The sequence below is a fragment of the Pongo abelii genome, chromosome 13, assembly GCF_028885655.2.
Source record: "Pongo abelii isolate AG06213 chromosome 13, NHGRI_mPonAbe1-v2.0_pri, whole genome shotgun sequence".
NCBI classification, from domain to species: Eukaryota; Metazoa; Chordata; class Mammalia; order Primates; family Hominidae; genus Pongo; species Pongo abelii.
The window spans coordinates 119,334,552-119,467,408 of NC_071998.2; the positions used below are offsets into that span (position 1 = coordinate 119,334,552).

General features: G+C 50.8%; 3 protein-coding genes and 1 pseudogene across 16 annotated transcripts; 1 reads left to right on the forward strand and 3 right to left on the reverse strand.

Annotated features, from left to right (window-relative positions):
• Positions 1–54,898: 54,898 nt before the first annotated feature.
• On the reverse strand, positions 54,899–60,732 carry NAIF1 (nuclear apoptosis inducing factor 1). Of its 3 annotated transcripts, none has more exons than XR_655790.4 (3): positions 59,970–60,732; positions 57,037–57,563; positions 54,899–55,492 (listed from the first exon to the last, which is right to left on the reverse strand). XR_655790.4 is itself a non-coding variant. In XM_002820246.5 (2 exons), the coding sequence occupies exons 1-2, from the start codon at positions 60,478–60,480 to the stop codon at positions 57,091–57,093; spliced, it is 984 nt and encodes a 327-aa protein (XP_002820292.1). In that variant the 5' UTR covers positions 60,481–60,716; the 3' UTR covers positions 54,899–57,090. The 3 variants fall into 3 exon arrangements, 1 of the variants encoding a protein (XP_002820292.1); XR_008510133.2 differs by having other exon boundaries at positions 55,582–57,563; positions 59,970–60,682; XM_002820246.5 differs by having other exon boundaries at positions 54,899–57,563; positions 59,970–60,716.
• An 832-nt stretch (positions 60,733–61,564) lies between these two features.
• On the forward strand, positions 61,565–102,568 carry SLC25A25 (solute carrier family 25 member 25). Of its 12 annotated transcripts, none has more exons than XM_054521113.2 (11): positions 61,607–61,962; positions 94,455–94,581; positions 94,670–94,757; positions 95,421–95,456; positions 95,711–95,822; positions 97,012–97,170; positions 99,041–99,193; positions 99,463–99,570; positions 99,666–99,833; positions 100,350–100,500; positions 100,581–102,568. In XM_054521113.2, exons 1-11 carry the CDS (start codon positions 61,702–61,704, stop codon positions 100,763–100,765), a joined length of 1,548 nt encoding a protein of 515 aa, XP_054377088.1. In that variant the 5' UTR covers positions 61,607–61,701; the 3' UTR covers positions 100,766–102,568. The 12 variants fall into 12 exon arrangements, with proteins under 12 accessions (XP_002820293.1, XP_063570534.1, XP_054377091.1 ...); XM_054521117.2 differs by lacking the exon at positions 61,607–61,962 and adding an exon at positions 84,475–84,533; XM_054521114.2 differs by lacking the exon at positions 61,607–61,962 and adding an exon at positions 84,567–85,438.
• Positions 102,569–113,907: 11,339 nt separating this feature from the next.
• PTGES2 (prostaglandin E synthase 2) lies at positions 113,908–121,431 on the reverse strand. The gene is made up of 7 exons (XM_002820250.5): positions 120,605–121,431; positions 118,433–118,630; positions 117,682–117,740; positions 116,894–117,043; positions 116,126–116,326; positions 115,554–115,671; positions 113,908–114,487 (listed from the first exon to the last, which is right to left on the reverse strand). Exons 1-7 carry the CDS (start codon positions 120,881–120,883, stop codon positions 114,359–114,361), a joined length of 1,134 nt encoding a protein of 377 aa, XP_002820296.2. The 5' UTR covers positions 120,884–121,431; the 3' UTR covers positions 113,908–114,358.
• Positions 121,432–125,001: 3,570 nt separating this feature from the next.
• Positions 125,002–125,055, reverse strand: LOC112135023 (U7 small nuclear RNA; annotated as a pseudogene).
• Between the last annotated feature and the right edge of the window lie 7,802 nt (positions 125,056–132,857).

Below are 132,857 nucleotides of genomic sequence, written 5' to 3' on the forward strand. Positions count from 1 at the left end.
GGATGGTGGAGCCCAAGAGGCAGAGGTTGCAGTGAACTGAAATTGTGCCACTGCACTCCAGGCTGGGTGACAAAGCAAAAAAAAATAGTAATAAAATAATAATAATAATTTTTTTTTAAAGAAAAAGCCAAGTACAGTGGCTCATGCCTGTAATCCCAGCACTTTGGGAGGCCAAGGCGGGCAGATCACTTGAGGTCAGGAGTTCGACACCAGCCTGGCTAGCATGGTAAAACCCCGCCTTTATTAATAAAACAAAAATTAGCCAGGCGTGGTTGCATGCACCTGAAATTCCAGCTACTCAGGAGGCTGAGGCAGGAGCATCACTTGAACCTGGGAGGTAGAGGTTGCAGTGAGCCAGGATCATGCCACTGCACTCCAGCCTGAGCAATAGAGTGAAACTACGTCTCAGAAAAAAAAAAAAAAGAATAAATAAATTATTAAATAAATACCTGTTTACTGAAGTAATAAACAATAAACAACAGAGCCCAACAGTTGGTTTGTTCTCATTCACATTTTTCTCAAAAGCAAAAATGGGCTCAGAGATCAGAGGTTTGTCCAGGGTTACCAGGTGAGCCTGGAGGGTCCCCGTCTTTACAGGAGGCAGGGGCTGGGGCTGGGGCCCATCTGAGTCGAGGGTCACTGTGAGTGGAGGTCAAGGCTGGAGGAACTGGGCCCGTCTGGGGGGCGGGTCAGCTGGGGAAGCGCCTTAGAAAGGATGTGCTGAGCACAGCTGCCCAGGCAGAAGAGGAAGGAACCCAGGGCTCCTGTGGCCGCAGCCGATCTTCCCGAGTCTGGCCCCACCCCCGAACCCCAGCCACTCTGTAACACTTCCACACACTCCCTCTGGCCAATGTTGCTACTTAAATGGCTTTTCAAGGTGGGTCACACCAGGTACGGACAAGGGTTGGAGGCCAGGCCCACTTGCCCACTGCCCACAGAAGAATAAATCGGTCTGACCATTTTAGAGGATGGTTTGGCAATATCTGTGAAAACATGCAAAGTGCAAACCCTTTGACCCCGTAATTCCGCTTCTGGGAACTTATCCTAAAGAAACGCTAACGTCCATGAAATTGGCAATGTTATTCACACAGGGGGTTATTTAATGTTGCACTGTTTGTCATGGCAAAGAACTGGAAGCCACCTAATGTCCATCAGGAGGAAATGGATAAGTAAATTATGCTTGCAGTTCCCATGGAAAACTGCAGTCATTCAAAACAATGAGCCTGTCTATATGAAATGCCAGAGGAGGATGTTCACGATATATATATGCGTTGTTAAGATTTTTTAAAGTTGCAGAACAGTATGTTTCAATTATCTATTGCTGAATTGCAAAGTACCCGGAAACTGGCCCTTCTTCAGCATCATGTGGCAGCAGGGGTCACTGACGCGGGTACATTCAGCTGGGAGTTTGGCTGGGGCTCGAACTTCCAAGTTGGCCTCTCATCCTCCAGCACCCATCTCCCCATGGCCTTATCATTCCACAGTCCTGCCTGAGCCTCCTTCCAGCATGGGGGTTTGATCCCAAGAGTGAGTACTGTATTTCAAGAAAACAAGCCTCAAAGTGCAAACCCTTATTGAAACTCTGTTTGCAGCAGGCTTACTAATGTCCCTTTGACCCAAGTTTATCACATGACCAGGCCCAAATTCAACATGTGACAACCTACGTCAGGGCCTAGATGCTGGAGGCAAGATACACCAGGGCCATTATTAACAATCTAGTATAACATATGTAATAGGATCATATTTTATTAAGAAACCATGGTGGGTACAGTGGCTTACGCCTGTAATCCCAGCACTTTGGGAGGCCAAGGCGGGCGGATCACTTGAGGTCACGAGTTCGAGACCAGCTGGCCAACATGAGGAAACCCGGTCTCTGCTAAAAATACAAAAATCAGCCAGGCGTGGTGGCAGGCACCTGTAATCCCAGCTACTTGGGAGGCTAAAGCAGGAGAATCACTTGAACCTGAAGGCAGAGGTTGCAGTGAGCTGAGATCGAACCACTGCACTCCAGCCTGGGCGACAGAGTGAAACTCAGTCTTAAAAAAAAAAGAAAAGAAAAGAAAAGAAACTATGGTGGGGCATGGTGGCTCACGCACGTAATCCCAGCACTTTGGGAGGCCGAGGCGGGCGGATGCTATTGTAGACCACATCCTGCATGTTCAGATGAAGATCCCTGAGCCAGATCTTTCTGCAAGTCCTAAACTATTATCCCAGGATAAGTGCTGAGAATAACTGCTGAGTTGAAGGTTAGGAACTTTTTTTTTTTTTTTTTGAGACGGAGCTTTGTTCTTGTTGCCCAGGCTGGAGTGCAATGGTGCAGTCTCGGCTCACCATACCCTCTGCCTCCCGGGTTCAAGTGATTCCCCTGCCTCAGTCTCCTGAGTATCTGAGATTACAGGCACTTGCCACCACACCAGGCTATTTTTTTGTATTTTTAGTAGAGACAGGGTTTCACCGTGTTGGCCAGGCTGCTCGAACTCCTGACGTCAGGTGATCTGTCTGTCTCAGCCTCCCAAAGTGCTGGGATTATAGTCGTGAGCCATTGCACCTGGACTGCTTGCATTATTTATTCACCAAACATGTACTGAACACTTATTTGTGCCAGGCTCCAGGCTGGGCACTGGGGATACTGGGATGAACAGACACTCCCTGACTTGCCAAGCTCATATCTCAGTCTGGACTGGGGGTAAGGAAAGGAGAATAGGGAGGGGACAAACAATGCCAGTCCACGAAGGAAAAGTATGGGGCTGGGCATGAGCATGGGCACCGTGGGAGCCCCCCCATTCCTCCAGATTGAAGAAGGTAGAGACCTAGTTAAAAAGGGGAGATCTTGGCTGGGCACGGTGGTTCATGCCTGTAATCCCAGCACTTTGGGAGGCCAAGGCAGGTGGATCATTTGAGGCCAGGAGTTCAAGACCAGCCTGGCCAACGTGGTAAAACCCTGTCTCTACTAAAAATACAAAAACTAGAGCTGGGCATGGTGGCTCATGCCTGTAATCCCAGCACGTTGGGAGGCTGAGGCAGGCAGATCACCTGAGGTCAGGAGTTCAAGACCAGCCTGGCCAACATGGTGAAACCTGATCTCTACTAAAATTACAAAATTAGCCATGCATGGTGGTGTGTGCCTGTAATCCCAGCCACTCGGGAGGCTGAGGCAGGCGAATCACCTGAACTCAGGAGGCAGAGGTTGCAGTGAGCCAAGATCATGCCACTGCACTCTAGCCTGGGCGACAGAGGGAGACTCTGTCTCAAAATAAATAAATAAATAAATAAATAAATAAATAAAAATACAAAACAGCCGTGCGTGGTGGCACGTGCCTGTAATCCCAGCTACTCGGGAGGCTGAAGCAGGAGAATCGCTTGAACCAGGGAGGCAGAGGTAGAGGTTGCAGTGAGATTGCACCACTGTACTCCAACCTGGGCTATAGAGTGAAACGCTGTCTCAAAGAATATAAAGTGGCAGCGGGAGAACTCTCAGAGTCCCAAGGGTACCATGACTATTGCAATTTTTCTGTTGTCTACATATGCATGCACTTAATAATCACACTAGCTTATGTTTATTGAGCCCTTGCTCTGGGCACCTGACATGTATAAACTCACCAGATCGTCATAATCACCTGTCAGGTAGGGACTATGTTTGTTCCCATTTTACAAAAGAGGACACTAAGCCTCGGAGAAGTGAGTTGTTTGCCCATAGTCACTCAGCTGGGAAGTGTCAGAGCTGGGATTTGGACACGCACTGTCGGGCTCCTGGGTCCTATGTCTTTTTTTTTTTTGAGAGGGAGTTTCTCTCTTGTTGCCCAGACTGGAGTGCAATGGTGCGTTCTTGGCTCACTGCAACCTCTGCCTCCCAGGTTCAAGCGATTCGCCTGCCTCAGCCTCCCGAGTAGCTGGGATTACAGGCATGCACTATCACGCCAGTCTAATTTTGTATTTTTAGTAGAGACAGGGTTTCTCCATGTTGGTCAGGCTGGTTTCAAACTCCCGACCTCAGGAGATCTGCCTGCCTTGGCCTCCCATAGTGCTGGGATTACAGGCGTGAGCCACCGCACCCGGCTGGTTCTATATTCTTGACCACTCCAACATGCAGCCACAAATTAAACACAAACAGAACGACAAGAGCAAGTGTTCAGACCACCGCACAAACCGCATGTGACAGACAATGATGTTTTGCAGAAATGAGGTTGCGCCCCACCATGTTGAGTCCAGCTCACAGGCTCCCCAGGGGCTTTGGCCTGCCGACTGCTTTTTTCTTCCCAAACCACAGGGAAATTGTCAGCTATTGTCCTTGACTTCTTTTTTTTTTTCTTTTTTTTTAGATGGAGTCTCGCTCTGTCGGCCAGGCTGGAGGGCAGTGGCGCGATCTCTGCTCACTGTAACCTCCACCTCCCAGGTTCAAGCAATTCTCCTGCCTCAGCCTCCCGAGTAGCTGGGATTACAAATGTATGCCACTACACCTGGCTAATTTTTGTATTTTTAGTAGAGATGGGGTTTCACCATATTGGCCAGGCTGGTCTCGAACTCCTGACCTTGTGATCCACCCACCTTGGCCTCCCAAAGTGCTGGGATTACAAGCATGAGCCACCGCACCCAGCCTGTCCTTCACTTCTTACAACAGTGTTTTTTTCTATATACATATGCTACTTCTCTCCCGAAGAAATCGGTGTTATGAGTTCCTTGTATGTCTTTCCAGGGATCATCTTTGCAAATACATTTTTTTTTTTTTTTTTTTTTTGAGACAGGGTCCTGCTATGTCGCCCAGGCTGGAGTGCTGTGGCATAATCGTAGCTCACTGCAGCCTTGACCTCCTGGACTCAAGCCATCCTCCCACTTCAGCCTCCAGAGGAGCTGGGACTACAGGTATGTACCACCATGTCTGGCAACTTTTTAATTATTTATTTATTTTGAGACGGAGTTTTGCCCTTGTTGCCCAGGCTGGAGTGCAATGGCGCAATCTCGGCTCACTGCAACCTCTGCCTCCCTAGTTCAAGCAAGCAATTCTCCTGCCTTAACCTCCCGGGTAGCTGGGATTACAGGCATGCACCACCACGCCCAGCTAATTTTGTATTTTTAGTAGAGACTGGGTTTCTCCATGTTGGTCAAGCTGGTCTTGAACTCCCAATCTCAGGTGATCCACCAGCCTCGGCCTCTCAAAGTGTTGGGATTACAGGCGTGAGCCACCGCACCCAGCTGCAAATACAAACTTATGTTCTGTGTTTTCCTCTCATTACAAAACATTCTTATGCCACATCTGTGGCTCTGCCTCAGGCTCTTTTTACTTAACAGAGGATCTGGGAGATCATCAGTGGGGAAAGCGCTTCCTCATTCCCGTTCACAATTGCCCCATGCTCCTGCCCACCGCCTGCCAATGCACGTGCGGGTTGCTTCTGACCTTTGCAATTGCACCAATTAAGTTTAAGTCACTGAGGCAGTCAGCCTTCAGGATGGCCTCCAAGGATCCCCACCTCCGCGTATTCATGCCTTCAAGTGGTCCACTCCTGGTGAGAGCAGGGCCTAGTGACCAGATTCTAATGCATAGAGGACAGCAAACATCAGGGATGGCTGAGAGGGCCTAGAAGCAGTGACACCCTGGGTGCAATAAATAGGCCCAGTGCCCAGATTTTAGTTTCTAAATGCCACTCGCCAACAAAAACAATCAGGGCTCTTTCGAGAAATGGCTGATTCTATAGCTAAGTCAGGGAAAATACAAGATGAGCTTGGAGCATTTTAGAGTGCCGGAAAGCAAGGACCTGCTCAGAAATGAAAGGACGGCTGGGCACGGGGGCTCACGCCTGTAATCCCAGCACTTTAGGAGGCCGAGGCGGGCAGATCGTGTGAGCCCAGGAGTTTGAGACTAGCCTGGGCAACATGGCAAAACCCCTTCTCTACAAAAAACTAAAAAATTAGCCAGGCGTGGTAGTGCACATCTGTAGTACCAGATACTCGGGAGGCTGAGGTGGGAGGTTGGCTTGAACCTGAGAGGTTGAGGCTGCATTGAGCTGAGATCACACCACAGCACTCTAGCCTGGGCAACTGAGTGAGACCCTGTCTCAAAAACAAAAACAAACCTGGCTGAGCTCGGTGCCTCACGCCTGTAATCCCAGCACTTTGGGAGGCCAAGGAGGGTGGATCACTTGAGCTGAGGAGTTCAAGACAGCCTGGCCAACATGGCAAAAATCCCATCTCTACTAAAATTTCAAAAAATTAGCCGGGCGTGGTGGTGCATGCCTGTAATTCCAGACTAGGGAGACTGAGGCATGAGAATCACTTGAACCTGGGAGGCGGAGGTTGCAGCGAGCTGAGATCGTGCCACTGCACTCCAGCCTGAGTGACAGAGTGAGACTCTGTCTCAAAAAACAAACAAACAAAAAACCTAAAGGACAAGAGCTTGTCAAAGGGACCAGGAGTCAATCTGAAAGAGCTCCAATGGCCAAAATGGTAACAATTTGAGCAATGAAATGAATAATATAGTGTTAGATTACAGCTCAAAGTATAAAATAAACATACACAAGTTCATGCTGATATAAGTAAATGACTGAGTAAATAAATAAATGGGAAAGAAGGGACAAATCGTCCCTACGGAAGAATTGCAATTAATTTATGATACTGTCCCCAGGAGGTAGATTTAATTTCTCACCCCTTGAGTGTGGGCTGGACTTAGTGATTTGCTTCCAAAGAACAGAGTATAGGAAAGGGAAAAATAGTAACTTCATGGTGGAGAAACCTGGCAGACACCAGGTCAAGTGTCAAGTGACGAAGGTCAATATATTAAGGTTAACACTTTAATCATGGGGATCTCATGTACCTCCTGATTTAATGGACTAAGGAGGGCTCCACACACCTCTGGGCATCTCTTCCCAAGCTCATACCCGAGCTAATCATGAAAAACATACAGACCAAACACAAATTGAGGGACATTCACAAAATACTTCACTAGTACTCCTCAAAACTCAAGGTCATGACTTGAGAAAGACAGAAAATCTGGGGAAAGACAGAAACTGTCATAGACCAGAAAGAATCAAGGAGACATGACAAAATGCAATGTGATATCCTGGGTTGGAACCTGGAACAGAAAAAGGACCTTAGTGTAAAAATGAATGAAATCTGAATAAAGGCTGGAGTTTATTTAATAATAATGTGTCAGAGTTGGTTTCTTTGACAAATGTTTCATGGTAAATTAAGATGATAACATTAGGGAAACTGGGTGAAGGTATGCAGGCACTGTGGTTATGGAATTTTGTTTTGTTTTGTTTTTTGAGACAGGGTCTTGCCCCGTCGCCCAGGCTGGAGTGCAGTGGCACGATCGCAGCTCACTGCAGCCTCGACCTCTCCAGTTCAAGCAATCCTCCCACCTTAACCTCCCAAGTTGCTAGAACTATAGGTGTGTGCTACCACACCCAGCTATTGTACATTATCTTTGCAATTTTCCTGTAAATCTAACATTATTCTAAGATAAACAGGAGGCCAGATACAGTGGCTTATGCTTCTAATCCCAGAACCTTGAGGCCAGGAGTTTGAGACTGGCCTGGGCAACATAGCAAGACCTCATCTCTACAAAAAATACAAAAAATTAGCCAAGCGTGGTGCCCCAGGCCTGTAGTCCCAGCTACTTGGGAGGCTGAGGTGGGAGACTCACCTGAGCCCAGGCTGCAGTGAGCCATGGTCACACCACTGCACTAAAGCCTGGGCAACAGAGCGAGACTCTGTCTCAAAAAAATTAAAAAAAATTCATCCAGGCATGGTGGCACATGCCTGTAGTCCCAGCTATTCAGGAGGCTGAGACAGGAGGATCCCTTGTGCCTAGGAGTTTGAGGTTACTGTGAGCCTTGATAGCACAGCTGCATTCCAGCCTGGGCAACAGAATAAGACCCTGTCTCAATTTTTTTTTTTTTTTTTTTGAGACGAAGTTTCACTCTTGTTGCCCAGGCTAGAGTGCAATGGTGTGATCTTGGCTCACTGCAACCTCCGCCTTCCAGGTTCAAGCGATTCTCCTGCCTCAGCCTCCCGAGTAGCTGGGAATACAGGCGCGTGAGCCATGCCTGGCTAGTTTTTTGTATTTTTAGTAGAGACGGTTTCACAACGTTGGCCAGGCTGGTCTCAAACTCCTGATCTCAGGTGATCCACCTGCCTCGGCCTCCCAAAGTGCTGGAACTATAGGTGTGAGCCACCGTGCCCAGCTCATTTTTTTTTTTTTTTAGAAAAAGGGTAATTCAGGAAAAAAAGCGACAGGACATCACTTTTTTTTTTTTTTTTTTTTTTTGAGACAGAGTCTTGCTCCGTCACCCAGTTTGGAGTGCAGTGGCACGATCTTGGCTCACCGAAACCTCCACCTCCCAGGTTCAAGTGGTTCTCCTGTCTCAGCCTCCCAAGTAGCTGGGACTACAGGCACCCACTACCACGCCTGGCTAATTTTTGTATTTTATTTATTTATTTATTTATTTATTTATTTATTTATTTATTTTGAGAGGAGTCTCGCTCTGTTGCCCAGACTGGAGTGCAGTGGCGCGATCTTGGCTCACTGCAACCTCCACCTCCCAGGTTCAAGTGATTCTTCTGCCTCAGCCTCCCAAGTAGCTGGGATTACAGGTACCCCCGACCACGCCTGGCTAATTTTTGTGTTTTTAGTAGAGACGGGGTTTCACCATATTGGCCAGGCTGATCTCGAACTCCTGACCTCAAGCAATCTGCCGACCTCGGCCTCCTAAAGTGCTGGGATCACAGGTGTGAGCCACCGTGCCCGGCCGATATTTTTTTGTTTTTTTTTTTTGAGACAGAGTCTAGCTCTATCGCCAGGCTGGAGTTCAGTGGTGTGATCTCAGCTCACCGCAACCTCTGCCTCCCAGGTTCAAGCAATTCTCCTGCCTCAGCCTCCCAAGTAGCTGGGATTACAGGCATGCACTGCCACACCCAGCTAATTTTTGTATTTTTAGTAGAGACGGGGTTTCGCCTTGTTGGCCAGGATGGTCTCGATCTCTTGACCTCATGATCCACCTACCTCGGCCTCCCAAAGTGCTGGGAATACAGGCGTGAGCCACTGCACCTGGCCAATTTTTGTATTTTTAGTAGAGATGGGGTTTCACTATATATTGGCCAGGCTGGTCTCGAACTCCTGACCTCAGGTGATCCATCTGCCTTGGTCTCCCAAAGTGCTGGGATTACAGGCATGAGCCACCAAACTCAGCCGGGATGTCACTTCTCAGAGTAGGTTACAAAAGGACGCTGGCTTCCCTCCTGCTTGCCTCCTCTGGCTTGCTGGCTCTGACGAAGCCTCCCACCACTGTATGAGCTGCCCTATGAAGACACCCACATGGCCAGGAACATGAGAATGCCTTGGCCAACAGCTGTCGAGGAGCTAAGCCCCTCAGCCCAACAGGCCATGAGGAAGAGAATCCTGCCAGCATTCCGGTGAGTGAGCTTGGAAGCAAATCCTCCCCCATCCGAGCCTTGAGATGGGCCCCAGCCTCTGCTGATACCTTGATTGAGATTTTGTGCAAGACCTTGAGCCAAAGGACCCAGCTAAGGTGCACCTGGATTCCTGACCCACAGAAACTGGGAGACAAAAGTTTGTTGTTGTTGTTGTTGTTTTTGAGACAGAGTTTCACTCCTGTCACCCAGGCTGGAGTGCAATGGCGCAATCTCGGCTCACTGCAATCTCTGCCTCCCGGGTTCAAGCGATTCTTCTGCCTCAGCCTCCCAAGTAGCTGGGATTACAGGCACCTGCCACCACACCCGGCTCATTTTTGTATTTTTAGTAGAGATGGGGTTTCATCACATTCCCTCAGCCTCACAAGTACCACTGCCACCACACCTGGCTAGTTTTTGTATTTTTGGTAGAGATGGGGTTTCACAATGTTGGCCAGGCTGGTCTCGAACTCCTGGCTTCAGGTGATCCACCTGCCTCAGCCTCACAAAGTGCTAGGATTACAGGCATGAGCCACCATGCCTGGCCAAAAGTTTGTTGTTTTAAGCTGCTAAATTGGGGGTGGGTGGGTGGATGATATGCAGGCAGCCATAGCTAACTAATACAGTTTCCTTCTCTTTTCAGTTATTTTCTCTTTGGCCTGGGGCCCTTGACATACCCCTGTTTAGCTCAGATAGATGCAGAAATACTAACACAGGATGGGCTCCGGGTTGTTGGCCTCCACAAGGTGTAGTATGAAGGCTGGTAATTTTATGGGATTATTAAAATAAAAATTCAAAACTTGAAAATTATCAGAAAAGAACTCAAAAGTCACAATTTTCAAGATCCCTACTTCCCTGCTTAAATTCTCCAGTAGCTTTGAACTGTTCAAGTAAAATCCAAAACCCTTCCTGTGGCTGGCACGGCCCCCAGGGTGTCCCCCACCCACTATCCCACCTCCCTGTTTCTCCTTCCCCCCGGTTTCTAGACCCCTGTTCTCACCTGCCTGTGCCTGCCTCAGGGCATTTGCACACGCCATGCTCTCTGCCTGGGGTGTCTTTTTCCACCTCTTCCCATGGTTGCTGGCTCCCTGCTATTCAGGCCTCAGTTCAAATGTCACCAACAGCGGGAGCCTGGCCCTGACCACCCACTCCCTGTCCCCGGACCCCTGGCACACTCAGTCACATCTCCCAACTTTATTTTTTTCAAAGTATGCATGGGTCACTATCTGAAATTATCTTGTCCACTCATGTCATTTTTTGTTCTTGTTGTTAGATAGGCAGTTGAGTGTGATGGTGAAGAGCCCTGGACTTTGGTTCAAATCCTGCCTCCACTGCACAGGAGCTCTGCCCTTGTGCAAGTTTTCTAGCCTCTCTGAGTCTCAGCTTCTCCATCTGCGAGGCACAATAAGAAGTCACTGCATCATAGGACTGTTGGGAGGATTTAGAGAATATATAAAGGGCCTGGCCTATGCCTGGAATGTTGTAAGTGATCTGCATATATGTTTGTTGTTGTTGTTGTTGTTATTCTCTGTCTCCCACTGCCCCTGGACATAACCTCAGTGTGGGGTTCTGCTCATTGCTCTATTGCCAGCTCAGAGCCTGGCATATAGTGCAGTACGGTACAGGGTGCAGTTGGGGGTGTCAATAAATACTTCCTGAAAGAAAGAATGAATGAATGAATGAATGAGTAACTTGGAGTAAAAACTAAGAACACTGACTTTGGCCAGATGTTGTGGCTCATGCCTCTAATTCCAACATCTTGGGAGGCTAAGGTAGGAGGCTCTCTTGAGGGCAGGAGTTCAAGACTAGCCTGGGCAACATAGCAACATTCTGTCTCTATTTATTTATGTATTGTTTTGTTTTTGTTGTTGTTGTCTAAGGCAGGGTCTCACTGTCTCCCAGGCTGCAGTGCAGTGGCACAATCACTGCTCACTGCAGCCTCAACCTCCTGAGCTCAGGTGATTCTCCCACCTCAGCCTCCCGAGTAGCTGGGACTACAGGCACACACCACCATGCCCGGCTAATTTTTTGTAGAGATGGGGTCTCACTATGTTGCCCAGGCTGATCTTGAACTTCTGGGCTCAAGCGATCTGTCCTCCTTGGCCTCCCAAAGTGTTGGCCTCCCAAGTGTTGGGAGGTATGAACCACTGTGCTTAGCCTCTGTCTCTACGTAAAAACAAAACAAAACAAAAACAAAAACAAAACCACTGGGTTTGAAGTCAGGCAGATCTGCTTGCATTCTCTTCTCACCCTTACCAGCTAGGAGCTGGGAGACCTTGGGTGAGTGACGTCGCCTCTCTGACTTCCAGGTTCTCCATCTGGAGCCTCCTCGGAGAGTTGCTGGGAGGGTCCCGCATGCTCCTGCAGGGCAGGTCCTCAGCACACCATTCAGCGTGCATGAAGGGAACAGCAGCGATCACGCTTCTCGACCTTGGTGAGTCCGGTGCTGCCGGTTTGCAGACTCATGCGGATACACATGACAGTCTGCAAACAATTCCTGGGGCTCTGTGACCTGGAGATGTCCATCCTCAAACAGCCCCACCCCAAATGACGGGCCCTACCCAGGACAGAAAGAGGCAAGAGGGACACTGGGTCAGAAGGCTGTGTTCCTGACTGGCCAACTGCCCTGGGCAGGCTGGGCCACCATGCGGGGAGCTTTAACTTCTAGAATGTGCCGCATTAGCACTTCCTTCCTCTGGGTGGCTGGCAGCTTCTGGGGGCAGCTTCTGTGACAGGAGAGCGGCAGTGAAAGCTGGCATAGGCCGGGAGCGGTGGCTCACGTAATCCCAGCACTTTGGGAGGACTAAGAGGGTGGATCACCTGAGGTCAGGAGTTCAAGACCAGCCTGGCCAATATGGTGAAACCCCCATCTCTACTAAAAATATGACATTAGCCGAGCATGGTGGTGCATGACTGTAGTCCCAGCTACTCCGGAGGCTGAGGCAAGAGAATCGCTTCAACCAAGGAGGCGGAGGTTGCAGTGAGCCAAGATTGCACCATTGCACTCCAGCCTGGGCAACAAAAGCAAAACTCCATTTCAAAAAGAAAAAAAAGAAAGAGGGCATAAAATCAACCTAGGGGCCAAGGGGTAGGTGGTCCTGCAGCCAGAGAGTAGGAGCCATGTCCAGAGGGGAGCGGGTCTGGCCAATGGAATGTGAAAAAACTGGGCACCATTTCCAGACTTGACTCATAAAGAACTCCCACTTCCTCCTCTACCCTCTGGCCTGCCCCATCTGCCAGCTGGATGTCTGTGCCCAGGGCTGCCCAGGAGGCCACATGTGAAGATAGCAGAGGCTCCATCAGCCAGGATCCCTGCATGGCTCCATGGCCCAAAGCCCCTTCCCACCTACCCCTTCCTGCTGCTGATTGGACTTTACAAGAGCAAGAAATAAACTTCTCATCTGTTAAGTACTGAGATTTCAAAGGTTATCAGTGAATGAAGCCAATTTATTATATTTTTCTATCAGAATCGCCTTGGGCAAGTCTTTTAAAAGTTATGATTTTCCACTAATTTACCAAATGAAGACATCTAAAACATGCAAACATCACAGAATGAATGAAGGTCCCTGTCATCCCTCCTTGCTCTGCAACAAGTGATAACCACTACTAATAGTTTGGGTATAGTCTTCCAGGGTTTTTTCCTACGTATGCACATCGTGTTTTGGTTTTTGTTTCTTTGTTTGTCTTTGAGACAGAGTCTCGCTCTGTCACCCAGGCTGGAGCACAGTGGCACGATCTTAGCTCACTGCAACCTCCACCTCCCAGGTCAAGTGATTTTCCTGTCTCAGCTTCCTGAGTAGCTGGGATTACAGGCGGGCACCACCACACCCAGCTAATTTTTGTATTTTTAGTAGAGACAGGGTTTCACTATGTTGGCCAGGCTGGTCTTGAACTCCTGACCTCAGGTGATCCACCCACCTAGACCTCCCAAAGTGCTGGGATTACAGGCATGAGCCATCACGCCTGGCACATCATGTTTTTATACAAAAGCATCACACCATATATATTGTTCTGCAAGATGCCCTTTCCTTTAGCAGCATACCTTGGAAATCTCCATGTTTGAATGCCTGAATCTACCTCATTCTTTTTAACTTTGGTCTGGCATTCCATAGCACGTGTAAACTAAAATGCACTTTTTTTTTTTTTTTTTTTGAGATGGAGTCTCGCTCTGTCACCCAGACTGGAATGCAGTGGTGCGATCTCAGCTCACTGCAACCACTGCCTCCTGGGTTCAAGTGATTCTCCTGCCTCAGCCTCCTGAGTAGCTGGGACTACAGGCGCACGCCACTACGCCCAGCTGATTTTTGTATTTTTAGTAGAGATGAGGTCTCACCACGTTGGCCAGGATGGTCTCGATCTCTTGACCTCGTGATCCGCCCACCTCAGCCTCCCAAAGTGCTGGGATTATAGCCGTGAGCCCCCGCACCCAGCCACTAAAATGTATTTAATGGAGCCCTCGATTATTTATCTTCTGCTGCATAACAAATTACCTCAAAACCTAACAGCTTAGGACAGCAAATATTTATTATCTTAAAGATTCCAGGAGTCAGGAATTTAGGAGCGACCCTAGACGGGCGGTCTGGCTCAGGGTCTCTCCCTGGCTGTGGGCTGGGGCCGCAGTCTCCTGAAGGGGCTGGGATCTGCTTCCAGGCTCACCCCGTGATTGTTACAGGCCTCAGTTCCTTGCTATCTGAGTGTCCCCGTGGTGTGACAGTGGCTTCCCACAGAGTGAGCACTGAGAGAACCCCAGATAAAAGTACAGTCTTTATGGCCTGGTGTGGTGGCTCACACCTGTAATCTCAGCACTTTGGGAGGCCGAGGCGGGTGGATCCCCTGAGGTTAGGAGTTCGAGACCAGCCTGGCCAACACGGTGAAACCCTGTCTCTGCTAAAAATTAAAAAATTAGCTGAGTGCGGTAGCGGGAGCCTGCAATCCCAGCCACTCAGGAGGCTGAAGCAGGGAATTGCTTGAGCTCAGGAAGTGACGGTTGCAGTGAGCCAAGATCGCACCACTGCACTCCAGACTGGGCAACAGAGTAAGAATCTGTCTCAAAAAAAGAAAAGAAAGTGCAGTCTTTTATAACCACATCTCAGAAGTGAAAGCACAGCAGCAGAGCATCCTGCCATTGGTCACTCAGACCAGCTCTGGCACAATGAGGGAGGGGCTTCCTGAGCCCTTGAATCTCAGAAGTCCAGGATCAGCGGGGCTTTTTTTTTTTTTTTTTAAAGAAAGTTTTTATTTTTTATTTTTTTCCATAGAGATGGGGTCTCTCTATGTTGCCCAAGCTGGTCTCAAACTCCCAGGCTCAAGCGATCCTCCCACCTCACCTCCCAAAGTGCTGGGATTACAGGTGTGAGCCACCTTGCGCAGGCTTTTTTTCTTTCTTAGAAACAGGGTCTCCCTCTGTTGTAGTGGTGTGATTATAGTTTCCTGCAGCCTCAAATTCCTGGACTCAAGTGATCCTCCTGCCTCAGCCTCCCAAGTAGCGAGGACCACAGGTGCATGCCACCACGCCCGCACCTTTCCATTCTAAACCCAGCTGCAGGGAACAATCCTTGCTGGCTTCCCTTTGCTCACCTGTGAAAGGTGGGAGGGGGTGTTCCCTACGGCAGTTTACAAGCATCAGCTCACGGAATTCTCATCACACTCTGGTGAAACGGATTCAAATGTGCATTTGGCAGAGGAAGGGGTTGGATTCAGTGATTGTGGGACCATTCAAGGATTCACAGTGCCCTCGGGAACAGAGCTGTCTTGGTCTAGATAGGCTTTTTCAATGGGAGGAGAGGGTCAAGGAAGCTGAGAAGTGGAGATGAAACATAGTAATGCTAGCCTCACACCTGGACCTTCTTCAGTAAATGAAAGGTGGGGCAGGGCCACCACCCCATCACACAGAGGAGGAAACTGAGGTTCAGAGAGGGGCAGAGACTTGTCTCAGCCTGCACAGCTGATCAGTGACAGAACCGGGAATCACAGCCAAGTCCCCGACCTCCAGAGCCTTCTCCTAGGTTCTCACCAGACACAGAACACGCATCAGCTTGCCAGTCCCCACAGAAGCTACAGCCTTACTCTTCCTCCCACTTGTTTGTTGTTGTTGTTGTTGTTGTTGTTAAGATAGCGTTTCACTCTGTCACCCAGGCTGGAGTGCAGTGGCACGATCACAGCTCACTGCAGCCTCGACGTCCAGGGCTCAAGCGATCCTCCCACCTCAGCCTCCCGCGTAGCTGGGACTACAGGCTACACACTCAGCTAATTTTTGTATGCTTTGTAGAGATGGGGGTCTCGCCATGTTGCCCAGGCTGGTCTCGAACTTCTGGGCTCAAGTGATCCTCCCTCCTCAGCCTCCCAAAGTGCTGGGATTACAGGCATGAGCTACCGTGCCCGGCCTCTTCCTCCCATTTGATAGCAGAAGAAACTGACGCTCGGAGACACTAGGTGTGGAACACCGCAGGCGCCACACATGCTGAGCACCGTAGCCATGTGCAGGGAGGAGCCGCTGGAGCCCCTGTGTCTGGGGCAGATGAGAGAAGAAGGAAAGAGGAGGCAGGGCCTCGCATGAGAGATTAGCTCATGATGCCCCATTATCGCAAATTCATATCTTTGAGGCAGAACCGGAAACAGGATGTGGGTTCCCCTTTAAGGGGCTGGTGCCTCACATTGACAGATACCATGGGACACATGTGAGCATCATGGGACAGGTAGTGTCGGTAAGGGGTTGGCACCCAGGCTTTGGAGTCAACAGGCTCCTGGCTGTGGGACTGCAGATTCGTGGCTTGACCTCTCTGGGCTTCTGAATAGCACGGGTTGTTAGGCCTGGTGGAACAGTGCTCAATAAATAGTGACAAGGTACTGAGCACTCCAAGAAGTGTTGGAGGCAGGGGCAATTATTTGCCAAAAGAGGCAAAGCCTGTGGAGTGGCCTGGCCAGCTTTACCCCCGTCCCTGCTGCCACATCCATCCTCGGTCCTCTGCCCGAGCCCAGCCCTGCCAAGCAAACACACCATCAAGTAGGAGGCAGGTTGCTATGGCAGTACAGCTTCTGGACAGGCCCTGGCCTCCCACACGATATCCCTCCACTCTGGTGGCCCCAGGCTTTTCCTGTGGAGGCTTCTGAGGTTGCTCCAACCCGAGGCCAGCCTGGCCCAGATGCTGACCCAGACACAGCTGTGTTCACATGACACGGGTTTGCCGAGTACCTACCAGGTTCACATGAGCAGGACGGGCAAGGGCCACCCTGCCCTTCCCTCCTCCCGGGGCTCGACCTGGGCCCTGTAAGTGTCACTTGCATTTAGGAGCTACAATACAGCTCTCAGGAATGTCCTGAGTGTCAGGATGACAGGAAGAAAGGGAGAGCCCAGGTTCAAGAGAAGGACACTGGATTGGGTGTTAAAGGCCCATGTCTTGGCCTAACTCAGCCTTAGTATCTCTGCGGTTGTGAGCAAACACCCATTTCTCTCTGGGCCTTAGAGCTGAGGGGAGTACATGGAGTTCTTTCAAACTAGTCAAAACAGAAGCCGTGCACTCAGGAGGCAGGCAGCCCCTTGTTTTGGACCATTGTCTATCACTTACTGGCTGGGTGACTTAAAGGAAGTTACTCAACATCTCTGAGCCATTTCCTCATCTCAAACTTTTGAATAACAATCCAAGGTTATTTAGAATACTAAATGAAGGCCAGGCGTGGTGGCTCACATCTGCAATCCCAGCACTTTAGGAGGCCGAGGTGGGAGGATCACTTGAGGCCAGGAGCTCAAGACCAGCCGGGGCAACATAGCAAGACCTCAGCTTGGCAAAAATTTTTTAAAAATTAAGTCAACAAATAAATAATAGAATACTAAATGGGAATATTTACAGTGCTTAGAACACTTACAGTAGGAGCTCAGTACATAGCAGCTGTTGCAATTAGCTCATTTTTTTCTTTAATATAATTCCTACTTTATCAAAATAACACCATACATCAGTGAATCTAAGGCATCACCAATAGTGAGATGCACCATGACTCATGCGCAGTCCAGAGAAAACACTGCCAATTATAGTGGTCAGGTGCACCACTGATTATAGAAAGATTTACCTTGATTTTAAAGATGTTAAAATGGACAAGGCATGGTGATTCACTCCTGTAATTCCAGCACTTTGGGAGGCTAACGTGGGTGGATCACCTGAGGTCAGGGGTTCGAGAACAGCCTGACCAACATGGCGAAACCCTGTCTCTACTAAAAATACAAAACTTAACTGGGCACGGTGGCGGCACCTGTGATCCCAGCTACTCGGGAGGCTGAGACAGGAGAATCACCTGAACCCGGGAGGCGGACGTTGTACTCCAGCCTGGGCAACAGATGGAGACTCCATCTCAAAAGGAAAGAAAGAAAGAAAGAAAGAAAGAAAGAAAGAAAGAAAGAAAGAAAGAAAGAAAGAAAGAAAGAAAGAAAGAAAGAAAGAAAGAAAGGAAGGAAGGAAGGAAGGAAGGAAGGAAGGAAGGAAGGAAGGAAGGAAGGAAGGAAGGAAGGAAGGAAGGAAGGAAGGAAGGAAGGAAGGAGAAAGAAAGAAAGAAAGAAAGAAAGAAAGAAAGAAAGAAAGATCCATGTGTTCTCATTGTTCAGTTCCCACCTATGAGTGAGAATATGCGGTGTTTGGTTTTTTGTGCTTGCGATGGTTTGCTGAGAATGATGATTTCCAGTTTCGTCCATGTCCCTACAAGGGACGTGGGCTCATCGTTTTTTGTGGCTGCATAGTATTCCATGGTGTATATGTGCCACATTTTCTTGATCCAGTCTGTCATTGTTGGACATTTGGGTTGGTTCCAAGTCTTTGCTATTGTGAATAATGCCGCAGTGAACATACGTGTGCATGTGGAAAAAAAAAAAAAAAAAAAAAAAAAAAAGAAAGAAAGAAAGAAAGAAAGGAAAGAAAGAAAGAAAGAAAGAAAGGAAAGAAAGAAAGAAAGAAGAGAGAGAGAGAGAAAGAAAGAAAGGAAGGAAGGAAGGAAGGAAGGAGAAAGAAAGAAAGAAAGGAAGGAAGAAAGGAGAGAGAAAGAGAGAAAGAGAGAGAGAAAGAAAGAAAGAAAGAGAAAGAAAGAAAGAAGGAAAGAAAGAAAGAAAGAGGTTAAAATGTGAATACTTTGGTATCTTAGAATTGGTGTTTTGTAGTTTGGCCAGGCACGGTGGCTCAAGCCTGTAATCCCAGCACTTTGGGAGGCCGAGGCAGGCGGATCACGAGGTCAGGAGATCGAGACCATCCTGGCTAACACAGTGAAACCCCGTCTCTACTAAAAATACAAAAAAATTAGCCAGGCATGGTGGCGGGCGCCTGTAGTCCCAGCTATTCAGGAGGCTGAGGCAGGAGAATGGCGTGAACCTGGGAGATGGATCTTGCAGTGAGCCGAGATCGTGCCACTGCACTCCAGCCTGGGCAACAGAGTGAGACTGTTTCTCAAAAAAAAAAAAAAAAGAATTGGTGAAATAGCATACGTGCAGGGAAAGCAAAGTAAACTTACCCTAAAGGCAGATAACAGGCAGCGGTTTCCTGTCTGCCTCCCCAATCTCCCCACGCCGCCTCCCTAGAAGCAACCACTTTTGGCTCTGTGAGCAGTTTCTTTCCAGCACTTACACATTTTATATTTCTAAATAATAAGCACATGCTGCTATCTTTGGGCAGATTTGTTTTAGCCCTGTCACCTATCTACCCTCCACTATCTACCAACCACCCAGTACGATGAAAGAGGATTCGTCCACTGTGGAAGTCATGTGGCCTTTTAGAGTTAAATCACCAGTCACATCTCAGATTTGTCCATTTCTCTATGTATGTATTTTATTTGTTTTTTCTTCTCCTTTTTTCTTTTTTTAGATGGAGTCTCGCTCTGTCACCCAGGCTGGAGTGCAGTGGTGCGATCTCAGCTCACTGCAACCTCTGCCTCCCAGGTTCAAGAGATTCTCCTGCCTCAGCCTCCCGAGTAGCTGGGACTAAAGGTGCGCACTACTGCACCCAGCTAATTTTTGTATTTTTAGTAGAGACGGAGTTTCACAATTTTGGCCAGGCTGGTCTCGAACTCCTGAACTCGTGATCTGCCCCCCTCGGCCTCCCAAAGTGCTGGGATTACAGATGTGAGCCACCGCACCCAGTCCCTTTTCTTCTCCTTTTTGAGACAAAGTCTTGCTCTGTTTCCCAGACTGGAATGCAGTGATGCGATGACAGCTTACTGCAGCCTCAACCTTCCAGGCTCAAGCAATCGTCCTGCCTCAGCCACCCGAGTAGCTGAGACTACAGGCTCGTGCCACTGTGCCCAGCTAATTTTTTAAAAAATATATTTTTGGGCCAGGCATGGTGGCTCACGCTTGTAATCCCGGCACTTTGGCAGGCCGAGGCAGGCGGATCACCTGAGGTCAGGAGTTCGAGACCAGCCTGATTAACATGGAGAAACTCCATCTCTACTAAAAATAAAAAACTTAGCCAGGCATGGTGGCACATGCTTGTAATCCCAGCTACTCAGGAGGCTGAGGCAGGAGAATCTAAAATATATATATATATTTGTAGAGTCAGGGTCTCACCATGTTGTCCAGGCTGATATCAGACTCCTGGGCTCAAGCAAACCTCCTGCCTCAGCTTCCTGAAGTGCTAGGATTACAGGCATGAGACACCATGCCCAGCCTTATGAAGAAGAGTGATTTTTAAAATTGAGGTATCACTCTTCAGTATTCACCTAAGTTTTTTTTGTTTGTTTGTTTTTTTCGGAGCTGGAGTCTCGCTCTGTTGCCAGGCTAGAGTACAGGATTACATTCGTGAGCCACCTCGGCGGGCCAAGTTTTTTATGTAACTATTTTTCATAACTAAGCATTGCATGTATTTCCTTTCTTACTCTATTTTTTTCTGAAGTTAATAATTCCTTTTTATTACAGCTTTATTGACATATGATCAATAAGCTGCACATATTTAAAATGTACAGTTTGGGCCGGGCACGGTGGCTCAAGCCTGTAATTCTAGCACTTTGGGAGGCCGAGGTGGGTGGATTACCTGAGGTCAAGAGTTTGAGACCAGCCTGGCCAACATGAGGAAACCTCATCTCTACTAAAAATACAAAAATTACCCAGACGTGGTGGCGCAGGCCTGTAATCCCAGCTACTCGGGAGGCTGAGGCAGGAGAATCACTTGAACCTGGGAGGCGGAGGTTGCAGTGAGCCAAGACCGCACCACCGCAATCCAGCCTGGGTGACAGAGCTAGAGTTCGTCTCAAAAAAAAAAAAAAAAAAAAAAGGTGCAGTTTGGGCCAGTTGTGGTGACTCTCACCTGTAATCCCAGCGCTTTGAGAGGCCAAGGCGGGCAGATCACCTGAGGTCAGGAATTTGAGACCAGTCTGGCCAACATGGTGAAATCCCGTCTCTACTAGAAGCCCTGTCTCTACTAAAAATACAAAAATAAAAATAAAAATAAAAAAATTAGCCGGGCGTGGTTGTGCGTGCCTGTAATCCCAGCTGAGGCAGGAGAATTGCTTGAACCCAGGAGGCGGGGGTTGCACTGAGCCCAGATTACTCCAGCCTGGGTGGGAGAGCAGTCTCTGTCTCAATAAATAAATAAATAAATAAAATATACAGTTTGATAAGTTTTGAGATATGTGACCACCTGGGAATCCAGCACCACCATGAAGATGGTGAACGTCTCCACAACATCATTAATTCCTTGTGCCCCCTGGTAATCCTTTCCTTCCCACCCTCCTTGATCACCGACTTCATCCGGCAACTGCTGGTCTACTTGTCGGTATAGATGAGTTTGCATTTTCTGAAATTTTGCATAAATGGAATCATGTGGTACGTACTCTGATTCCTTTTCCCTCAGCATCATTATTTCGAGATTCATCTATTAGTTGTGTGTATCCATAGCTTACTCCTTTTTATTACTGAGTAGTGTTCTATTATGGCACCCATTGTGGGAGGGACACACCACAGTTTACTGAACCACTCACCTGTGGCTGGGCATTGAGGTTGTTTATGCCTACTATGAGTAAAGCTGCCATGAATGTTACTGAATGAGGCCTCCGATAGGCATATGTTGTCTTTCCTCTTGGGTGAATGCCTAAGAATGGATTTGTGGGTTTACCCCTTTTTTTTTTTTTTGAGACCGAGTCGCACTCTGTTACCCAGGCTAGAGTGCAGTGGCGTGATCTCACTTCACTGCAACCTCAGCCTCCTGGGTTCAAGTGATTCTCCTGCCTCAGCCTCCCGAGCCCAAGTAGCTAGGACTACAGGCCTGAGCCACCATGCCCGGCTAATTTTTGTATTTTTAATAGAGATGGGGTTTTACCACGTTGGTCTCAAACTCCTGACCTCAGGTGATCCGCCCAACTCAGCCTCCCAAAGTGCTGGGATTACAGGCATGAGCCACCGCGCCCAGCCACGGCTTTACCTTTTTAAGAACTGCAAGTGGCTCACACCTGTAATCTCAGGACTTTGGGAGGCCAAGGCAGGTGAATCTCTTGAGCCCAGGAGTTTGAGGTTAACCTGGGCAATGTGGCAAGACTCTGTCTCTGCAACAAAAAATACAAAAATTAGCCAGGCGTGGTGGTGTACTGCCTATAGCCCCAGCTACTCAGGAGGGTGAGGTGGGAGGATCACTTGAACCCAGGAGGTTGAGGCTGCAGTAAGCCGTGATTGTGCCACTGTACTCCAGCCTGGGCAACAGAGTGAGACCCTATCTGAAACAAACAAACAAACAAACAAAACTGCAAAATTGTTCTCTAAAGTGGTTTTTATGGTCTGGATATCTGTCGCCTCCAAGTCTCATGTTAAAATTTAATCTCCAGTGTTGGAAGTGAGGCCTAATGGGAAGTGTTTGGATCATGGGGGCTGATCCCTCATGAATGGTTTGGTTCAGGTTTTTTTGTTTGTTTGTTTGAGATGGAGTCTCGCTCTGTCGCCCAGGCTGGAGTGCAGTGGCACGATCTCGGCTCACTGCAACCTCTGCCTCCCGGGTTCAAGTGATTCTCCTGCTTCAGCCTCCCTAGTAGCTGGTACTACAGGCACCTGCCACCACGCCAGGCTAATTTTTTGTATTTTTAGTAGAGACAGGGTTTCACTGTGCTAACCAGGATGGTCTTGATCTCCTGACCTTGTGATCTGCCCCTATCTGCTTCCCAAAGTGCTGGGATTACAGGCGTAAGCCACCGTGCCCAGCCTGCTTGGTGCAGTTCTTGCAGGAGTGAGTTCTTACTCTTAGCTGCCCTGGAGAACTGGTTGCTGAAAAGAGCCTGGCACCTCCTCCTCTCTCCTGCTTCCTCCTCTCGCCATGTGGCAGGCTCCCCTCGCCTCCTGCCATGAGTGGAAGCACCCTGAGGCCCTCACCAGATGCAGATGCCAGCACCATGCTTATTGCACAGCCTGCAGAACTGTGAGCCAAGTAAACTTCCTTTCTTTATAAATTACCCAGCCGCAGGTATTCCCTTCTAGCAACATTAAGAAACTAAATCAGTGGTTTCCATTTGACATTCCCAGCAATGGATGGGACTTCTAGAGGCTCCACACCCTCACCAACCCTTAGGATCATGAGTCTTTTTAATTTTAGCCCTTCTACTGGGTGTGTACTAGCAGCTCATCATGATTTTATTTATTTATTTATTTAGAGACGAAGTCTTGCTCTGTTGCCCAGGCTGGAGTGCAGTGGCACGATCTTGGCTCACTGCAACTTCCATTCCCAGGCTCAAGCAATTATCCTTCCTCAGCCTCCCAAGTAGCTGGGATTACAGGCGTGTCACCACACCTGGCTACATATTTTTTGTGTTTTTAGTAGAGACGGGGTTTCATCATGTTGGCCAGGCTGGTCTCAAACTCCTGACCTCAAATGATCTGCCCCCCCTTGGCCTCCCAAAGTGCTGGGATTACAGGCGTGAGCCACCGTGCCCAGCCTCGTCATGGTTTTATTTATTTATTTATTTATTTTTAATTAATTAATTTTTTTTGAGACCAGCTCACTCTGTTGCTCAGGCTGGCGTGCAGTGACATGATCTCAGCTCACTGCAACCTCTGTCTCCTGGGTTCATGTGATTCTCCTGCCATAGCCTACCGAGTAGCTGGGACTACAGGCATGAGCCACCATGCCTGGCTAATTTTTGTATTTTTAGTAGAGATGGGGTTTCACCATGTTGGCCAGGCTGGTTTCGAACTCCTGACCTCAGGTGATTCTCCCACCACAGCCTCCCAAAGTGCTAGGTTTACAGGCGTGAGGCACCACGCCCGGCCTATTTATTTATTTTTTATTTTTGAGACAGAGTCTCACTCTGTTGCCCAGGCTGGAGTGCAGTGGCACAATCATGGCTCACTGCAGCCTCAACCTCCCTAGGCTCAGGTGACCCTCCCCCCTCAGCCTCAGGAGTAGCTGGGACTACAGGTGCACACCTCCAGACCTGGCTAATTTTTGTATTTTTGGTAGAGACAGAGTTGTTTCTTTTTTTTTTTTTTGAGATGGAGTCTCGCTCTGTTGCCCAGGCTGGAGTGCAGTGGCGCAATCTTGGCTCACTGCAACCTATGCCTCCCGGGTTCAAGTGATTCTCCTGCTTCAGCCTCCCAAGTAGCTGGGACTACAGGCATGTGCCACCATGCCTGGCTAATTTTTTTATTTTTACTAGAGACAGGGTTTCACCATGCTGACCAGGCTGGTCTCAAACTCCTGACCTTGTGATCCGCCCGCCTCAGCCTCCCAAAGTGCTGGGATTACAGGCATGAACCACCGCACCCAGCCTGAGACAGAGTTTTACAGTGTTACTCAGGCTGATCTCCAACTCCTGGGCTCAAGTAATCTGCTTACCTCAGCCTCCCAAAAGTGCTGGGATTACAGGTGTGAGACACCACGTCCGGCCTCATTGTGGTCTTAATGTGTACTTCCCTTATGACTAATAATGTTGAACATCTTCTTCTTTTTTTTTTTGGAGAGAGTCTCGCTCTGTCACCCAGGCTGGAGTGCAGTGGCATGATCTCGGCTCACTGCAACTTTCACCTGCCAGATTCAAGCGATTCTCCTGCCTCAGCCCCTGAGTAGCTGGATTACAGGCTTGCACCACCACACTTGGCTAATTTTTGTATTTTTGTAGAGACAAGGTTTCACCGTGTTGGCCAGGCTGGTCTCGAACTCCTGACCTTAGGTGATCCGCCTGCTCCCAAAGTGCTGGGATTACAGGCATGAGCCACCATGCCCAGCCATTGAACATCTTTTTATGTGCTTATTGGCTATTCATATATCTTATTTTGTGAAGAAGCTATTCAAATATTTTACCCATTTTATTTTATTTATTTATTTATTTGGAGACAAGGTCTCACTCTGTCACCCAGGGTGGAGTGCAGTGGCGTGATGACAGCTCACCACAGCCTGGACCTCCTGGGCAATTCTCCTGCCTTAGCCTCCAGAGTAACTAGTACTACAGGGGCACCACCCCACCTGGCTAGTTTTTGTTCGCTTGTTTGTAGAGATAGGGTCTTGCTTTGTTGCTTAAGCTGGTCTCAAATTCCTGGGCTCAAGTGATCCTCCCACCTCCACCTTCCAAAGTGCTGGGATTACAGGCATGCGCCACCACACTTAGCCTGACTTTAAAAAATCTTGGCCATGGCTGGGTGCGGTGGCTCATGCCTCCTAGCACTTTGGGAGGCCGAGGCGGGCGGATCTCTTGAGGTCGGGCATTTGAAACCAGCCTGGCCATCATGGTGAAACCCCATCCCTACTAAAAATAAAAATAAAATAAAATTTAAAAAATTTGCCAGGCGTTGAGGCAGGCACCTGTAATCCCAGCTACTTGGGAGGCTGAGGCAGGAGAATTGCTTGAACCCAGGAGGCAGAGGTTGCAGTAAGCCGAGATTGTGCCACTGGACTCCAGCCTGGGTGACAGTGAGACTCTGTCTCAAAAAAAAATAAAAAATAAAAATAAAAAAATCTTGGATGGGCATGGTGGCTCATGCCTGTAATCCCAGCACTTTGGGAGGCTGAGGCAGGAGGATTACTTGAGGTCAGGAGTTTGAGACCAGCCTAGCCAACCCTGTGAAACCCTGTCTCTACTGAAAATACAAAAATTAGCCAGGCATGGTGGCAGGCGCCTGTAATCTCAGCTACTCGGGAGGCTGAGGCAGGAGAATCGCTGGAACCCGGGAAGTTGTGGTGAGCTGAGATCGCACCACTGCACACCAGCCTGGGTGATACATAAATAAATAATAATATTTTTCATGGTTTTAGTAGGAAGATAAATTAGGCATATATGATTGCCCCCTCATCTTAACAAGGAATTTCTCTCAGCTCATTTTCTTCAGGGGAGAATTCTCTCCCACCTTGCCTTGCACCTGCTTCTGACCCAAGGACGTGGCAGAAGGAGCTAGGAGTTCCAGCTTTCACTCCTGGCTCCAACCCCTCAGTTGTATAGCCTTTGGAAAGTCACTTAGTCCATTTGGGCCTCAGTTTCCCCATCTAGGGAATAAGGGAATGTCATGATCTCAGGGGAGGTGGCACAGTCTGATAGGGAGAGGGCTGTCCCAGGGCTCCCGGCTGCCTCTTGGGCAGGGCAGGTCTAGGCTGTCTGGCCCCCTCAGAGCCTTGACTGTCAGGGCCCAGGCTGAGCAGGCTCCCATGACCCCACTGCGTGGAAGGGAGATTAAGGCCAAGAAAGGGAGGGGGCCAGAATCGCACAGCTTGCCCAGGCAGAATGGGCCCCTGCCTTCTGTTCCTGAGCTTTCTCCCTGCACCAGAGCCATCTCTGGGCTAGACAGGCTGGTAGAACCAGCCACGTCCTCTCCCTGGGGTGGAGGAAGAGCCTGCTCCTCACAGGGCCAGAACCTTCCAGCCATCTCCCTCCAGCCTCACCAGTCCCCACCCAGAGCCTGAAACTCAGGGCTGTCTGTGCCCAGGGCTGCACCTGAGTTTGGTTATCTAGCACCACCTACAGGATATGTTGAGAACAACATGCCACATGGCTTCAAGCCTCAGATTCCAGAAACTGCTGGCTGGGAAGACGCCCATTCATGGATTGCACCTGGTATGCCCGGGCCAGAGCTCTGTGCCCTGCACGAGCCTCTGCCCTGATCTGCACCACAGGCCCTTAAGGCAGGAACTACATTATAGTATTGAATCAATATAACACCCTTTCATAACGGATACAAATGTAGTTGTTAGATAAAAGGTATAACTTCTGTTGTTCACAGCAGAGTAGAGTGACTACAGATAACAATGTATTGTATATTTCAGAATAGCTAGAAGAGAGGACATAAATTGTTCCCAACACATAGAAATAATAAATACTCAAGGTGATGGATACCCCAAATACCCTGACCTAGTCATCACATACACTACACTTAAAACAAAAGATCACACATACCCCACAAATATGTAAAATATTACGTACCAATTTAAAATACCTTTTTAGGCCAGGCGTGGTGGCTCACACCTGTAATCTCGGCACTTTGGGAGGCTGAGGCAGGCAGATCACTTAAGGTCAGGAGTTCAAGACCAGCCTGGTCAACCTGGTGAAACCCCATCTCTACTAAAAATACAAAATTAGCTGTGTGTGCTGGTGGGGCAGGGAAGAGCGGGGGGCGGGCAGCTATTTGGTTTCTTTCTCTTTTTTTTTTCCTTGAGACGGAGTCTCGCTCTGTTGCCCAGGCTGGAGTACAATGGCGCCATCTCAGCTCACTGCAAGCTCTGCCTCCTGGGTTCACGCCATTCTCCTGCCTCAGCCTCCTCAGTAGCTGGGACTACAGGTGCCCACCACCACGCCCGACTAATTTTTTATATTTTTAGTAGAGATGAGGTTTCACCGTGTTAGCCAGGATGGTCTGGATCTCCTGATCTCATGATCCACCTGGCTCGGCCTCCCAAAGTGCTGGGATTACAGGTGTGAGCACTGCACCCAGCCAATCCCAGCTACTTGGGAGGCTGGGGCAGGAGAATGGCTTGAACCCAGGAGGCAGAGGTTGCCATGAGCCAAGATCATGCCATTGCACTGCAGCCTGGGCAACAAGAGCAAAACTCTGTCTCAAAAAAACAAAACAAAAACAAAAAAACAAACAAAAAAAACAGGCAGGGCACAGTGGCTCATGCCTGTAATCCCAGCATTTTGGGAGGCTGAGATGGGTGGATCACCTGAGCTCAGGAGATCGAGAACAGCCTGGCCAACATGGTGAAACTCCGTCTCTACTAAAAATACAAAAATTAGCCGGGCATGGTGGCAGGTGCCTATAATTCCAGCTACTCTGGGGACTGAGGCAGGAGAATCGCTTGAACCCAAGAGGCAAAGGTTGCAGTGAGCCAAGATTGCGCCATTGCACTCCAGCCTGGGTGACAAGAGCAAAACTCAGTCTCAAAAATAAAAATAAAATAAAAATAAGAAAACTTTTTAGACACAGGGTCTTGCATTGTCTCCCAGACTGGAGTACAGTGGCACAATCTTGGCTCACTGCAGCCTCAGACTCTTGGGCTCAAAGGCTTCTCCCACCTCAGCCTCCTGAGTAGCTGGGACTACAGGCGTGCACCACCACACCTGACTAATTTTTTTATTTTATTATTATTATTATTATTTTTAGATGGAGTCTTGCTCTGTCGCCCAGGCTGGAGTGCAGTGGCGTGATCTTGCCACACTGCAACCTCTGTTCAAGCAATTCTCTTGGTCCTGGATTCAAGCAATTCTCTGCCTCAGCCTCCCGAGTAGCTGGGATTACAGGTGCCCACCATCACACCCAGCTAATTTTTGTATTTTTAGTAAAGATGGGGTTACACCATCTTGGCCAGGCTGGTCTTGAACTCCTGACCTCATGATCCACCCGCCTAGGCCTCCCAAAGTGCTGGGATTACAGGCATGAGCCACCACGCCCAGCCTAATTATTGTATTTTTTGTAGAGATAGAGTCTTGTTATGTTGCCCAGGATGGTCTCAAACTCCTGACCTCAAGCAATCCTTCCCCATCAGCCTCCCAAAGTGCTGGGATTACAGGTGTGAGCCACCATGCTCAGCCAAAAAATATTTTTAAAAAACAGACACAGGCCAGGTGCCCTGGCTCACGCCTGTAATCTCAACACTTTGGGAGGCCGAGGCGGGTGGATCACCTGAGATCAGGAGTTTGAGACCAGCCTGACCTACATGGAGAAACCCCGTCTCTACTAAAAGTACAAAAATTAGCCGGGCGTGGTGGCACATGCCTGTAATCCCAGTGACTCCGGACACTGAGGCAGGAGAATTGCTTGAACCCAGGAGGTGGAGGTTGCAGTGAGCCGAGATTGCACCATTGCACCCCAGCCTGGGCAACAAGAGTGAAACTCCGTCTCAAAAAATAAAAATTTAAAAAACCAAACACACCTTCCATTGAAGGATGCCATTTTGAAGGATGCCATGTTGAAGGATGTCATTTATTTTTGTGCCACTAAAAAAGAAAAATAAAAACCCTTCCAATTGAAATTGAAATATGACACATTAGCCAGGTGTGGTGGCACGCACCTGTAGTCCCAGCTACTCAGGAGGCTGAGGAGGTAGGATCACTTGAGCCCAGGAGTTCAGGGCTGCAGTGAGCTATGGTCGTGCCACTGTACTCCAGCCTGAAAGAGAGAATGAGACCGTGTCTCATTTAAAAAAAAAAAAAAAAAAGGCTGGCACAGTGGCTTACACCTGTAATTCTAACACTTCGGAAGGCTGGGGCAGAAAGATTGCTTGAGTCCAAGAGTTCACCAGGCGCGGTGGCTCATGCCTGTAATCCCAATACTTTGGGAGCCTGAGGCAGGTGGATCACGAGGTCGGGAGATCAAGACCATCCTGGCCAACATGGTGAAACCCTGTCTCTACTAAAAATACAAAAAATTTGCTGGGCATGGTAGCACGTGCCTGTAGTCCCAGCTACATGGGAGGCTGAGGCAGGAGGATTGCTTGAACCTCGGAGGCGAGGGTTGCAGTGAGCCAGATTGCGCCACTGCACCCCAGCCTGGCGACACAGCGAGACTCTGTCTCAAAAAAAAAAAAAAGAGTTCAAGACAAGCCTGGGCAACAGAGTGAGACCCCCATCTCAATTATATTTTTAAAAACATAAAATTGAAAACAAAACAAACGAAAAAATGGCCGGGCACCATGGCTTATGCCTGTAACCCCAGCACTTTGGGAGGCCAAGGCAGGCAGATCACTTGAAGCCAGGAATTGGAGACCACTCTGGCCAACATGGTGAAACCCTGTATATACTAAAAATATAATTAGCTGGACGTGGTAGTGTGCGCCTGTAATCCCAGCTACTTGGAAGGCTGAGACAGGAGAATTGCTTGAACTCGGGAAGCAGAGGTTGCAGTGAGCCGAGATTAAAAAAAAAAAAAAAAAAAACTATTGCTTCCTTATCACTTAGAAACTTTATTTTAGCCAGGCTTGGTGGCTCATGCCTGTTAATCCCAGCACTTTGGGAGACCGAGGTAGGCAGATCACCAGGTCAGGAGTTCGAGACCAGCCTGACCAACATGGTGAAGCCCCGTTTCTACTAAAAATACAAAAATTAGCTGGGCGTGGTGGCATGCACCTGTAATCCCAGCTACTTAGGAGACTGAGGCAGGAGGATTGCTTGAACCTAGGAGGCGGAGGTTGCAGCAAGCTGAGATCGAGCTACTGCACTCCAGCCTGGGCAACAGAGTGAGACTCCGTCTCAAAAAAAAAGAAACTTTATTTTATACTTACCGAAGGCCCTCTTTTAAACTTACTTAAACAGGTAAGGCACTTAAACACACAGGCACTTAAACACACTTAAACAGGCTTTTATCATCTACTATACATTGTGAATACATAAAAAGGAAATTGCTGGATGAGATGGCTCCTGTCTGTAATCGAAGGTACTTGAGAAGCTGAGGTGGGAGAATTGCTTGAGCCCAGGAGTTTGAGACCAGCCCAAGCAACATGGCAAAACCTCATCTCTAAAAAAAAATACAAAAATTAGCTAGGCATGGTAGCATGTGCCTGTAGTCCCCCCTACTCGGGAGGCTGAGGTGGATCACCTGAGCCCAGGGAGGTGGAGGCTGCAGTGGGTCGTGATGGTGCTGCCACACTCCAGCCTGGGTGACAGAGTGAGACCTTGTCTCAAAAAGATTTAAAAAATTAGTAGCTATATTATTATTTTTTGAGATGGAGTCTCACTCTGTTGCCCAAACTGGAGTGCAGTGGCGTGATCACGGCTCACTGCAACCTCCACCTCCCAGGTTCAAGCGATTCTCCTACCTCAGCCTCCTAAGTAGCTGGGATTACAGGCATGTGCTACCACGCCCAGCTAATTTTTGTATTTTTAGTACAGATGGGTTTTCGCCATGTTGGCCAGGTTGGTCTCAAACTCCTGACCTCAGGTGATCCACCCGCCTCGGCCTCCCAAAGTGCTGGGATTACAGGCGTGAGCCACCGCGCCCAGCCTAAAAAAAAAAAAAAAAGTAAATAAATAAAAAGGAAATGGCAATCAAGGTAATTTAGCGAAGGTGTTCCTAACACTCCACATGCAGAGTCTGACTTTCCCGGGTCAATTTTTCATTCACGGCTGTTGAGTCTGTGCTTTTCCAGACAATCTTGTCCTCAGGAAACGCAGCTTTTCTTCAGAGCACACCACTGCTGTCCCCAATGTCCTTTCAAGCAGCCAGTGTTGATGCACATGTGCAAGCATTGAGGCAGATGGCATAGATGCCACCCAGTCACAACAATCACAAAATACATCTTGATTTTAGAGATGGTAACATGGGAAGCAGAGGAAGCACATCTGAGAGTGAATGAAAGATGTTGTCAGCGGTACCTTGTTCAAAAGTACTAGGGCACTCTTTTGTTATAATGTTACGTGTGTGAAGCCTCAAGAAACAGAAACCCTCTGACCTTTTCCTGCCTTCCTTTCACCTGCCTTAAGGCAGGACTCTAATCTAATCTTCCCCCCAGCTTTCTTTTTTAGACAGGATTTTACTCTGTCACCCGGGCTGGAGTGCAGTGGTGCAATCAAGGCTCACTGCAGCCTCAACCTCCTGGGCTCAAGTGATCCTCCCACCTCAGCCTCCTGAGGAGCTGGGACTACAGGTGTACGCCACCATGCCTGGCTAATTTTTTATTTTTTGTAGAGATAAGGTCACACTAAGTTGCCTGGGCTGGTCTTGAACTACTGGAGGCAAACGATCCTCCTGCCTTGGCCTCCCAAAGTGTTGGGATTTCAGGCATGAACCACCTTGCCCCTTCTGATCTTGGATTTTTTTTTTTATATTACATTTTAAGTTTTAGGGTACATGTGCACAATGTGCAGGTTAGTTACATATCTATACATGTGCCATGCTGGTGTGCTGCACCCATTAACTCGTCATTTAGCATTAGGTATATCTCCTAATGCTATCCCTCCCCCCTCCCCCAACCCCACAACAGTCCCCAGAGTGTGATGTTCCCCTTCCTGTGTCCATGTGTTCTCGTTGTTCAATTCCCGCCTGTGAGTGAGAACACGCGGTGTTTGGTTTTTTGTCCTTGTGCTAGTTTACTGAGAATGATGATTTCCAATTTCATCCATGTCCCTACAAAGGACATGAACTCATCATTTTTTATGGCTGCATAGTATTCCATGGTGTATATGTGCCACATTTTCTTAATCCAGTCTATCATTGTTGGACATTTGGGTTGCTTCCAAGTCTTTGCTATTGTGAATAGTGCCGCAATAAACATACGTGTGCATGTGTCTTTATAGCAGCTGATCTTGGATTTTAAGACTCTCCTCCTGTGAGAGGGTCCCACCTCACACCCTGGGGGAAGGAATGACAGCATCATGAAGCTTCCATAAAAACCCGAGAGAACTAGGTTCTAAGAGCTTCCGCATAACTGACCACGCTGAGGTTCCTGGAGGGCAGCTGCCAGGGGAAAGCACGGAAGCTCCACGCTACTTCCCCCGTATCTCGCCCTGTGCATCTCTTCATCTGTATCCTTTGCAATATCCTATATAATAAACCACTAAACACATTTCCCTGAATTCCGTGAGCCACTCCAGCAAATTAATCGAACCCAAAGAGGGAATCCTGGGAAGCCCAACTGGAAGCCTGTCAGTCAGAAGTTCCAGAGGCCTGAACTTGCTGCTGGTGTCTGAAGTGGGGGTGGTAGGTAGTCTTGGGGACTGAATCTCCAACCTGTGGGATCTGACACTATCTCCAGATAGACGGTGTGTGAATTGAATTGGAGGACACCTACCTAGTGTCTGATGCTTGGTGCATGGGGAAAACCCCCCAGACATCTGGTCACAGAAGTCTTCTATGTTGATGACTATTGTGGTGGTTTGAGAGGGTTTTTCCTGAAACAGGCACCTATTCTATGCCAAGCCTGTGCAAGGGGTAAGAGACACAGCCCCAAACAAGACTGACTCAGCCCTGCCCTGAGGGATATCAGGGAGCCACAGAAGAGAAGACATCAAACAATCTTGCAGATAAAATTGTTTAATGAGTCCGGCTGCAGTGGCTCACGCCTGTAATCCCAGCACTTTGGGAGGTCAAAGCGGGCAGATCACCTGAGGTCGAGAATTCGAGACCAGCCTGGCCAACATGGTGAAACCCCATTTCTACTAAAAATACAAAAAATTAGCCAGGCGTGGTGGCGGGCACCTGTAATCCCAGCTACTTGGGAGGCTGATGCAGGAAAATCACTTGAACCCGGGAGCTGGAGGTTGCAGTGAGCCGAGATCCCACCACTGCACTCCAGCCTGGGCATGACAGAGCGAGACTCTGTCTCAAAAAAAAAAAAAAAAAAATTGTTTAATGATCGCAGTTGTGCTATGAAAGGGGTCAGCCACAGGAGTGATTGTGTCTGGCGTCACAGAGGGTTGCCCTGAGGAAGTTGCATCTGAGCTGTGATGAATGAATAGGAGCTCTCCAGGGAGAGTTGCAAAAACAGGCAAGACAGAGGCAAGAGCATTTACGACGGCCCTGGGACTGGAGGAGGAGTTTAGGGGCCCCCTGCATTGAAAGGCGGTGCAGCCAGTGTGGCTGGGGTCTGATGGATGAGAACAGTGTGGCAGGAACTGGAACCAGAGAAGTAGGAAGGAACAGAGATCACGCGTAGCCTTTTCCCAAAGTGCAATGAGGAGCCACTGCAGGGCTTTAAGTCGAGAAAGAAACTGAGTCACAGAAAGTGATGGCAGCTGGCTGGGTGCGGTGGCTCATGCCTATAATCCCAGTACTTTGGCAGGCTGAGGCGGATGGATCACCTGAGGTCAAGAGTTCGAGACTAGCCTGACCAACATGGTGAAACCCCGTCTCTACTAAAAATGCAAAAAGTAGCCGGGTGTGGTGGAGTGCGCCTGTAATCCCAGCTACTCAGGAGGCTGAGGAAGGAGAATTGCTTGAACCCAAGAGGTGGAGATTGCAGTGAGCCAAGATCTCACCATTGCACTCCAGCCTGGGCAGCAAGAGTGAAATTCCGTCTCAAAAAAAAAAAAAAGAAAGTGGCCAGGCACGGGAGCTCATGCCTGTAATCCCAGCCCTTTGTGGGGCTGAGGCGGGTGGATCATCTGAGGTCAGGAGTTCAAGACCAACCTGGCCAACATGGTGAAGCCTTGTCTTTACTAAAAATACAAAAATTAGCTGGGCATGGTGGTGGGTGCCTGTAATCCCAGCTAGTCGGGAGGCTGAGGCAGGAGAATCGCTTGAACCCGGGAGGTGGAGGTTGCAGTGAGCTGAGATCGAGCCATTGCACTCCAGCCTGGGAGACAGGGCAAGAATCTGTCTCAAAAAGAAAAAAAAAGAAAAGAAAAGAAAGTGATGGAACTAGAAGTAGGCCTCAGGTCTGGCTAGTTCTGGCACCTGTGCTTTCAATCCCCACTGGAGGGGCCACAGGGAACTGAGTCTCTGATCCACCTCCTTCACTGCTCAGCTGGGGAAACTGGTGCCTAGGAAGGGGAGGGAGCTTGCCCTAAGTAGCACAGCAGGGCAGGATGTAATCCAGAACCCAGGTCTCCAGGTTCCCAGATCCCCTATCACACCAATCCTCAGCAGAGCTGGCCAGACCTTGGCCAAAGCCCCAGCTCCCTGAGTCCCAGGGAAATTATTGGTGCTTGAAGAGCAAAGGGTTGTCCCTTCTTAGGGTCCAGGAAGCTGTGTCAGCCCTGACCCCAGTTCCCAGTTTGCACTGGTGGTAGCTGGTTAGAACCTGAATCCCAGAGCCCTCTCATGGCCAGGCCAGGGCCACAGTTGATCTGGACTCTGGATGCAATAGAGTGAGACCTGCACACACCTTCCTCCACCCACTCTGCTGGGGACAGATCGAATTCCAGCCCCACTGACCTCCCAGGCTCTCTGAGCCTTCCATCCATGCTTGACGGCAAAAGGGCCCTGAGCCACCCGGGGACAGAGCACCAAGTCACAAGGACGGCCAGCCAAGCACATCTGCAGCCCCTCCCCTCAGCACAACCCCCAGGACTGAAGATCCTGGACAGACAACCTACTGTTCTTGCTTATTTTTTCAGGAAAAATTTCTGGAACTGAACTGAACGTACTGAGTCAAAGAACCTTGCATCTAAAGATTTTTTGAGACGCCATCAGCAAATTGTCCTCCTGGGATTTTGCACAAATTTACACCCCTTCTAACAGAGTCTAAGGAATGCTGCCCCCACCCCCTATCACCGCTAATGCCACTGGGCCCTCTTTTTTGTCTTTGCTAGTCCAATAGGCTACCCCTCTCGCTGTTGTTTTAATTTGCACTGTTTGTCATTGAAGAGAGATTCTCAGACTCCACTGTCTGTGGAGCTTGCTAGAAAAATGGAAAGGCGGCTGGGCACGGTGGCTCACACCTGTAATCCCAGGTAATCCCTGGGAGGCCGAGGCAGGTAATCACCTGAGGTCAGGAGTTTGAGACCAGCCTGACCAACATGGCGAAACCCTGTCCCTACTAAAAATAAAAAAATTAGCCAGGCATGGTGGTGGACACCTGTAGTCCCAGCTACTTGGGAATCTGAGGCAGGAGAATTGCTTGAACCTTGGAGGCAGAGGTTGCAGTGAGCCGAGATCGTGCCACTGCACTCCAGACTGGGCAATAGAATGAGACTCTGTCTCAGAAAAAAAAAAAAGAAAAACAGAAAGGCAAACAGACTGGGAGAAAATATTTGTGAAAAATATATCTGACAGAGAACTTGTAACCAGATATAAAAAGAATTCTTTTTTTTAACCCAATAGTAATTAACCAACCAAATACGAAGAATTCTTAACACTTAGTAAGAAGAAGACAATTCAAAAAAGAGTAGACACTTAGTCAAAGAAAATATACAGATGGCCCAGCTGGGCATGGTGGTGTCCACCTATAATCTCAGCTACTCGGGAGGCATAGCGGGGAGAATCTCTTGAGCCTAGGAGTTCAAGGCTGCAGTGAGCTATGATGGCACCACTGCACTCCAGCCTGGGCAACAAAGCCAAGACGCTGTCTCTGAAAGAAAAAAAACAGGCCGGGCATGGTGGCTCACACCTGTAATCCCAACACTTTGGGAGGCTGAGGCAGGTGAATGGCTTGAGCCCAGGAGTTCAAGACCAGCCTGGGCAACATGGCAAAACCCTGTCTCTACAAAAAAATACAAAAATTAGCCAGGCGTGGTGGTGCACACCTGTGGTCCCAGCTACTCGGAGGCTGAGAGGTGAGAGGATAGTTTGAGCTCAGGTCAAGGCTGCATTGAGCCGTGATTGTGCCACTGCACCCCAGCCTGGGTAACAGAGCAAGACCCTGTCTCAAAAAACAACCAACCAACCAAAAAAAAAAAAAAAAAAAAAAAAAAAAACAAGCAAAGGCCGAGCACGGTGGCTCATGCCTGTAATCCTAGCACTTTGGGAGGCCGAGGCGAGTGGATCATGAGGTCAAGAGATTGAGACCATCCTGGCCAACATGGTGAAACCCCATCTCTACTAAAAATACAAAAAAGCCAGGTGTCATGGCGGGCGCCTGTAGTCCCAGTTACTCCGGAAGCTGAGGCAGGAGAATCACTTGAACCCGGGAGGCGGAGGTTGCAGTGAGCCAAGATTGCACCACTGCACTCCAGCCTGGGCAACAGAGTAAGACTCCGTCTCAAAGAAAAAAAAAAAAAAAAACAAGCAAAAATATATAAATGGCAAATAAGCACTTAAAAAGAAGCTCTACCCCATTAGTCTTAGCGAAATGCAAACTAAAACCACAATGACACCAGGCGAGGTGGCTCACGCCTGTAATCCCAGCACTTTGGGAGACCAAGGTGGATGAATCACCTGAGGTCAGGGGTTCGAGACCAGCCTGGCCAACATGGCGAAACCCTGTCTCTACTGAAAATACAAAAATTAGCCAGGCATGGTGGTGCATGCCTGTAGTCCCAGCTACTCAGGAGGCTGAGGACTGAGGCTGAGACTTGCTTGAACCTGGGAGACGGAGGTTGCAGTGAGCTGAGATGGTGCTACTGCATTCCAGCCCAGGCGACGAGGCAAGACCCTGTCTCCAAAAAAAAAAAAAAAAAAACCCACAATAAGATACCACTTCACACCTACCAGAAATGGTTAAAGTTAGGAAGACTGACCAACTGACCATATACCAAATGTCAGCAAGAATCTGGAACCACTGGAACTCACATACCCTGTTGGTACTAATGTAAAATGGTACAACCACATTGGAAAGAGTGTGGCAGTTAAGCATACACTAACCATACGATCCAGCTATTTCACTCCTGGGCATTTAGCCAAGAGGAATGAAGGCATGTGTCCCCACAAAGACTTGTACAACAAGGGTTCATAGCGACTAAATAATGGAAGCAAATAAAAAATCCGTCAATATATAATTGAAGCCTAGTGTGGTGGCTCACGTCTGTAATCCCAACATTTTGGAGGCTGAGGCGGGCGGATCACGTGAAGTCAGGAGTTCGATACCGGCCTGGCCAACATGGTGAAACCTCCGTCTGTACTAAAAATACAAAAAAATTAGCCAGACATGGTGGCACACACCTGTAATCCCAGCTAATCGGGAGGCTGAAGCAGGAGAATTGCTTGAACCTGGGAGGCGGAGGCTGTGAGACCATGTCACTGCCCTCCAGTCTAAGTTCTAAGTGACAGAATGAGGCTCCGTCTCAAAAAAAAAAAAAAAAAAGCGATTGAATAGATAAACAAATTATGGTACAACAATTCTGTGATAAAGAAGCAAACTTTTTTTTTTTTTCTGAGAGAGGTCTTGCTCTGTTGCCGAGGCTGTGAATGAGCTGTTAAGACCCACAACATGGATGCATCTCACAATAATTAGGCTGAGTGAAAAAAGCCAGACAGAGAAGGAGCACAGGCTGCATGATTTCATTTATGTAAAATTCTGGAAAATGCAATTAATCTACAGTGACAGAAAGCAGACCAGTGACTGCTTGGAGTGGAGGCGGGTGGGCGTGGAGAGGGAATGGGAACGGGGAAGGAGGGATGATTACATACAGGGGCCACCAGGAAACTTGGCAGTGATGGAGCTTTTTATGACAATTCTCATGGTCTTTTTTTTTTTTTTTTTTTTTTTTTTTGAGACAGAGTCTTGCTCTGTTGCCCAGGCTGGAGTGCAGTGGCATGATCTTGGCTCACTGCAGCCTCTGCCTCCCGGGTTCAAGTGATTCTCCTGCCTTAGCCTCCCAAGTAGCTGGGATTACGGGCATCCACCACCACTGTTGCAGGAAACAGAGGACCAGAGAGACCAATATGGGTGAATACAGGAGGATGGTTATTAAGGTGCGCACCGGCTCAGTGGATTCACATCCAAAAAGCTGGGCATTGAACAAAAACAGATTTTAGCTTATATAGGCCAGCATACAAGAGCAAAACAGAGGCAGTGAGTTTTACAGTGACAAGTCACGTAATCCATAGCATAACTGCTGACCTGGCACTAACCTGTGGTCTTGCATAGCTAGTGGCCTAGCAGCGGCATCGAAAGAAAAGCAGGAACTTTGCAAATCTTACTAAATACAACCATTGGCAAACATGGTCATAACTAATAGTTCAGTACATGAGAGACAGTAAAGGAATTTGTTTTTCTTCTTTCAACCTTGCTCGGGGGTGTCTGGAGCTGATTTCTGCAGGCTAGGTCACCACGACCTGTCTATAGCCTTGCTTGCAGTAGTGAAAAACGTGTTTTTCGCTTAACCCTTACTTTCCTTGGAGTGAATAAACGCAGTATTTATTTTTCTTTAAATTTCTGCCTCAGCACATTGGCTAATTTTTGTATTTTTAGTAGAGACAGGGTCTCACCATGTTGGCCAGGCTGATCTTGAACTCCTGACCTCAGGCGATCCACCCGCCTCAGCTTCACAAAGTTCTGGGATTACAGGCATGAGTCACCACACCCAGACAATTCTCATGGTCTTAATTATGGTGATGGTTTCACAGATAGAACAGATTCCATGTGTAGGGCCTGGGAATCTGCATTTTAAAGAGTTTCCAGGAATTAGGCTGGGTAAGGTGGCTCATGCCTGTAATCCCAGAACTTTGGGAGGCCAAGGCAGGCGGATCACCTGAGGTCAGGAGTTCAAGACCAGCCTAGCCAAAATAGTGAAGCTCCATCTCTACTAAAAATACAAAAATTAGCTGGGTGTGGTGGCAGGCACCTGTAATCCCAGCTACTCGGGAGGCTGAGGCAGGAGAACCACTTGAACGGGAGAGGCAGAGGCTGCAGTGAGCTGAGATGGTGCCATTGCACTCCAGCCTGGGGAACAAAACTAAAACTCTCTCTCAAAAAAAAAGGGGGGGGGGGGAGATTTCCAGGAATTTCAGTGCATATCAAAGTTTGAGAAACATTGTTGTAGCAGAATCCTTCTGTCCCCTGTACCCCATGTCACTGAGACCTCTCCTGCTGGAAGGTGTGGTTTCAGTGGGGGCTCCTCTGTGAGGACCAGCTACATGTCGGAGGAGGGTGTCCTGAATCATAGCACTGTCATTTTACAGATAAGAAAACTGAGACCTTGAAATAAACTACATCTTAGGGAAGGATCTCTTGGTTACAAGTAATATAAATCATCTGAGTTGGCCGGGCACGGTGGCTCACACCTGTAATCCCAGCACTTTGGGAGGCCGAGGCAGGTGGATCACCTGAGGTCAGGAGTTCGAGACCAGCCTGACCACCATGGAGAAACCCCGTCTCTACTAAAAATATAAAATTAGTTGGGTATGGTGGCACATGCCTGTAATCCCAGCTACTCAGGCGGCTGAGGCAGGAGAATCGCTTGAACCTGGGAGGCGGAGGTTGTGGTGAGCCGAGATCACACCATTGCACTCCAGCCTGAGCAACAAGAGCGAAACTCCGTCTCAAAAGAAAAAAAAAAAACAAGAAATCATCTGAGTTGGCCGGGCGTGGTGGCTCATGCCTGTAATCCCAGCACTTTGGGAGGCCAAGGCGGGTGGATCACCTGAGGTCATGGGTTCGAGACCAACCTGAGCAACATGGCAAAACCCTGTCTCTACTAAAACTACAAAAATTAGCTGGGCGTGGTGGTGCACGCCTGTAATCCCAGCTACTCAGGAGGCTGAGACAGGAGAATTGCTTGAACCTGGGAGACAGAGCTTGCAGTGAGCCAAGATCATACCATTCCACTCCAGCCTGGGCAACAGAGCGAGACTCTGTCCTCCCCACCCCCACTCCAAAAATAAAAATAAAAAATAAAAACACAGCAATCATCTGAGTTGATTACCACAAAAAGAGAAAGGGGTTATACAAATATGGTATCCTGGAGGCATCAGGAAGGGGGCATTGAGGGGCTGGGGCCCGGCATAGGAAGCTTATGGAACCAGGGTCACCTGCGGGACTGTCCCAGCCCTGCTTCCTCCCACTTCCCTCTTTTGTCTCACTACTGAACAGCCTTTTCTGTTTCTGGGAGTGTGAGGTGGAAGATTCAAACAGCCTCAAAGGCCGTGTGGGTCCCTGGATGGAACTCTGAATTTCAGAGCGAGAGCTGATTGACCCAATTTGGACCAGGAATCCTCATTCAGTCAGCTGAGGCCAGGGAGGCAGTATCCCTTGGCTCAAAGCTGAAGGGTGGAGGGGCAGAGGAAGAAGAGCACAGCTTGGCCAGTGTTATTTCATCAGGGTCACAAGGTGCTTGTTAAAACTTTGACCCCCCGCCCCCCAGGCCGGGTGCGGTGGATCACACCTGTAATTCCAGCACTTTGGGAGGCTGAGGTGGGCAGATCACGAGGTCAGGGAATCGAGACCATCCTGGCTAACATGGTGAAACCCTGTCTCTACTAAAAATACAAAAAAAAAAAACCCGCCAGGCGTGGTGGCGGGCGCCTGTAGTCCCAGCTACTCAGGAGGCTGAGGCAGGAGAACGGCGTGAACCTGGGAGGTGGAGCTTGCAGTGAGCCGAGATTGCGCCACTGCACTCCAGCCTGGGGGACACAGCGAGAGTCTATCTCCATCTTTTTTTGAGATGGAGTCTCACTCTGTCACCCAGGCTGGAATGCAATGGTGCAGTCTCCGCTCACTACAACCTCTTCCTCTAGGGTTCAAGCGATTCTCATGCCTGAGCCTCTCAAGTAGCTGGGATTACAGGCATGAGCCACCACACCCAGCTAATTTTTGTATTTTTAGTAGAGATGGGGTTTCACCATGTTGCCCAGGCTGGTCCCAAACTCCTGACCTCAGATGATCTGCCTGCCTCAGCCTCCCAAAGTGTTGCGATTACAGGTATGAGCCACCCTGCCTGGCTTTAAATCACAAGCAAAATGGAGACCTACAGGTGCTATAACTTCCTTCTGGAAAATCCAGGAGGTTAGATCTACCTTTGGGAACTCTTGGATTGGTATACTCAAACTGAAGTAAGAGGGGTGGTACTCAACTCCAGAGGTGGGGCTTGGACACCTGACCAAATTGAGGACTAGCTAAAACAGGGCAGGGGAGGGAGCAGCTTTCCATAAGACACACCCACCAATGTGCCATATCAATTTACCATTGCCGTGGCAACATCTGGGAGTTATCACCCCTTTCTACGGCAAGGACCTGAGGACCCCAAAGTTACTATCCCTTCCCTAGAAATTTCTGCATAAACTGTCCCATAAGCTTCATGTAATTAAAAGAGGGTATAGGCTGGGTGCTGTGGCTCATGTCTGTAATTCCAGCACTTTGGGAGGCCAAGGCAGGCTGATCACTTGAAGTCAGGAGTTCGAGACAAGCCTGGTCAACATGGTGAAACCCCGTCTCTACTAAAAATACAAAATTAGCCAGGTGTGGTGGCTGGCGCCTGTAATCCAGCTACTCAGGGGGCTGAGGCAGGAGAATTGCTTGAACTCTGGAGGCGGAGGTTGCAGTGAGCCAAGGTCGTGCCACTGCACTCCAGCCTGGGCAACAGAGCAAGACTCTGTCTCAAAAAAACAACAAAAAAAATGTGGGTATAGGGTATAGGCCGGGTGCGGTGGCTCATGCCTGTAATCCCAGCACTTTGGGAGGCTGAGGCGGGTGGATCACCTGAGGTCAGGAGTTCGAGACCAACCTGACCAACATGGTGAAACCCTGTCTCTACTAAATACAAAAAATTAGCCAGGCGTGGTGGTGCATGCCTGTAGTCCCAGCTACTCGGGGGGCTGAGGCAGAAGAATCACTTGAACCCAGGAGGCGGAGGTTGCAGTGAGCCGAGATTGTGCCATTATACTCCAGCCTGGGCAACAAGAGCAAAACTCTGTCTCAAAAAAAAAAAATAATAATAGTGGGTATAAATATGACTGCAACACTGCCCTGAGCTGCTACTCCCTGTCTATGGTGCAGCACGTCTGCAGGAGTAGTCACGGAGCTGTGACACCACCAGAACTGTAGGGCTGCTTCTTCCATAAAGCTATTTTCTTCTGCCGCCACTGCACTCCAGCCTGTGTGACAGAGTAACACTCTGTCTCAAAAAAAAAAAAAAAAAAATCCCGCTGAAATCTTTCTGTCTTCTACTTAGCCTTCCCCTAGGTAACACCCCCATCCCCAAGAGCCTCAGGTTTTTATCCTTCCACCTTGAAAACTTCAATGGAAAGAGCAAAAGTCTAGGGCGGAGTCTCATTGGTCTGGGTGGATCATGTGCTCATACCTGAACCAATCACTATGGGCAGAGGATGTGTAACCCTTGTGGGCCAGCTCTGGGTCACATCCTCATCATGGGAGCCAGAATTGGGATCCTGTCTCCAAACTGCATGGACTGTGTCAACCTTAAATATTGAGATTTAGCAAATATGATTAAGTAGAGAATTTATCTGAGTGTGAAGCTTGAGGATAGCCACCTGGGCAACACCAAATCCAAACAAATGGGGTCAGCATTTGAAAGTGGAGAAGTTGGCTGGGGGCGGTGGCTCACACCTGTAATCCCAGCACTTTGAGAGGCAGAGGCGGGTGGGTCACCTCAGGTCAGGAGTTCGAGACCAGCCTAGCCAACATGGCAAAACCCTGTTTCTACTAAAAATACAAAAATTAGCCAGGCATGGTGGCGGTCACTTGTAATCCCAGCTACTCAGGAGGCTAAGGCAGGAGAATCGCTTGAACCCGGGAGGTGGAGGTTGCAGTGAGCTGAGATTGCACCGTTGCACTCCAGCTTGGGTGACAAGAGTGAAACTCCATCTCAAAAAAAAAAAAAGAAAGAAAAGAAACAGAAAGTGGAGAAGTTGGCTGGGTACAGTTCTCACGCCTGTAATTCCAGAGCTTTGGGAGGCCAAGGTGAGCAGATCATTTGAGGTAAGGAGCTGGAGACCAGCCTGGCCAACATGGTGAAACCCCGTCTCTACTAAAAATAAAAAAATTATCCGGCATGGTGGTGCACACCTGTAATCCCAGCTACTCCGGAGGCTGAGGCACGAGAATCGCTTGAGCCTGGGAAGTGGAGGTTGCTTGGAGCCAAGATCACGCCACTGCACTCTACCCTGGGTGACAGGGTGAGTGAGGCTCTGTCAAAAAAAAAAAAAAAGAAAGAAAAGAAAAGAAAAGAAAAAAAGACAGTGGAGAAGTTAAGGTTTCACTTACATAGGCAGAGGCAGAAATCTTAGCAGGATTACATTTTCCACAGAAGACCCGTGCATACACCCCAGTGATCTGATTGGTTACAGATTGTTACATTCCAAAGAAGTTTCCTTTATTACTCCCTGAGGAGGGGCAATGATCTGAGGGGTTCTTATCTCTGGTGCCACTTAGTCCTAATTATTTACAGGAAAAAAGGCAGAAGTGACAGCTGCATATCACATGACTCAGGCTGCATAGCCACATTTCTCTCCAGGCTCAGAATGATTTAAAGTTCAAACGGCTTTGAGTTAGTTTACATTTGGATTGCTTCATTTTACAACTAAGAGTGGAGGAAAGATGGTTCCCCAAAACAAGACCAAATGCCACAGCTGGGATGAGGCCTGAGTACTGAGCAGGCATTAAAACAGCCAGAAAAGATCAGGAAGGGCCGGGTGTGGTGGCTCAAGCCTGTAATCCAGCACTTCGGGAGGCCGAGGCGGGTGGATCTCTTGAGGTCAGGAATTCAAAACCAGCCTGGCCAAATAGTGAAACCCTGTCTCTACTAAAAATACAAAAAATTAGCGGGGTATGGTGGTGCATGCCTGTAATCCCAGCTACTTGGGAGTCTGAGGCAGGAGAATTGCTTGAACCTGGGAGGCACAGGCTGCAGTGAGCCAAGATTGCACCACTGCACTCCAGCCTGGGTGACAGAATGAGACTTCGTCTCAAAAAAAAAAAAAAAAAAAAACCAACCAAACAAACAAACAAAACACAGCCAGAAAAGATCAGGAAGGGCCAGACATGGTGGCTCACACCTGTAATCCCAGCACTTTGGGAGGCCGAGGAGGGTGGATCACTTGAGGTCAGGAGTTCGAGACCAGCCTGACCAACATGGCAAAAACCTGTTTCTACTAAAAACACAAAAATTAGCTGGTCATGGTGGCATGTTCCTGTAGTCCCTGCTACTCAGGAGGGTAAGGCAGGAGAATCAATTGAGCCCAGGAGGCAGAGGCTGCAGTGAGCTGAGATCACGCCACTGCACTCCAGTCTGGGCGAAAGGGCAACACTCCGTCTGAAAAAAAAAAAAAAAAGCCTGGGCACAGTGGCTTATGCATACAATCCCAGCATTGTGAGAGGCCGAGGTGGGTGGATCATTTGAGGTCAGGAATTCGAGACCAGCCTGGCCAACATGGTGAAACCCCGTCTCTACTAAAAATACAAAAATTATCCAGGCGTGGTGGTGCATGACTGTAATCGCAGCTACTCGGGAGGCTGAGCCAGGAGAATCGCTTGAACCTGGGAGGTGAAGGTTGCAGTGAGCCAAGATCATGCCACTGTACTCCAGCCTGGGTGATGGAGTGAGACTCTGTCTTAAAAAAAAAAAATCGGGAAGATCAGGACACTGTTGGACCCCACCTTGGCCTCAGCCTCAGTGGGATCCCTTGTGGTAGCCAGTTCCCTTTTGCGCTTGATTCTTGACAGGCAGGTGACCTGTCATGTATTATTGCCAGCATGCATCCGCACTGACTCAGCCGAGAGCAAAGCAAAAAGCCCAGCCTAGTTGTCCCAGTGAGTCAGGCTAGCCTGGGCAAAGGAGGAGGCATCCTTACTAGGGACCATTGTAGCTCAGATGGCCAACCCCACCTTGTATGGATGGGGAGAGTGAGGTGCAGGGGAAAAGGGGTCTGGCACCAAGGCCACCTGGCTGCCAACCTCTGCCTCCAGCTGCCTACCTCTGGCTCCTTCCAGTGGGCTACAACTGGCCCCAAATGGTTAAGGTCTGGAACTTGCAAACAGACTTTCATGGACTGAAGCCAGCCCACCGGAGTGTTTTGTTTGTCTTATAGGAGGCTTACAAATACTTAGTAGTCAATATGTGTAAACTGGGAGATTCCAGTTAAAACCCGGAATTCTGGCTTCTTTTGTAAAAAGAAACAGGCAGGGCCGGGTGCGGTGGCTCACGCCTGCAATCCCAGCACTTTGGGAGGCTGAGGTGGGTGGATCACAAGGTCAGGAGATCAAGACCATCCTGGCTAACACGGTGAAATCCCGTTTCTACTAAAAATACAAAAATTAGCCGGGCGTGGTGGCGGGCGCCTGTAGTCCCAGCTACTCAGGAGGCTGAGGCAGGAGAATGGCGTGAACCCGGGAGGCGAAGCTTGCAGTGAGCCGAGATGGCGCCACTGCACTCTAGCCTGGGCGACAGAGCAAAACTCCATCTCAGAAAAAAAAAGAAAGAAAGAAACAGGCAGGACAGGCCCACATTCCTGATCATCAAGATCACCTGAAGCCAGGCTCAACCTCCACCGGCCTCCTACAGGAGCAAGCTTTGGACCCTTGTCTGAGCCCAGGGATTTTTGCCTGAGTGGCTGTAGGCTGCAGGCAGCTGAGTTTATGCTGCTGGGATTGGCAGAATCCTTGGAGAGCTGTGCAGTCATGATGGATCCTCAGGTGGGGCCCTTCCTGCTGTCTTCAGGCCAGGCCCTGTGCAGGGCTCTGGGGCTCCTCCTCACCCGTGTGCAGCTCCTGACACCATTTATGGCCTTCACTGATTCACTGAGTCTTCTCATCAGCCCTCAGAGGCCACACAGGTGGGGAATTGGCAGCACTATGGGGGTGCGAGGGAGGTGGGAGTTCCCCAAGGTCACAGCACCCAGATGGGGCCGGGCTACTCTGGGTGGGGCTCCTGATCCACCTGTCCCAGGTCCAGGGGACAGGAGCAGCTCCGGAAGGCTGATTCATGCTCACGCTGTCATGGGAGGTTGACTCACAAAGGCAGCTGTGCAGCCAGGCACACCTGGGGCACAGCTTTTGTAAATGGCACCACAGGTTTTGTAAATGGCAAAGCTGCACCCCCAGCTTTGCCATTTACAAAACCTGTGGCATCAGGTGAGTTTTAGCTCTTTAGTCTCTTCCTGTCTCAAATGTGGAAATGCAAAGTGGCTTACAGGAAGCCTGTCAGCGTTCAATGCAACCGACATCACAATAAAAGGTATATAAAATTCTCAGCTCTGGGACTGTGCTATGCACTTGAAAAGTGGGAATAAAACTGATGTTGTCTTTGTAGGACAGCTGGCAAAACTGGTGTGATCTTGCCCCCCTGCCAGGGGACATTAGGCAATGTCTGAATATATTCTGATTGTCACAACTGGAGGGGCCGGGCGCAGTGGCTTGTTCCTGTAATCCCAGCACTTTGGGAGGCCAAGGTGGGCGGTTCACCTGAGGTCAGAAGTTCAAGACCACCTGGCCAACATGGTGAAACCTTGTCTCTATTAAAAATACAAAAATTAGCCGGCCGTGGTAGCATGTGCCTGTAGTCCCAGCTACTCGGGAGGCTGCAGGAGAATCACTTGAACCCGGGAGGCAAAGGTTGCAGTGAGCTGAGATCATGCCATTGCACTCCAGCCTGGGCAATAGAGTGAGATTCAATCTCAAAAAAAAAAAAAAAAAAAACCTGGAATGGGGACTGGTTACTCCTGGCATCCAGTGTACAGAGACCAGGAATGCTGCTAACCATCCTACAGCGAACAGGACAGCCCCCACAATAAAAAGTGTATCCAGCTGTGCGCGGTGGCTCACGCCTGTAATCCCAGCACTTTGGGAGGCCGAGGCAGGCGGATCACCTGAGGTCGGGGGTTCAAGACCAGCCTGACCAACATGGAGAAACCCCATATCTACTAAAACTACAAAGTTAGCTGGGTGTGGTGTGCATGCCTGTAAACCCAGATACTGTGGAGGCTGAAGCAGGAGAATCACTTGAACCCAGGAGATGGAGGTTGCGGTGAGCCGAGATCATGGCATTTCACTCCAGCCTGGGCAACAAAAGTGAGAAACTCCGTCTCAAAAAAAAAAAAAAGTGGCCAGGCATGGTGGCTCTCGCCTGTAATCCCAGCACTTTGGGAGGCCGAGGAGGGCAGATCACGAGGTCAGGAGATGGAGACCATCCTGGATAACATGGTGAAACCCTGTCTCTACTAAAAATACAAAAAAAAAAATTAGCCAGGTATGGTGGCGGGCGCCTGTAGTCGCAGCTACACAGGAGGCTGAGGCAGGAGAATGGCATTAACTCAGGAGTTGGAGCTTGCAGTGAGCCGAGATGGCGCCACTACACTCCAGCCTGGGTGACAGAGCGACACTCCGTCTCAATTAAAAAAAAAAAAAGTATATCCAGCCCAAAATGTTAATCGTGTTGGGATTGAGAAACCCTCCTATAGCAGGACACAGACATTTAAACCATACGATTACATGTGTGTGCCTAAACACGTGAGAGGAAACACAGGCCGGGTGTGACCCAATGAAGTTCCCTATAGAAAGTGATGAGATCCACGCTGGATGTGAGGGGTGAATAGGAGTTATGAAAGTAATGAGGAAGAAAGTTTTTCTGAGTAAGAGGAACAGCAAAGGCAAAGATTTGGAGACTAGAAAAAGAGCCTGGGCCAGACGCAGTGGCTCATACCTGTAATCCCAATACTTTGGGAGGTCGAGGCGGGCAGATGGCTTGAGGTCAGGAGTTTGAGGCCAGCCTGGCCAACATGGCAAACCCCATCTCGGCCAGCCTGGCTAACATGGCAAACCCCATCTCTACTAAAAATACAAAAAATTAGATGGGTGTGGTGGCGTGTGCTTGTAGTCCCAGGTACTCAGGAGGCTGAGGCAGGAAAATCGCTGATTCCAGGGAGGCAGAAGTTGCAGCGAGCTGAGATTGCCATACTGCACTCAAGCCTGGGCAACAGAGCAAGACCCTGTTTCAAAAAAACAAACAAACAAACAAACAAAAACGAACAAACAAAGGAAAAAAGCCCTTTGTTTTTTTGTTTTTTTTTTTTTGAGATGGAGTCTTGCTCTGTCACCCAGGCTGGAATGCAGTGGCACGATCTTGAAGAGCCCAATATTTTTAAGGAAGTAAACTTTCTTGACATGACTGGAATGCGGAGTATAAGGAGGGAAGTGGCAACAGGTCACATTAAGGAGCTGATGCTTTATCCAGGGAGTTAAGGGACGTAATTGAAGGATGGAACATGGTGCAGCATGGGTAGATTTGCTTCTGAAGACCCTCCTCAGCAGGGCCTGGAGGCGGGAGGCCAGTAAGGAGGCTGCTGTGGGTATCATGGGTGAGAGAGAACGTGGGAGTGGGGGAGGGAGGAAGAGCATCTTCAGAACAAGATGTGAGAAGAGAGACAGTGGGTGGGACCAAGGAAGGCATCCAAGTGTCCAGCTTGGGTAACTGGGAATGAAAGTGCCTCTCCCAGAGTTCCACTACAGCAGGGAGCAAGATAGACAGGGTCCCAGAGCCAAAGATCAACCAGTGAGGAAAACAAGCAACTCAGCCAGGCACGGTGGCTCACGCCTGTAATCCCAACACTTTAGGAGGCCAAGGTGGGTGGATCACTTGAGGTCAGAAGTTCGAGACCAGCCTGGCCAACATGGTGAAACCCCATCTCTACTAAAAATACAAAGATTAGCCAGGCATGGTGGCGGGCGCCTGTAATTCCAGCTACTCGGGAGGCTGAGGCAGGAGAATCGCTTGAACCTGGAAGGCGAATGTTGCAGTGAGCCAAGATCACGCCACTGCACTCCAGCCTGGGTGACAGAGCAAGGCTTTGTCTAAAAAAATAACTAGGCCGGACGCGGTGGCTCATGTCTGTAATCCCAGCACTTTGGGAGGCTGAGGTGGGCGGATCACCTGAGGTCGGGAGTTCGAGATCAGCCTGACCAACATGGAGAAACCCCGTCTCTACTAAAAATACAAAATTAGCTGTGCATGGTGGTGCATGCCTATAATCCCAGCTACTTGGGAAGTTGAGGCAGGAGAATCGCTTGAAGGAATTGCTGAGGTGGAGGTTGCAGTGAGCTGAGATCGCACCACTGTACTCCAGCCTGGGCGACAGAGCGAGACTCTGTCTCTAAAAAGAAAGAGAGAGAGAGGGAGAGAGAGGAAGGGAAGGGGAGGGGAGGGGAGGCGAGGGGAGGGGAGGCGAGAGGAGGCGAGGGGAGGTGAGGGGAGGGGAGGGGAGGGGATGGGGGAAGGGAGAGGAGGGGGAGGAGGGGAGGGGAGGGAAAGAGAGAAGAAGGGAGGGGAAGGGAGGAGAAGGGAAGGGAGGGAGGAGGGGAGGGAAGGGAAGGAGCGACTCCAGGTAGCATGAGAGTTAGAGAGAGGACGTCCAGTGGGCCATGAGCATGGGCAGCAGGGAGAGCTAGCCTGGACTGGTGGGAGCTGGAAAAAGACCTCTTGAGGAAATAAGCAGAGCCCTGGAGGCTACCCAGGAGCTGGGCAGGGGAAGAGGTGGGGCAGGGAACCAGCACATTCTGGCACAGCCTCTAGGGCTCTGCCACCGGACAGACCATTTTGAGAACCACATCCCCCTTTGTAAACCTCCATACTGAAGTTAGTTCATCATCTCTAACCAGAAGACTGGGTTTGTCCCTGCCAGTTCCTCCCAGCAGGCACTCTTTTGCACCCTCCGAGAACCTCGACTGATTTGTCTAGAATTTCTGCAAGGGTCAGGAAGGCACTTCAGGGAGATTTCCAAGCAAGGCATGTGAGTGAGCTGTCTTAGGGGTAGAGGCCCAGCCCCAGTGGGGCAGGTCCAGCTGCCACTGAGAAAAGGACAAGCTGTTCCCTCTGGGACCTGATCAAATTGCAAAATCATGAGCAAATAAATGATCATTGTTTTCAGCCACTAAGTTTCCACTTGGTTTGTTACACAGCAAAGACAACTGAAGCAAGTAGCTACTGGTGTTGAGCACCTGCTGTGTGTCCCCCACTGTGTTCGGTGTTCTGTGAGCAACAGCTTGTTAACTTCACCCGTCCTCCTTATCAGACAAGGATTTTTAGAGAAATTAAATAATCCCATCCTAGAGCACAGTCAGGAAGTTAGAGACAGGCAGACTCTGAAGCCCCCACATTTACTTGTGAGGAGCCTGGCTCCTGGCCACAAGCCTACATGAGATCTCTCAGGCCCAACCAGAAGCAATGACAAAGGCTGAGCCTGGCAGGCCTCAGTGGGGTGGCAGGAGGGGGCAGCTGCCCTCCCCACACCAGACTTGAGACACAACCAGTGAGTTGCAGTCATGGAGTCAGCTCCCCAGCCAGTCATGCCCTCACACATACTGCAGACCCAGCCCAGGTGCCTCTATTCGGTGGCCCCTATTAGGGGCTCCCAACTGAAGCCTTACCCAGGTGCCTGTGCCAGAACCTCCCGGCAGGAGTGCGGAGTGTGGGGAATCTTTTCTTTCCTTTTTTTTTTTTGGAGACAGAGTCTCGCTCTGTCGCCCAGGCTGGAGTGCAGTGGCGTGATCTCAGCTCACTGCAACCTCTGCTTCCTGGGCTAAAGTGATTCTCCTGCCTCAGCCTCCTGAGCAGCTGGGATTATAGGCCCCTGCCACCACTCCCAGCTAAGTTTTGTATGTTTAGTAGAGACGGGGTTCACCATATTGGCCAGGCTGGTCTCGAACTCCTGGCCTCAAGTGATTCACCTTCCTTGGCCTCCCAAAGTGCTGAGATTGCAGGCGTGAGCCACTGTGCCTGGCCTAATTTTTGTATTTCCCTCTTTTTTTAATTTTTATTATTATTATTTTTTTTCTGGGTAGAGACAGGTTTTTGCCATGTTGCCCAGGCTGGTCTCAAACTCCTGGGCTCAGGAGATCCTCCTGATTCGGCCTCCCAAAGTGCTGGGATTACACAAGCCCAGCCAGTGAAAGGAATCTTGAACACACTTTACTATCAGTAATTTTCCACTCCTAGCCCTTCTCCCTCTTTTCCCACTCTGACCCCCACCAAGTCCATAAAACAGCAGGAGTCTTTTTTTCCTGAGGATTCCCTCAGCAGTGAGAAGACACCCGCTTGTGTAATACATCTCACCCTTACCTGGTGTTGTCCTGTGGGGAAAAAAATGGAACATAAGGGGAGTGGCGTTTTCTCCTCTTGCTTATGCCAGCATAGTAAGCAATTACAGGCTTCACTGTTACTTTCAGTGTAGCCTGTTGTCTTCATGGACTAAGGTAAGGGGACAGCTCAGCAGTCTTCAACTTGCGTACCCGCCTCTTTCAGAGCAATTGCAGCCACAGCCTCCTGGAGGTGGCCTCTTCCCTGTACTGGCCTTGGTTCCCACGTCCCCAGTCGGCCTTAAGTCCTTCCCACTCTGCTTTCTGTGCCCCTGCCACCTTCTAGTTCCAGGGTCACATCCTTTGTAATCCCATTCAAACCACAGAGCTCCCATTGTGACATCAAGACTTGGTAGTTACCACTTTGGATTATCGGCCACTGTAATGATGATGACAGCAGCTGTATTTATTGAGCATGAGCTATTCCCAGCACTGCCTTGTAGATCTGTTGGGCAAACATTGAAGAAAGAACTGGCCGAATGCCATGGTTCACACCGTAATCCCAGCACTTTGGGAGGCCGAGGCAGGAAGATGACTTGAGCCCAGGAATTCGAGACTATCCTGGCTGACCTGGCAAAACCCAGTCTCAACAAAAAATACAAAAGTTAGCTGGGCATAGTGATGTGCTCCTGTGGTCCCAGCTACTAGGGAGACTGAGGTGGAAAGATCTCTCGAGCCCAGGAGGTCAAGGCTGCAGTGAGCCATGATTGTGCCACTGCACTCCAGCCTAGGCAACAGAGTGAGAACTTGCCTCAAGACAAATAAACAAAAAAAGAAAGTACTCTCCCCTAAAATACAGTTTACAAAGCATGCCTTTCCAAAAGGCTATCAAAAGGGTTTAAAATATAAAAGGTTTGGGAGGCTGAGGCAGAAGAATCGCTTGAACCAGGGAATCAGAGGTTGCAGTGAGCCGAGATTGTGCCACAGCACTCCAGTCTGGCGACAGAGCGGGAAAAAAAAAAAAAAGAATACTAACACAAGCTGCCTCTAGGCCTCTTTTGATCTAGACACTCCTCCCGGTCAGGTCAGGCTCAAATCATCTCTAGGTAACCTCAAATCTTACTGGCAGCAAGGTCAGAGTAGTTAAGAACAGTAGCTAACAGCATGGGCTACACTGGGTAATAAGGTAGCTGTGGGACTTTAGGCAAATTGTTAAACCTCTCTGATTCTCAATGTCCTCGCCTGCAAACAGAACAATGTTAGTGCCTACTTCCTGGGGCTGTTGCAAGGAGTCAATGAGATAATGCTTATAAGGCCTCAATAGACTAGGGGGTCAATAATTGTTAGTTTTTATTTTATTTTATTTTATTTTGAGATGGCGTCTCGCTCTGTCGCCCAGGCTGGAGTGCAGTGGTGCGATCTCAGCTCACTGCAAGCTCCGCCTCCAGGATTCACACCATTCTCATCCTGTATTTAAATATATATATATTGCATATATGTAAAGATAGGTTCTTGCTGTTTTGCCCAGGTTGGTCTTGAACTCCTGGGCTCAAGTGATCCTCCCATCTTGGCCTCCTCACCTTGGATTACAGATGTGAGCCACCACACCTGTTCCAATTTTTTTTTTTTTTTTTTTTTTTTTTGAGACGGAGTTTTGCTCTTGTTGCCCAGGCTGGAGTGCAATGGTGTGATCTTGGTTCACTACAACCTCTGCCTCCTGGCTTCAAGTGATTCTCCTGCCTCAGCCTCCCAAGTAGCTGGGACTACAGCAGCCTGCAACCACGCTCGGCTAATTTTTTGTATTTTTCGTAGAGATGGGTGGGGTTTCACCGTGTTAGCCAGGACGGTCTCGAACTCCTGACCTCGTGATCCACCCGCCTCGGCCTCCCAAAGCGTTGGGATTACAGGCGTGAGCCACCATGCCTGGCCAATAATTGTTAGTTTTTATTGTTACTAAATACTGGTGAGAGTGATAGCTATGCCCAGGAATACTGAGATCCCTCCAGAAGGAAGGCCAGTCTTATTTAAAGGAGTATCCCTGCTTGGCAGGACTTCCCAACTGTTCAGCAGAAACTCCAGAGAAGCAGTCATCCTTGGTGCAGGATCCGGATTCCAGCTGAGTTTAAGTCTTCCAGTCTCTGAGCCAAGGTTCTTAACCGGCCTGGAGTAGTGGCTCATGGCTGTAATCCCAACACTTTGGCAGGCGGAGGCAGGAGGAACGCTTGAGCCCAAGAGTTGGAGACCAGCTTGGGCAACATGGTGAAACCCCATCTCTACCAAAAAAAAAAAAAAAATTAGCTAAGTATGGTGGCGCATGCCTGTAGTCCCAGCTACTCCAGAGGCTGAGGTGGGAGGATCAGTTGAGCCCAGGAGGTCAAGGCTACAGTGAGCTGTGATCCTGCCACTGCACTCCAGCCTAGGTGACAGAGTGAGACCATGTTTTTTTTTTGTTTTTTGAGACAAGAGTTTCACTCTTGTTGCCCAGGCTGGAGTGCAGTGGTGCGATCTCAGCCTCCCGGTTTCAAGCAATTCTCCTGCCTTAGCCTCCCCAATAGCTGGGATTACAGGCATGTGGCACCATGCCCAGCTAATTTTTGCATTTTTAGTAGAGGCAGAGTTTCTCCATGTTGGTCAGGCTGGTCTCAAACTCCTGACCTCAGGTGATCCACTCACCTCGGCCTCCCAAAGTGCTGGGATTACAGGCATGAGCCACCGCCAACTGGCCAAGACCCTGTCTTTTTTTTTTTGAGACAGAGTTTCTTGTTGCCCAGGCTGGAGTGCAATGGCGTGATCTCGGCTCACTGCAACCTCAGCCTCCTGGGTTCAAGCGATTCTCCTGCCTCAGCCTCCCGGGTAGCTGGGATTACAGGTGCCCGCCACCACACCCAACTAATTTTTTGTATTTTTAGTACAGACGGGGTTTCACCATGTTGGCCAGGCTGGTCTCGAACTCCTGACCTCGTGATCCACCTGCCTCGGCCTCCCAAAATGCTGGGATTACAGAGATGAGCCACCACACCTGGCCAGATCCAGTCTTAAAAAAAAAAAATTCTTATCCTTCAGAAAGTATCAGGATTACTGAGGGCTTGTACTGAGGGCTTGTTTACAATGCACAGAGTCCTCCCTCCAGGTTTTGAGTGAGGCCTGGGATTGGGTATATTTAACAAATGCCTCAGGTAATTTTTTTTTTTTCTTTTGTTTTTTTTTTGAGACAGAGTCTTGCTCTGTCGCCTAGGCTGGAGTGCAATGGCATGATCTTAGCTCACTGCAACCACTGTCTCCCGTGTTCAAGTGATTCTCCTGCCTCAGCCTCCTGAGTAGCTGGGATTACAGGTGCATGCCACCACACCCGGCTAATTTGTGTATTTTTAGTAGAGACGGGGTTTCACCATGTTGGTCAGGCTGGTCTCGAACTCCTGACCTCGTGATCCGCCCACCTCAGCCTCCCAAAGTGCTGGGATTACAGGCATGAGCCACAGTGCCTGGCCTGCCTCGGGTAATTCTTAAGAGTCCCAAACACTGCCTTAAACCAGGAATAGACTGACTTCTACTGTAAATGGGTCAGAGAGTAAACACCTTTGGATTTGTGGGCCAGATGTCTCTGTAACTACTCAACTCTTGCTTTGGTGGTGCAAAAAAAAAAAAAAAAGCCTTAGGTTCATAAATGAATGGGTGTGGCTGTGTTCCAATAAAATTTTATTTATAAAAATAGGTGGTGAGCCCGATTTGAGTTTGTGGGCCGTCATCTGCTAGTCCCTGGTTCTCTTCTACATATAACCAATAAAGACACAGAGATGTGCGTATAAAAAAGTGATATGTCTTTAATTTAAAATTATGACCTGGAAATAACTAGTCAGTTTAAGTGATCCAGACTTCCTCTTCATACCCAAATGGAACAGACACAATATTGGCTCAGATTTCCAACCCCAGAAAAAAACCAAACCAAATCCTCAGGAAGTCCCTGCAGCGACTTTGCTGGGACCATCAGACCGCACAGAGTGGAGGTGCCCAAGCTGCTGGGCTGCTCTTAATCCAGCCACACTGAGAAGAGCTTTCCTTCTACCAGCAACTCCCTCGCTGGGTCCGATATCCCCCTTCACCTCCCTTTTAGCTGGCACTGCACGAATGCCTCCACAGAGAGGTTGACAGTACAGCAGTCACCTCTCAACTGTCTTCGTTGCATCTTCAGGGCCACCTTCCTGTGGTCACAATAGAGGAGCTGAGCATTCTAAATGTTCGTGCCCAGCAGGGCGGTGTCTTCACTTTGTAGCTGAGGTCTGGAGCCCTGAGTTTTAACCATTGGTCATATGTGGCTGAGGCACCGGCAGCAAATCGGCAAACTTGGGAAACGATCTGAGGAGATGCAAGGGCCTTGGTAATTGATGGTGAGTCTGAAAATGAAACAGACAAATGGTATCTGGGTAAAATCCTTACAGACATCTCAGAAGATAAAGTGTAAAGATGGAACAGGGAACAGCACCTCCTTCAGCACTCCAAGGCTCTGCCTGCTCTTCCCTGAGCATAGAATCCAAAAGGTCCCATTTGTTTTTTTGTTTTTTTTTTTTTGAGACGGAGTCTCGCTCTGTCGCCAGGCTGGAGTGCAGCGGTGCAATCTTGGCTCACTGCAACCTCCGCCTCCTGGCTTCAAGCGATTCTCCTGCCTCAGCCTCCCGGGTAGCTGGGACTACAGGCACATGCCACCACGCCCAGCTAATTTTTATATTTTTAGTAGAGACGGGGTTTCACCATGTTGGCCAGGATGGTCTTGATCTCTTGACCTCGTGATCCACCCGCCTTGGCCTCCCAAAGTGCTGGGATTACAGACTTGAGCCACCGTGCCCGGCCAGGTTCCCACTTCTTAGGTCAGCTTCGCCTCTTCCTCCTCCTACATTCAGGGTCAATCATGGCTTTGGATTCACTCAGCCACTCAGAGGGAGTCTCAAGAGAACAGGAGGCACTGAGCGGTGTGGCAGGGGAAGAGTCCAGCATGTGATGCTCAGCAGGGCTTTTTTTGCACTGAATTTTGGAAATGTGGAGTCAGCAGAGAGGAAAGGAGGAAGGATGTGGCCACAGGGCGGCCCTCCTGGAGGCCATCCTAGGAGGGGTTCACACACAGAATAAATACAACTAGCTGGATGCAAGCCTCTGCACAAAGCCAACAGGTCACTCAGACCCACTGCAGTGGGGCAGCAAGCTTCCACACTAGTTGGCTTTCTCGAAAATTTACAGCATCCAAAGCTTGACCTGAGTCAAAAGCTCTAGGGACAAACCACCAAAGGGCTGCCCAGAGATACTGTTGAAAACCAGAGAGTGGCCAGACTGTCCCCACCATACACAGCATTCTTGAGCCAGACTGGCTGCACACCGCATGTATTACGGAGGCGTCCCAGCGCACTACCTAACAAAGGCCTGCGCTGTGCCTGGGGTGGGGTCGGGGGAGAGCACAACAGTCATTGGAGTCCCCTGAGAACTGAGGCACAGTGAGGAGAAAAGGGTGGGGTTTCCTCTTCAGGCTCAGTCACACTACCTCCCAAGGGAGGAAGATATTATTGCTCAACTGCCAGCACCAGTGACATTACCCTACTCGAAAGGATGGCACCTGGGGTAGGGCAGCTCAGTAGAGACCCAGGCTGGGCGACGGCCCCCAGTGAGAGCCCGTTGTGTTGTTCCTTACAGTTGTCCAAGACCAAGGCTGGGTCATGTCACAAGCCCGCGGTCATGACAACACGTGTCCCATCACATGCACATGTGACCCCCAGCTAACCAATCTTCTGGATCTTAGCAAGGCAGCTCAAGTAGGGGGAGTAAGAGTTTGGGTCCCAGGAGCCCAACAAATTCCTCTTCTCAAAAACAGTGCAAGCCCTAAGCATTTATTAAAGAGGGAGCTGTGCACATGGCCGGTCTAAGGCCAAGGCCAACCACAGGACCCACTTACAAGACCATGGAGTTTTCATCCCATCACGGCAGAAGGCTGGCCTGACCCCTGCCCTCACTGGATGATGCTGTCTGGCTGCCCGTTCTGGGCCACCTGCCCAGGGTCAGAGGCGGGGGCCGGGTTAGCTGTGTTGCTCTGCAGGTAGCGGCGGAAATCTTTGATCATAGGCCGGAGGACCTGGATGAGGACGCTCAGGGCAGCCTGTGTGCCCTCCATGGCCTGGGCCTGGCGCTCCTGGGCACAGGCCTGCACTTCCTGGGAGCGGCGGATCATCTGCAGTAGGTCGTTCTGCTGTTCCAGGTGCTGTGCGATCTCCTTCACATGCAGGTTGGTGACCCGCTGCTCCTGTATCAGCTTGGCGGAGTTGAGAGCAATGCGGCTCTTGAGCGCTTGCGGCTTGACCGACGTGTCTGCGTGCTGGGCCATCATGTCCACAGGGGCCTCCGGTGGCAGAGGTGGGGGCGCCTCAGCCGTGCAGTACTCCACCACGCCCTCCTCCAGCGTGTGATAGGTGGTCTCTGTGGGGACTGCAGGGTAGAAAGAACAGAGGCCAAGGGAGGTCACTTTCTGGAAGGAATAAAGCTGGCTGTATGGGGTGGGGAGGAGGCCATAAAGTCCTGTCCTGGAGGGACATAAAGGGGAATCCAGGCCTCCCCTGGCTGCATAGCTATTCACATATAAATCTAGAATCTAAGGGGTTCAGAATCTTAATCTACTTGGTAATCAAAGGGCCAGCCCTGGATCTGGCAAAAGCAAAGATGTCGATCATAATACTAGCAAAACTTTTAGAGCAACTACTACATGTCAGGCACTTTGTACTCATTAGCTCAACAAATCCTCAAAATGATACCAAGAGGTTGGTGCTGTCATCTTCACTTTTCAGAGATGAGGAAACAGACTGAGAAATGTAGAATGACTTGCTAAGGTCACAGAGCTCATTCAGTACAGCCAAGAGGCAAACCCAGGTCTCCCCAACAGCAGAGCCCGATGTGCTACTGACCTCCATGCTGGGCTGCTCCTAGCTAAGAAAGGCACCCCCGGCCGGGCGCGGTGGCTCACGCTTGTAATCCCAGCACTTTGGGAGGCCGAGGTGGGTGGATTACCTGAGGTCAGGAGTTCGAGACCAGCCTGACCAACATGGAGAAACCCCGTCGCTATTAAAAATACAAAATTAGCCTGGCGTGGTGGCGCATGCCTGTAATCCCAGCTACTTGGGAGGCTGAGGCAGGAGAATCACTTGAACCTGGGAGGCGGAGGTTGCAACAAGCTGAGATCGTGCCATTGCACTCCAGCCTGGGCAACAAGAGCAAAACTCCGTCTCATAAAAAAAAGAAAGAAAGAAAGAAAGGCACCCCAACGGCTGGGTCACATGCTCTCTGTGGTACCGTGCAGCAGGCATCTTGGGTGGGACTCTACACATGCTCTTTGCAGGCACATTAGTCCTACCTCCTTTGATGCTTTCTGCTTTTTTTTTTTTGAGATGGAGTTTTGTTCTTTTGCCCTGTTACCCAGGTTGGAGTTCAGTGGCACGATCTCGGCTCACTGCAACCTCTGCCTCCCAGGTTCAAGTGATTCTTGTGCCTCAGCCTCCCGAGTAGCTGGGAATACAGGCGCCCACCTCCAAACCTGGATAATTTTTGTATTTTTAGTAGAGACAGGGTTTCACCATATTGTCCAGGCTCGTCTCGAACTCCTGACCTCCAGTGATCTGCCCACCTCAGCCTCCCAAAGTGCTGGGATTACAGGAGTGAGCCACTGTGCCCAGCCCTGTGACGCTTTCTTGACTTGACTTCCTAGGCCCCTGTGGCAAAGCAGAAAAGGAGGTGGGAATGGGGCAGCAGTAGCTAAAGTACCCAGTCAATGTCTCCCTGTCATCATCTGGGTCAATGCGATACTTAAACATCCTTCCTGTTTCAGAGCAGCATCTGACTTAGACCCGTGTTTGTCCCCCTTACCCCACCCCAGTGTATTCTTGAGAAATACGCATTGCAAGGGGATGGCACTCACACATCCACCCAACTCCCCCAACCCCCACTGAGAACCACTGAATGATCCAGCTCACAGTCACCACAAACGAGCAGAGGTAACAGGGCACAAACCCTTCTTTGAACTAAAAAATCCAACCAAAGTTAGTTCTGTTGTCATTCCTGAGAACTTTGGAAAGGATCCTGGCTGGGCTGTTTGGGCCTCCATGCGTGTGGGAGAGGTCAAGCTCCTCCACCCTTCAACGCCAGTGTCAGCTATGTGTCCTCATGCCACCAAGAAGCCCCCTTCCTCTTCCAGGGCCTTAGGTTTTCCCAACTGATGGGGAAGCTATTCCTATATGTGTCATCTCTGTCCTACTAGAACATAACTGGCCTGTATTTTAGACAACTTGGTAATTCCAGTGCCCAGCACAGGGTTTGGTACAGAATAAGTGCTAATGTTTGATGAATGAATGAATGAATGGAGTAGATTAACACCAGGAACCATGAGGCTCCCAAGCAGCACCTGATGAAAGACCCCCGCATTGAAAACAGAATCCAGAATCGTTGTCTCACTTGGGCAGTATTATTCCCATCAATTTTTTCAACAAATATGGCCTGACTGTCTACTACAAGCCAAGCCCTGTGAAAAGTCCTGTGGGGATACAGACACGGTGTCTTGTCTTCAAGGACCACCCAGTTCGGCAAGTGGAGGTAAGTCATGGACAAACATGGTAGCAATGCTCAGTGGCGAGCTATCCAGCACGTCAGAAGTCCAGCCCACGTGCTGAGGAAGTCCCAAAGAGAGCAAGATCACTTCTGTCTGGGTGCTGCTCTTGGAAGGCCTCATGGTCTTCCAAGACCCCCGTCTGACCTCTGACCCTTGGCAGCCAACCTTCCCCAGGCCACCCCAGAGCTTGCTGGCCCTTCCCACTTATGCACGCCGCCTGGGCAGGAGCGGTCACTCACTCTGTGTCAGGGTGACCGTGGCTGCGGCTGCGGTGGCCGAGGGTCCGAGGGCCACAGGGTGGATCTCTGCGGTGCTGGGCAGGCTGATGATGGTGGCCTCGCCCAGCAGGTTGCAGATACGTTGTTGCATGGGGGTCAGCAGCACTGGGGCTACAGCTGGGCCGCCGCCGCCACTGCCACCGCCTGTCCCAGGCCCCCCAGCTCCGTCCTCCTCAGTGGGCCCCGGCGCCTCACCACCCTCCACGGCGGCCCGGACCTGGGCAACCTTGCGACGGACCTCGGTCTTGAGGTCAGACCACTTCTTCTTGACCTCAGGCAGCTCCCTGCGGCAGGTGGCCACGGCGTTGACCCTTCTCAGGATGCCGTGCCAGGCCGCGCTCTTGGCGGCCAGGGGGACCCCGGCGTTGAAGTGGTTCACCAGCAGGTGCTTCTTCAGCTCCAGCTCCTCCACGATGATCTCCACCTCCCGCTCCGAGAAGTTCATCTTCCTTTTCTTGGCTGGGACGGCCATGGCCTCTCCCCTCCCCTCTTTTTAAAGAAATTATAATCCCCTCAAGCGCCCCAATTCCCCTTCTCTTCTTCCTCAGCCTCGCCCCTCACCCACCCCCTACAGGGGATAGGCCAGGCTTGCTCGAGGCCAAGCACTAGGCCTTTGGTAACCCCCCTCGCTACGCAAAGTGCGTAGGGCCCAGCCCCGACCCGCCCGGCCGCTGCCAGCCAGCAGCGTAATGGCTTCCTGAATCTGCCTCTTCCGCCGAGGTGTGCGGAGATCCGCCCACTTCCCCTCTTCCCGCCTCCCAGAGCTTCGCCGGGAGAACCCGCCTTCCCGGTTGGTAGCTGCTCAAATGTCACGTCGATCACTGGTTCTTTCGATCTGTCGCTCAGCTAAAGAGCACGCCTACTTACTACAATTCCCCTGATCATTGGTCTAAAATTGTGTCCGTCGCCCAGAGCGCCCCGCCCACCTAACCTTTATTCACTTCCATTGGAAAATCATTCTGTCGTTCAATTATCAGTATTACGACTATTAAGCCGTTAAATTCAGCTATTTTATTGGTGGTTTAGGGAGTTAGATTACCAAAACCCTGCTTCCTGAGGATACTTAGTGCTTTCGGCCGTGAGCCATGGGTCAATTAATTTTTAATTCCTCCCACCGGCACAAACTCTGCCTCGCAACTGCAGTTCACAAATGCTCTCACACAAATCCTATTTCCCACCGGAGGCTACGATCTCTCCGTACACTACCGCTCCTCCCATCCTTAAGATCCTGCAGTCTAAACAGAGTTAGTTCATCAATGGAAACTGGACACGGGGCCTTCCGCCTGCCAATCACATGACTCATGCCTATAGCTGCGTGATTTTCTCTCTCTTGGCCCCCGGCTCAGCCAATCCCCGCCTCCCTCAGTTTGAATCGGCCCCAGGAGGAGCCGGGTGACCCCGCCCACCCCATTGATCCGGGTAGTCCGTGGCGGTGTGGGCTGTCCTTAGACAGGCTCCGCCCCTCCCAACTCCCCATCCGAGCCTGTGACTGGCCTTCGGTGCGCCCGGGGGCGTGGCCGGCGGGGCGGGGCGCGGAGGGGCGGGGCTCCCGGAAGCCGCCCCTCCTTCCAGCTTGCCGGCCTCTCCGAGCCCGCGCTCCCAGCTGCAGAGCGCCTGGCTTGCCTCCCGCGCGGTCCCCGCCGGCCCGCCGCCCCCGCTCCCGCCCGCGCCCGGAGCCCTTGCCTTGCGCCCGATGGTGAGCAGTGTGTTGTGCCGCTGTGTGGCCTCCCCGCCGCCGGACGCCGCCGCCGCCGCCGCCTCTTCGTCTGCCTCATCGCCGGCGTCCGTGGGGGACCCCTGCGGCGGCGCTATCTGCGGGGGCCCGGACCACCGGCTGCGCCTGTGGAGACTCTTTCAGACGCTCGACGTCAACCGGGACGGCGGCCTGTGTGTCAACGACCTGGCGGTGGGGCTGCGGCGCTTGGGACTGCATCGCACCGAGGGCGAGCTCCAGGTAGGCTGCGCGCGTCCTCAGCACTGGCGGGGAGGGAGCCCCTCGAGGGCCGGGTGACAGGTCTCGGGGGACGGCCCCTTGGGCTGGGCGGAACCCCCACTGTCCAGAGGAAGGGTGCCCCCTGACTCACTGAGGGACACCCCACTTATGCCCTGGTGGGAGCGGGGCTCCTTCCTGACTTCCTTGGGTGCTTGAGCCGGGTTCTTCGTGGACACAGGTGGGCATCCTCTGGGCTTTCTGATGGGCGAAAAGCCCTTTCTTGCCCAGAGTAGAAGGCCAGGTCTCAGGAGTGTGACTTTGTCACCTCCTGACCTCAAGGCCAAGCTGGACGCTCCCTTCACCCAAGGATGGGTTCATCTATCAGTCCCCAGCAGCACCCCCTCCTTTCCCTCTCGTTTCCATGCCAGCCGTGGGCCCTGATCTGGTTCCTCTCAGGAACATGTGGGAGTTGAAAAAAAAATTGGTATTGGGGTTTCAGGCTGATCCGTGTGGACGTGGGCGGCGAAGACTGACAGTTCTCATGGTTTAGGCTCATCTCCATTGCCCTGTTCATCCAGAAAATGGGATCGTGATCCCTGCGGGGTTGGAGTGTGGACGGAGTGAAAGAATCTGGGGGAAATTTTTTTTTCTAAAAGTCAAATCGAGATTGTTACTGTTGTGGGCTCTTGGCCGAGGTGTGGGCATAGGGGCGCAGAGAAATGGTCATCCCTGGGCCTGCCAGGAAGAGAAGTGCTGGCCTTTCTGTATGAGAACCTCAGAGCAGAAGCTGTTTCTTTCCCTTCTGTCTCTTCCCCTTCAGTCTGACTTGGCAGGTGTAGCTGCCATTTTCCCAAGTATTTCATTTACTGTAGCTTAGCCTGATTTACAACCTGTAATAGGACTCCTGAGTACTTTACCTAAGAACCTGTTTCACAGCTGAGTTAGTTTGGTCCATTTGTACACATGACAATTAGAGAATCTCATAGCCAAGTATGAAAAGAATCTGGTAAACCGCCAATGAATTAAACCAATTTGTTGGGTGGGTGTACATAGGTGTTGTTAACCCATGTTCAAGATTCTTGGATCAACATCCAAGGTATTTAGCGCTAACTATTAGGATCAGTCTAGGAGGACCAACAGTAACTCTACGCAAGATAGAATGGTTGAGTTAAGTCCAGGAGATTTAGAGACAAGTTTTTTTTGTTTGTTTGTTTTGAGATGGAGTCTGGTTCTGTCTCCCAGGCTGGAGTGCATTGGTGCAATCTCGGCTCACTGCAGCCTCCGCCTCCTGGGTTCAAGAGATTCTCCCGCCTCAGCCTCCCCAGTAGCTGGGATTACAGGCATGTGCCACCACACCCAGTTAATTTTTTTTTTTTTTTTTTGAGACAGAGTCTCACTCTGTCACCCAGGCTGGAGTGCAGTGGCACAATCTCGGCTCACTGCAAGCTCCGCCTCCCGGGTTCACGCCATTCTCCTGCCTCAGCCTCCCTAGTAGCTGGGACTACAGGTGCCCGCCACCACGCCCAGCTAATTTTTTATTTTTTGAGTTTTTAAGAGAGACGGGGTTTCACCGTGTTAGCCAGGATGGTCTTGATCTCTTGACCTCGTGATCCGCCTGCCTCAGCCTCCCAAAGTGCTGGGATTACAGGCGTGAGCCACCGCGCCCGGCCACCCAGCTAATTTTTGTATTTTTAGTAGAGATGGGCTTCCACTATGTTGGCCAGGTTGGTCTCGGGCTCCTGACCTCAGGTGATCCACCTGCCTCAGCCTCCCAAAGTGTTGGGATTACAGGCGTGAGCCACCGCACCCAGCTAGAGACAAGTTTCTTTTTGTTTTGTTTTGCTTTGTAATGTTTCTAGTCAGTTTTACACAAAATAGTGTTGTGAACTGGAGATTTTCCTGTATGTATCTGATGAATACTCACTTGAAAAGACAGAATGGCTGGCCGGGCACAGTAGCTCACGTCTGTAATCCCAGCACTTTGGGAGGCCAAGCCGGGTGGATCACCTGAGGTCGGGAGTTTGCGACCAGCCTGACCAACATGGAGAAACCCCGTCTCTATTAAAAATACAAAATTAACGGGGCGTGGTGGCGCGTACCTGTAATTCCAGTACTCGGGAGGCTGAGGCAGGAGAATCGCTCGAACCCGGGAGGCGGAGATTGCGATGAGCTGAGATTGCGCCATTGCACTCCAGCCTGGGCAACAAGAGCGAAACTCCATCTCAAAAAAAAAAAAAGAAAGAAAGAAAAGAAAAGATAGGGAGGCTAAACCCAGAGGGTTTCTGTTTCTGCTTTTGTGAACCTACCCACTTGGCACTGCTGCTAGGCACATTGAGAACGTCTGGCTGCTGGAGCATGTTAAATGTCTGCCCCATGCTTTGTGCCTCAACTAGAGTCACAATGTTCTCGAGATTCAAGGCACATCTGATATTGATCCTAATCCGTTTTTTTAGTGGTGAATTTCTCGGGGCAAATAAGGAGAAAGTGATCATTTTTCTTTCTGGTTTTGAAAGAAAACTTTTATTAACCAAAGAGAGCCTAGCCCCTTGGGGTCACTTTGACTCTAAAATCTTTGACTCCGTGACAGATCTAAGTTCCATGATAGGAAGCATTTCTTTGTTTTGGTGTGTGGATTTAGTAGAGTGTATTTCATTTATTTATCTATTATTATTATTATTATTATTATTATTACTTTTCTGAGATGGAGTTTCACTTTTGTTGCCCAAGCAGGAGTGCAATGGCATGATCTCAGCTTACTGCAACCTTCACCTCCCAGGTTCAGGTGATTCTCCTGCCTCAGCCTCCCTGGGACTGCAGGCATGCTGGGACTACAGGCACGCACTACCACGCCCTGCTAATTGGTGGTTTTTTTTTTTTTTTTTTTTTTTGTATTTTTAGTAGAAACGGGGTTTCACCATGTTGGCCAGGCTGGTCTCAAACTCCTGACCTCAGATGATCCGCCCACCTCGGCCTCCCAAAGCACTGGGATTACAGGCGTGAGCTACCGTGCCTGGCCTATTTATCTTTTTTTTTTTTTTTTTTTTTTTGAGATGGAGTCTCGCTCTGTTGCCCAGGCTGGAGTGCAATGGTGTGATCTCACTGAAACCTCTGCCTCCTGGGTTCAAGCAATTCTCCTGCCTCAGCTTCCTGAGTAGCTGGGATTACAGGCACCCGCCACCATGCCCGGCTAATTTTTGTACTATTAGGAGAGAAGGGATTTCACCATGTTGGCCAGGCTGGTCTCGAACTCTTAACCTCAAGTGATCTACCAACCTCAGCCTCCCAAAGTTCAGGGATTACAGGTGCAAGCAACTGTACCAGGCAGTATAGACTGTATTTCTACAACTTTTTTGGCTTTTGAACAAATTCAGTTGTTATACAGCTTTGAGATCGGAAATAATTTATTAGCTCATTACCTGTAAAGGAGCACAAGTTAGTCCTGTGGGGAACATTTGAAGTATTGGAGAGAAGATCTGCCTTTTTGTAAATAACTGGGCAACAGGAAGACACCCTGCCTCTTGTACCTCCATACCACTTCCTGTTGAATTAGCATTAGTATTAACTGCCTACAGAAAAAGCAGTGCTGCGGCTTTCCAGAGCTAGCAGGAGCCGAAAGGGAACTCTGGGGCCCTTTGGGTCAAAATGGGTCATCTGCCATGGGAATAGATGTTGAAGAACACATCAAACTTTGGAAGGTGCTTCCTGTGGCCCATATGAAACCAGTAGGAGATGCTAGGGTTTGCACAGGAATCAGCTGTGAGTGCTTATCGGGGGTGATGGGTAAACCCAGGCCATGTGACTTCACAAAGCCTCTTCTTAGCTTATAACAGTCTGGGTCAAGTTTTCTTTAAAAGTAAATCAGCAAGTTTTGCCATCTGCCTTTGTTTGAGAAGAGATGGGACACTCATAAAAATTGCTTAAAATGGAAGTGGGCAGAGAAACCGATGGCAGCCAGCCAGGGAAATTTTCTTTGTAAAGGGCATGTAAGCGAGAAGCTCGTTCTGGGACAAAAAAAAAGGGAAGAGTTCATTAAAGAAGAAAGAAAAAAGATGACGACAACAGTAGTGACTTTGGGAGATGAGACTCAGCCAGAGCTAATTATAGATTGCCTATTTAAGGCATTTTCATGTGACCAAATACAATCTGTGTCTTAAAACAAATTTAAAACATAGGTTAGAACTCAGGCAGCCAATTAGAGGAAGAAAGCAAGCTGTGTTGTGTGTAAACAGTTGTCTTTTCAGCTGAGGCTTTGGGGCTCTTGTAAGGGGCTGGTGTTTATTGCAGGTGAGGTTCCAGATGAGCTGCAGTTTGCTCATTTAGAGACTGGCATCCACACCATCTCTTTTGAGCCCTATAAAAATTTGTGAAGTAAGCAAGTCAGTAAAATGATTTTCACTCCATTTTACTAGAGAAGGAACAACGGTTCAAAAAAGACAATGGAACAACCTCAAAGATCGTTTGATCGCTAGGAAATTGGACCAGAGAAGGAATTGGAACCATCTTCTGATCCTGCCCCTCTCCTCCTTAACGCAGCTTTTTTCAGGAACATGAAGAGAATTCTCAAGTTCTTTTGGGGAAACTTGAGAAAGAGGAGGAGAGATCATTTAGAACCACATATTTTGCTCCCAAAGTATAGGTTTCAAGATTATCCACAGTTTACCCTGTCAAAGAACAAGAATCCGCCCTCCTCTATTTCTCTCCCTGACCTGAGCAATGCACATGAGGCAATCCCTATTGACTTGAAATTATTGAATGGAGATCAGTAATGTCAAGTTGGTATTGCTTAATCAGACACACTGTTGAACTCTATACTTTTTAAATGTTTGGCCATTTGTGGATGTTTATCAAAAGAGCCAGACTTAGATAAGACAGTCTACAGAAGAAAGCTCTTTTCCAAGAGATAGACATTATTTGCTATAATATAATGGCCTTTTAGGAAAAGAAAAATGCTTTTCACAGATTGGATTAAATTCTTATATTAAACTAATTGTGTTATATTGTTGCATAATCAGTCCCTGGCTCAAAGTCATAATCATCAAGTCAACTAGAATACTTTTTTTTTTTTTCAAGACACAGTCTTCCTCTGTCACCCAGGCTGGAGTGCAGTGGCGTGATCTCAGCTCACTGAAACCTCCACCTCCCCGGTTCAAGCAATTCTTTGCCTCAGCTTCTGGTGTAGCTGGGATTACAGGCCTGCGCCACCATGCCCTGCTAATTTTTATATTTGTGGTAGAGATTGGGTTGCGCCATTTTGGCCAGGCTGGTCTCCAACTTCCGGCCTCAAGTGATCCACCTGCCTCGGCCTCCCAAAGTGCTGGGATTACAGGCGTGAGCCACCATGCCTGTCCTTGAGAAGATTTTTTTTTTTTTTTTTTGAGACGGATTCTCACTCTGTCACCCAGGCTGGAGTGCAGTGGTGCAATCTCGGCTCACTGCAACCTCCACCTCCCTGGTTCAAGCAATTCCCCTGCCTTAGCCTCCCAAGTAGCTGAGATTACTGGCGCACACCACCACGTCAGGCTAACTTTTTATGTTTTTAGTAGAGACAGAGTTTCACCATGTTGGCCAGACTGGTCTCGAACTCCTAACCTCAGGCAATCCACCCGCCTCAGCCTCCCAAAGTGCTGAGATTACAGGCATGAGCCACCATGCCCAGCTGAGAAGATGTTTTTTTTAATGAGTTGATATTTGGAAAGATGCAGTCCCATACCTGATCCTAAAACCAAGTAACAAATAAGAATAGGGCCGGGCGTGGTGGCTCACACCTGTAATCCCAGCACTTTGGGAGGTCGAGGCAGGTGGATTACCTGAGGTCAGGAGTTCAAGACCGGCCTGGCCAACATGGTGAAACCCCATCTGTATTAAAAATACAAAAATTAGCCGGGCATGGTGGCACACGCCTGTAATCCCAGCTACTCGGAAGGCTGAGGCAGGAGAATTGCTTGAGCCCAGGAGACGGAGGTTGCAGTGAGCCGAGATCGTACCAACACATGCCTGGCTGACAGAGCCAGACTTTGTCTCAAAAAAAAAAAAAAAAATACGAGGCTGGCCACGATGGCACTTTATGAGGCTGAGGTGGACAGATGGCTTGAACCTAGGAGTTCGAGACCAGCCTGGGCAACTTGGTGAAACCCTGTCTCTACAAAAAATACAAAAATTGGCTGGGCGCAGTGGGTCACACCTGTAATCTCAGCACTTTGGGAGGCTGAGGTGGGCAGATCCCTTGAAGTCAGGAGTTCGAGACCAGCCTGGCCAACATGGTGAAACCCCGTCTCTACTAAAAATACAAAACTTAGCCAGGCGTGGTGGCGCATGCCCTTCTATAGTCCCAGCTACTTAGGAGGCTGAGGGAAAATTGCTTGAACCCGGGAAGCGGAGGTTGCAGTGAGCCAAGATCACGCCACTGCACTCCAGCCTTGGAGACAGAGTGAGATTCCATCTCAACAACAACAACAACAACAAAATTAGCTGGGCATGGTGGCCCATGCCTGTAGTCTAGCTACTCGGGAGGCTGGAGCAGGAGGATCGCTTGAGCCTGGGAGGCTGAGGTTGCAGTGAGCAGAGACTGTGCCATTGCACTTCAGCCTGGGCAACAGAACAAGACCCTGTCTCAAAATAGATATAAATAGAGAATGAGAGAGCACGAGCCTGTCTGATCTGGAGCTTCAACTGGATGAATTTTTTTGATGTTCAAAGAGTTATTACTGGCCAGATGCAGTGGTTCACACCTGTAATCCTAGTACTTTGGGAGGCCAAGATGGGTGGATCGCTTGAGCTCAGGAGTTCAAGACCAGCCTGGGCAACATAGCAAGACCCCATCTCTGTTTTTTATAAAATAAAAAAAAAGAAAGAAAATGGGGGCCGAGTGCGGCGACTCACACCTATAATCTCAGCACTTTGGGAGGCTGAGGCAGGCAGATTGCCTGAGGTCAGGAGTTCGAGACTAGCCTGGCCAACATGGTGAAACCTCATCTCTACTAAAAATACAAAAAAACTAGCCAGGCGTTGTGGTGTGCACCAGTAATCCCAGCTACTCAGGAGGCTAAGGCAGGAGAATCACTTGAATCCAGGAGGCGGAGGTTGCAGTGAGCCAGGATCGCGCCACTGCACTCCAGCCTGGGTGACAGTGTGAGACTCTGTCTCAAAAAAAAAAAAAAAAAAGAGTTATTACTTTTTGAAGTCTCACATCCCCACAAGGGAATGATAGAAACAAATATTTTGCTGGTATTCATTTCTTCATTTCTATTCCAGCTGAGTCTTGAATTCCTGGGCTCAAGCGATCCTCTTATCTCGGCTTCCCAAAGTGCTGGGATTACAGACCTAAGCCACTGTACCCAGCCAACTTTTTACTTTATTTTATTTTATTTTATTTTATTTTATTTTATTATGCCTGTGACACAGCCTCAGGGGTCTTGATGACATGTGCCTGGCAGCCAACTTTTTATTTGTTTATTTATTATTTGAAACAGGATCTTGTTCTGTCACCCAGGCTGGCGTTCAGTGGTGCAATCACAGCTCACCGCAGCTTTGACCTCTCAGGCTCAAGCTATCCTCCCACTCAGCCTCCCAGGTAGCTGGGATTACAGGTCTGCACCACCATGCCCAGCTAATTTTTGTATTTTTTGTAGAGACGGGGTTTTCCTATGTTGCTCAGGCCGGTCTCGAACTCTTGAACGCAAGTGATCCTCTCGCCTTGGCCTCCCAAAGTGTTAGGATTACAGGCATGAGCCACCATGCCCAGCCTAACTTTTTTTTATTTTTATTTTTATTTTTATTTTTTTTGAGACAGAGTCTCGCTCTGTCGCCCAGGCTGGAGTGCAGTGGCGTGATCTCAGCTCACTACAAGCTCCGCCTCCTGGGTTCACGCCATTCTCCTGCCTCAGCCTCCCTAGTAGCTGGGATTACAGGCGCCCACCACCACGCCCGGCTAATTTTTGTTGTATTTTTTAGTAGAGACAGGGTTTCACTATGTTAGCCAGGATGGTCTCAATCTCCTGACCTCGTGATCCGCCCGCCTCGGACTCCCAAAGTGCTGGGATTACAGGCGTAAGCCACCACACCCGGCCCTAACTTTTTATTTTTACCCATTAATTATACTAATGCGAATTTGGCAGAACCATGGAATTTAGTCTTGGATGGGTCACGGGCCATCGTGGTCACTAGGCAGCCTTCCACCCAACATGGAGATAAGCGCTCCTGGAGCATCGCTCGCACATGGTCATCCGCCCTTTCTATTGTGGACCTAATTGGAGTCACTGTGAGTTCTCTGTCATTGTTAGACTGAAATCTTGTATCTGCTGCTGCCCATTGCCCCATGTGTACCTTCAGGAGCAAGACAGAAAAGTGATCCAAGGGCCCTTTATCTGAAATCTGTAGTCTTATCTTCCTATAATCTCTGCTGCTGCTAAAAACAGGTATCATCATGCACTTCTCACGTGACGTGCTGTCCATACCTTACAGTTCCCTTAGCTGAGACAATAACCCGTGGGGTTTATAGTACAGACTTTCCTCGGAAATGTTACGCTGATTGAAAGAAGCCAGTCGCGGCCGGGCGCGGTGGCTCACGCCTGTAATCCCAGCACTTTGGGAGGCCGAGTCGGGTGGATCACGAGGTCAGGGGATCGAGACCACGGTGAAACCCCGTCTCTACTAAAAATACAAAAAAAATTAGCCGGGCGCGGTGGCGGGCGCCTGTGGTCCCAGCTACTCGGGAGGCTGAGGCAGGAGAATGGCGTGAACCCGGGAGGTGGAGCTTGCAGTGAGCCGAGATTGCGCCACTGCACTCCAGCCTGGGCGACAGAGCAAGGCTCCGTCTTAAAAAAAAAAAAAAAAGCCAGTCGCAAAGATCATGCACTATATGATCCATTTGGGTGAAAGTCCAGAATGGAGAAGTCTACAGAGACAGAAAATTGAGTAGTGCTTGCCTACCTGGGAGTGGGATACTGGCGGGTAGAGAGATAGGAAGGTGAGATGAGGTTTATTTTTGAGGTGATGGAAATATTCTCAAGTTGACTGGAGTGATGGTTGCACATATCCGTGAAGATACTGAGAACCATTGAATTGTATATTTTAAATGGGTGTCTCATGCCTGTAATCCCAGCACTTTGGGAGGCTGGTCAGGAGTTCGAGACCAGCCTGGCCAACATGTAGAAACCCCATCTCTACTAAAAATACAAAAATTAGCCGAGCATGGTGGCATACATCTGTGATCCCAGCTATTCGGGAGGCTGAGGCAGGAAAATTGCTTGAACCTGGGAGTTGGAGGTTGTAGTGAACCGAGACTGCGCCACTGCACTCCAGTCTAGGCAACACAGTGAGACTCTGTCTCAAAAAAAAAAAAAAAAAAAAAGGGTGATTTGTATGGTATGAGACCTGGGTTCAAATGTTCCTTCTGCTGCTTGCTAGCTGAGTGACCTTGAACAAATGACTCACCCTCTCCAAGTCTGTTTCCTTATCAGAAACTTGTTAGTATGAGGACCTACTGCATAAGAGGGGTGTGTGGGTTAAATTAGATAAAGCATAGAAAGAGCCCAGGACTGGGTCTGGCACATATTCACCAAGTGACTTCCCCATTGGTTCTTTGAAAATAAGGTGCCCGGAATTGGTCAGAATCACCTATATTTTGCCCCTAGTTTGCTTAGGTGAAAAGCGAAAGGCAAGGGAGGGCAAAGCCTGGGGACATCAGCATTAAAGGGTGTGTGGCACCCAGGGAGACATAACCCCATCCCAGCAACCTGGAGAGGGAGAAGCTTCCGTGGTGTGGAAGGGGATGTCCGCTGTGGAAAACCTGGTCTCTGTGGACATCAAAATGAGCAAAGAAACAATAAAAAGTTGTAGTAGAGTCACTCACTCTATGTACACAAAAAGATGTCTTTGACCTGCATGCTTTCCCTGGACAGAAACGGGACCTCCTCATCTTACAAGCCTGTTGCCCTCTCATAAGCCATGGATCGTCTTTCCTAAGTACAGAGTTGACCTTGAAGTTGTGAAAGTGGAAGTTCAAGTCGAGCTTACTTCAAAGCTTTGGAGATTATCTCACTAACCAGCATTACTTTGCAGAAGTGAGACTAAGGCTGGGAGGCTGGGTTGCTTGGAGGCCAAGCCAGTTCCAGAACGCGGGATTTTGACTCTGCCCCATTTAGCTCGATGCAGTGCCTCCTTCCTTCTTTGACTGTGGACCCTTAACTTGCCTTTAAAACTTGGCCACATTTATTTTCATAGTTTATGACATTGATATACCTGTGCATAACTCTGTCTCAGCATTTTAAGGCCCTGGTGGTGCACAGGAAGCAGTGACTAAAATAATAGGTACACTGTTCCTAATACGGGATATAAAAGACTCAACACCACACCTGAAAAAAGAAGCTGTTGTCTTAAAGATGCATCTTCCTTTAAAGTAAATGAGTAACAAAGGTAGGCCGTAAGGAGCTTCTTATCTACTTTAAGCTCGTAGCTGGCTTTTCCAGGAAGTTTGAGATGAGTCATGACTCATTTTCTGCAGGGTCAATGGGGAAACTGGAGAGGTGGCTGTCCCTGTTCCTGCCGGTGCCTGAAGCTTTCAGTGTTGTTCCATCAAACTCCTGTGCTCCCTCCTGTGCTCCTGTGCTCCCTCCTGTGCTCCCTCCCTGTTGGCTGGAGTCTAATGTGACGCTTCTTCTAAAACACAAGACCGCCTACATTGTGTAAGAAGATTCTCAAAAACCATTGATTGAAATGCAGCTGATGCCAAAAAAAAAATAAAAAGTGGAGAGAGGGTAGTTTAGATCACCAAGAATAAGAACCAACTGGCTGGGCATTGTGGCTCACGCCTGTAATCCCAGCACTTTGTGAGGCCAAGGCAGGTGGATCACTTGAGGTTAGGAGTTCAAGACCAGCCTGGTCAACTGGCAAAACCTTGTCTCTACTAAAAATACAAAAAAAAAAAAAAAAAAATTAGCTGAGCCTGGTGGCGCATGCCTGTAATCCCAGCTACTGGGAAGGCTGAGGCAGAAGAATTGCTTAAAAAACCCAGGAGGGGCCAGGCGCGGTGGCTCACGCCTGTAATCCTAGCACTTTGGGAGGCTGAGGCAGGCGGATCACGAGGTCAAGAGATTGAGACCATCCTGGCCAACATGGTGAAACCCCGTCTCTATTAAAAATACAAAAATTAGCCGGGCATGATGGTACGCGCCTGTAGTCCCAGCTACTCGGGAGGCTGAGGCAGGAGAATCATTTGAACCTGGGAGACAGAGGTTGCAGTCAGCGCAGATTGTGCCACTGCACTCCAGCCTGGCGACAGAGCGAGACTCCCTCTCAAAAAAAAAATTAGCTGGTCCTGGTAGTGCGTGCTTGTAATTCCAGCTACTGGGGAGGCTGAGGCAGGAGAATCGCTTAAAAAAACTCAGGAGGGGCTGGGCATGGTGGCTTACGCCTGTAATCCCAGCACTTTGGGAGGCTGAGGCAGGTGAATCACTTGAACCTGGGAGGCCGAGGTTGCAGTGAGCCGAGATCACACCACTGCACTCCAGTCTGGGCAACAGAGTGATACCCCATCTGAAAAAAAAAACAAAAAAAACCCAGGAGGTGGAGGTTGCAGTGAGCTGAGATCGTGCCACTGCTCTTCTGCCTGGGTGACAGAGCGAGACTCCATCTCAAAAAAAAAAGAAAAAGAACCAACTGTCTGTTAAGTCCTTATCTGTGGAGTAGATAGGACACAGTGGAATGGTCCTGTTGGTTAAAACCAGCTATAGTGCACACCTTCATCAACCTTGTTGGCCTTTTTTTTTTTTTGAGACAGAGTTTTGCTGTCGTTGCCCAGGCTGGAGTGCATGGAGGCATGGAGTAGCTCGGATTACAGGCATGTGCCACCATGCCCGGCTAATTTTTTTTTTTTTGTATTTTTAATAGAGATGAGGTTTCACCATGCTGGCCAGGCTGGTCTCGAACTCCCGACCTCAGGTGATCCACCCACCTCGGCCTCCCAAAGTGCTGGGATTACAGGCGTAAGCCACCACGCCCAGCCATTGTTGGCCTTTTCTATCCCACTTGCCCAAAACCCTGTTGTTGCTTTTGGTTAAGGCCTTTAGATTGAGTTGGAATCCATATAATGTTAGAACTGGAGTGTTTTCAAGGTTGTTCAGTTCACTCCCCACATTTTACAGGCCGGAGAAGTTAAGCAATTTGTCCAGCGTCCTATAAAGGCATTGTAGGGGGGATCTTAGAGAGAAAGACAAGGTTCCTCAGCACTCCTTAGTGATGCATTTATGGACACAGTTAACTTTTTTCCTTTTTTCATTCACGTCTTGGGTGTATTTTTTGTTTGCCAGAGTCTCTTCCTCTCTAACCTATAGAAGAAGGAAAAATAGGATCTAAGGGTAGATAGTTCTATAGCTAAATAATTCCTTTTCTGAATTGTTTAGGAGAGCTGGCCTGGTTTAAACCAGTTATTAGCCGGCATTCACCCAGTTGCCCTCCCACCCTGAACAGCTGTGCTGCGTGTAAGGCAGCCCAGGGAGGGTTTCACCCCCTTGACCTCTCTCCTGCCTGTGGTCCTTGTGCAAAGCAGAGCAAGCAGCTGGTGAGAGTTAAGTTTGTGTTGATTCAGACCATCTCAGTGTGAGTGCAATCCTGAGATCAGTTTTCAGAAACTAAAAACATTTTATGTTGCTTTAGTAATAAATTTGTTGGTTTGCTTTTTCACATGGGAGAAGGAAAGGAGAGGATAAGGACAGGGTGGGTACAACAAATAGGCTCACATGGACGAATTGTGTGGCTCCCACTGGCCAGTGTTGGGTTGCTTCAAAATTTTTTGAACATTTTAGGTGATTGGGTTGTTGCATGCTGGCCTCCATACCATATTCACCTCCTGCTCCTTACACTTGGTGCTTATGTCTAATCTAAAGGAGAATCATGCTCTTATAAGAGCAGAAAAAGAAGAGAAATTAGGCCGGGCACAGTGGCTCGTGCCTGTACTCCCAGCACTTTGGGAGGCTGAGGTGGGAGGATTGCTTGAGGCCAGGAGTTCGAGACCAGCCTGGGCAACATAGGGAGACCCAATCTCTACAAAAAAATTTTAAAAATTAGCCAGGCGTGCCTGTGGTCCCAGCTACTTGGGAGGTTGAGGTGGGAAGATCCCTTGAGCTTGGGAGGTTGAGGCTGCAGTGAGCCATGATCACACCTGCACTCCAGCCTGGGCGACAGAGCCAGACCCTGTCTCAAAAAAAATAAAGTAGAAATGCCATATTTCCACGCAGACTCTTGCTTCTGCAGAACTTGGCTTGTTACATCTTAAAATCCTACACTTAGAGTTGGGTAAATTTGTATGCCTCTAACTTTCTTGTAGAGAAAAGAAAAAGACATCTTTAATATGCATTCACCTTGAACTTGGGACCTCGAGGGGGACCGGCTTTTCACCAGGAATAAACAGAAGCCATACACAAGACTGAGGGTTTTCGTGCCGGACTTCTCTTTTCTTTCCACAGTTACAGGAGTTTTCTTTAGGGAGTTTTTGTCAAAGCTAGATTTTCCAGTTCTGTTTCCTAAAATGCAAATAGATCATGGATTTCCTTTTTTCATTATTGCAGTGCTGTCATCTGCCATACCTTAGTTTCATTTGTGCCAAATGAGGGGAGTTGTGGCTCCTCTTCATTGTCCAATTGTTGCTGAGTCACGCCAGGTGGGCATTTAAGAGTCCTGCCTTACAGCCTGAAACTCCAGCCGCCCAGCGCAGGCGGCACATAGGAGCTGAGTTTTTCCATTGGCTGATTGGTTCATTCCAGCGGAGACTGACATTCACCTGCTACAGTCCTGCCTCTGGAATAGCCTGGCACTGCCATATATCAGTATATAAAAGAGAGTCTTCAAACTCTTGCCTCCTGTACCACCCAAAAATAATTTTGAAAACAGCATATCCCCTTGCACATTTTGTACATCTGCTTTATTATTTTTATTTTATTTTATTTTAAGACAGTCTCTCTCTGTTGCCCAGGCTAGAGTGCAGTGGCGCAATCTTGGCTCACTGCAACCTCCGCCTCCCGGATTCAAGGGATTCTCCTGCCTCAACCTCCCAAGTAGCTAGGATCACCACGCCCGGCTAATTTTTGTAATTTTAGTAGAGACGGGGTTTCACCATGTTGGCGGGGTTGGTCTCCCAACTCCTGACCTCAGGTGATCCACCCACCTCGGCCTCCAAAGTGCTGGGATTACAGGTGTGAGACACCGCGCCCAGCCTGTACATCTGCTTTAAATGTTTTTGTTTGAGGCCAGGCGCAGTGGCTCAGCCTGTAATCCCAGCATTTTGGGAGGCTGAGGTGGGCGGATCATAAGGTCAGGAGTTCAAGACCAGCCTGGCCAACATGGTGAAACTCCATCTCTACTAAAAAATACAAAAATTAGCTGGGCATGGTGGCGGGCACCTGTAGTCCCAGCTACTCAGGAGCCTGAGGCAGAAGAATCGCTTGAACCCGGGAGGTGGAGGTTGCCGTGAGCCGAGATAGTGCCATTGCACTCCAGCCTAGGTGACAGAGTGAGACTCCATCTCAAAAAAAAAAGTGTTTTTTTGTTGGTTTTGGTTTGGGTTCTGGTTTTGGCCAAAATCTTAGAGCTGCATATTTGACTCATTTAATTTATGGAAAAGGCCTTAAATATGACCATATTGGCTGTGCCAGTCCTCATCAAATCAATCAGCCTAATCATTCTTTCTGTCAAATAAAATCTCGCTTCATCTGTTAACTTTCTAAAAAGTGTTAATACTCTTCCCTCTCATGGCTTCTGAGTGTTAATATTTCTTTTTTTTTCCTTTTTTCTTTTTTTTTTTTTTTTTTTTTGAGATGAAGTCTTGCTCTGTCGCCCAGGCTGGAGTGCAGTGGTGCGATCTCTGCTCACTGCAAGCTCCGCCTCCCGGGCTCATGCCATTCTCCTGCCTCAGCATCCCGAGTAGCTGGGACTACAGGCACCCAACACCACGCCCGGCTAATTTTTTATTTTTGTATTTTTAGTAAAGATGGGGTTTCACCATGTTAGCCAGGATGGCCTCGATCTCCTGACCTTGTGATCCGCCTGCCTCAGCCTCCCAAAGTGCTGGGATTACAGGCGTGAGCCACCGTGCCCGGCTGAGTGTTAATATTTCTAAGATAGGTACTAGGCAGTTAAGGAGGTGATGAAACTTGGAGATTGCCATGGAGTCGGTCAGTCCTGAGAACTCACTTTCTACGTTGTTCTTCTACGACTCCTTTGGGAATCTCCAATTGTCTTTGTGTGTGGTGCTCCAGGCGCCTTTATACTCCGGGCATTTTATCAGGGTAATTTGGAGTGAGTCAAGTGCCCATGATTCGACTCACTACTTCCCTCTAGAGGTGTATTCCATTACTATTCTCTGAAAAGTACCGATTCTAAGCCCCACTAACCGACTGAATGGACCTCAGTGGGCTAAGGGCATTCCAAGTAAACGCGAAAAACTAATTCAGGCCATGATGGGAAGGGAGGGACATGCCTAATTATACCCTCCTCTCTGCAATTCAGGCACAACCGACCAGCATTAACATTAAAACAGATTTTTTTTTTTTTTTAATACAGTCTCACTCTGTTGCCCAGGCTGGAGTGCAGTGGCGCGATCTCGGCTCACTGCAACCTCTGCCTCCTGGGTTCAAGCGATTCTCCTGCTTCAGCCTCCCCAGTAGCTAGGATTACAGGTGCCCACCTCAGCCTCCCAAAGTGCTGGGATTACAGGCTTGAGCCACCGCGCCTGGCCTGACACTCCCTTTTGTTGATTCCAGGTCTTTAGATAATAACTCTTTCAACCCCAATTTCCAATCAGAAAATCTTTGAACTCACCTATGATCTGGAAGCCTCCGCCTTCAAGTTGTCCCACCTTACCGGGCTGAACCAATGTACACCTTACATGTATTGACTGATGTCTTCTTGTAACTTCTGTCCCCCTAAAATGTATAAATCAACCTGTCACCCAGCCACCTTGGGCTCATGTTCTCAGGACCTCCTGGGGCTGTATCATGGGCCTTGGTCACTTATATTTGGCTCACAATAAACCTCTTTAAATATTTTACAGAATTCGATTCTTTTCATTGACACCATCAGCCTCTATTGTCTAGATTCTTAGAACAGTGGTTATTTCTGCAGGTATTAACCTCCTCTTAACCAGGTTCTATTGATGTTTATAAGCTACTTTTACAAGAGGGTTACACTTGGCAGTCTATCCCTCGATATGGGTGATTCATCCTACCCAAGAAAGCTAGATGTGAAAGGAAAGAAATGTACTGTATTAACCTACAAGGAAATCAAAGACGCAAGATAAATGTTTAAAAAAATATATATTGGGCTGGGCACAGTGGCTCACATCTGTAATCCCAGCATTTTGGGAGGCCAAGGTGGGAGGATCACTTGAGGTCAGGAGTTCAAGACCATCCTGGCCAACATGGTGAAACCCCCATCTCTACTAAAAATATAAAAATTAGCTGGGTGTGGTGGCGGACGCCTGTAGTCCCAGCTACTCGGGAGGCTGAGGCAGGCGAATCACTTGAAGCCAGGAGGCGGAGGTTGCAGTGAACCAAGATCACACCACTGCACTCCAGCCTGGGCAACAGGAGCAAAACTCCGTCTCAAAAAAGAAAAGAACTGGAACAGGTGTGGTGGCTTACATCTGTAATCCAAGGCGAGGAGGCCAAGATGGGAGGATCACTTGAGCCCAGGAGTTCAAGACCAGCCTGGGCAACATAGCAAGACCCTATCTTTGCATATATGCAATATATATATTTAAATACATATAGGCAAGGTATGCAATTGAACACATTTCCATTGATTCCTGTCTTAGGTGCTGGTCTAGGGAAGTTTAAGATAAATAAGGCATGATCGCTAACACCTAGTTTATTATTTTTTTCTTCTGCTTGCTTTGCGTTTAATTTGTTCTTTTCTGATCTCTTAAGGTAGAAGCTGAAGTCACTGATTTTGAGACCTTTCTTTTCTAATATAGGTATTTCCTTCTAAGTACTGCTGCGGCTGCATCCTACAAATTTTAATACATTGTGCTTTCTCACCATTCAAAATGCTTTCTAATTTCCTTTTTGATTTCTTCTTTGACATATCACGTGAATCATTTACAGTTGTATTATTTAATTTCCAAATATTTAGGTATTTTCCAAATATCTTTTTTTTTTTTAAGAGACTGGATTTTGCTATGTTGCCCAGGCTGGTCTTGAACTCCTGGCCTCAAGCGATCCTCCCACCTCAGCCTCCCTAGTAGCAGGAACTACAGGTGCGTACCTGTCATTTTTTTCCAATTTAATTCCACTGTGGTCAAAGTACATACTTTGTATGAGTTGACTTGTTTTATGGGTGGAATATGTTCTGAGTGCCCTTGAAAAGAATGTGTATTCTGCTGTTGTTGGGTGGAGTATTTTGTAAATGTCAGTGTGGTCAAGTTGGGTGTTTGTTTTTTTTGTTATTGTTGTTTTTTTAGACAAGATCTCACTCTGTTGCCCAGGCTAGAATGTGTGGTGTGATCATATCTCACTGCAACCTTGAACTTGTGGGCTCAAGCAATCCTCCTGCCTTACCCTCCCGAGTACCTAGGACTACAGGTGTGAGCCGCTATACTCGGCTAATTTTTTTTTTTTTTTTTTTTTTTTTTTGAGACGGAGTTTTGCCCTTGTTGCCCAGGCTGGAGTGGAGTGCAATGGCGCGATCTCAGCTCACCGCAACCTCCACCTCCCAGGTTCAAGCAATTCTTCTGCCTCAGCCTCCGGAGTAGCTGGGATTATAGGCATGCACCACCACACCCGGCTAATTTTGTATTTTTAGTAGAGACAGGGTTTCTCCATGTTGGTCAGGCTGGTCTCTAACTCCCGACCTCATGTGATCCGCCCGCCTCCACCTCCCAAAGTGCTGGGATTACAGGCGTGAGCCACTGCGCCTGGCCACTTGGCTAATTTTTGTATATTTTCTAGAGACAGGGTCTTACTTTGTTTCCCAGGCTGCTCTGAAACTCCTGACTTCAAGCAATCCTCCCACCTCAGCCTCCCAAAGTGCTGGGACTACAGGTGAGAGCTACCATACCTGGCCTAGTTTTAGAATCTTAAACAGTATACTTTGATTTGTATCCTCCCAGCCTTTGAGCTGTGGTCCTCATGCATTTTACTGTTACACACATTATAAACCCACAGTGTATTGTTTTATTTTTGCTTTAAATAGTCACTTATCTTTTAAAGATACTTAAATAGGCTGGGAGCAGTGACTCATGCCTGTAATCCCAACACTTTGGGAGGCCGAGGTGGGTGGATCATCTGAGGTCAGGAGTTCAAGACCAGCCTGGCCAACATGGTGAAACCCCATCTCTACTAAAAATATAAAAATTAGCTGGGTGTGGTGGCGGATGCCTGTAATCCCAGCTGCTTGGGAGTCTGAGGCAGGAGAATTGCTTGAACCCGGGAGGCAGAGGTTACAGTGAGCTGGGATCGCACTATTGCAGCCAGCCTTAGCCTCCCAAAGTGCTGGGATTACAGGCGTGAGCCACCACGCCCGGCCCCCAGTCATTCTTTTATTTTATTTTATTTTATTTTTTGAGACAGAGTCTCACTCTGTCGCCCAGTCTGGAGTGCAGTACGGTGAAGCAGTCTCGGCTCACTGCAACCTCCGCCTTCTGGGTTCAAGCAATTCTCCTGCCTCAGCCTCCTGAGTAGTTGGAACTACAAGCATGAGCCACCACGCCTGGCCAGTTTTTGTATTTTGGGTAGAGATGGGGTTTCACCATGTTGGCCAGGATGGTCTCGATCTCCTGACCTCGTGATCCACCCGCCTCGGCTTCCCGAAGTGCTGGGATTACAGGCATGAGCCACCATGCCTGGCCGGAACCCAGTTATTCTTATCTGTATGTAATGGGTCTTGTTTTCTCTGTCTGCTTTTAAGATTTCCTCTTTATCACTGGTGTTCCGAAATTTAGTTGTGATGTGCCAGAGTTAGTTTTTTCGATGTTTCTTGTGCTTAGGGTTTGTTGAGCATCTTAGATTTGTAGATCTGTAGCTTTTAATAAATTTGGAGAAATATTTGGCCATTATTTCTTTAAATTATTTTTTCAGCCCCCTCCTTCATGGACTCCAGCTATGGGTGTTAACCTGTTTGGGTCATCCCACCGCTCACCAGTGCTCTGTTTGTTTCCTCTGTGTTTTATTTTAGGAAGTTTCTATTGCTGTGTCTTCAAGTTTATTAATATTTTCTTCTGCAGTGTCTGATCTGTTAAAACCATTTTTCATCTGAGACACTGTAGTTTTTACCTAGAGTTTGAGGTGGGGCTTTTTAATCTGCGGAGTCTCTACTTGACACACTTGATCTTTCCTTTACTTTCTTGTGCATAGGAAGTACAATTATGATAATTTTGAATGTCCCTGTGTACTAAGTCTATCATACATGTCATTTCTGCTCAGTCTCTATTGATTTCTGTCCTCATTATGGGTCATCTTTTCCTGCTTCTTTGTAGTTCCTATTCATTTTTTACTGGATTTTACCCTCTTGGGTGCTGGTTGTTAGTGTATTCCTATGAATATTCTTGAGCTTTATCTTGGAGTAGTTTGACGCTTGCAGGGCTTGCTTTGTTGGGCGGAACAAGGACAGCATTTACCCTAGGGCTGGCTTTGCCTCACTGTAGAGGCAAAACCCTCTGAGCACTCTTTCTGAACCTCCCTGTATTCTGAGGTTTTCCACTCTGGCTGACGGGAACGGGAACTATTCCTAGCCCGTGATCCTTTGGGATGGTTCTTTCCCCATGCTCAGGTAGGTTCCTCCCACCCATGCACTGTGACTCCCTGGGGACCCTTGGGGGAGCTCACTCTCTGCAGATCTCTCCTCTCCAGCGCTCTGTCTGGCACACTCTAGCTGCCCTGGCCTGGCCTCCCCAGCCTCCCAGCCCCATCTCTTGAACATCAGGAGGCTGCTGGGTTCCACCTGGCTTCTCTGCTCTGCACCTAGACTGGAAGCTCCATGCAGGAAGCTGGGACAATGGGAGGTGCTCCCGGCTTCATTTGTATACATTGTATACATTTCTCAGGAATCAGTGTCCTTAGCCTGTTGTCCAGTGACTGGGAAAGATTGTTTTCTGTTTTATCTGCACTTGTAGTTATAGGCAGGAAGGTGACTTGGTCCCTGTTAATCCCATCTCTGCTAGAAGCCCTTGAACTCATAACTCAGTTCTGTGGTAGGAGGAAGTGCATTAAATTAAAAAGTGGTAATCTACTAAATAAGGGATTTCTCTTATGTGTGTAGATGGGAGGCCAAAACATCACTATCTCCTCCATCTGGCCAGACTTTCTGTGCCTAAAAACAGGGTTCACATTCATTAAAGGATTTATTTATTTATTTTTGAGACAGGGTCTCACTCTGTCAACCAGGCTGCAGTCTCCACTTCCCAGGCTCAGGTGATTCTCCCACCTCGGCCTCCCGTGTAGCTGGGACTACAGGTGCGCACCACCATGCCCCGCTAATTTTTGATTTTTTTGTAGAGACAGAATCACATTATGTTGGCCATGCTGGTCTCAAACTCTGGGCTCAAAAGACCTGCCTTGGCCTCCCAAAAGTGCTGGGATTACAGACGTGAACCACCACTCCTGGCCAAAGGATTTTTATTTTCTTACGGTTTTTGGCTGTGGACTGGCTCTTCTTTAGTATTAAAATGACCTAGTTGCATGACTCACGATCATTTTGTAGATAATAATAATAAAATAGCTAATAGCTCCGTGGACTGTCCTAAGAGCTTTATATATTCTCTAATTTAGTCTTTAACCAAATCTATGAAGTACTAACTCCATTTTGCACATAAGGATAGTGAAGCACAGAGAGCTGAAGTATCTTAGCCAAGATTACACAGCTAATAAGTGATGGCCAGGATTGGAATTTGGGGTCTGGCTCCAGAGACTGTGCATTTAATCAACATGCAAAACTGCTTCTGGACAAGTTCTGTTTATCTAGTGAGAGGGCAACAGATACAGGCTCCTTCAGCTTTCAGAACAAGCCTTAGGACCCCATCTCAACCATCTTACTTTCTCTCCAGATTGTCTTCTTTTTTTTTTTTTTTTTTTTTTTTGAGACAGGGTCTCACTCTCACCCAGGCTGGACTGCAGTGGCACGGTGATGGCTCCCTGCAGGCTTGACCACCCGTGCTCAAGTGATCCTCCCACCTCTCAGCCTCCTGAGTAGCTGGGACTACAGCACGCACCACGATGCCTGGCTATATTTTTTTACTTTTTGTAGAGGCAGGTTTCTCCACATTGCCCAGGCTGGTCTCAGACTCGTGGGCTCAGGCAGTCGGCCCACCTCCATCTCCCAAAGTACTGGAATTACAGGTGTGAGCCACTGCGCTCGGCCTTCTTTTTCAATGATTGTTTTATTTACATGTGTACGTGTGTATGCCTGGGTCATACATGCTTATGGTTCAGTTTCGCAAGATATAAGAGGATGTTTGGTGAAAACACGTCTCTCATCTGCCTTTCTCCTCTCAAAGCCCCAAGTGTCCTCCCTGCCCCACACCCTCTCTTCAATTTGATTGTCTTTCCAGAGGCCGTCTTCACAAATAAAAGCTAGGAATAAATAGCAGCACACAATCCCCTTTCTTCTGTACTTTGTCTTTTAACAAGTTGGGGTTTTTTGTTTTTTGTTTTTGAGATGGAATTTCGCTCTTGTCGCCCAGGCTGGAGTGCAATGGTGCGATCCTGGCTCACTGCAACCTGTGCCTCCTGGGTTCAAGTGATTCTCCTGCCTCAGCCTCCCAAGTAGCTGGGATTACAGGTGCCTGCCACCATGCCCGGCTAATTTTTCTATTTTCAGTAGAGACGGGGTTTCTTCATGTTGGCCAGGCTGGTCTTGAACTGTGCCTGCCTTGGCCTCCCAAAGTGCTGGGATTATAGGCATGAGCCACTACATCCGGCCTTGTGTTTGTATTTTTTAAATAATGGTTGTGGGGCCATGCATGGTGGCTCACGCCTATAATCCCAGCACTTTGGGAGGCCAGGGTGGGTGGATCACTTGAGGTCAGGAGTTTGAGACCAGCCTGGCCAACATGGTGAAACCTTGTCTCTACTAAAAATACAAACATCAGCCAGGCATGGTGGCAGGTGCCTGTAATCCCAGGTACTTGGGAGGCTGAGGCAGGAGAATTCGCTTGAACCTGGGAGGTGGAGGTTGTGTTGAGCCAAGAGCAACCCACTGCACTCCAGCCTGGATGACAGAGCGAGACTCCATCTCAATCAATCAATCAATCAATAAAGGTTGTGAACACTATCAGAGGGTCACCTCAGTGAGGAATGACAGTAGCCAGTGCATTTATCTGTTAGTAAACTAAGAAACAAATGACCAAAGATTAATTCCTTTTTATTTATGACCTTTTACTCAGTTCAGTCTACAGACTTAATCTGTGCCTGGTCCTAGGGGTAGAAAGGTCTGTGACTTGGTCCCTGCCCCCAGGCAGCTCATCTTCTGGAGGGAGACGCAGCAGAAGTAGCTGCTGTGATATGGCGTGTGCTCTGCTGGAGAAAACTAGATCTTGAAACAAGGAAAAATGTTTCTAGAATGCTCTTAGGACATGCTGCCGAGGACTCTTGATGGCGTTGCACTTGATGGTGAGTGCCTTCTGGAAGCAACCCGGGTGGAGGGCAGGGAGTTACTTTTGCTAAGGAGCCAGCTCAGAGTGGATTCTGTAAGCTGAGCCTCATCTGGAGCTTGAGTCCGCACCTCCCTGCAGAATTGCCGGGCTTCATGCAGGCAATCAGCTGCCTGTGATTGGAGGGCTGGTGCTGGTAGGGATAATGAACTTGGTAGTGTCGGCAGAGGTGATTGGCCGGGCTCTGCTGCAGTGAGAATGCAGACTGGATGCTCGGGTCCTCGGCTTGGGTGATGAGCGAGGACAGCTGAATAACTGGGAGCTCGAAGTTGCTTGCTGCCTCCGGGAGTGGTCTGCTTGGCTGTTGCGTTTTCTTTTTTTTTTTTTTTTTTAAAAAAAAAAAGCCAAACGTTTGCTCACCATCACCTGCAGAAGTGAGTTTTTATTGAAGAAGCTCCAGCTGCTTTCTCCTTATTGCCGGCAGCCCGGCAAGGCTCCCTTAGAGTGAGCTACTTCTCAGGCTGGGCACGACAGCAGTGCTAGCACATTTGAAAAAGCAGGAAACCGCCCCTGCATGCAGAGCTTCCAGCCTGAGAACTCCCAGGCCAGTCCTCCCAGCAGCTGTGTAGCCAGAGAGCCTTGGTATCGTGGTCACATCCCTCAAAAGTGAACAGTCACCATCGGAGGCGTTTGGAGGAGACCGTGATGTTGCAGATGCTGTGGCATTTCCTAGCTAGCTTTTTCCCCAGGGCTGGGTGCCAAGGCTCCAGAGAGGGGGACGATCATGAAGTCAGAGGCACCCCAGCCCCTGCCCGGAGAGACCAGATGGCAAGCTTTTTGGGGAAACAGGACGGAAGGGCTGAGGCCACGGATAAAAGACCCACCATTTTGCTGGTGGTTGGACCTGCAGAGCAGTTTCCTAAGGTAATGTTGGCCTCAAGAGGACCTCCTAGTTTAGGGCCTGGTCTGGGATCATTTTCCTGGGGAAAAAACGAGTGTGGGGAGGAAGGGAGAACTCACAATGTTAGTTCGGGGTTCAGGGAGAAGTGGTGGGCAATGAGGAAGCCCACAATTCAATCTCAAATCTTTCTGTGGCCCCTGTGAAAGCTGCATCACCCACTGCAAGCACCCCAGTGTGGCTGTTGAGGGAAGGAAGGTTGCGATAGATTTGCCTTAGGATTTGTTAGTTTGGCTGAAGAAAGCCATTTGAAAGTGAGGGGCAGACTGAAAGTGTGCCTTAGCTTATCTGAACAGCTCAGGAAGGGCGAAGCTAAAGGGGCGAGAGAGTGCGCCTCAACCGTGGAACCCAGTTGCTTGGAGCTGTGGGGGTGGTCTTGGCATCCTGAAGGTTACAGTCCCCTTGCCTGGGTCTGACCCATCTCTCCTTTGGGTCTGGGAGGAAGAGTGAAGGCATGAGACTGGGTCCGAGGAGAGGCTGGAGTCATGAGGTGCAGAGGCTGGTGTCCCTCTGGAAATGACTGTGGCCGCTGCGGGTCTGCCAACTGCAGGGTCTTTCATCCCTCCTGAGCCCACAGCGTGAGTTACCGTCCTCACAAGAGCCAAGGTAAGTGGTAGTATCCCCATTTCGTAGATGAAGAAACTGAGGTGCAGAACGGTTACATTATTTGCCCAGGGTTAAACAACTAAAGAGAGGTGGAGCTGAGATTTCACCCCCAAATCCTTGTCCTGTGCTGCCTTGTTTTCCCCTTAGGAAAGTAGTTTTTAAGGAGACTAATGGAGTGCTCCGTATTAGAAAGGAAATTGCCATTTGGCTCAGATTTGTCCTCCCTGCTGTAGGAGTGACCTTGTTCACCTCCTGAGCTTTGGTTATTTTGAATCTTTTTACTCAGGATGAAAATCAGAGAAGAAAAGGAGATTCTGCCCTGTTTGGCACATTGTAGATACCACAGAAATGTTAAGATGAATTGCTACATTTAAGAAATAAAAGTTCATTTTGCCTTTGCCACTAGGGACTTTTGATGTAATAACACTTGCAGTCATGTGGGCACTGGGGAGAAGTCTTCGTCTTTGATGGGTTCCTTCTGAGCAAAGCAGCGGGTCTCTCAGAGTCTGTTATGCCTGAGATGTGCGTGCTTAATATGCAAAGAGAGGGTGTCACTTTGTACCTTTTGATTGTTTTAGACAAGATCGGAATGGCTGTGGCACTAGCTTTGTGAGGAACTTTTATCTATAGACCTGCTTGCCTTATTACTACCTCGAATGGCCGGCTGCCTTTTAAAATCACCTATTTTTGTCTTTAGCAGTTAACTGCTCTATTTTTCAGCATCATACAATACCCCCTTGCCAGCTCTTCCCCCAGGGGCTGCCTCAGGATAGGACTGTCTGTTCAGAACAGCTTAGTTCCTGGCCTGAAGAATCAAGAGACCCACACCTTTTACTGGCTGATCCCCAAAAGAGAGACAGTTCAGCTGGCTGCAAATAGCGGGGAGCCCCAAGTGGGATATGGAGCAGCTGGTTGGGCTTGAAGCCAGAGAGAAAGCACATCTGGGAAGCATAGACTCTCAAAGCAGATAGACCAAGAACTGGAGTAACAGGAACATGGATGCAGCCTGCATCCTTTTCCAGAACAGTGCTCCGTAGGTGTTTGGGGTTTGTGATCACTGGCTGATTGGGGCTGGCCTCACCAAATCACAAAAAGGACCTCCAGAATGTTTTGGAAACATTTTTGAAAAGTTCACCTTAGGCCAGGCGCAGTGGCTCATGCCTGTAATCCCAGCACTTTGGGAGTCCGAGGTGGACGGATCACAAGGTCAGAAGTTCGAGACCAGCCTGGCCAATATGGTGAAACCCCGTCTCTACTAAAAATACAAAAATTAGCTGGACGTGGTGGCGCGCGCCTGTAGTCCCAGCTACTCGGGAGGCTGAGACAGGAGAATCGCTTGAATCCAGGAGGCGGAGGTTGCAGTGAGCCAAGATTGTGCCGCTGCACTCCAGCCTGGGTGACAGAGCAAGACTCTGTTTAAAAGAAAAAAAGAAAAGTTCACTTTGGTTCTTGGGCTTCTCAGTGTCCCAGAAGCACTACTTTGTTTTGCTCTCACTTCCCCTGTTTAAATATGTCTGCTAGTGAGTCAGGTTCCTGCAAGCTTTTATTCTAGGAACTGTTCCAGTTTTTCCCTTTATCTTTGTCTTACAGTTAATCTTCAGTTGGAGAAGAAAGCCATTACTCTGGAGTGGGAGGTGCCCTCAGCGGCATTCAAGCTTTCAAATCCTGAGGGGCTGTCTTCTCGGAAGCACAGAGAATTTTGCTCATTGTGTGTGTAACTGCCAAGTGTAGGCAGGTTTCATTGGAAACCAGCTACACTAGGCTGTCATGGCAACCTGATCATCAAATGACACTGTGGCCACAGCCGCCAATGAGGTTTGAGAGCCTTAAGGGTGGGTGGGGCTTGAGCGGCCGGATGCTGGCAAAGCTTCCTCATATTAATATTTCTGGCTCAGTCTGAGTCATTGCAGAGGAGGGGAGAGGAACTTTATGACCTAATGCTACACTCCCGGAGGCACTGTACCTGCCCTGTTCTTATTCATGGTATTCCGGCCTTTACCTGAAGCACCTGCTTTCTTCTGGCATGTAACATAGTGGTAGAACAAGGAAAGCTTTTGGTGGCATTGGCAGATTTGCTGTGAGAAGATGCTCAGGAGAGGAACTGCTACTTTATAGATTAATTGCAGTCTGATGCCACTGAATCCTAAGGGACCTAGTGTTGCTGTCACTGTTTCCAAATACTAGTCATAGGAATGGACATTGGAGGAGCTGAAACAGATGAGGGTCTGTGTCACAAAGTCAGAATAATAAAGAACAGAGAGGCATCGCACACAGTGCGTGTTGTGCCCAGATCTTGGAATGTCAAGAAGGCCGGTGTGAAGCATCAGGGCTGAAACCTGAGGCCTGCTTTAGTTCCTCCATAATCTAGTTCTCATAGAGGCATTCAGAAGCTGTGACACAAATACTGCTTTTGGTTGTATGTAGCTAGGGCTCAACTTGCTCAAGTTACACCTTTCCCACACACCTGCCGCCTTCCAGTATGAGGTATCACCTACTGTCATTCCCAGTGTCTAGCTTACCGGCATCCTTTGGGAACTGAATACTAAAATCTGTTTTGGGTGCTGTTTGAAGTGGATGTTGTAACAAGAACCCTGGGTGCAAGGCCCTGCCCTGCCCTTGACAGGCTTTGGGAATTGGGCAAATCAGGTCACCTCTCCCAGGCCTGTTTGCTCAACTCGGAGATTAAGGGATGATCCCAGAGCCCCTCTGGGCCCCCACAGTCTGCAGTTCCAGGAATAGAGCAGTTGTCCTGGACACTAGCACCTAGAGATGGGCTTATTTGGGTAGAACTCTCCATTTTTATATGAACATGGAGTCCTGAGTTACCTGTGAAACTCAGTAGGATGGATGATTTAAATAAGCAAACGCCAATTGAAGTTTATCCAATGAAGACGTTCCATGAGACTCAGTCACGGCAGTAAATAAGTTAGAACCCTTTTAAAAATTAGCCGGGTGTGCTGGTGGGCACCTGTAGTCCCAGCTACTCTGGAGGCTGGGGCAGGAGAATCGCTTGAACCCAGGAGGTGGAGGTTGTAGTGAGCCGAGATCGCGCCACTGCACTCCAGCCTGGGCGACAGAGCAAGACTCCATCTTAGGAAAGACAAAAAAAAAAGAATACAGGTTTCACTTTTATTTGGTATCATTTTCAAATCTCTTCTCAGATTTCTTTTGTTAAATACATTATAAAACTCAATGGTACAGTAATATGTGCCATAATTATTTTTAAAATATACTTTAATAGGAAATGAAATCTCCAATTGAACTTATTTAGTCAAAATATTTGCTTTTTTATATTAGAATGACTGCAGTCATCACTAAAATGAGATATTCAACAGATCTGTATAATTTAGTTTCAGAAGCAAACAGTAATTTAACAAAGGAAGACCAGCATTTTTTTTAATAGGGCAACATCTCATTTTATAAAGTAGAGTGAGCATTCCTAAAGACCAGCATTTTAAGGTTCAGCTTTTATTTATAAATGTGAACCTCCTTTAAAATAAAATAATAGAGGCTAGGCGCAGTGGCTTATACCTGTAATCCTAGCACTTTGGGAGGCCGAAGCAGGCAGATCACTTGAGGCCAGGAGTTGGAGACCAGCCTGGCCAACATGGTAAAACCTAGTCTCTTCTAAAAATACAAAAATCAGCCAGGCATGGTGGTGGGCGCCTGTAATCTCAACTACTTAGGAGGCTGAGGCACAAGAATCGCTTGAACCTGGGAGGCAGAGGTTGCAGTAAGCCGAGATCGTGCCACTGCACTCCAGCCTGGGTGACAGAGTGAGAGTCTGTCTCAAAAATAATAATAATAATGATACATTATCTTGTTCATTTGCGTATAATGCCCTGACAACTCTATTTGCAGATGCTCAGAAAAATAGGCCTTCATCAAGCATGGTTATGAGTTTGTTTCTTGGGATCTTAGAGGCCCCCTGAGCTAATTCACTCATTTGGAAGCTGTTCATGAAGCACCTTATTTGATCAAGGCAGGAGGTTAGTTCCAGACAAGGAGGTCCAAGGGTTTGAAGCAAGAGCCTTCTACCTTCAAGGACCCTGGTGGTAGAGATAAGATGCGTGTTAAAATAGCCCAAGGCAGAACATTCTGGATTGGGCAGCTTAAGAGATAGCTGAGTGTCATGGATTTAGCGGAGGCTGAGCAGGAATCTGCCTGGATAATCCAGTGCCACCTCATAGGATCCGTCACTAGGGTAGCCCAAGACCTGTTCTCACAGACTCGTTATCAGATCTCTGTTAGAAGGGCCCAAATGTCATATCACTTGTCATAATCTCTGTTTCATAATGTTGTGTGTAAGTATCAACATCTTGTAAGACCCTCTTTACGAGTTAACAACAAGCTTTTTAGTGCATTAAGAAGTCCTTTTACTTCTGTGATCCCCAAGTAATAACTATCCATTTTTATCCATCCCGGTAGTGGGAAGATGTAGTCTATATTAGGAAGTGGCGCGCTGTAGAAGGAACAAGGGTGAGACTGAGCCTGTTCTCATCTTGGTGACGTGGTCTCTTCCTCCGCAGCATGAATCTGTGGGGACGGAATGAGTGGAGAATTCAGGCCAGCCTGCAGAGGGTCGTCCTGCCCTGAAAGGGTCGTTCTCGAGCTGTGTTGCCCAGTGAAGTTTCCGTGGTGGCAGAAATGCCCAGTGACTATGCGTGGCTATCTTGGGGAACTGAGTTTGTAATTTCATGTCATTTTAATGAATTTACTTTTTTGTGTGAGACACAGTTTCACTCTGTCGCCCAGGCTGGAGTGCAGTGGCACAATCCCGGCTCAGTACAACCTCCGCCTCCTGGGTTCAGGCAATTCTCGTGCCTCAGCCTCCCCAGTAGCTGGGATTACAGGCGTGCGCCACCACGCCTGGCTATGACTTTACATTTAAAAAGCTGCTGTGTTGAACAGCAAAGTTCTAGCTGTGACTAAGACTGGGCTCCTACGTGTTCTGAGCAGACGTGGGCATTGAAGATTGTGGGTTTCATGTGAGGCCTCGACTGACCCCAGATTGATGCTTCTGGGGAGTCCTTCGGCATGGTGTCCTCTTCTCAACCCCATCATGTCAACTTCTGGGCACTCTGGGGCCCCTAGGTGAAGGCTGGTGCTCACATTGCAGAATGGCCTGGAAGAGGTTTCAGTGCAATGTGGGCTGTGGAGGGCTGCAGGTTCCCTTGGAGCAGGAGCCAGCTAGAATTGTGCCTGGAGCCATGTGTGGCCAGGGCAGCTCCCCTGTGGGATACATGGGCCCATGGGGGGGTCCACTTTCCAGGGTGGCTAGGCACCTGGCTCTCAGCCACCCCTCAGCCTCCTATCCTCACAGCTGAACTGGGCCCGTTTGCAGTGGCAATCAGCTCTGTCTCTCTCCAACTACTGATTTTTCGGTTGGGAATGATTTACTAAAAGGAGAAAACTGTTGTGTGACACGTTTGGGGACCTTGTGTGAAAGCAGCCATAGGCTGTTTGTTCATTTGGAGGGGTTGGCAGCCAGAGGGTGAAGGTTTGTTTGGGCTCTGTACCTGGTACCCAGGCAGGCAGAACGCGCCACCCGGCCTCTTCTCCAAGAGTTAACTGCAGGCAGGGAGTGGTGACGTCAGCCCTGATCTTTGTGCCTCTTACTTGAGCAACCTGATGCCACCTTCTCCCCCGGGCTCTGTGTTCATTGGCTGTTGGCAGGACTTGCCGTGGGAGGGCTTTTTTCTTTTTTCAATTAAGTAAAAGGGCAGGGCTTAAGCACCCAATGACAGCTGAGGCCGGGCTTGTCTTATGCAAGTTTCCCGGGACCGGCAGCATTTAGGGAACTTGCTCCCGGTGGTGAGGGCAGCGGAGCACCCAGCAGGCCGCCAACATGCTCTGTCTGTGCCTGTACGTGCCGGTCATCGGGGAGGCCCAGACCGAGTTCCAGTACTTTGAGTCCAAGGGGCTCCCCGCCGAGCTGAAGTCCATCTTCAAGCTCAGTGTCTTCATCCCCTCCCAGGAATTCTCCACCTACCGCCAGTGGAAGCAGGTCTGTGGGGTGACCACGTGGAAGGGAGAGGCGCGTTCAACCGGTATTTGTTGAGTGAATGGCTGAGCATGCATGAACCATCCCCCACCAAAGAGAGGAAAGAATGTCTGAAATGTAGGAGTTTTTTCCCATTGTCATGCGGCTATGGCAGGCACGTGTACGTCACAGGAGTGACCGGTTTTCACGTGACTTCCCGGGAAGGCTGGAATTCCAGTGAAGGCTGTTGTGAGAAATGGACTTTCAGAAAGGAAATTCCTTTTGCTGGAATGAGGGGGGGTGTTCCTGAGAAGTACAGAGCCAGAAAGGGACCTGGGGGGCAGGCCAGTAGTGCATGGGAGGAGAAGGCAGGGAGGCCCAGGAGTTGAGGGTGCCGCGGGGTGGAGCTGCCCGTCCCTGGTGTGGGGGTGAGGGAGCCTCCCGCCTTCTCGACCCTCAGACATCTCTGTGGAGCAGGGCCTGTCTCTGCCCTGAAGGTGGGGAAGCCGAACTGCAGAGTCTGGAGGCCCCTTGCCTCCTCGGCTTCTAGGTTAATCAGTTTCCCTGCTACCCCCAGTGCCCACTGTGCACCGAGGGGGATTTGCAGATCCAAGGAAGGAGACAGAAGGAGGCCCAGGCCCTGTGAGGCAGAAGCAAGCACTTTGAGAATGTGTTGAAGCCAGCTGCGGTGAGCACACCCTCTGCTCTGGGTGTCTGTGCGACAGCACCCACCCCAGGGAGGCATGTGGTTCACCCTGGCAGCAGGCGGCTGGTTCCCAGAGGGCTCTGTGCCTGATGTTCGCCTCCTGCCTAAATGGCTTGTCCACTCTATTTCCATTCCTGTTAGAGATCTGGAGCAGTCACCCTACAGGTGATTTATGTCACTCTTGGCTGAGAGCACAGATGTCCACAGGAAGTTAAATGTAACCTCAGATAGCAGATAAAATATGTACCAGCATCTGTCCTACATTCCAGCCACGCCCCTCGCATTAGCCTTTTGATCACGCCAGGTCATGGGGTATCTGCTCAGGCCTCTCTGCCCGACACCCTTGGCAGCTGAGGAATCACAAGGCGCCGTCAGTAGTGTGTCTAAGAGAGAGGCGCGGTGGTGATCCTTTGAGGACGCGAGCTAGCCAGTGGGCCATCCGTTTCCAAACCCCAGCTGGCTGTCAGTTGATTTCTCCCAGTGAGAAATCTGGGGGACACAGGAAGACTATACCATCTTCCTTGGGAGATTCTCGGTTCCAGTTTTGGGTTCCGGATTCAGGGCGTTGCTGAGTTGGGGTGACTCACTTTCATCCCCCATGTTCTGGAGGTTAGCCTTGAGGGTGGCGGCAGGATGTGCAGGGAGGCGGCTTGGGAGGACCAGGGCCCAACTTGCATCCCACCCACCACTTCCCTAGCTGTCTGACCTTGTATGTTTAGCCTCTCGGAACTCCTGTTTCCTTCTCTGTAAAATGCGGGAAATGACATTTCTTACCTCCTAGAGCTGTTTGTGAGGGGTAAGTGGGTTGCTAGAAGTAAAGCATTTAGCACGCCCTGCGGCCCGTGCTAGGTGCTGAGGAAATGTGTGCTCTCATGGAGCTGTCCCAGTTGCCAACCATTAACAGCTGCTGAACAAAGCCCACCTCCTGGGAGGTGGGGGCGGAGGTGTTACTTTTGGAACCTCATTGCCAAGGAACAGTCTCTCAAAGCCTTCTTGGGACACTAAAGTGCTTTTCAGTGAGTGACTGAGAGAGCCAGGGAGGCTCTATCACCTGGCTTCCCTGAGAGCAGGGACTGGCAGTACCATCATACACATGCCCTTGGCTCCTTACACTTCCCCGGCCTCGGGTGCTGTGGCAGAGTCTGGCTCTGCCCCTGATTTTCACCCTGCCTACCAAGTTATTCTTGGACCAATGCCAGTTTTAGGAGAGAAAGAGCGAGCTGCAGAGTTCCTGTTGGAAACTGGACTCCGTGGCCATCCCCACGTCTCAGCAGGGAGCATGTGTGGTTGAAGCCTGGGTCCAGGGACCCAGGGACGGCGCTGCAGCGAAGCCACCCTGCTCACCCTGGCTGTACGGCACACGGGTCTTCAGACTGAGAAAGTGCCCAGCTGTCCCTGTTGGCCTCTGTCCGGAGGGCTCTTCCCAGGCTCCTTGTTTCCTCTGTGTTTGGGAGGGAGACAAGATTGGCCCTTGCCTGGGTTCCGGCCAGCACTTGGGGCTCTAGGTGGTGGCTCTGGCATGAGTCAATTGCCATGGTGGCTCTGGGAGTGGAGCAGAAGCATCTTGGGTCCTTGGGGCCAGCTCTGCTCGCAATTAGTGAAGTCATTGCCTGGGGATGGGGCCCCACAAGGGACAAGGAAAGGCTGGTCCAGGAGCCAAAAGACAAACCTTACCTTTCTTTTCTAGAAAATTGTACAAGCTGGAGATAAGGACCTCGATGGGCAGCTAGACTTTGAGGAATTTGTCCATTATCTCCAAGATCATGAGAAGAAACTGAGGCTGGTGTTTAAGAGTTTGGACAAAAAGAATGATGGTAAGTGTTGCCTTCAGAGCTGCGGCCGGTCCAGCCTCTCGGGCCTCCCTGTGCGCCTGGCTCCTGCTCACGGCCTCTGTTCTTGTAGGACGCATCGACGCGCAGGAGATCATGCAGTCCCTGCGGGACTTGGGAGTCAAGATATCTGAACAGCAGGCAGAAAAAATTCTCAAGAGGTGAGTGCTCAGCCAGTCTCTGCGTTTGGTTTAAGTGTGATGAAAGGAAGGCTCTGAGACTAACCCTGCGATGCCATTCCCTGGGCTGACCCTCAACTTGGCCTTCTCGTGGTTTGAAAGGATGAATAAGTAACCCCTCTAGGAGGCCAGCCCCTCCCCAGTGTTGCAGGCCAGCTTTCATTTGAAGAATCACAGATCACCTGGAATTTTGCCCATCGGCCAGCGGCCCATGAAGGGAAAACGAATTTGGGGGTGGGTCAAGTAGGTAAAAGGCCAGCAAGGAGCACCTGTGCGTGTGGTGGGGGTGGGGCAGGGGGCTCACACTGCAGCCTCGATCCCAGGTAAATTTCTTCCCCATGCTGGTAACTTGTCAGAGGCGCTGCCCCAAAAGATAGCTCCCTGGTGAGGGGCAGCTGCCAGGAAATCTCACGGAACAGCCCTGGGAGTTGCCGTCTGTCCTGGCTGGACCTTCTCGAAACCCTGCGGTCCGAACGCTGGCTGGTCCTCGGGGACAGCAGCCCTGGGCTCAGCTGCTGTGGCGGGCTCATCTCGTGCCGTGCTGTGCCCCCGTCCCTGGGTGTGTGCTTGCTTCACTAACATAGCTCCGAGCACTTATGCGTGTTGTTTCTGCTCTCTCCTCCGCACCCTTTGTCTGTCTGTCAGAATACGAACGGGCCATTTCTGGGGCCCTGTCACCTAGTAAGTATCCATGTCGCTCGTGACTGCCTCCCTTGACTTCCATGCCTGATCAGAGCGGGATTCTTGTGGGCCATTATATTGCCACTGTTGTGCTAAGTGGGGTGTGGAGCCCCCTGCTCTTTCTCCTGGGGGCAGAGGCGCCTCGTCTGGTTTCTGGGCATCCGAATGCCTGCCCTTGGCTCACTGGGAGGCGGGAGGATGCAGCTGGCGGATGAGCATGTGGGCACGTGGGCAGCCTCGCCTCTGTCTTGCAGCATGGATAAAAACGGCACGATGACCATCGACTGGAACGAGTGGAGAGACTACCACCTCCTCCACCCCGTGGAAAACATCCCCGAGATCATCCTCTACTGGAAGCATTCCACGGTGAGCCCCACGCGCCCAGGGCCCTCACCTGCTCCCGGGGGCCCTTAGCCCAGAATCACCCAGTCGTTCCCATCCCAGAGTGCAGCTGGGGCTTTCCAGCCACCTCCTCTTCCACAGGAGACTGTCCCCTCTTCTGCCAGCCCAGTAGAGCTGTCCACATGTTCCCCCTGTTCTGGCACACCAGCCAACCTGAACAGCCCCATCGTTCACACACACAGGCTTCCTCTTCCAGGACACCCTCCGTCCCCACATGCTCCTGCTCCTCATGGGCCACTTCAAATACCCCTTCCCATGATGCTGTCTGTTCTCCCAAAGCTGGTATGACCCTTCCCCCCAGTGGGAGGGGGCTGGGGCAGAAGCTACTCTACAAAGAACACCTAGGCAGAACTGTGAGGTGTCCCCACGGTCACACACTTGCTGCCCTTTCCCCCCGTCCACTGTGGTTTCATGTTCAGAAATGTGAGTCTGTGTTGGTCTCTGCCCCTGAGCCCTTCACGCTTGGCGTGTCCCTCTCTGAGTCCTGGTGTGCAGTCCTGTCCCCTGGACCATCCGCTCCAGGAGGGGAGGCCAGAGGTGCTCCTCATCTGCCTCTCACAGTGCCAGGCCAGGGCTTGTTAGGTGAAATTAAATGGACAGCTCCAGGGGTGGGAGCAGCTGGCCCAGAGCTCTGGCCTTTAGCCCTGGGATCAGAGCAGAGGTGGCTGTGATCAGCCCGGATGCCACCCGGAGAAAGGTTACGCAGGCAGCGAGCCCTCGTGTTTGCTGAGGCCTTGCATAACGCTCTGCCAGCGTGATCCGGTCACACATGAGGTTTCAGATGGCTCTCACTCCAGCCTGGTCCCTTCAGCGCAGCCAGCCTGGCGACCTCACACAGGCCTGTGAGCTGTTCTTGCAGGAGCTCCCTGGCAGCACTGGAAAGGGCCAGTGAATGGTTTTCTACCTAGTACCTTCCGGCTGCGTTCAGCTGAGGTTCTATACCTGTGCCTCTCCAGGACCCCAGCAGGGGTGAGAGCTCTGCTACCTTCAGAGTGAAGGGAAGGGCCCCAGCCCGCTTCCCACCCAGGGTCCTTGGCCTTCTCCCTGTCCTGTGGTACCTGGCCTGGAGCCGTGCTAGAGGGTAGAAGGCGACAGGTGCCAGCAGCCTTGCCCCAAGGGTCCTGAGTCAGGCTTGTGCCATCTTTCCTCACAGATCTTTGATGTGGGTGAGAATCTGACGGTCCCCGATGAGTTCACAGTGGAGGAGAGGCAGACGGGGATGTGGTGGAGACACCTGGTGGCAGGAGGTGGGGCAGGGGCCGTATCCAGAACCTGCACGGCCCCCCTAGACAGGCTCAAGGTGCTCATGCAGGTATGTAGGGAAAAGGCCCCAGACCCCTGGGGGGCCAGTTTCCACCTGGGGGATGCTGCTTGGCTAGTTTTCCCTTTCTCTGGCTGGTGCCTGCTTTGGTCCCAAACTTTCTAACCCAATAAATTAGACTGGAATTATTGCTCAGACAGGGGGTACCAGAATGTCACTCTAGGTGACATTTTGTGCAGAGCGGATCTAATTTTATCCAAGGCATCACATTACAGGGGCATAATGTGGACAGGTGAAGCTAGCGAGACTGGGGTGATGCAGGAACCAATTTCTGTAAGCACGTCTTGTGTACGTTACCCCACACTGGGGCCAGCAGAGCCTCACCTGACTCAGACGCCAGTGGGAAGCCATCCATTACCTTGGCCAGGTACGCAAATCCATGTCCACACAGCAGAGATAAGCTGGGCTGATGTCAAGGCAGAATTGTGAAACTGACCCACACGATGACACTGGTGGACTTTGATGTCTGAATGGTGACTGGCCACCACTTGTCCCCTTGCCCATACCTAGTACTTCTTGTGCCAGGAGCCCGGTTTGGAAGAGCTGCCTCTTTTCCCTCCCCGGCCTGCCTTGCTGGGCCTCCCTGTGTCGCACAGAGACAAAGGAAGCAGGTGGTTCAGGGCAGAACGCCTCGGGCTTGGACTCTGCCCAGGGCCCCACCACAGCTGTCTCCCTCCCTCTTGTGGCCTTGAGCAAACCCCTTTCCCTCCCAGGACTTCCCCTCCTCTGTGAAAATAGGGGCTTGAACAACTGCCTCATCCTTTTGTTTTTTTAGCAGAATTATCAGGAATGTCGTAGAGATTGAAAGCAGGCCTTGGGTGAAATCAAATGCCTGGGATGTGCCTTTAAACCAGCATGGGTAGGGCAGCAGGAGAGGTTGGCTGTGGTTTGATCATTGTCTAAGCTGAGTGCTGAGTGAGCATTCATTCTATTTTTTAATATGTTTTAAGTTTTTTTAATAATGAAAAACTTCGATTTTTAAAAATTATTATTATTATTATTATTATTATATATTTTTTGAGACAGTCTCGCTCTGTCATCCAGCTAGAGTACAGTGGTATGATCTCAGCTCACTGCAACCTCCCTCACTGGGTTCAAGCAATTCTACAGCCTCAGCCTCCCTAGTAGCTGGGATTATTACAGGCATGCGCTACCACCCCTGGCTAATTTTTGTATTTTTAGTAGAGACGAGGTTTCACCATGTTGGCTAGGCTGGTCTCGAACTCCTCACCTCATGTGATCCACCCACCTCTGCCTCCCAAAGTGCTGGGATTACAGATGTGAGCCAACACTCGCAGCGCAGCCTTTTTTTTTTTTTTTTTTCTAAAATAGAGTCTCGCTCTGTCGCCCAGGCTGGAGTACAGGGGCGCGATCTCAGCTCACTGCAACCTCCACCTCCTGGATTCAAGCGATTCTCCTGTCTTAGCCTCCCAAGTGGCTGGGATTACTGGTGCCTGCCACCACGCCTGGCTAACTTTTGTATTTTTAGTAGAGACGGGGTTTCACCATGTTGGCTGGGCTGGTCTCGAACTCCTGACCTCAAGTGATCCACCTGCCTCAGCCTCCCAAAGTGCTGGGATTACAGGCATGAGCCACCGCGCCCAGCCTTGATTTTTTTTTTAAGTCATCTTTATGGAGATGTTCAGGACAAGGCTGGCAACCAGCAGATACCCAGCACGATGGAGCTGAGCCTCACTTAGCCATGTTGGGTTACTTTGGTCTCATGATTCCAAGCTTGTCTTCCAAAGGGCGGAAAGAGCCTTCCCTTTGGCCACAGCCGGTTGGCCAGCAGAGGCTCTTGGCGGGATGAGGCAGCCTGTGGCCCCCCGGGTCCGTCTGACTGCTCAGTCCTCCTTCCCAGGTCCATGCCTCCCGCAGCAACAACATGGGCATCGTTGGTGGCTTCACTCAGATGATTCGAGAAGGAGGAGCCAGGTCACTCTGGCGGGGCAATGGCATCAACGTCCTCAAAATTGCCCCCGAATCAGCCATCAAATTCATGGCCTATGAGCAGGTGAGGACCCAGCTCCTCAGGGAGGGTCACCGGCCAGTGGCTACTCACTGCCTGGACTTGCTGGCTTTCCCTGGACTGAGCTCCCTGACACTTGGAGCCAGCCGTGGTACCCCAGGGACAGCAGGGCGAGGCGGGAGGCCCGGGCTCACCACCAGTTCCTTACGTTTCTGGGCAGCATAAAATGTGCCAGGGACTCCTGGAAGGGACGGGCAGCAGCAGGTGCCCCAACCTCTGGGTATATCGGGTGGTTTGTTTGTTCCTGGTTCTAGATCAAGCGCCTTGTTGGTAGTGACCAGGAGACTCTGAGGATTCACGAGAGGCTTGTGGCAGGGTCCTTGGCAGGGGCCATCGCCCAGAGCAGCATCTACCCAATGGAGGTGAGGGGCCACCTGGGTCCTGGGGCGGGCAGTGGGCACGGGACTGGGGAGAGGCGCAGGCTGTGCTCACGCATCCCGCTACTCCTGTTGTGCAGGTCCTGAAGACCCGGATGGCACTGCGGAAGACAGGCCAGTACTCAGGAATGCTGGACTGCGCCAGGAGGATCCTGGCCAGAGAGGGGGTGGCCGCCTTCTACAAAGGCTATGTCCCCAACATGCTGGGCATCATCCCTTATGCCGGCATCGACCTTGCAGTCTACGAGGTGAGGCCCAAGCCGGACAGGTTTAGAAACCCCCTCCCAGCACACCTCCGCCTGCTGTCTCCCTCCTTGACGGACGCATGGTTAGTGCAGGAAACTGCATCAAAGACTGCGTCTCCTTCCTGCTTCTCTGTTTATTGCAGAGCTTTCCTTCACCCTGCCTGTCCCTGGCAGACCCCAGCACCTCCTGTGAGCCCTGCACCCAGGCTCTGCATCCCCAGGGGCTCAGCAGGCAGATCCCCAGAGCAGGGTGGTCCCCAGGGGCTCACAGGCCCCAGCACACTCTAGACAGACCCCAGAAGTCAAGCCCTTCAGTCCTGTGTGGGGAAGGAGGTGTTCCCTCTACCTTGTCCCAGAATTCCCAGTGACAGCAGAAACAGGACAGCCAGGCTAGGAGCCCAGCCAGGCCCCAGGCGTGGCAGTCGAGTTCCAGTGGCCTGAGGATCCAGTAACAGCCCCGTCTCTTGCTGCCTCACTAGCCCTTCCTAGGGCTTATCCCATGCTCCCTTCCCCTTCTAGACGCTCAAGAATGCCTGGCTGCAGCGCTATGCAGTGAACAGTGCGGACCCTGGCGTGTTTGTGCTCCTGGCCTGTGGCACCATGTCCAGTACCTGTGGCCAGCTGGCCAGCTACCCCCTGGCCCTAGTCAGGACCCGGATGCAGGCGCAAGGTAAGGCTGGCCCTGGGCGGTCCCCTGGGAGGTCAGGGAGTGTGGACAGAAGCATCTGACTGGTGGCCTCCATCCTGCAGCCTCCATTGAGGGCGCTCCAGAGGTGACCATGAGCAGCCTCTTCAAACAGATCCTGCGGACCGAGGGGGCCTTCGGGCTGTACAGGGGGCTGGCCCCCAACTTCATGAAGGTCATCCCAGCTGTAAGCATCAGCTACGTGGTCTACGAGAACCTGAAGATCACCCTGGGCGTGCAGTCGCGGTGACGGGGGAAGGGCCGCCCCGCGGTGGACTCGCTGATCCTGGGCTGCAGCCCGGGGTATGCAGCCATCTCATTCTGTGAATGTGCTAACACTACGCTGTCTCGAGCCAAGCTGTGAAAACCCTACACGCACCCGCAGGGAGGGTGGGGAGAGCTGGCAGGCCCAGGGCTTGTCCTGCTGACCTCAGCAGACCCTCCTGTTGGTTCCAGGGAAGACCACAGGCATTCCTTAGGGTCCAGGGTCAGCAGTCTCCGGGCTCACATGTGTAGGGACAGGACATTTTCTGCAGTGCCTGCCAATAGCAAGCTTGGAGCCTGGAGGCCGGCTTAGTTCTTCCATTTCATCCTTGCAGCCAGCTGTTGGCCAGGGCCCCTGCCCTCTGGCCTGCCATGCATCTCCCTGTGCTCTCTTGCTTCCTGCCTGTCCGCTGAGGTAAGGTGGCAGGAGGGCTACAGCCCACACCCCACCCCCTCGTCCAATCCCATAATCCATGGTGAAAGGTGAGGTCACGTGGCCTCCCAGGCCTGACTTCCCAACCTACAGCATCGACGCCAACTTGGCTGTGAAGGAAGAAGAAAGGATCTGGCCTTGTGGTCACTGGCCTCTGAGCCCTGCTGATGGCTGGGGCTCCCGGGCATGTGTGGAGTGCAGGGGGCTCGGGCTGCCTGGCCTGGCTGCACAGAAGGCAAGTGTTGGGGCTTATGGTGCTCTGAGCTGGCCCGGACCCTGTCAGGATGGGCACCACCTCAGAACCAAACTCACTGTCCCCACTGTGGCAAGAGGGCAGTGGAGCACCGTGTTTGAGGGCGAAGGGCAGAGCGTTTATGTGTTCTGGGGAGGGAAGGAAAAGGTGTTGGAGGCCTTAATTATGCATTGTTGGGAAAAGGGTTTTGTCCAGAAGGACAAGCCGGACAAATGAGCGACTTCTGTGCTTCCAGAGGAAGACGAGGGAGCAGGAACTTGGCTGATTGCTCAGAGTCTGTTCTGACGCCCTGGGGGTTCCTGTCCAACCCCAGCGGGGGCGCAGCGGGACCAGCCTCACATTCCATTCGTGTCACTGCTTGGAACCTATTTATTTTGTATTTATTTGAACAGAGTTATGTCCTAACTATTTTTATAGATTTAATTAATAGCTTGTCATTTTCAAGTTCATTTTTTATTCATATTTATGTTCATGGTTGATTGTACCTTCCCAAGCCCGCCCAGTGGGGTGAGAGGAGGAGAAGAAGGGGGGCCTTGGGCCGCTGCAGTCACATCTGTCCAGAGAAATTCCTTTTGGGACTAGAGGCAGAAAAGCGGCCAGAAGGCAGCAGCCCTGGCTCCTTTCCTTTGGCAGGTTGGGGAAGGGCTTGCCCCCAGTCTTAGGATTTCAGAGTTTGACTGGGGGCGTGGAGAGAGAGGGAGGAACCTCAATAACCTTGAAGGTGGAATCCAGTTATTTCCTGCACTGCGAGGGTTTCTTTATTTCACTCTTTCTGAGTGTCAAGGCAGTGAGGTGCCTCTCACTGTGAATTTGTGGTGGGCGGGGGCTGAAGGAGAGGGTGGGGGGCTGGCTCCCTCCCTCCCAGCCTTCTGCTGTCCTTGCTTAACAATGCCAGCCAACTGGCGACGCCAGGTTGCACTTCCATTCCACCAGAATGACCTGATGAGGAAATCTTCAATAGGACACAAAGATCAATGCAAAAATTATTGTTATATATGAACATATAGTTATAAATGGAGTCATCAAAAAGCAAATTAAGAAAGAATTGGAAGTTAGAAGTTGTCAATTAAAGCAGCCTTCTAATAAAGTTGTTTCAAAGCTGATCATAGAGCCAGTATTTTTCTGACGGGGGCCTGGGTGGTCTGGGGGTGCTGACACGTTAGAAAATGAGCCCATGTTTTCCCCTCTGGAGCCTGGGTGGCGCTCCCTTTCGGCTTCTTAGAGGCACTCCCTCTTTAATGGGTGTGTGTTCGATTGGGGTGCCCTGAGTTGCTGTGTAGGGTCGTTCCTCAGCCTGTCTCAGGCAGGGTGTGGGGGGATCTCTCCCTCCGCCGGAAGTGCCATCTTTACAGAGACACCGAGGACATCGCTGGGCTTCTCTCCCCTCCCCCCAGCTGCCCCTCCCAGCCTCACCCCACTCCTGCCTCCCCACACCCTCTCAGTAACCTCATCTCACTGAGGATTACCTTCAATATCTATATTTAGATGACACTCCTTTTATACTTGAACGAATTCCAGCTTCATCAGTACCACTGTGAAATCCACATCCACTTAAACAGCACCTCGAGTTCAGCATGTCAGAAGCCAAACCCTTCATTTTCCTTCCAAAATCTGCTTCTTCATTTTCCTCATGCCAGCAAATGGCAACTCCTTTCTTCTATGAATTTAAGCCAAACGCCGTGTAGTCAACCTGACTCTGTACTTCCCTCTGGTTCCAGGGCAGTCCACCAGCAAATACCGTCAGCCCCACCCGCAAAATAGATCTGCTCTCTGGCCGCTTCTCCTGACCTCCACCCCTGCCACTGGTCAAAGACAATGTCATGTCTCACCTGGACGACTGCAAGACCTAAACTTCTTCCCCTTGCTTCCCTTCACTCTCCACCCCAAGACCAAGGGGCCCTTTGAAAACCTAAGTGGATAGCCAGGTGTGGTGACAGCTGTCTATAATCCCAGCTACTCCGGAGGCTGAGGCAGGAGAATGGCTTGAACCCAGGAGGCAGAGGTTGTGGTGAACCGAGATCATGCCACTGCACTCCAGCCTGGGCGACAGAGTAAGACTCTGTCTCAAAAACAGAAAACCTAAGTTGCTCATGTCACTCAAATCCTCCAATGAATAGACAAGCTGGGTGGGCACGGTGGCTCATGCCTGTAATCCTAGCACTTTGGGAGACCGAGGTGGGCAGATCACCTGAGGTCAGGAGTTCAAGACCAGCCTGGCCAACATGGCAAAATCCCATCTCTACTAAAAGTACAAAAATTAGCTGTGCTTGGTGGCGCATGCTTGTAATCCCAGCTACTTGGGAGGCTGAGACAGGACAATCGCTTGAACCCGGGAGGCCGTGGTTTCAGTGAGCTGAGATCATGCCACTGCACTCCAGCCTGGGCAACAGAGCGAGACTCCATCTCAAAAAAAAAAATTAAAAAAAGAAAAAAAAAAAAACAGAAACAGAAACGAAAAAGACAAGCCACCGGCTGGGAGAAAATCTTTGCAGTATATGTAATCTCCAGCATGTATTAACTGTCATAAGGCAAAAAGAAGAGGACAAGCCAGTTAACAACTGGCACTTCCAAAAGCAAGATGACTTAATGGCCAATAAACATGAAAATGAGTTTAACTCCATTAGTTGTCATGGAGAAGCAAAACACTGAATGAGGCCCAGAGCAGTGGCTCACACCTGTAATCCCAGCACTTCGGGAGGGTGAGGCTGGAGATCACTTGAGGCCAGGTGTTCAAGACCAGACTATGCAATACAGCAAGGCCCCATCTCTACCAAAACAGTTAAAAGCATTTAATAAGATACCAGTGCATCCACACTAGAAGGACTAGAACTAAAGATGTCAGCACTGTAGTTTGATGAGAATCTGGGAGCAGCCACACTCCTCAGACTCTGCTAGTACAAGGTAAAATGCCAATCATTTTGGAGAATTGTTTCTAATAAAGTCAAATGGACATTTGCCCTGTGACTCAACACTTCCACTCCTATTTATCCCTTTCCCTAAATGAAAACATCCACAGAAGAACTTGTACATGGCTCACAGAGGCTTCATTTGTAACAGCCAAAAACTGGAAACAGTCCAGACACCCATCAACAGGTGAAAAGATCCCCAAATAGCTGCCTGCATGCATTGCAGTGCTACTCAGCAACGAATGGGAGGGAATTACTGAAACTCCAGGCATCAACATGAACCTAAAAACCATACCAGGTAAGGCCGGCCTGCAACCCCAGCACCTTGGGAGGCCGAGGCAGGCGGATCACTTGAGGCCAGGAGTTCGAGACCAGCCTGGCCAACAAGGTGAAACCCCATCTCTACTAAAAATACAAAAATTAGCCGGGTGTGGTGGTGGGCGCCTGTAGTCGCAGATACTCGAGAGGCTGAGGCAGGAGAATCGCTTGAACCTGGGAGGTGGAGGTTGCAGTGAGCTGAGATTGTGCCACTGCACTCCAGCCTGGGCTACAGAGTGAGACTATGTCTCAAAAAAAAAAAAAAAAAAAAAAAGTGAGAGTGAAGCCAGGCCCAGCAGTAACTAACTGTACCTGGGTGCTGGGGCCAGCGGGACATGTGACGCATGCACCCGGGTATTGGGATATTTTTCCAGTCTTTGGTGAGAGAAATCAGAATGGTGGTTGCTTTTAGGGGAAGAGATGGTGGAGCCTGGGAAGAAACAGGACACATTCATCAAAACTCATAGAACTGGCCGGGCACGGTGGCTCACGTCTGTAATCCCAGCACTTTGGGAGGCCAAGGCAGGTGGATCACCTGAGGTCAGGAGTTCCAGACCATCCTGGCCAACATGGTGAAACCCCATCTCAGCCTGGCGCGGCGGCTCACGCCTGTAATCCCAGCACTTTGGGATACCAAGGCGGGCAGATCACGAGGTCAAGAGATTGAGATCATCCTGGCTAACACAGTGAAACCCCATCTCTACTAAAAATACAAAAAATTAACTGGGTGTGGTGGCATGTGCCTATAGTCCCAGCTACCAGCTACTCAGGAGGCTGAGGCAGGAGAATCGCTTGAACCCGAGAGGCAGAGGTTGCAGTGAGCCGAGATTGTGACACTGTACTCCAGCCTGAGTGACAGAGTGAGACCCTGTCTCAAAAAAAAAAAAAAGAAAAAGAAACCCCACCTCTTTTAAAAATACAAAAATTAGCCAGGCATGGTGGCGTGCACTTGTAGTCCCAGCTACTTGGGAGGCTGAGGCAGGAGAATTGCTTGAACCTGGAAGGCAGAGGTTGCAGTGAGCCAAGATCGCGCCATTGAACTCCAGCCAGGGCGACACAGCAGGATTCCGTCTCAAAAAAAACAAAAACAAAAACAAAAAAAACACTGAACTGTGTACTTGAGTCACCATATATTTCACTGTATGTAATTATACCTGATTTTTTTGTTGTTTGTTTTTTGTGATGGAGTTTCACTCTTGTTGCTCAGGCTGGAGTGCAATGGTACGATCTTGGCTCACTGCAACCTCTGCCTCCCAGGTTCAAGCAATTCTCCTGCCTCAGCCTCCTGAGTAGCTGGGATTACAGGTGTCCGCTGCCACACCCAGCTAATTTTTGTATTTTTAGTACAGATGGGGTTTTACCATGTTGGCCAGGCTGGTCTTGAACTCTTCACCGCAGGTGATCAGCCCACCTTGGCCTCCCAAAGTGCTGGGATTACAGGTGTGAGCCACCGTGCCCGGCCATACCTGAATTTTTTAAAAAGGGAAGCAAAAACCTTCCAGTGTTTCCTTTCTCACCATTAAACAAAAGTCCCCATTACGGCCTTCAAGCCCTGCGTCACCGGCCTACCGCCTGGCCAGAGGTGGATTTGCCAGAAAGCAGTAAAGGAATCTGGGTCACCTTAGAAGTAGAGAAGGGGGGCTGGGCACGGTGGCTCATGCCTGGAATCCCAGCACTTTGGGAGGCCGATGCAGGTGGATCACCTGAGGTCAGGAGTTTGAGACCAGCCTGGCCAACATGGTGAAACCCCGTCTCTACTAAAAAAAAAAAAAAAAATTAGCTGGGCGTGCACACCTGTAATCCCAGCTACTCGGGAGGCTGAGGCAGGAGAATCACTTGAAGCTGGGAGGCAGAGGTTGCAGTGAGCTGAGATTGCGCCACTGCACTCCAGCCTGGGCAACAAGAGTGAAACAAATAAAGAAATAGAGAAGGGGCCAGGTGTCATTCTCCATCTGTCTTCTCTTTCTCCTCTGCACTTTTCAAGTCAATTATGCTACTTACTTTCATTGCCGGGTTTCTCATCCGTTCCCTCGCCCATGAACGTGAACTCCTTGAGGGTGGCGGTGTCTGTTGGCTTTGTTCACTGCTGCTCCCAGCATCTGGAGCCTGAACAGTGTTCGGTGAATCCTTAACATCCAAGTGTTTCTTGGTGTCGTCAACAGAATTATGCCCCCGCCACAAGATGTCCATGTCCTAATCCCCAGAAGCTGTGAATCCCATTACATGGCCGGGGGAATGAAGGAGGCAGATGGAATAAAGGTTGCTAATCAGCCGACCTTCAAACAGGGAGATGGATTATCCCAGGTCATCCGGGGGGGGGCCAGTGTGATCACAAGGGTCCTTCAGTGTGGAGGAGGAGGCAGGAGAGAGAACAGAGAGACGGCATGAGAAGGACTCAGGCCTCTGCTGCTGGCTTGAAGATGGAGCAAGGGGCCACAAGCCAAGGAACACAGGCAGCCTTTAGAAGCTGGAAAGGCACAGAAGTGGATCCTCCCCTTCCTCCCCTGGAGCCTCCAGAAGGAACACAGCCCTGCGGACACCTTGATTTTAGCCCCGTGAGGCCCATTTCAGACTCCTGACCTCCAGAACTGCGAGATTATAAACCTGCATTGTTTAAGCCACTTCCCACCTACTGGTCCCCTGGTGGAGATAAAATCCCCTTAGTCAGGGCTTGCAACCAGAGTCCTGGGCCGGGGAGGGCACGGTGGGGGCAGGGGGCACATCTCAAGGTCTGATTGGAGGCACGGTGCTCCTCCAGATCCACCTGAGTCTGGCTGGCATGGAAGCTCCAGGGGAGCCCTGGGGCAGGGGGGTGGGGGTGGCTGGCAGACCCCTCCTCGTCCTCCAGGAAGCCCCAGCTCTGTGGGGCCCCCTCAGCCACTCAGGTCTTTGGGGACATAGTCACAGGTGCCTGCCATCGGGAAGGGCCCAAAAGCCTGGAGCTGTGCCACCCTGGTCCGGGGAACGAGGTGTCAGGGCAAGAGAAACAGCGGTGGGACATGTGGTGGGTCAGGACGGTTGCAGAGCGGCTTCCCATAAACAGACTGGGACAGTGGACGTCCCTGTTCCACAGCATCCAAGCTGAGTGACCTTGGGCAAGTCACACCACCTCTCTGAGCCTGTTTGTCCATTAGATGAGAGCAAGACGAGCCAGGGAGGGCTGTTGGAAAGTTGAATTGAAACGAGGCAGGAAATGGGATGCGGCCCGTCCTAACAGCTTCATCTCCCAGCTGCCCTTCCTCCAGCATTCAGACACGCTCGAGGTAATCCCGCCTTAATCCTCTTGGGCCTGGGATCTCAGGTGTCTGCAAGGAAATCCAGAGCCACTTGAGCCGTGTGGTCCGGTGGGTCCTCCTCGCAGGGGCACTGCCCACGCACGACTTCACTTAGCTCTCAGCAGGTGTAGGAGGTGCCACCACCGCCACGTCCCCATTTCACAGAGAAGGAAACTAAGGTTTCAGGAAGGGAGGGGACTTGCCCAGGACCTAGGATGCAGTGGACCCTCGACTGGCAGGCGGCACGCAGGGGAGTGAAGCTGCAGTGGGCTCTGCTGGGGCCGCCCACGAGCAACTTGGGGCAAGGCAGAGAGCTGCTGCCCACACCAGACCCGGCAAGCTGGAACCATGCCACAACCCACCCGTGGGACCTTCACCAAGTTAGACGTGCCCAAGGGACGGGCATTCCTTGCCTCACATCAGAAGGGTGGCACCTGGTCCCTGGCTGCCTCCTTGCAGCCAGGAGGCCACAGAGAGCCTGGGCAGGCCTGCGCTTGAATCCTGGGTCCTGGTGGTGTGATCTTGGGCAAGTCTTCTGCCTCTCTGAGCCTCAGTTTCCTCACTAGCAAGACAGGCACGACGCCTTCTGACAGCTCAGGGGGGAAGCGGCTGTTCTGGTTCACATAAAGGGTCACTGTGAAACAGATTCAAACCAGCTCTGTTGACACGGAAGCCCTGTTCTCACCTGGGCCTCGTCCTGTGCCACCCTAGTCCAGATTTCACCGGTCTGAGTGCATCGGAAAGTAGGGGAAGGGTGGGAAGAGGTGGGGCGGGCGTGCTGGGCCCGGCCGCCCACGTGCGGACCTTGCTCCCTACAGCAGCAGCAGGCCACGTGACCCGGGCTGGCCAAGAGCCGGCAGCAGGGAGGGCATGGTGTGATAGCACCTCCATCCTGCAGATGGGTAAACTGAGGCCAGGGAGGGCCCCCAGGCCTGCCCCAGTTCCCCGAGGGGCAAGATAAACCTAGGCCTCCTGCTCTTAGCTCCTCTGAACGCAGGGGCTGGCCAGGGAACAGCCGCAGGACATGGCTCTCTCGGTCATTTGCTATCACCCACCAGCACAGCCCCGTGGCCCAGGAGGAGCCGTTATCTCCCATGGCAGTTGTTGAGGCTGATGAGAGACGGAGCTGGCCCCACCCATGCTAGTCAGTACGGGGCACCCCTGGCTGAACGGAAGAGCCCAGCCTCCCACCCCTCACCTTACAGATGAGGAAACTGGCACGGGCTGGAAACCCTGGGGCTTCCCCAGGTCACCACAAGCCCCATCGCTGTTTCCCTTCCCTGACTACACCGGGCTTAAATCTACGTATTAGTGTCCTGGGGCAGCTGCGACCAATAACCACACACTTGGTGACTTCAAACAACACAAATGGCTGGGAGCTGTGGCTCACGCCTGTAATCCCAACACTTTGGGAGGCTAAGGCAGGCAGATCGCTTGAACCCGGCAGTTGGAGACCAGCTTGGGCAACATAGTAAGACCCCATCTCTACAAAAAATACAAAAGTTAGCCAGGTGTGGTGGTGCACACCTGTGGTCCTAGCTACTTGGGAGGCTGAGGCCGGAGGATCACTTGAGCCCATGAGTTGGAGACCAGCCTGGGCAACATAGTGAGACCCTATATCTACAAAACATTAGAAAAAATTACCCAGGCATGGTGGCACGTGCCCATGGTCCCAGTTATTCAGGAGGCTGAGGTGGGTGGACCACTTGAGCCTAGGAGTTCAAGGCTGCAGTGAGCCATGATTGTGCCCCTGTACTCTAGCCTGGACAACAGAGCAAGACCCTGTCTCAAAAAAAAAAAAAAAAAATGAACAGACACACAAAAGCAAACCAGCACCCTCCCTGTGAGCTCACTCTCCCCAGGGAGGACGGAGCTTGCTGTTCTCAGGACTCTTTCCATTCTTACTTTCTGGAGACCTTGACCTGGAGCTCTTTAAGCCAGTGGGGAACACAGCAGGGCATGTGTTCTGAGAACAGACAGCAGACCCTACCGGCTTCATAAATACACCCCTCGAATATTGACTCTGCGTATCATCATCCAAAACACCTTCCCGGCCCTGGCCGTACCCCCCCACGGAGGTTTACTAATGCCATTTCCCAGTCAGGAAGGGGCTTGCCCAAGGGTACAGTGGGCAGTGGCCAGGTCCTGAACTCAGGCCTTCTGAAGCCATCAAGACCACAGGGAACCGTGAATGGTGGCTCACACCTGCAATCCTAGCACTTTGGGAGGCCACGGCGGAAGGATTGCTTGAGGCCAGGAATTTAAGACCAACCTGGCCAACATAGCAAGAACCTGTCTCTATGTTTTATTATTTATTTGTTTAGAGATGAAGTCTCCCCCTGTCGCCCAGGCTGGAGTACAGTGGCACAATCTTGGCTCACTGCAGCCTCTATCTCCCAGATTCAAGCGATTCTCCTGCCTCATCCTCCTGAGTAGCTGAGATTACAGGCATCCACCATCAGACCCGGCTAATTTTTGTATTTTTAGTAGAGACAGGGTTTCGCCATGTTGGCAGGCTGCTCTCAAACTCCTGACCTCAAGTGATCCACCTGCCTCACCCTCCCAAAGTGCTGGGATTACAGGCGTGAGCCGCGGCTCCTGGCCTCTTTTTTTTTTTTTTTTTTTTGAGACGGAGTCTTGCTCTGTTGCCCAGGCTGGAGGGCAGTGGCGCAATCTCGGCTCACTGCAACCTCCCCGGCCTCTATTTTTTAAATAACTAAAGAAAAAAAGACCACAGGGGCCATGCCGTGACCTGAGGATGGCACTAATGGGGCATGGAACCTGGCTTGGGGCCCATTCCTAAAAAGAGGCATTTTTCCTTCTTCTTCTTTTTTTTTTTTTTTTTTTTTTTTTTTTTGAGAGGGTCTCACTTTGCCACTCAGGCTGGGGTGCAGTGGGGTAATCATAACCTCACTGCAGCCTCAAACTCCTGGGCTCAGGTGACCCTCCCACCTCAGCCTCCTGAAGTGCCGGGCTTACAGGGATGAGCCACTGTGCCCAACCTCAAGAGCCATGTTTTTTCCTAGCCACTCATCTTCGGACCCTTGCAGCTAAGCCCATTTTACAGATGGGCAGAGTTGCTGGGTAATGAGGGTGCCGAGATTCATTCCTGGAATTGGCCGCTAGGTGGCAGCAGGCCCTGTTTCCATCTCCTACGAGCCTTGGCGGGCTCTGGCGCCCTCTGGTGGCTGTGGGAAAACACGCCAAGAAGTCTGACGGAGAAACATTGGGGAAACTGAGGTAGAGTTGTTACCTCTTGGGAGAGAGATACTCGCGGGGAGAAGCTGGGCCTAGGTGGTGTCCCGCGGTGGCCTCAGGCTGACTGGCCATTCTCCAGCCTGTGAGGTCTGGTTAGCACAGTCCTTTCATCAAGGTGAGCACTCGGGAGGAGGGTGTAGGCTCCTCCCCATCTGCAGCAGCCCCGGGGAAAGAGCCCTGGTCCAGGACTCAGCCCCTGTTCCCAGCGCGGTTTAGCTGCCAACCGGATCTCCTTCTGCAAGAGGGGAAACAGAAGGAAACTTTATTCCTGAGTCTGTGAAGCCAGGAAAAGGGGCAATGCCTGGTGGGTGGGGCCGGATCTACACCTGGGGCCTCCTAAGTAAGACCAGGACCTCGAGGGGAGGCTGAAGGAGGAGCCACAGCCCACAGTCACTGGGCTGAGCAGGAGGAACATTCAAAAGGCCTGGGAGCACAGGGTGGGGTGCTGGGCAGTGAGACCCTCCCCTGGCCTCCGTGTCATGGACAGAAGGTGGACGCCTGGTCACAAGCTGGCCACATCAGATGCTCTCTTTGGGGACTTTGGGACTGAGAAAGAGAGAGGTGAGTCAGTCTCCGTGTGCAGCTGAAAAGGCATCAGGTAACCGTGGGCGGGGTCTGAGGATGGCAGGAAAAGCGTGTCTGTGAAGGGAAGGGAAGTGAGAGTGGGGAGCAGGGGTGGAGGGATGCTGGGATGGAGGATGGAGGGTACAGGGATACAGGAATGGAGGGATGGAAAAATAGAGGGATGTAGGAATGGAGGGACGCAGAGGTGCAGGGATACTAGGGTGGAAAGATGCAGAGAACGGAGGCATGGAGGGATGCTGCGATGGAGGAATGCAGGGATGGAGGGATGTAGGATGTAAGGGTACAGGGATGGAGGATGGAGGGGTGCAGGGATGCAGAGATGGAGGATGGAGGGGTACAGCGAAGGAGGGATGGAGGGGTGCAGGGATGGGGGACGGAGGGGTACAGGGATGGGGTACAGGGATGGAGGGGTGCAGAGATGGAGGGGTGCGGGGATGCAGGGATGGAGGGGTACAGGGATGAAGGGTTACAGGGATAGAGGGAGGGTCCTCCTTCAGTGCCCCATGGTATTCCTGACCTAGTTCCTGCCCTGTTGAGGGAGGCACCCTGGGTCCCTGCAGCAAAGGCCCCTCAGGACTTTAGGCCTGGCCAGTGAAGTGGAAATGCCGTTCTGGACACAGTGGTGGCTTGGGTGCCCTGACACCTGTTGGCCTCTCAGAGGCAGCTGCTGTGACTCCTAAGGCCACAGATGGGCACAGCCTGAGGCCTGGCTGCCTCCTCTACCCTGCAGCCCGAGTACCTGGAGTTAATGCCCACAGAGGGCACACAGTGGGGGCACACAGAGGGCACACAGTGGGGGCACACAGAGGGCACACAGTGGGGGCACACAGTGGCACCTGGCTGAAGGACTGTGGTGCATCCAGGCAGCAGGGCACTATGCAGCCATGAGAACAAGCCAATGTGACATACGCCGACAGGCAGACGCCCAGGATGGGGACGAGAACACAGCCGGTGGCAGACCAGCCCCGTGGGAAAAACCGAGGTCGCCAACCGCACAGCCACCTGCTTCCAAATGTCACAGTGCCTGCCTCAAGCGCTCACTTCTACCTTACTCAAATGTTAGCTATTACAGGAACATGAGTTATTTTGTTTTTAAAATACTAATAAAGAAACTAAAATTTAAAAAGTTTCCTGGCTGGGCATGGGGGCTCACGCCTGTAACCCCAGCACTTCGGGAGGCTGAGGCGGGCAGTTCCCTTGAGCCCTAGAGTGCAAGACCAGCCTGGGTAACATGGCAAAACCCAGGATCTACAAAATATAAAAAACAAAAAATTAGCTGGGCTTGTTGGTGTGCACCTGTAGTTCCAGCTACTTGGAGGCTGAGGTGGGAAGATCACTTGAACCTGGGAGGTCGAGGTTGCAGTGAGCTATGATCGCGCCACTGCATCCCAGCCTGGGTGACAGAGCAAGACCCTGTCTCAAAAAATAAAAAGTTAAAAAAAAAAAGTTTCTCAAGAGGGTATGGGGGCGTTGCCTAGTCCCCCCAATCAGAAAGGCCAGTGGGTGGAGTTGGGCTCACTGGCCTCTGGAGGGCCCCTAGAGGCCACCCCACCTCAGTTAAGTCGGGACTGGGGAGTCCCATCCTGGGTATTCTGTGCAGGAAAGGGGGTCCCACCCACAACCCACACTCACCCTGAAAGGCAGAGCCTCTTCTCCCATAAAGCCTGGCCCAGCCTGGAGCTGAAGCCCCGGGCGGCCATCTGAGAGGGCTTGGTCCCATCTGTAGAGCAGGGGTCTGAATAGCCTGGTGCCCTGGACCAGGTGCCCCTGCTCTGTGCACTGGACCTGCTCCTATCACTGAACTCTCCCACAAGGCGGGGACAGACGAAGAAACTGAGGCTTGATGAGGGACCCCACTGCAGAGCCCCACCGTGGGTATGGGCAGGCCCCGACCTGCACCCTGGCTGCTGGGCTCCATGGCCCAGCTGCGTGCCCTGAGTGGTATCCTGGGGACCATGCCACACAAAGCCTGCGGAGCCATACCATGCCTGCCACCTGGGAAGCACCAGGCCAGCGGTTAGTTACCGCCAGAGCTGGCACAGCCCAAGCCTGATGCCTCCCTTGACCGCCAGCCCCACGCAGAGCACAGCCACACGGAGCTCCATGAGATGCCTGCCGTGACAGGCGCCACAGACCTTTCCTTTATTGCAAACACGTCCCAGTCCCGGGAGGCTTGGGAAGAGTGGGAACCAGGGGAACCCAGGGATGGGATTCCACTGAAAATGAAGCGTCCTGCCGTCCTGTCGAGGCCCCCCACCCACAGGATGTAGCCATGGGACAGCCACTGAGGGTCCAGGGAGAGGGGTGGCAGAGCAGGGAGGCAGGGACAGGGAGGGGTCGCCCCAGGGCAGTGGCAGGGCTGGAACTCGTCCCTAACATCCCTGAGCCCCAGCAGGTGCCCTGTGTTAGAAGTAAGAGAGCTGGGGGAGTGGGTGGACAAGGGGCAGAATGATCCTGCCCCCCACCAGTATCGCCAGGCGCTGGCCCAGTGGCCCCAGGCCCTGGCAGCTGGCGTCTTCTGCTGCCTTCCCCCCGCTCTGCGCGGGGACATTCAGTGCGCCAGGGATGCCTCGGTGATGGCCCTCTCCACCCGCAGGTACCAGGGCTGGATGTGCGTGTGCTGCATCAGGTCATCGAATGCATCCAGCCCCTCCATCACACGCAGCACGCCATACACCGCCTGGGGCATGAACAGAAACGTGTCACCACGGCTGGCTTGACGGGCATCCAGGCCTCCTTTGTTCCCTGCCAGCTGTGTGGCCAGGTCCCGTCCCCTCCCCCCTTGGAGCTCGTGACCCACTCAAGGGCCAACAGCACAGGTGAGGGTTTGAACAAAGCGTGTGGGGTGGCTGCAGGTCTCGCCTGCTTCACACCTGTACCCCCTTTTCTGGGCCACAGACCCTGCCCCCCAGCAAGTTTCCTTGGGATAAATGTCCTCCCCCCATCTCAGGTCCTGAGATTGGGGAGAAGAGACCCCACCACCCAGTTTCAAGACCCAGGTCACCCAGGGGCAGGACAGTTTTAAAAACGAGCAGTGGGCCAGGCATGGTGGCTCACGCCTGTAGTCCCAGCACTTTGGGAGGCCGAAGTGGGTGGATCACCTGAGGTCAGGAGTTCGAGACCAGCCTGGCCAACATACTGAAACTCTGTCTCTACTAAAAATACAAAAATTAGCTGGGCGTGGTGGCACAGGCCTGTAATCCCAGCTACTCGGGAGGCTGAGGCAGGAGAACTGCTTGAACCTGGGAGGCGGAGGTTGCAGTGAGCTGAGATTGCACCACTGCACTCCAGCCTGGGTGACAGCATGAGACTTGGTCTCAAAAAAAAAAAACAAAAGGAAAAAAGGCAGCGAAGCCAGGCCAGTGAGACGTCATCCCAGGGGTTTTGCTGGGAGAAGCCTGGAGCACCGGACCCAGCCCGCCTGAGGCTGAAGCCAACTCCAGGGAAGGCAGTGTTGATGGCGACAGGTAGGGCTTGGGCTCCGGTACCACCACCAGGGCCTCTGGATCCAGCAGGGCCCAAAGCCAACCCTTTCCCTGAACTTGTCAGTTATGTGAACCAAGGCGGTTCCTGGTCATCGGTTTCTCTCCTGGAGCCACTTCGAGGCGAGTTTCTGTCCGTGATGGCAGAGAGAGGCAGGTTCCTCTGGCAAGATGCAGGCACCGCCCAGGCTTTCCCTTGCAAACCTCCCCCACTCTAAGGACAGAACCCTCGGTTCAGGCACCACCTGCCACCACCACACTCACCAAATCGGCGAGATTCGGCTTCTGGCCCCCCATGAAGGGCCGGTCCTTGCCCACAGCAGCCACCCACTTGTCGGCAGCCTCATAGAGGTCCTCGCGCACATTGTCCTGGAGGCGGTGCCTGGGCGGGGAAGGGAAAAGCCCCTCAGGGGAGCCCCCACTCCCAGCCCAGCAGGGAAGAGGGTCTCCTCTGGGGAGAGCGGGGAGGTGTGGAAGCCAGGACGGCACCCCAGGTGAGAGCATCACATCTGCAGACGCCTCAGGGAGCATCTGTCCCAGACAGGGAGGCTGTGGCAAGGGCAAGAGACCAGGCCAGGGAGAAAACCGCAGAGAAGGCGCCAGTCAGGGCCCAGGCTTCTAGCTTCAAGGCCAGCCCTGCTGTCCACGGGGGAGGTGAGCAGGAGCTCTGCGTCCAAGTCCCATCTTGGTCAAGGGACCCATAATCCATAACGCGTTTCCCACCCGCCCTAGGCCTCAGCCTCCCGCTGGTCTCCTGAGGGGTGTGATGGGATCACCACTGCTCGTGGCACTGGAGGCTCGGGGACAGCATGCCCTGGATGTGCACACACACTTGCCTGCTCTTGAGTCGCTTGCTGATGAGGTACATGGCTGCTGCACCCATGTACTTGGCCACGGCGCCCTCCACGGCTCCGAACTTGCCCTCGCGGACAATGTAGTCAAAGGACGCCAGAGCCTCGGTGGGCGTGCGGTACACATTGGGGGAGATCAGGTGCACCAGCCAGTCGTCCGCCCACTGCCGCCACTTCATCTCCTCCCTGTGGGCATGGGAGGGACTTCCTAAGCCAGGACCCGGGCTGTGTTGGGAGCAGGCTGCATTCTCTAGAACATAACCACTGTACGGGTGGGAAGCTGAAGCCTGAGCAGGAAGGTCTTTTTTTTTTTTTGAGACAAAGTCTCGCTCTGTCACCCAGGCTAGAGTGCAATGGCACGATCTCAGCTCACTGCATCCGCCGCCTCCTGGGTTCAAGCGATTCTCCTGCCTCAGCCTCCCTAGTAGCTGGGATTACAGGTGTGTGCCTCCACACCTAGCTAATTTTTGTATTTTTAGTAGAGATGGGGTTTTACCATGTTGGCCAGGCTGGTCTTGAACTCCTGACCTCAGGTGATCTGCCTGCCTCGGCCTCCCAACATGCTGGGATTACAGGAGTGAGCCACCACGCCTGGCCGCAGGAAGGTCTCTACTGAAATCCGGCATGGCCCAGCCCCAACCCCGCTGGTCTCCCATGCTGCTCCCCGCTCACGCCATCTTGCTCAGCTTGGTCCTACTCTACAGAAGACCCCTGCCGTCACCACCTTCCCCCGCCAGCCCCAGCCCCACTCACGTCCTGGCCTCCTTCCCGCCATACACTTGCTGGGCCTCCTTCTCGTTGAGCATGAGCCAGTACTTATTGCCGAACTCGGTCACCTCCTTGCCCTGGTCGTTCACAGCCTTCATGGCTGGGTAGTAGGTGATGATCTCTTCCAGGGGCTGCCTTCAGAGAGAGCCACAATCTCACTCCAACTCCTTCCCCCTCCTGTCCCGTGGCCGACCAACCCCGCTGCCCTAGCCTCAGAGTGGAGCCAGGACCAACAAAGGTTCTCCGGACTTTTGCAGTAAGAGGGATTTGGAGTAGATGCCAGGGCTACTTCTCCAAGAGAGGGAGGTGTGAGGAGGACAAAGTAGGGGGCTTGGAGGAAGATGGCCACGGGCTACTCTGGAAAATCTTTTTTTTTTTTTGAGACAGAGTCTCGCTCTGTCACCCAGGCTGGAGTGCAGTGGCACGATCCTGGCTCACTGCAACCTCCGCCTCCGGGGTTCAAGCGATTCTCCTGCCTCAGCCTCCTGAGTAGCTGGGACTACAGGCACTCGCCACTATGCCTGGCTAATTTTTGTATTTTTAGTAGACACGGGGTTTCGCCATGTTGGCCAGGCTGGTCTGGAACTCCTGACCTCAGGTGATCTGCCTGCCTCGGCCTCCCAAAGTGCTGGGATTACAGGTGCAAACCACTCCGTACTCTGGAAATCTAAGCAGCAGCTCCACCTGCTCCCAAGAGGGAACTCAGGGGAGGCCTCCCTGGAGGAAGAAGCCACCAAAAGCAATGGCCACCTGGTCTCCGAGGGGCTCCTTACCCCGACACCAGGTAGGTCTTGAGGGCACTGATGATGACAGAGGAGTCGTTCAGTTGTTGCTGGAAGAGAAAAAGGTGGTTTAATCAGAGGTTGCAACCAAGCCACTGGGAGTCACCAGGGGCTCTTTAACAACAAGACGCTCTGGGCATTGTTTATCCATTCCTAGGGACATGCCCAGAGTCCTCCCCGCCCTGCCCTCAGGGCACCCATCCTGAGTAGGGAGACGTGTGGCTAATGGGGAGGAAGGTGTGGGAAAGCCGTGGGGTCTAAGCCCCAGCCCACTCACCCATTTGGCCTCCCAGGTAGAGGGGCAGGGTGGGTTCTGGAAGCTACATACTAGACCCCAAGCACTGTGCCAGGCATTTCATATCTGCTGTCCCTGCAAGCCAGAATATGGCCCCTTGTTGACTCATGAAGCAAGCAAGCGCAGAGAGGTTAAGTGACTTGTCCCAAGTCACACAGCTAGTGAGTGGGTGAATCACACCTTAAACCCGGATCGCTGATTTCAGAATCTATGTTGTTAAGCTGTGGTGTTCTGCCTCCCTGAGACCCAGCAGGTGTTTGGTTTTGGTATGGAAGGAGAGAGCCTACATTTATTGAGCATCTACTGTATGCAGCTACTTCCCCCATAGTCCTTAGAGGCACAAGGATCACAAGTTCCTTCCCAGGCTGCAGAGCCAGGCCGGGCCAGGGGACGCTCCAGGACAACCCAGGAAAGGAGGAAGGATGCAGGGGGTTCCCTGGGGCTCACCAAGCTTTCTCCTTCCTGGGCCACCAGGATGGGCACCTTTCTGTAGGAGGAGAACTTGATCTCAGCCCTGCGCACAGGGTTCACCTCCACCACCTGGTAGGGCAGGGCGTGGAAGTCGAGGAAGGCTCGGACCTTGCTGCAGAAGGGACAAGTCTTGTACTGGTACAGGGTCAGCTGCAGGCGGCTGGACAGGGAGAGCTGCGGGCAGCAGACAAAAGGGGCTTCTAGACCTGGCACCCCCAGGCCCAGGCTCTGCCCCCAAGCAAGCATGTTTTCCAGAGGAGTCTTCTGACATGATGCTAGAACATTGGGAAGAGGAACTAGAGATGGAAGGGGATGGTAGGGGGAAAGGGAGGCGCTGGACAGCAGCCCAGGTTTAAGCCCCCGGCCAGCACGGTCCCCAGGCAGGAGTCCCACCCTTTGCTGTGAGGTTGTGTAGGAGGAATCTTCCAGTCTCTGTCCCATACTAGACAGACCTCTCTTTTCTCACTCTAGTCCCAAGGGGACACCAGACAGCCCCAGGGTATACTCCCACAGACACGGAACAACTGTTTCAACTTGGCTTGTTCACTCCCCACTCCTCTAACCCCAGGGACCTCTGGGGGCAGAGCCGGGCTACCACCCAGGCTCATGTTCACCAGTGGGGTCTACCTCCAATCTCTTTCTTGTTTTTTTCTCTGAAGACAGGGTCTCACTCTGCCATCCAAGCTGGAGTGCAGTAGCCTGATCACAGCTCACTACAGCCTTGAACTCCGGGGTTCATGCGATCCTCCAGCCTCAGTCTATCTCAAATATCCGAGGGGGAGGGTGGTATCTGGGCCATGGCCTGCGTGTGGCAAGCTCTGCAGGAAAGCCCCCAGGGGAGCCTGCTGCAAGTTCATCCCAGAAAGCCACAATTGTAGACCACCTCCCTGTGTTCAGAGGGGAAGCTAGACCGTGGAGGCAGGAAGGGAGACACAGGGTACTCCACGCCCCTTTCACCCACCTCTGTTCCCTCTGGTCCAGCAAAAAAGCATCTGTGGGCGGGTGGTGGGGGGTCAAGTAATGAAGAGTTGCAAGGTGTGGGGTAGGTATAAAGTGTCTCAAGGCAGCTGGGCCACCACTTGGTGGGGGGACACCTTCCTACCTCTTCCTGTTTCAGCCTGGAGTCTAAGTCATCAGTTCCATAAAAGTACCACCACTACTACTACTAAATAAACACACAGCCTTAGGATTTGGGGGCAGTGGGCAGACAGGATGACGAACGTTTGGAAAGTGAAAAAGGCTTTCCCTTTCCTGTGGTCTCCCATCTCTTAATCAAAAAAGTCTCCTTAAAACACGGTAGAGGCCGGGCTCCGCGGCTCACACCTGTAATCCCAGCACTTTGGGAGGCCAAGAGGGGTGGCTCACTTTGAGGTCAAGAGTTCGAGACCAGCTTGGTCAACATGGTGAGACCCCGTCTCTACTAAAAATACAAAAATTAGCCGGGCCTGGTGGCAGGCGCCTATAATCCCAGCTACTGGGGAGGCTGAGGCAGGAGAACTGCTTGAACCCAGGAGGCGGAGGTTGCAGTGAACCGAGATCGCGCCATTGCACTCCAGCCTGGGCAACAGAGCAAAAAAACTCCGTCTCAAAAAAGAAAAAGTCTCCTTAAAACATGATAGAGGCTGGCGCAGTGGCTCACGCCTGTGATCCCAGCACTTTCAGAGGCCAAGGTGGGTGGATCACTTGAGGCCAGGAGTTCGAGACCAGCCTGGGCAACATGGTGAAACCCCATCCCTACAAAAAATACAAAAATTAGCAGGGCGCAGTGAGGTGAGCCTATAGTCCCAGCTACTCGGGAGGCTGAGGCAGGAGGATCCCTTCAACCTGGGAGGCGGAGACTGCAGTGAGCCGCAATCTCACTCCAGCCTGGGCGATAATGCGAGACCTCGTCTCAAAAAAATAAACAAATAAACCAAACAAAAAACACGGTAGAAGAACGATTTTGTAAGAACTCGAACAATTCCAGGTAGTAGGCATCAGGAGTGCCCCTATTTTATAGAAGAAAACACCGAGGATTCGGAGACTTCAGCCCAAGTCACTCGGCCAAGGTCACAAGCGGGCAGAGGCAACTCCTGACCCCGCGGGTTCCCAGGAGTCCCGAGTTCGGCGCTGATCAGCATCCCCATCCCCGGCCGGGCCAGGCCTTACCTGCGCGGCTGAGCGCTCTGCGTGGAGGTCCTGGGCGCGCAGGTGCCACCGCGCCGTGTGGTACAGCCCCAGGGCTCCCCCCAGGGCCAGCGCCGCCGCCCCCAGCAGCCGCGGGCTCCCCTTACGAGCTGCAGCCACGGCGCGCGGGCCGCCCGCCGCCCCCGCGAAGCCAGCCCGGCTTTGCGTGGGGAGCAGCGGCTGGGGGCGGCCTCCCAGCCTCCAGGACAAGGCACACCCGCCAGGCCACAGCGCCCGCACCACCCGTGCAGCCGGGGCCATGTTCACTCCGCCGGCGCCGCGGGCGGGCGCGCAAAACGAAGACGCCGAGGCACGCGCTGCGTTTAAAGGGCCAGGACTCGGGCGCCCCGAGGGTTGCCCGGGGTGATGGCGAGGCCAAGGGGATCCTTAGCGCTGTCGGGACTGGGCGTGTGCCCGGCGCCTAGGTTCGAAACGCCCGCCAGAGCCGCAAAGGCCGGCTCGGGAACGTTTGCAGACCGTTCTATGCTTCCGCCTCCAAAGGTCCGTGGGTGGTGACCCGGCCGACTGCAGGGGGGTAACCGTCTGCTCGCCCCACCTTGACCGCCTAAGGGGCGGCGTGGCCGTCTGTAACACATACTTGGCCACCTCTCTCGCAAGCGCCCATTCGAAACATATCCAGCCCTTCCTAGAGTCGGTAAAGGGACCGCGACTTCCGGCCACCGAAGGCCCCGAAAACGGCCCGACCCGGCACCAGGTGCGCCGCGGTGCTGTGGTTGTCTGCCCTCCCGCCTCATTGTCCGCTTCCTACTGTGACCCGAACCATAAAATTTTCCCGAACCCGAAGGGGCCTTGGAAACCACGTGTCTCTGATTTCGCCCACGCGAAGCGGCCGGCCCGCCGACCCCGAGGTTTCCAGGGACAGGATGGCAAAGTGGGGTGCCAGGCTGCCCAGTCCTTCTGCTGGGCTCGCCCGCCCTAGCTGAAGCCCGGAGCCTCCACCGCATAGGCGTCTCCGCGGACAGCCCCGGGATGGCCCCGCCCGGCGCCCGGGAGAGGGACGGGGCTCGTGGAGTGGGCAGGGCCCTGGGCGGGACTCGCAGAGTGGGCGGGGAGAGGGGCGGGGCGGGGGAGGAGCTCCGAGTCCCCGCTCTGCTGCTCCGCCGTGTCCCACTCTTCTCGCCCCGCTTTCGCCCCGCATCTTCCATCTTCCTTCCAGACCTTGCGGCGACCGAGCCCGCAGTGTCAGTCCCCAGCGGGGACCTGAGTATGTCGGTGAAGACGAGAGCGGAAGGCGAGGACGACGGCTTCGGGGAAGCGGGTGATCCGAGGAGACTGCTGGAGCGATCTTTGCATTTCCGGGGGTGACTTCCCGGGAAGGGGAATCGGGATGTTGGCTTGGAAGGGACCGAAGGGCCCACCTCGACCCGCCCCGAGTGGGTTTGGAGTTGTAGGTGCTGTCTCGGATGCAGGGCGAGCACCCGCGAGCGGGTCACCATTCCCGTGAGAGCTGCAGGTCCCCAGCCCCGTTTTACAGATGGGGAAACTGAGGCAGCTGCTGAAACACTCGCCCATATGGGTTTTGCTCCACCCATTTCATTCAGCCACTTTACAGACCAGGAGTTGAGGGACTGCTCGAGCTTAAGAGTGTTTAGGGGTGGTTGAGGGTGAGCCCCATGTTCTGTGCTCTACTCTGTCCCTATCCGTGCCTTCTCCCAGCGCCACTCTCACGCTCCTGCTTGCTAGACGGGACCCAGCTTCATCCTCCTCCTGTTTACATTAATTGCTCCTGATCTTCCACACTCCTGATTTTCCGGATTCTAACTCCATCAAAATGTAACTTGATGTGTTCAGGCCCGGGGGAGACCTAGGCACTTGAGGGGGACAGGTCCGAGTTTGGCCTGCTGGGCTTAGCAGAAGGGGCTGGCCCGGGGCGGGGAGCGCGATGCTCTGCTGAGTTAGCATCTCCAGCCACCTGGCTTTGCTGGTGTGGCCTCACAGCCTTGCCAAATATGAGCAGCTTACAGAGCAACCAGTTGCACGTGCTTAAGCTGCCGAGGTGACACAGGGCGTGGTGGCTCACGCCTGTAATCCCAGCATTTTGGGAGGTAGAGCATTTTGGGAGGATAGCTTGAGGACAGAAGTTTGAGACCGCCCTAGGCAGCAGAGAGACCCTATCTCTACAAAAAATGGAAAAATTAGCTGGGTGTGGTAGCACACATCTGTGGTCCCAGCTACTGGGAGGCTGAGGCGGGAGGATGGCTTGACTCTAGGAGTTGGAGACTGCAATGAACCTGTAATCATACCACTGTACTCCAGCCTGGGCTAGAGCAAGACCCTGTCTCACAAAAAAAAGTCCGGGGTGGGGTGTGGAGAGAGAACCATCGGCTTCCTTCCCACTTTCTCCAGCCCAGAGATGCCCGCCTATAAAATAGGAATAATGATTCCTATCAGGATTAAATGGAAAAATGAGTGGGGAGAGGCTGGAAACTAGTGAGGCTGGTGCCTGGGCGGGCCTACCTGGGGGCTGCTCCGCCCTAGCACAAGAGGATTCATCTCTTGCCAAATCTAGAAAGGAAACTCAGTGACCAACCCCTCAGCCAAAATATTTGGCAAAGTTCTTTCTCTCTTTTTTTTTTTTTTTTGAGACAGAGTCTCACTCTGTCACCCAGGCTGGAGTGCAGCAGCATAATCTCGGCTTACTGCAACCTCCGCCTCCCAGGTTCAAGTGATTCTCCCGTCTCAGCCTCCCGAGTAGCTGGGACTACAGGCGTGCGCCACCATACCCAGCTAATTTTTGTATTTTTAGTAGAGACGGGGTTTTGCCATGTTGGCCAGGCGGATCTCAAACTCTTGACCTCAAATGACCTGCCCGCCTTGGCCTCCCAAAATGCTGGGATTACAGGCATGAGCCACCGCGCCCAGCCCAAAGTTCTTTTCCTTTATCTTGGCCATGAGACTACTTGGCTTGCTGTCCAGTGTTCCTTCTGCTTCACTGCCCTTGGTCCCTGCACTGCCTCTTCCTTAATTCACTCCACCGGAGACCTCCGACCTATGGCCAGCACTGAGCACAGCCCTGCTGAATGCCTAGGGGAACCTCAGGGCTGAGCAGCCAGCTGTGGCAGAGCTAGATGGAGCTCTAGGCCCAAGTCTGAGCAAATCTCAGAGGCTCATATGGGAGTGGGGGCACCAACCCAGCCTGGGCTGTGAGGCCCCTGTTCCTCCCTGTCTCAGCCCCAGCCTGTCTCTGATCAGTCCCAACCCCATCCTCTATCCCAGCCTTCCCCGTCTCACCCCTTTCCTCTGCCTCCGCCTCCCTGTGCTCGTGGCCTCCTCCCCGACCTTGCCCTGATCCTAGTCCAGCTCTTCCTCATCTGAGGGCTGAGCAAGTGGGCACAGTCTTCTTCCCCTACAGCCTGGTGAAGGGACAGAGTGTCCCCTCCTAGGCATGGCTGTTGCTGTGGTTTGAATGTATGTGTTCATATGTAGGAACTCAAGACTCAGCATAGTCATATTAAGAGATGAGGCTTTTAGGAGGTGATTAAGTCATGAGGGCTCTGCCCTCCTGAATGGATTAGTAGTCTTATAAAAGGGCTTAAAGGAACTAGGTAGGCCCTTTTTGCCCTTCCATCTCTCCTGCCATGTGAGGACACCTAGACAGCACCATCTGTGAGAAACAGGCCCCTATCAAATACCGAACCTGCTGGTGACTGGGTCTTGGACTTCCCATCCTCCAGAGCTGTGAGCAATAGATTTCTTTTCCTTTCATTTCCTTTTTTTTATTTTTAATTTGAGAAGAAGTCTTGCTTCTTCGCCCAGGCTGGAGTGCAGTGGTGCAATCTCGAACTCAGCTCACTGTAACCTCCAGCTCTGGGTTCAAGTAATTCTCCTACCTCAGACTCTCCAGTAGCTGGAATTACAGGCACACACGACCACACCTGGCTAATTTTTTTTTTTTTTTTCTTTTTCTGAGATGCAGTCTCTGTTGCCCAGACTGGAGTGCAGTGGCATGATCTCGGCTCACTGCAGCCTCTGCCTCCTGGGTTCAAGCAATTCTCTGCCTCAGCCTCCGGAGTAGCTGGGATTACAGGGACCTGCCACCATGCCAGGCTGATTTTTTTTGTATTTTTAGTAGAGACGGGGTTTCGCCATCTGGCCAGGCTGGTCTTGAACTCCTGACCTTGTGATCCACCTGCCTCGGCCTCCCAGAATGTTGGGAATACAGGCATGAGCCATGTGCCCGGCCACGCCTGTCTTATTTTTGTATTTTTTAGTAGAGACAGGGTTTCACCGTGTTGGCCAAGCTGGTCTCCAACTCCTGACCTCAAGTGATCCGCCCACCTTGGCCTCCCAAAGTGCTGGGATTATAGGCATGAGCCACCGTGCCTAGCCCTTTTCATTTCTTTTCTTTCTTTCTTTTTAGGGGTGAAAACTGGAAAACCTGCTGGACAAATTCTAAAAGAGCTGTAACACTTCTATTATTTTATACATTACTCAGCCTGTGGTATTTTGTTATGGCAACAGGAACACACTAAGACAGCTGTACTCTTCCCTGGGTGGCCAGGTGGCCAGGACCCAGGGGTCTCACACACAGGAGAGAAGGGAGCCTCCGTCCAGGCAGAACCCGGATCCTGCCAGCCTACAAGCCCCATTCTGGGCCATAACTTCTGTGACCTGCACTTGGTGTCTGAACCAGTGGCCAGTCTCATGGACATGTGCCCATCTACAGCTCTGTGACCTTAGTGTCCCTGGGTTTCCTTCAGCCTCTCTGGACACACTTCCCTATCTCCCTTGCCCTTGCCTCTTCTGCAGCCTGCCTCTTAAGAATTAGGTTCCAAGCCAAGCATCGTGGCTCACGCCTATAATCCCAGCACTTTGGGAGGCTGAGGCGGGCAAATCACCTGAGGTCAGGAGTTCAAGACCAGCCTGGCCAACATGGTGAAACCCCATCTCTACTAAAAATACAAAAATGGGGCTGGGCGCGGTGGCTCACGCCTGTAATCCCAGCAGCTACTTGGAAGGCTGAGGCAGGAGAATCGCTTGAATTTGGGAGGCAGATGTTTCAGTGAGCCGAGATCGTGCCACTGCACTCCAGCCTGGGTGATAGAGCAAGACTTTGTCTCAAAAAAAAGAAAAAAAAGATTAGGTTTTTCTGGGCCAGATGCAGTGGCTCATGCCTGTAATCCTAGCACTTTGGGAGGCTGAGGCGGGAGAATTGCTTGAGCCCAGGAGGTCAAGGCTGCAGTGATCTAGGATCACGCCACTGCACTCCAGTCTGGACAACAGAGTGAGACCCAGTCTCTAAAAAAGGAAAGAAAGAAAAAGCCGGGCACGGTGGCTCACGCCTGTAATTCCAGCACTTTTGGAGGCCGAGGCGGGCAAACCACTTGAGGTCGAGAGTTCGAGACCAGCCTCACCAACATAGAGAAACCCCCGTCTCTACTAAAAATACAAAATTAGCCGGGTGTGATGGTGCATGCCTGTAATCCCAGCTACTCAGGAGGCTGAGGCAGGTCGCTTGAACCCGGGAGACGGAGGTTGCAATGAGCCGAGATCGCGCCATTGCACTCCAGCCTGGGCATCGAGAGCAAAACTCCATCTCAAAAAAAAAAAAAAGAAAGAAAAATAAAAGAATTAGGTTAAGTCATGTCCCCTCTGGGCCTGGTATACATACCTTTGGCCACCTCTTCCCTCCCCTGGTTTGTGTCACACATGTGTCATGAAGGTTCCAGCCTGTGGCTTTAGGTCAGCCCTATCCAGACTTTAGGCCTGGGTTTATACCTGCCTCTGGGATAGCTAGCTGGCATGCCCCCGAGGGACCCCCACCGCAGAGACACAGCCACCCAACCTGCCATCTTTCTCACCTGCCCTGCCTTGGCGGCCAGTGGGGAACCCAGAAGTCCTGCCAGTCTCTGCCCTCTCCACAACTCCCCAGCCCCGCTCTGCCACTTCTGCTGACCCACCAATTACCCCTCTCTGACACCCAGGGGGTCTCCTACCGCCCCTCATCACATCCAGAACCTGCTGAAGGGATGAATTGCAAAATTACTATGCTAAGTGAAAGAGGCCAGGCAATAAAGAGCATTTACTATATGGTCCCATATAGAGAGGTGATGCAGACTCATCTACGGTGACAGGAAACGGGTCAGGGGCTGCAAAGAGCAGTGGAGAACTGGAGGGAAGGATTACCAAGGGCAGGAGGACTCTGGGTGGTGAGGGATATGCTCACCATCTGGGTTGTGGTGGTGGTTTTGTGGGCATTTATGTATGTCACCACTTACCAAATTGCTCAAAAACCACAATGGGCCGGGTGCGGTGGCTCGTGCCTGTAATCCCAACACTTTGCGAGGCCGAGGCAGGCGGATTACCTGAGGTCAGGAGTTTGAGACCCGCCTGGCCAACATGGTGAAACCCCATCTCTACTAAAAATACAAAAATTAGCCGGGCATGGTGGCAGGCACCTGTAATCCTAGCTACTTGGGAGGCTGAGGCACAAGAATCGCTTGAACCCAGGAGGCAGAGGTTGCAGGGAGCCGAGATCTTGCCACTGCACTCCAGCGTGATGACAGAGCGAGACTCCATCCCCCCCACCCCCCAAAAAAACAAAAAAACACAATGAAAGGAGTATGTCAGAAGGTCTCAGGAACTCCCAGTGACCAAAGCTGAAACAATTTGAGCAACAAAATAAGGTGGGATTGGATTATAACCCAAAGTACAAAATAAACATCCACGAGTCAGCCAGAAGACAAAATTACAAAACATTTATTTTATTTTTATTTTTTGAGACAGGGTCTTGCTCTGTCACCCAGGCTGCAGTGCAGTGGCCCAATCATAGCCCAATGCAGCCTCAACCTCTTGGGCTCAAGCAATCCTCCCACCTCAGCCTCCCAAGTAGCTGGGACTATGCCCGCCACCATGCCTGGCTAATTTTTTCTTTTAATTTTTTGTGGAGATATGGTCTCACTGTATTACCCAGGCTGGTCTTGAACTCCTGAGCTCAAGCAGCCCTCCCGCCTTGGCCTTCCAAAATGCTGGGATTACATGTGTGAGCCACCATGCCTGGCCAAAGTTAAAGATCTTAATTGGATTTTATTTGCTACTCTAAAATCAGATGATATCTCATTCTATAAAATTGAATGAGTGTTCCCATGACCTGGGCAGAGATTTTATAGACAGAAAAGGGCTGAAGAAAGAAGGGTCAGAGAACAAAGAGCAGATTGATCATTTCAAAGTTACTTTCCTTATAAAGGTTAAATAAAGCAAAAAGGACTTCCTTATCATGCTGGCTAAAACTGGCTTGTGTGGGGATCTGGTTTTTATCTGATCTGTCACTCTCCTGATTTCTGGGAAGGAGGGTCAGATAAACAATTTAGTTTTGGCTGGTGACCTGGAGCTGCAGCATCAGTGACTCCATTTTGGTTTGGTCTATTGGGCCTGGTGCAGGAGCTCAGTCCAAACCAATGGGCTCCTGTACATTTTATCGAACAAGTCCACACTTATATAGATAAATGATTGAATAAGTAAGTGGGGGACAAAAGACAAATCTGTGCAGAAGAATTCCAAATAATCTCGGGGCCGAGCGTGGTGGCTCAGGCCACTGCACTCTAGCCTGGGCAACGGAGCAAGACTCTGTCTCAAAAAAAAAAAAAAAAAAGGAAATACAAAAAATTAGCTGGGCGTGGTGGTGCACACCTGTAGTCCCAGCTACTCGGGAGGTTGAGGCAGGAGAATCACTTGAACCCGGGAGATGGAGGTTGCAGTGAGCCGAGATCGCAACACTGCATTCCAGCCTGGGAGACAGAGCAAGACTACATCTCAAATAAATAAATAGGCTGGGCACTGTGGCTCACGCCTGTAATCCCAACACTTTGGGAGGCTGAGGCAGACGGATCACCAGGTCAAGAGATGGAGACCATCCTGGCCAATATGGTGAAACCCCGTCTCTACTAAAAATACAAAAATTGGCCTGACGCGGTGGCTCACGCCTGTAATCCCAGCACTTTGGGAGGCCGAGGTGGGCGGATCACCTGAGGTCAGGAGTTCCAAACTGGCCTGGCCAACATGGTGAAGCCCCATCTCTACTAAAAATACAAAAATTAGCCAGGCGTGATGGTGGGCGCCTGTAATCCCAGCTACTCAGGAGGCTGAGGCAGGAGAATCACCTGAACCTGGGAGGCAGAGGTTGCAGTGAGTTGAGATCATGCCACTGCACTGCAGCCTGAGTGACAGAGTGAGACTTGGTCTTAAAAATAAATACCCAAGCGCGGTGGCTCGCACCTGTAATCCCAGCACTTTGGGAGGCCAAGTGCCAAGACCAGCTCAGCTGGGGAGACTCTAACCCAGCAGCACTAGAGGAATTAAAGACACACACACAGAAATATAGAGGTGTGAAGTGGGAAATCAGGGGTCTCACAGCCTTCAGAGCTGACAGCACCGAACAGAGATTTACCCACGTATTTATCAACAGCAAACCAGTCATTAGCAGTTTCTATAGATGTTAAATTAACTAAAAGTATCCCTTATTGGAAACGAAGGGATGGGCCGAATTAAAGGAATAGGTTGGGCTGGTTAACTGCAGCAGGAGCATGTGCTTAAGGCACAGATCGCTCATGCTATTGCTTGTGGCTTAAGAATGCCTTTAAGCGGTTTTCCACCCTGGGCGAGCCAGGTGTTCCTTGCCCTCATTCCCGTAAACCCACAACCTTCCAGCTTGGGCATTAGGGCCATTATGAACATGTTACAGTGCTGCAGAGATTTTGTTTATGGCCAGTTTTGGGGCCAGTTTATGGCCAGATTTTGGGGCACCTGCTCCCAACAGCTGAGGAGGGCAGATCACTTGAGGTTAGGAGTTTGAGACCAGCCTGGCCAACATTGTGAAACCTTATCTCTACTAAAAATACAAAAAATTAGCCAGGCTTGATGGTGGGTGCCTGTAACCCCAGCTACTCAGGAGGCTGAGGCAGGAGAATCGCTTGAACTCGGGAGGCGGAGGTTGCAGTGAGCCAAGATCGCACCACTGCACTCCAGCCTGGGCAATAAGAGCAAAACTCTGTCTCAAAAAAAAAACAAAATTAAAATAAATGAATAAATAGCTGGGCACAATGGCTCATGCCTGTAATTCTAGCACTTTGGGAGGCCAAGGTGGGCAGATCACAAGGTCAGGAGTTTGAGACCAGCCTGGCCAACATGGTGAAACCCCATCATACTAAAAACACAAAAATTAGCCGGGTGTGGTGGCAGGTGCCTGTAATCCTAGCTACTCAGAAGGCTGAGGCAGGAGAATTACTTGAACCTGGGAGGCAGAGGTTCCAGTGAGCTGAGATTGTGCCACTGCTCTCCAGCCTGGGCAACAGGGCAAGTCTCCATCTCAAAAAAGATTTTTAAAAGAATAAGTAAAAAAAAAATCAAAGAATTTCAAATAATTTCTGTAAATACTCAGCCCCCCAAGGAGGTGGAGCAAAACTCCCTACTTCTTAGGTGTGGGCTGTGTATAGAGACATCCTTCAAAGAGTAGAGTATGGTAAGGGGGAGAAGAGTGATTGTTTGGTGCACCTCAGTCAGGTGATCAAGGCCAACATCCACGGTGATAAGTCATGTTGATGTCAGCACCCTTGAATAGGATGTGATGCAAAGATGGCTTTTTTTTTTTTTTTTTTTTTTTTTTTTCTGAGACAAGAGTCTCGCTTTGTCGCCCGCCCAGGCTGGAATGCAGTGGCGCAATCTCGGCTCACTGCAACCTCTGCCTCCCGGGTTTGAGCGATTCTCCTGCCTCGGCCTCCTGAGTAGCCTGAGTAGCTAGGATTTCAGACACATGCCACCACGCCTGGCTAATTTTTGTATTTTTAGTAGAGATGGGGTTGCATCATGTTGGCCAGGCTGGTCTCGAACTCCTGACCTCAGGTGATCCACCCGCCTCTACCTCCCAAAGTGCTGGGATTACAGGTGTGAGCCACCACGCCCAGCTTGGCATTTTATTTTTTTATTTTTATTGCCCAGGCTGAAGTACAGTGGTGAGATCATGGCTCACTGCAGCCTCTACCTCTGGGGTTCAAGTGATTCTCCTGCCTCAGCCTCACGAGTAACTGGGACTACAGGTGCATACCACTATGTCCGGCTAATTTTTTTTTTTTTTTTAATTTTTTTTGTAGAGATGGGGTTTTGCCCTGTTTCTCAGGCTGGTCTCAAACTCCTGGCTTCAAGCAATACTCCTGCCTTGGCCTCCCAAAGTGCTGGGATTACAGATATGAGTCACGGCACTCAGCCTAGTGTTGTCATTATGGGAAGATTTCTTAACATCGAATTCAATTTCTGTTAACAGTCAGAGGATAACTCAGATTTTTTTTTCTTCTTGAATCTCTTTTGTAAGTTATAATTTTCTGGGAAATTTCCCATTTCCTTATTTATTGCATTCTTTCGTTATCTTTTTAATAGCTGTAGAACTCTATAGTTCTGCTCCCTTTTTATTTTTTTTCTTTCTTTTTTTTTTTTTTTTTTTTTTTTTTGAGATGGAGTCTGGCCCTGTCGCCCAGGCTGGAGTGCAGTGTCGCGATCTCAGCACACTGCAAGCTCCGCCTCCCAAGTTCACGCCCTTCTTCTGCCTCAGTCTCCCCAGTAGCTGGGACTACAGGCGCCCACGACCACACCCGACTGATTTTTTGTATTTTTAGTAGAGACTACAGATGCCTGCGACCCTGCCCGGCTGATTTTTTGTATTTTTAGTAGAGACAGGGTTTCACCGTGTTAGCCAGGATGGTCTCGATCTCCTGACCTCGTGATCCACCCACCTCGGCCTCCCAAAGTGCTGGGATTACAGGCGTGAGCCACGGCATCCGGCCTCCTTTTTTATTTCTACAGTTGTTTATTTGTGTCTTATATCTTTTTGTCATGAGAAATTTTTCCAAATTTCTATTCGATTAGTCTTTTCCAAGAGTCAACTTTTGGCTTCGATATTCCCATAAAATAGGAAGATCTTTCTCTCTTCTTGATTTCTTCTCCTGATTGTTTTCTTTCTTTCCTTCTTTTTAAACATAGTTTATTTTATTATTTTTTGAGACAGGGTCTTGCTGTGTCACCCAGGCTGGAGTGCAGTGGCACAATCTTGGCTCACAGCAACCTCTGCCTCCCGGGTTCAAGCGATTCTCTTGCCTCAGCCTCCTGAGTAGCTAGGATTACAGGTGCGCACCATGACACCCGGCCAATTTTTGTATTTTTAGTAGAGATGGGGTTTCACCATGTTGGCCACGCTGGTCTTGGAACTTCTGACCTCAGGTGATCCGCCTGCCTCAGCCTCCCAAAGTGTTGGGATTACAAGCGTGAGCCACCGTGCCCAGCCTCAGAGTCTGTTTCTTACTGGATCCTGTTGTCTGGTAGAAGGAGGTCTTCAAAGTTTCCAGACTCCTGTTCAGCCAGGATTGCTTTTGAATGGATCTTCCCCAAGGTTCGCTCAGGCCACAGGAAGACCAGACACCCCTGCCTGCCCTTGGGGAGTGGTAGACCTTGGGCAGCCTCCTCTCCACTGACCAGCAAGAGCAGATCCAGCCCATCCCTTGCCTTTAGACTTTTCTTGGCAATAGTTGGACCCCAGTCCACAAGCTCCAAGGCTGGCAGTCAGCTCCTCTTCCACTGTGGTTCTCTGAAATGGCCCTCTTTGGGCAGGAGGCAGAGAAGCGGCTCTCTCCGAGTGCCTGCTCCTAGTGAGGATAATTAGTTAGAAGGAGAGAGACTCAGGTCAGGAAGGAAGGACCTCTGAGGCCTTTGCATAGGAGGCAAGGCATTCTGGGTGGCTTGTAATGCTCACAGCACATTTAGTAGCGGGGTAAACATTGGGTGTGCACTTCGGTGCCTGTACATAAACCTGAGCTACACAGGAAGGGGATGAGGCAGGGTGGGGGGAGGCAGGAAGAGGAGGAGACAGGCTGGGCGTGGTGGCTCATGCCTATAATCCCAGCACTCTGGGAGGTGGAGGAAGGAGGATCACTTGAGGTCAGGAGTTGGAGACCAGCCTGGCCAACATGGTGCAATGCCCGTCTCTTCCAAAAACACAAAAATTAGCCGGGCGTGGTGGAACGCACCTGTAATCCTTGCTACTCAGGAAGGCTGAGGCACGAGAATTGCTTGAATCTGGGCGGAAGTTGCAGTGAGCTGAGATCACGCCGTTGCACTCCAGCCTGGGCGACACAGCTAGACTCAGTCTCAAAAAAAAAAAAAAAAGGAAGAGAAGGCGACAGTGGGAGAAGGGCCAGGCTCCCACCCCCCCAGCCTCAGCACCTGCCTGGGA

Excerpts from the sequence above, each read along its gene's own strand:
- NAIF1 (XM_002820246.5), bottom strand. The coding sequence starts at position 60,480 with ATGGCCGTCCCAGCCAAGAAAAGGAAGATGAACTTCTCGGAGCGGGAG. Across the intron at positions 57,564-59,969 it reads CACGGTCACCCTGACACAGA|TCCCCACAGAGACCACCTAT; the intron begins GTGAGTGACCGC and ends TCTACCCTGCAG.
- SLC25A25 (XM_054521113.2), top strand. The coding sequence starts at position 61,702 with ATGGTGAGCAGTGTGTTGTGCCGCTGTGTGGCCTCCCCGCCGCCGGAC. Across the intron at positions 61,963-94,454 it reads GCACCGAGGGCGAGCTCCAG|AAAATTGTACAAGCTGGAGA; the intron begins GTAGGCTGCGCG and ends TTTCTTTTCTAG. Across the intron at positions 99,834-100,349 it reads TCGACCTTGCAGTCTACGAG|ACGCTCAAGAATGCCTGGCT; the intron begins GTGAGGCCCAAG and ends TTCCCCTTCTAG.
- PTGES2 (XM_002820250.5), bottom strand. The coding sequence starts at position 120,883 with ATGGCCCCGGCTGCACGGGTGGTGCGGGCGCTGTGGCCTGGCGGGTGT. Across the intron at positions 117,741-118,432 it reads CCCAGGAAGGAGAAAGCTTG|CAACAACTGAACGACTCCTC; the intron begins GTGAGCCCCAGG and ends TTTCTCTTCCAG. Across the intron at positions 116,327-116,893 it reads GGCGGGAAGGAGGCCAGGAC|GGAGGAGATGAAGTGGCGGC; the intron begins GTGAGTGGGGCT and ends CCATGCCCACAG.